Source organism: Embiotoca jacksoni, unplaced genomic scaffold, assembly GCF_022577435.1.
Source record: "Embiotoca jacksoni isolate LCO1_2020_lvr unplaced genomic scaffold, fEmbJac1.0.p SCAF_17, whole genome shotgun sequence".
In the NCBI taxonomy this organism is placed as follows: Eukaryota; Metazoa; Chordata; class Actinopteri; family Embiotocidae; genus Embiotoca; species Embiotoca jacksoni.
Genome location: NW_027185307.1, coordinates 7,370,738 through 7,512,670, shown reverse-complemented (window position 1 = coordinate 7,512,670; position 141,933 = coordinate 7,370,738). Strand labels below are relative to the sequence as shown.

General features: G+C 41.4%; 10 protein-coding genes and 1 long non-coding RNA gene across 21 annotated transcripts in view; 5 read left to right on the top strand and 6 right to left on the bottom strand.

The window, feature by feature from the left end:
* LOC138199373 (receptor activity-modifying protein 3-like) overlaps positions 1-29,595 on the bottom strand; it is a 32,537-nt gene extending 2,942 nt beyond the window's left edge. Inside the window, exons 1-4 of the mRNA XM_069151423.1 lie at positions 29,069-29,595; positions 11,955-11,984; positions 11,370-11,529; positions 1-3,659 (exon numbers count right to left, since the gene is read on the bottom strand). The exon at positions 1-3,659 is cut by the window's left edge and continues 2,942 nt beyond it. Of these exons, the coding sequence (XP_069007524.1) occupies positions 3,404-3,659; positions 11,370-11,529; positions 11,955-11,984; positions 29,069-29,120 (498 nt within the window). The 5' untranslated portion in view covers positions 29,121-29,595 and the 3' untranslated portion in view covers positions 1-3,403. The remainder of the gene's footprint in view (positions 3,660-11,369; positions 11,530-11,954; positions 11,985-29,068) is intronic.
* A 2,540-nt stretch (positions 29,596-32,135) lies between these two features.
* Positions 32,136-46,642, top strand: LOC138199372 (uncharacterized). The gene is made up of 5 exons (XR_011178339.1): positions 32,136-32,331; positions 37,666-37,784; positions 37,915-38,092; positions 39,890-39,935; positions 40,656-46,642. It is a non-coding gene; the product is annotated as an uncharacterized lncRNA (long non-coding RNA).
* A 6,893-nt stretch (positions 46,643-53,535) lies between these two features.
* nsmaf (neutral sphingomyelinase (N-SMase) activation associated factor) lies at positions 53,536-70,822 on the bottom strand. Its single transcript, XM_069151419.1, has 31 exons — positions 70,745-70,822; positions 69,507-69,593; positions 68,475-68,553; positions 68,316-68,377; positions 67,236-67,272; positions 66,976-67,026; positions 66,568-66,639; positions 66,233-66,280; positions 66,043-66,095; positions 65,699-65,828; positions 65,497-65,568; positions 65,293-65,401; positions 64,392-64,568; positions 64,222-64,301; positions 64,048-64,138; positions 63,332-63,395; positions 62,950-63,001; positions 62,303-62,423; positions 62,071-62,202; positions 61,957-61,999; positions 61,702-61,868; positions 61,053-61,164; positions 60,658-60,716; positions 59,962-60,029; positions 59,798-59,865; positions 59,594-59,717; positions 59,362-59,445; positions 58,277-58,427; positions 57,537-57,639; positions 57,128-57,237; positions 53,536-56,289 (listed from the first exon to the last, which is right to left on the bottom strand). Exons 1-31 carry the CDS (start codon positions 70,780-70,782, stop codon positions 56,195-56,197), a joined length of 2,739 nt encoding a protein of 912 aa, XP_069007520.1. The 5' UTR covers positions 70,783-70,822; the 3' UTR covers positions 53,536-56,194.
* On the top strand, positions 70,759-76,673 carry LOC138199371 (UDP-N-acetylglucosamine transporter TMEM241 homolog). 2 transcript variants are annotated; one of them, XM_069151421.1, is made up of 16 exons: positions 70,759-71,004; positions 71,821-72,109; positions 72,743-72,789; positions 73,236-73,313; positions 73,407-73,488; positions 73,623-73,700; positions 73,901-73,926; positions 74,095-74,146; positions 74,233-74,281; positions 74,590-74,635; positions 74,738-74,773; positions 75,278-75,312; positions 75,392-75,461; positions 75,839-75,932; positions 76,041-76,105; positions 76,447-76,673. In XM_069151421.1, exons 2-16 carry the CDS (start codon positions 72,038-72,040, stop codon positions 76,508-76,510), a joined length of 894 nt encoding a protein of 297 aa, XP_069007522.1. In that variant the 5' UTR covers positions 70,759-71,004; positions 71,821-72,037; the 3' UTR covers positions 76,511-76,673. The 2 variants fall into 2 exon arrangements, with proteins under 2 accessions (XP_069007522.1, XP_069007523.1); XM_069151422.1 differs by lacking the exons at positions 70,759-71,004; positions 72,743-72,789 and having other exon boundaries at positions 71,704-72,109.
* Positions 76,674-76,921: 248 nt separating this feature from the next.
* Positions 76,922-84,375, bottom strand: rbbp8 (retinoblastoma binding protein 8). Its single transcript, XM_069151420.1, has 19 exons — positions 84,209-84,375; positions 83,246-83,384; positions 83,075-83,117; positions 82,837-82,932; positions 82,030-82,121; positions 81,724-81,796; positions 81,193-81,365; positions 81,008-81,103; positions 80,105-80,178; positions 79,903-79,970; positions 79,257-79,491; positions 78,897-79,068; positions 78,724-78,812; positions 78,371-78,479; positions 78,061-78,213; positions 77,917-77,959; positions 77,690-77,777; positions 77,461-77,602; positions 76,922-77,278 (listed from the first exon to the last, which is right to left on the bottom strand). Exons 2-19 carry the CDS (start codon positions 83,343-83,345, stop codon positions 77,181-77,183), a joined length of 1,944 nt encoding a protein of 647 aa, XP_069007521.1. The 5' UTR covers positions 83,346-83,384; positions 84,209-84,375; the 3' UTR covers positions 76,922-77,180.
* Positions 84,376-85,110: 735 nt separating this feature from the next.
* On the bottom strand, positions 85,111-91,116 carry fam168b (family with sequence similarity 168 member B). 5 transcript variants are annotated; one of them, XM_069151414.1, is made up of 7 exons: positions 90,966-91,116; positions 88,182-88,273; positions 87,988-88,104; positions 87,475-87,617; positions 87,169-87,367; positions 86,948-87,072; positions 85,111-86,858 (listed from the first exon to the last, which is right to left on the bottom strand). In XM_069151414.1, the coding sequence occupies exons 2-6, from the start codon at positions 88,249-88,251 to the stop codon at positions 86,960-86,962; spliced, it is 642 nt and encodes a 213-aa protein (XP_069007515.1). In that variant the 5' UTR covers positions 88,252-88,273; positions 90,966-91,116; the 3' UTR covers positions 85,111-86,858; positions 86,948-86,959. The 5 variants fall into 5 exon arrangements, with proteins under 5 accessions (XP_069007515.1, XP_069007518.1, XP_069007519.1 ...); XM_069151417.1 differs by having other exon boundaries at positions 87,988-88,074; positions 90,966-91,114; XM_069151418.1 differs by having other exon boundaries at positions 87,988-88,071; positions 90,966-91,114.
* A 411-nt stretch (positions 91,117-91,527) lies between these two features.
* On the top strand, positions 91,528-94,983 carry fbxo45 (F-box protein 45). 3 transcript variants are annotated; one of them, XM_069151411.1, is made up of 4 exons: positions 91,528-91,642; positions 91,719-92,240; positions 93,507-93,863; positions 93,951-94,983. In XM_069151411.1, the coding sequence occupies exons 2-4, from the start codon at positions 91,914-91,916 to the stop codon at positions 94,155-94,157; spliced, it is 891 nt and encodes a 296-aa protein (XP_069007512.1). In that variant the 5' UTR covers positions 91,528-91,642; positions 91,719-91,913; the 3' UTR covers positions 94,158-94,983. The 3 variants fall into 3 exon arrangements, with proteins under 3 accessions (XP_069007512.1, XP_069007513.1, XP_069007514.1); XM_069151412.1 differs by having other exon boundaries at positions 91,528-92,240; positions 93,507-93,878; positions 93,972-94,983; XM_069151413.1 differs by having other exon boundaries at positions 91,530-92,240; positions 93,972-94,983.
* Positions 94,984-101,078: 6,095 nt separating this feature from the next.
* On the top strand, positions 101,079-105,842 carry nrros (negative regulator of reactive oxygen species). Of its 2 annotated transcripts, none has more exons than XM_069151409.1 (3): positions 101,079-101,322; positions 102,668-102,782; positions 103,773-105,842. In XM_069151409.1, the coding sequence occupies exons 2-3, from the start codon at positions 102,681-102,683 to the stop codon at positions 105,729-105,731; spliced, it is 2,061 nt and encodes a 686-aa protein (XP_069007510.1). In that variant the 5' UTR covers positions 101,079-101,322; positions 102,668-102,680; the 3' UTR covers positions 105,732-105,842. The 2 variants fall into 2 exon arrangements, with proteins under 2 accessions (XP_069007510.1, XP_069007509.1); XM_069151408.1 differs by having other exon boundaries at positions 102,665-102,782.
* A 5,195-nt stretch (positions 105,843-111,037) lies between these two features.
* On the bottom strand, positions 111,038-120,870 carry sh3glb1a (SH3-domain GRB2-like endophilin B1a). Its single transcript, XM_069151407.1, has 9 exons — positions 120,701-120,870; positions 120,070-120,211; positions 118,486-118,614; positions 117,866-117,999; positions 116,489-116,581; positions 113,993-114,082; positions 113,740-113,840; positions 112,928-113,162; positions 111,038-112,251 (listed from the first exon to the last, which is right to left on the bottom strand). The coding sequence occupies exons 1-9, from the start codon at positions 120,761-120,763 to the stop codon at positions 112,144-112,146; spliced, it is 1,095 nt and encodes a 364-aa protein (XP_069007508.1). The 5' UTR covers positions 120,764-120,870; the 3' UTR covers positions 111,038-112,143.
* A 1,837-nt stretch (positions 120,871-122,707) lies between these two features.
* Positions 122,708-133,917, bottom strand: LOC138199362 (crystallin J1B-like). 2 transcript variants are annotated; one of them, XM_069151405.1, is made up of 10 exons: positions 133,827-133,917; positions 133,163-133,229; positions 132,326-132,505; positions 130,983-131,081; positions 130,429-130,521; positions 130,169-130,325; positions 129,958-130,073; positions 125,146-125,223; positions 124,611-124,750; positions 122,708-123,078 (listed from the first exon to the last, which is right to left on the bottom strand). In XM_069151405.1, the coding sequence occupies exons 2-10, from the start codon at positions 133,227-133,229 to the stop codon at positions 122,974-122,976; spliced, it is 1,035 nt and encodes a 344-aa protein (XP_069007506.1). In that variant the 5' UTR covers positions 133,827-133,917; the 3' UTR covers positions 122,708-122,973. The 2 variants fall into 2 exon arrangements, with proteins under 2 accessions (XP_069007506.1, XP_069007507.1); XM_069151406.1 differs by having other exon boundaries at positions 133,163-133,232; positions 133,827-133,863.
* Positions 133,918-140,961: 7,044 nt separating this feature from the next.
* The window catches only part of LOC138199361 (guanine nucleotide exchange factor VAV3), a 96,464-nt gene continuing 95,492 nt past the window's right edge, over positions 140,962-141,933 (top strand). For both annotated transcript variants that reach the window (XM_069151404.1, XM_069151403.1), the window contains exon 1: positions 140,962-141,397. In XM_069151404.1, coding sequence (XP_069007505.1) covers positions 141,191-141,397 — 207 coding nt within the window. In that variant the 5' untranslated portion in view covers positions 140,962-141,190. The remainder of the gene's footprint in view (positions 141,398-141,933) is intronic.

Sequence of the window (141,933 nt, the reverse complement as noted above, 5' to 3'; positions counted from 1 at the left end):
CAGATAACATCAATTAAAAAGAGCAATTAAATAACCAGGCAGACTTTATTTGTAATCTGGCACCGCTCCGATGGGTGGAGCAACTTCTGGGCGTCTTCGGAGGACAAACTCGAGGTGGATTTGTTTCATGAGAGGAAACACCTGTAACTTGTAATGAATCATGATATTTAGTGAATGCAAAACGTTTAACATGAGGGTTTGTTTTGAGGTTTAGAATCTGCTTGATCCACTCTCATGATCCCCATGCTTGACCAAAGAACTAAAGTACCACAAATCTAAGAAGTGTCTTCAGTAGGAAAACTAAAGGTTGAAAATGAGCTGAGATTTCCTAATGATGCAAACAATGCTCAGAGTTTATCAGAAAACCATGTAGAAATTTGGAAGAGATTTGGGACAGGTTCACTTACACTGTAGGTCAATACACACACTCTTCAAATGAATCACTCGACAGCTCTGCTGAGGAATGATTGAGATAACTGTACCACCTTTCCACTTTGTGTATAACACACATTTCAAGTAATATTCTTTGTCTCTTTTAAAATGTCTTTATTAAATATCTCCAATTCTATATGTTTTATCTGAAATAAATTTGTATTATTTCCTCTAATCAGACATATTTCATTGATTTACTTTATTCTCAAAAATGAGGAAAGGAAGAAGCCCTACTAGGAAATGCAAAGCTGTTTGTCCAGTGACTTTGCTCCCCGTCATTTCTGATAATTTGACACAGTTCAACTTTTTAGAAGAAGGTCTTCAGCAAATGGACAAGAAGTTAGCAGCAAAGGTCATCGTGTATGTAAGCATGCATGAACCAATCACAATATTGTTACACAGCAGGTTTGCCTTTGAAGGAAGTAGCTTTTTTTCAACTTGAATTTGATAGATTGTATATTGTAATTACAGGAAACAATAGCAGTATCATCTAAAAGCAGCCATCCATTATCTATACCTTCTTCACCCTGAACAGAGTCACAGGGGTGTGAAGGCGAGGTACATCCTTGACAGATCACCAGTCCCTCACAGGACCAACACAGGAAGACAGACAACTGTTCACATTCACACGTACGGCTAATTTAGAATTGCCAATTAACCTTTTGACTGTGGGAGGAAGCAGGACATCCCACATGCACAGGAAAAACATGCAAACTCCCCACAGTGCAGCTGACCAGCAGGTTCGACTCCACTGTTTGATGTGACAGTGCACCACAGCACTGCACACCTCATTCAAGGTATGCATTGCTTCCTGTAAATCCCTTGTGTGCAGGAAGGCAGTGCGAACTCACTGTTAATGGTAGATGCTGAAAAATACAGTAGACATAATCCCAGAATGCACACATTTTAAAAAGCTGAGGCTTCTAACAGTCCCTCTTACATGTACATAGTTTTTTGCTGTTGTTTAAATGTTTAATAAATACACTTCACACAATTTATATGAAGTGACTAAAAGCTTTGCAGGCGGGCATATTTCCTAGACTGGCTGTGAAGAAACAGAAGCCAACATGCAGCAGATGCATTTTGGGTTTGCACATCGTAAACATCAATTCACAGATAAGCAAGTAAATCACAACTTTTGTTATAAAGTTTTTTTTCCTGTTTTCTTGCTTTGTCTTATAATAAATGAGCAACCAATGTGTTTTAAGAGAGACTTGAGATTTAATCAAGGTTCTTTTGCTGAGGAGTTTCAGTTTCCACAGACAACAGTTTTAGTGAGACACGGTGTGAAGGTGAGAGCTGACATACAGAGATGGATGTCCCTTTGAAGGAACATTTAAAAAAAAGTTATACTTGGTTTAGTTTACGTCGTGGCTGCTGGACACGGTTAAAAAAAGAAACAATGAAGTGCGTACATTAAATCCAACCTTTCTCCAAAGAAATTCACTTTAAAGCATCAGTGTGTATCTCTGGTCTAAGTAGCGGTGGAGAGGCGATGCAGATACAGTAGACAGCACAGACAGAGAGCATAACTGTACAGTACGAGGTCTCAATGTCACTTCATCATTCTTTGTTTCCACTGAGAACCCCTCTTTCTGAGTATTAACCGTATTTTATTCAACAATATCTGATAAGTTACACTGTTATAAAACAGTCCACTGAGGCTCAGGTAGTCACACAAGAAATTCAAGTCCCAAAGTGTATGATTGGTTGTGTTGCCGTGTCTTTGGAAAGTGTCTCCTTTCCAGTGGTTAAAGTATGTTCAGTAACTCAACAGTAAGACTAAACTTCATATTCCTTCAAACAATAGTAAGTCCACATTTGGCTTCTTTTCAGTCCTGCCAAACAATCATACAGTATCATGTTAAAATATTTAACAACAGCGTCCTCGGGGGGGACGCCTTATTTTTCCATCGGTGTGGAGGTCAGTCACTGACTCTGATGCTTGGTGGGTACTTTGGCCTTCAGCAGTGAAACAGTGCTCTGACAAGAAGCTTCAAGGTCAAAGTCTGGATCCATGAGCTTGCGTCCAAGATTTGGTCAGTCGTCTTGCTTGTCAAGTTACCCAAGAAGTGACGACAAATCAAACGGCCGAAATTCTTTATGCCTCAGAAGAACATTTGAGGCATAAACATTTCGGGAAACAGATTTATTTGCTTTTTTGTTGAGAGTTCGATCAGTCAACTATGTAAGAAGTTACAGCCAGCAGCTGGTTAGCTTCGCATAAAGACTGAAAACCCTTTGAAACAGCTAGCATGGCTCTGTCCGAGGGTGTCAAAAAAAACATATTAATATCACATCTGATCGTGTTTGTTTAATCCAGCAGCTTTAACACCATTGTTAAAGTGACAAACTGTGGTTTTATGGGGTGTATGTTAGTTATCAGGTAATCTGACTGTGACTTCAAGGAGAAACTGTCCCCAACTATGGTCTAGGAACACTTTTTTATGTTTTTTGTAGAGATTAAACTCTATAATAATAATTAGGAGCTTTAGAGGTGCTGCTAGAAGGATTTTTAACCTTTGGCATAATGCAGGATAGGTATTTCTCTTTATGCTAAGCTAACAGGCTGCTGACCATGGCTTCATTTTCACCGCATAAACGCGATAGCGGTGTCATCTTCTCATCTAACTGTCTGCAAGAAAGCAAATAAATACATTTCTCTAAAATCTGACTACATGAACACATCAGAAGTCAAATTCTGCTGCTTCTATAGTTCAACATGTTGAATGACAGCAGGTCAATGTCTAAAATCTGAAAAAATGTCTATGATATATTAAAACATTAAGGAAAGTACTGCTGTATGCAACCAGGCACTACTTTCTTCATTTCCAAAAGAAGTTAAATGGTTTGTGGTGCCACTTAAAGGGTAATTTGACGAACAAAAGCAGTGCTCGGTGCACTCCTTTGTTGTGTTCAGTTCTGAGTCAGTACAAAGATCGGGACCCTCCTCGTCTTCGGTCTTCGTGACCTAAGCCAGGATATCGCTCCTCTTGCTGCACCAGACCACCAGGACAATCATGGCCAGGGTGAGGAAAACGGGGATGAGGATGAGGATGGTTAGCGTGTTGTCCGGCGGGTCAACCCACACCACCTGATCCATGGTGCAGTTGGAGAAAAAGTGCTTGTGTATGCGGATGATGTAGCTCTCTACCAGCGGATTGGGCCAGTAGCAGTCGACCATGAGGGACTTAGTCTCTGTGCAGTGGGTGAAGAGGTGGTACTCACTGTGGAGACAGACGGGAGGTGGAGAAGGAAAAGATTAGAAGAAAATCACCAGTGAGCTGTAGATTTATGAAATTTGGATCTCATTGGCTTCCAGTTTTAGCATACATTTTAAAACATGGACACGATTCACGGTGTGAAGCTGTTAGCATATATATCATCGTGGGGGAGGACAGTTTCCTATTAAGACTCACAATGACATTACTTTTGCTACAGAGAGCTGGTTCTCTGAGGGGCACGCAACCATTTAAATTCCACAGAGGTTTAGCTTGTATGAACCTGAGATTCAGTGAGTAATCCATCATTGTGACTGGGGATATAGTGCTTTTTACTACCTTTTTTGGGGCCACTACCCTCCTCTACTTCAGCAGGCGTGTTCAGAGCCGTCCTGAACCTTTTCAGGCTCAGAGCTGTGCTTTGATGAATATATGCAGCCAGTCTTAATCTGTCTTTCTCCATCCTTGCATTCTCTATCCTCCAGATTCAAGCTATTGGTATTTCCACAGTAAATTGACCAACAGCCTTCTCACAATGGCTTCTTTCTTGTCTTGTTTCCATCTCTTGGATTTTAGGCTCTGGACTATGGCATTTTGTAATTTTTAAATATACAGTGACGACAGACCTGGTAAGACGGACTGTGTTACCCCTCAGTGAACTGAGCACAGCACCCCTAAACTGTGTTAAATCCGTGTTAAACTGGCAGCCGGGTGCTGTCACGTCATTCGCTGCAGCAAAACTGCAAACAAACAGTTTGACAGTTTGGAAAAGCTCTTTTTCTTCCAGATTAAGTATACCCTCGTGTCTGTGCTTCTGAAAACTGTGCCTTGTCTCTTTTGCACTTCTGTATGACGTGTTAATTACTGACATCTTAGAGGGACTTTGTGACATGCGGACAGAGTCAGAGTCATGTTCTGTTGGTAATCACTAAACTAAGCTCAGTTAACCAAAAAACATTTACACAGCTGCAGACGACGTAATACAGAAACGTCTATTTACAAAACGTCAGTCAAATCTAAATATATAACAATAAGTGGCACAGATGTTGATAAAAAGCAAATAATATGAAAATGAAATTAAAGCTAAAGTAAGTCTGACACAATATTCACATGTACAATAAAAGTGGAGTTCAGCAATTTAACTGAATTTAACTTATCCTAGCTCAGCTTGTCTTAGCTTATCTAACACATCTTGCAGCCCCCTTGCCCAGTCATTAAACACATACTTATCTGTAAGGTTTCAGAAGTTGCAAAAATGACAATTTAAAACTACCAATTTAAATAAAAATGTAGCTAATAATATTGAAGTAATAACAGTAATGGTACTCGAACATAAACAGTTGGAAATGCAATGTGAAATTACAGTAATGCTCGAAAGCATTTCATTTAGTATAGTTGATAGAGATGTGACACTAATTAAACGGTACTGTTCTTTACTGCCTTATCTTTGATACTCTATATCGTATATTGTATAATGACAATCAATCTCTGACTTACAAGATATCATCTATTCTAGACCATTATGTAAGACTAGTATACATATTTTTGAACCGAAAACAGCAGCAATAACCAGGAAGAAGGGGTGATGATTATCTCATAAATTGGGACTGTTTCCACCTGCTGCCCTCTGTACAGCTCATTTAAGTTAGACTCTGACGTCAACCTGGATCCATTGTTTTGAATGACCTTTGCTTAAGTGCTGCAAATCAAATGAACCCTGCTGTCTGTAGAGGGAAAAACTGTGTTTATATATATATATATATATATATATATATATATATAACTCAGTGGCTGCAGGGCAAATAGGTACCACATGCCTCATAAAAAAGTGTTTTGCTGAGAAAAGCTTCCTGTCAAATCTGAGCTCAGTGATAAACCAGCAGAAGCACACGTGTCAAAGTGGAAACTGTAAAACTCTTATGGAAATTTCTGCACTGATGCAGTTATTCAGATTAATGTAGGAGCAGGGTTTGGTTCGCTCTGTCAGGGTTTATGAACCAATCTTTTTTAAAGATGGAGGAGGATGAGAAAGTGACAGCAGAGTGAATGCTGGAGAAAAAGAAAAAAAAAGAGATGAAAATAAAAATCATGTATCAGAGCTTTCAGGCAGAGTGATGAAAAATGCAGCATGCAAGACATAAGGGAATAGCAGACTTCTGAAGTTATTTCCCATATGTAATACAAAGCAACAGATTCATAGCTGATATATAACTGAATAGCCACACACAAATATTATATCGTCACTCACACATGCATGCAAAGATACAGATAGATATGTGATTACACACACAGATGTTTTCTGAGTGCAGTCAGATGCTGCAGCTGCTGGGAGCTTATCTTCTGGCCCAGTTAGTGTCTAATTTGAACATTATAATGCCGAAACAAGATGTTTCACTCAGTATGTTATTCCATACCTTCCCCTGAGATAATACAAAGCTCCAAGTGAAATCCAGACTGATGAAATTATTCGGATGTTTGTTGCTCTGAAAGGCAGGACGGCCCATAATATCTGTTTAATGGAAGGGAAACTGCACATTAATACTTCTAAATGCTGTTATACACTGGTTTGTTTTTTTTATACACGTGATGACCCCCAGGTATACGTGGTTTTGACAGTGGACCCCACAATTTATACAGTATTTCAGCATTGCTGAAATCAGCTACATTTTGTGTTCCTCAAATGCAAGGTTGCTTATATTCATTGGCAATTGGGAAAGTGGTCTCCAACTTTTCATAAAAATTTTACCAAGATATGTTTTGTGTTTGCTCTATCTAACTTTTCAATAAAGTTGGAACAAATGATCAAAAATCAATTTTGATTAATTTCAGAAAGTGCTGCTTCGTTTATGTTATTTCTTGTGGTGTTGTTGAACAAGACAGACTCTTCGGCTTACTGTTCATTCACACAAAACAACAGCTGAATTTTAGAGGCTTTTTCAGAGGAATTTTTCAACTTTCCAATTCATAACGTGTCACAAGATTTGTTTTGTTTCTGTCTCAATACAACTTAAAACTGAACTTGGACTTAAATTTGATTTCTTATGAGCATATTCACTCAAAGCAGCGAATGACATAATAGCAATATTTCACCAGTTTACGCTGTTCGTTGTCATCCAGTGATTTTAAGCACCAACAGTTGTCTCCCTTCATGCCTGGTTGGCTCACTGTTGTTGGCAGCGGTCTCGTGTTATCGCCACATAAGCCACTTACGATGACGCTTGCTCATGTAAATGGTTAATTGCTTGTCATTAGTTGCAGCAGGAAAAAGCTGTGATGACTTTAGAGCAGCATCTGGTCCACACAGGGGCCGTCCACAGTCGTGAATATATATATTATTAAAAGGTCCAGAGCAGCACCACTGTTCCTCTGTTCCTGTGTGCTCTAAATTAAACCTGGCAGCTCCTGGAGCTGTAAACAGCTCAGGACAGAAAATCAATATGTTATTAGAAGTAAATGATTGAAGTGCATAAATGCACGCACAGTACACACATAGCCTCTCAGCGGTCCATCTAAAGGCTTTTCAGTGGCCCGACAAGTTTGTACGAGCTGATTTCAGACAGTAACAGCCGTGTTGGCTGAGTGTTTGGCCAACAGCAATCACTGCAGAGAGGCACGGCTCATTTGTCAAATAGAGGAAACTCTGCAGGGGTCAATGCTTGTTTAAACATGAGGCCCCTCGCTCTCCAAGCCCGATCCGCCTCACCACTCTCCGGTTCCTCTGGTGCCTTCGCTTTCCCTCCTTCCCCTTTCTCGCTCTCTCTCTTTCTCCCTCACCTCCTTATAGCCGTCTTCCAGGCTCCAGAGTAAACAGCTGCTGAGACAGCCAGTGTATCCCCACAGTCATGTAGATGAAGTGTCGCACACAAAACACCCAAATGAATTGTTTGTCTCGTAAAAATGTCGACTCATGCAGCCAAAAGTTTCTAAAAAAGCAAATCATGACTGTTTCCCACCACAGCTTGGCAACAAAATCCCCTCTGATTAAAAGTTCTTTATCTGTCAAACACTTTTAATGTCGGACAGCACTGAAAGATTTACACTCAAGTTTTATGAGGTTCTCCTTCATACATGCTTCAGATTTAGTATCACTGGAGTATGAACAAAATGTGAAAAACAGAGGCCGGACATTACACCACCCATCCTGCACTTCAGGTAGACCCAAACAGCACATGAAAGGATCCAAAAACACACTCAACTATTTATAGGCTTGATTTACAGCCCTGTTTTATGATGTTTCTTTTGAACCGGCAGGGAAGAGAGAGAAAGAGAGAGAGAAAACACGTCCATCTGTGCCTCTCCAAGAGATAGTCAATTGTACCTCTGATCAAACACACACTTAAACTACCCATCATTTATCTGTAAAGTGTAAATCTGGATCATTTCCAGCCTGACCCTTATTTTGGCTGATTTTCCATTGTGAATTTCTAATGTGAAACTGTCCAGTTTCACAATGTACAGGGTTACGGCACAGAGCCGACAGCTGAGCCATGATTTGGACTCAAATTTAACTTTAGATGCAAACAAACAAGAAAAAAACACCTGTTGTTGTACAAAATTAACGATTCTCTCTCATTTCCCTTTTTAAAGAATAAACAAATTGTTAAACCTGCAATAAATGGAGCAAAGCTTGGAGCCAGTTCCAAGTCTGAAAAATGAAGCAATTACAGAGGTGTCTTCAAACTGTAATTTAACCAAAGAGCCGCTAGGGGTTGGCTCCAAAAACACTCAGGTTCCAAAGACTTCAATTCAACTTCTCTCAAAAAATACAAAGTCAACAAAAAAAAAAAATTCACAAGTCTTAGTGGTGTCATTTACTAAATTCCCTTCTGATCAGTGCTGTGCTGGTCCGAAAATCTGAAAATAATCCCACCATTAATTCGATAGAAGGCCTCAAAAAGCCACATTTTTGGAGTGTTTAATCTGGGTGATTGACAGGCCTGTGACTCAGTTAGGTTTCCGCTATAGGTGGGCGGGGCGTAGTGTCATCGGGTTTCCAATAACATCGAGTCAGATTCACCTTTCATTTCACCCCAGTTTGTCCAAATATGGTCACTTCTGGCTCCAAAATACCAAGATGGCAACAGCCAAAATATCGAACTCAAGGCTTCAGAATGGCACAAACCAATGCGTGACGTCACGGTTGGTTGCCACTTGGTCAGTACGGCTGTGTGCACTTTGTGAGTTGCTAAATGCTAAACTCCGTTCACTAGTTACCACCAGTCACTAGCCGCCTTCATCCATCTGCTCTTTGGTGCCGGGCAGCTGAAAACAACACTGATGAGTGTGAAGCAGAAATCCAAAACAATGAGGTCATCGTGACAAGTGACACTTTCCACACACATGTACTCATGTGATCCATTGTTAATGTAAGAATTTAGACGATAACAGTTTTATGTCCAATAGCTTTGACATTTTGTTCGGTTTTCACACCTGCCTACAACTAATTTAACAAACAATTGCACTCTTTGCTAAGCAGTTATTATTTGTTTCAAATCATGGACAAACAAATGCAAAAGTAATCAACACAGCACAAGTTTACACAGCCTTCACAATACACTGATTTATTAGTTAGGACTGGCAGCCAGAACAATGGATGGCAGTTGGTCATTGTTTGAATATGTTTGTGTCCCAGCCTCCCCACTTGTCTTTATACTACAGTTTTCCTTTCCCTGTAATCGAATAAAACCCCGTGTTGCTGGAAGTCAAAAGAAACTCTGACAAATAATCTTTAAAAACAAAAATTTAAAACAAAGCAAGTGAATGACCAGTTTGAGAAGGTGGTGGGTCTTTTTCCCAGAATCGTCATAGCAAATCTGTGAATCAGACGATTATTTAGACTCCCATGTGAATGTTATTATGCAAGAAAGCGGTCTCATAACTCACTGCTTCGCCTTGTGCCTCTGGAGTTAAGATTGAAGGTGGAAAAATAAGATGAATGTAAGAGGCCAAAGGTGAGAGTAAGGAATGAGGTGAAAAAGCTGGATAAAGATAGATGCGCATGGGTGGTCGGTGGGCTCCAGCTTTGGGATGCAAACCTCCAACTGTTCTCCCGCCCACCGACGCCCCACCAGCCGCAGGAGGCCCAGATAGATTGCAGTCTCTCTATCAATCCAGATGTTTCTCACAAAGTGCCACCACGCAGGATTGACAGCCGCTTCACTGAAACTACAAAAATAGAGCCCTCAGACAGGAAGGCAACAGCACTTCAGCGATAAAGATAAGAGCTTCAAAAACGTGGGAAGCTTTTCAGCGTACAGATGGCTTTTTTCTTTCACAGCCTTCTTTTGTAAAATGAAAAATTTGCTCTGAGGTAACTTGTAAAAGCAGCTTCCAGTGTAGTTTCCCAACAGCACATCTCCTACTTCATCATTGTCAAATTAAATATGCGCCGGCCAATTAATGTAAGCAGACAGTTTAATTTAACTCTTAAGATGTGTGTGTAGAGGATTCTCTACTATCATCAACATCAGCTCTTCATTATGGGCCAACAGGAAGAATTTATGAGCAATCTCTGAGGGGAAAGAGATGCATTTCTCTCTGAATGAATATTTAGAAAAACATTTTATACCAAATAACACCAGCAACTTATTTAGGAAACAAGCAAACAGTTATTCTGATGTTGTTGTGCTGACATCTCCTTAAAGAAGGAGTGGGAGTGTCTGTAGCTTACCATCTCTAAAGGTGTGCCTCAAGGCTCCATCTTAGGTCCTATTTTGTTCTCCATTTATATTAACGATGTAGCCAAAGCTGCAGTAAATTCCAGGATTCATCTGTATGCTGATGATACCATCTTATATTCAGCTGGTCCTTCACTCCACTCTGCTGTATCCACTCTTCAACTAAGCCTCACCTCCATCCAACAGTCTTTCCACAACCTCCATCTGCTCCTCAACTCCAAAAAAACCAAATGTATGCTGTTTGACTGGAAAAACCTCATCATCCCCAGCCCCCCCAACATCTACAGTGCTGATGGCTCAGAGCTGTTAGATACCTAATATAGATATTTTTGTGACACAAACAAATACAAGTAGTTTTGGGTTGCAGCTGTTATGAATAGATAAATAACACTGAGCCATTTGCTGTGTTCCAAATGACACACTTCCCATAGTACACTAATAAATAGTGATCTTCCACAAAAGGACTCTTATTGTGTAGTGCATGATTTTGACAGGGAAGTGCTGTTTCAAATCACACACTGCTGTTCTGTACTGACTTGAAATGACCTTAGCATGTGAACACATCACGCACCAAAATATCTGCAGTTTTAACTATTTTATCCAGAAATCAACGTGTTTTTGTGTCCTCTGTTTAACACACTCAATAAACACACTGATTCTTCTGTCCATCAGCAGTTAGTGAAAAAGAAACACTTTTGTGAGGTATTCAGGAACAGCTGCAGCTTCCTCAGACGCTTTAATTAGAAAATTCTTTGCATCTGTGGCCTCGCCCCTTCCTCTACGGAGCCAAGATGGCGAGCGTTTAGGGTGGAAAGTGTCCAGCGTTTCACACTTCTTTTTTGGACTGTTTTGAGTGCATCATCCTGGTACTTCTAGTGCACTGCATGTTTCTGTACTCGACAGTGTGAACGCACTTACGCACTCAAAATAGTGAGTGTTAGTGCACAAGGATGCCATTTGGAACACGGCAATAGTCAATTAAAAGAATCTAGAGTGCTGCTGTCAGTGATTGGTCCTCTCTGGTGGTCGTGTTACATACCTGATGAAGTGAGTGAGGTTACACCAGTACTGTGGATCTATGTGAGCCATGTCCCGCTTGAAGTCCTCTCCGCAGACTTCCATCTCCCACTGCAGACGGGACTCATTGCAAGCTCTCCTCGACCGGGAGGGAGTGGGCTCGATGTTCAAACTGTCGGTGGCTGAGAGGACGGATAGAAGATAAAGAATTTGTAAGTCGTGTTTCCTCCTTTGTGTGCGTGACTTCAGATAAAGAGAACAGCAACTGAAATGAAACACGACAAAGATGGATGTTGGTGGTTGTCTGGCTTGTGGCCATGTGTTATTCATGAGCTGCCTCTCATGAGAGCTCTTTCTTATTATGTTCTGTCATGACGCTGTAACTTACAATTTTTGTTCTGTCCATCACCAGTTTTATTTCTATCTACGATGTTCTGGGAACCGTGGAAATGTCTGTTTCAATAAGTCTCACTTTGACTTTCTCATTTGCCTTCACTTTATCCTGATGTTGATATACAGTTATTATTCCTATTATTGATGGATGGATGGATGGATGGATGGATGGATGGATGGATGGATGGATGGATGGACGGACGGATGTGCTCACCTGACAACCCTCTCATCATCCAGGCATTGACTGTAAAGAAAACAAAAGAAAACAATTAGTTTTGTATTCAATAGGAAAAGACTTATTTCTAACTGTGCGCACTACAGCATCAATCGTGACCTTTGACCTTCTCAGCTGTCGTTGTTGCCGGGATCACATATGTCATGTTTGTTTGGATGGACCTGTGGCCCATGTCCTGAATGAATGCTGATGTCTGCAGAGGAAAAGTCACGGCGGACCTGTCAATTTCTGTCACCTTCAAAATCAATCACGTAGCATTTGTTGAAATGTCACAGAGCAGAATATTCATCCAGAGCTGCATTTTAACAACGCAAAATGACGTGACACTTTTACTGTGAAGCACCTCCGATACCGCACTTTGTCTTTTAATTGAAGTTGGTCCTGACTCCTTTTGCCTCCTATAACTTCAGCATGTGTTTGTAATTGGATCAGTTTTGAAATAGACAACTGTTCTGGATGGAGATGAGAGACCTCTGGTCATATACATCTATTTCTCCAATACAAATGTCAAAATAATGATCATCATTGTGGCAAAGTGTGCTAAAGGATCTTTGCTTGAAGACACATTGGTGACCGCAGCCTGAGATCACTACCAGGTCAATATAGACAGCTGGCCTTTCAAAACGTTTTAAAAAAGGCCTGTTGAGTTTAAGCACCAAACTGCCAACAGGAACGATGTTCACACGGAGCTGATGTATGTGCTGTTGCAATTTCCTTTTATAGGAATCTTATTTGTGGAGGACATTTGAATGTCCTACTGTTCCTGTTTCACATTAAAAGTTTTGCAATGGTGAATCACATGGAGACTTTTATTTTGAAGCAACTGCAGATTCAGGGTATGCACGTTATATTTCTGTGAGCATTGTCACGACTGAAGGAGACGAAAGCGTACGTTTTCTATGTATTTCCATTGTGTCTTTTCAGTCTTTGCAGCAGAGTTGAAGCAGTTAGAAAAGAGACAAAACAGACAAATTACATGTCGGTGTCTGAGTGCCTCCATCTTACTAACTTCTAATTCCCTTCCTCCTCTTATTTCCCTCCCCCTGTTCTGTGATCCAAAATCCTGCACACGGCAGCTCGTTTTTTCTACAACACTGTCAGGAATGACCAAAGCTAAACATGCTGCTGCACAGGAAGGTGAATCTCCCTTTGAAGTGCCACACTTACAAAGTGGGGGATCAGTCTGAAAGACGCCCTGCGGGACAAAAGACTGTTACCAAGTTGGGGTGCTAAATATAGACACTTCCATGTTTGAGCATGCGAGGATGTTTTGAGGTGAAATGTTTGTGATGTGATCTGATTCTTTTTGTTTTATGTTTGACCTAAATTTTATAGTAACAACAATCAGTGGAGTAGATTCTTGTGCTGTAATTTTGTGTTTCAGTCTCATGAGAATTACAAAATAGAAACAGAAAGGTGTTTTGGTTCAGCGATTCATTAAAGGAAGCATTTTGGAAATATGTGAAACTTAAAGCTACATCTTAGCTTGGCATAAAGGTTGGAAATAAGGGGAAACCATGCACATGTACCTCTAATGCTCACACATTAACACTACATCTTATTTGTTTTTTTTGTTACAAAAACGGAGGTGTAAAAATGCCAAGTACTGATCTCATTTAAAGCAAATAAGCACACTTTCCAAAAATAGTAAATATCCTAATGAACTATTCATAGACAGTGTTTTATGGCAAAGCCCACCCACCCAGACAGGTTGAATATGAGCTGCACTGAGATGACTTGAATTAAAATTTTTTATGGCTTTCAGGACCCTTAATACACTCATTTCATTTCAAGTTGACGTCAAAACAGTTTGGAAAGGGCAAGAAAAATCTTCCTAACTAGAAAGAGGGCTCCTGAAAAAGGTGGTACGAGCACTCTTTTTCAGTCCGAAGTCTGCAAAGTACCACGGAACAGTGGATCTAAATAAAAACCTGAGTTATGAGTAAGGTTTGGTTAAATTAATCAAAAACTCACATTGAGGACTCTTTTCAGTGATTTCCAAAAATCACTCTGAAAACTGACCTGAATCTCTTTGAGTTTCAGCAAAACAACGTGCAATCAAGAAATTTCCGAGTTAAAAAGATGCCAAAGAACAAAAGTGACCGTGAGAGTGACAGACCGCTGTGCTGCTGAGGAGCTTCAATCCCAGCTTGATTAGACCGGATCGAGACACACTGACGGGCGCCACCTCTGATTGCAACCATGAGAGGTGTCAGAGTCAAAGACATAAAATCTTCCTTCGCTCTGTTCAAAAGGGAAAAACAAAACTGTAAAGATGCACAAAGAGACAGAAAATCATTTCTTAAAGATTTCCCGAAGCAATCAGAGCACAAAGATAATTCCTTAGTGTCTGCAGATCAATATGTCAAATCAAACTTCATGGCGATTTACATAGCACTCGAAAAAGTTCTCCCTCTCCGATGTCAGGACTTGGCTTTCAGCCCTCTCGTTCTTGCATTTAATTTCTCCTGACAGTAAACCTCATGCAAACGAGTCCAAAAATAACATGTCGAGTGTAACATCCAACATAAATACATCTGAACCACATGAGATCCTGAGTGGCAAAACCCAATATCCCTCATGAAAACAGCCCACCCATGATGGTACAAGCTCTGCGGTAGCTTCCAACAACATTTAAAGCCGACAGAGTCAAGACATTTATAAGTTATTACACGAAGGTAAAACACTTGATAATTTATCATGTGTTCTGACTTTTTTTTTTTAAATGAGCACCAGAGAGTGCAGTAATGAGCTTGTGATGATAAACGTAAAAAATTTGATCATTTACACAAGAATATCTCTAAACTGAGTAATTTATGAATTTGTAAACTTGACAAGGGGATACAGATTTTAAATTAGCATCTAATTAATTAACATGTATAAAATCTGATCCAATTCTCATGTTTCTTGAGGTGCAGATTAAGAGCTTCACCTTGAACAGCATTGCAGCTCTGAGTGAGCTCTGGCTTCAAATCCCTCTACCTGAAGTGGACGGCAGTTTTTGACACATTTAAATGTAAAACTTTGAATATGTTTTGGTTTAATATTGCATATTTAGACCTACACTACCGTAAAGTGCTAACAAACACTGTAAATCAGCTCCCAGGTGCAGTTTATACTCTTCTCTGTGGGTGTTTGAGCTTCTGGATTCTGCTTCGACAAGCTTACAAACACTTTTCACACTTTCACACTCTTCCTCTTGTCACAATATGATTCTCATATGCTGCTGACAAATGAACCTCCCAAGGAGACTTGTCTTCTAAGTTATTAATGAACACAACCAGCTTGGAGGAACTGATGAACCTGCAGCAGGATTCCCTTCAGTCTGAGCTCAGCACAACAGCAGTGGCAGGTTTCCACTCCATCAGCTTTATGAACTGAGGAAACACAGACAGTCCAGGCATCACCAGTGACTAAGTGTGTGCATTAGAGATGTGGTTATATAGAGATTCATGAGTATGAATTTCAGCAGCTTGCTGAATCCTGGTGTGTGACTGATTGACAAATCAATAGCCCACACACTGGACCTAAAAAGCACATAAAATGTCAAAGGAGTGACTTTAAGCAGTATTCATTTATTTTTTTGGCAACTTAAGGCAATGTAACTTGCTGAAACAATCACACATCCAATATTTGGATCTAAAGAAATAATTTGGCTATAAAAAATTGAACCAGTTTTTATGCTAAGATAATCAGCTGCTGACTCTATAGTTTCATATTTAACTGACAAATATGAGTGAGCTATTGATCGTTTCATCTGATATTTGTCTCTTCAGCAGCAGCAGCGGAGGAGGAAGCATACAGCAGGTTTATCAGAGCTTTTTCAGTGAAAACAGGAGCCTAGAGTTCCATAAAGTTTCCAGAAAACCAAAACAAATAGCTGAAGGAGGCTGAAATCTCCAGTAAAGCTGAGAGGAAGTATAGTTTCAGATAATATTTCTTTGTCTATCCTTAGCAAGCCTGCAAAAGACTCTGCTCATGTTGCAATTAATTATTTAAGCCATTGTTAATGTAAAAAACATTATAGCAGCTTAAAGTCTGCAGAGTTCATAACAGCCTTCCAGCAGCTCCTCTTACAATGACTCTGCAGAGAAGACGAACAGCAGCAATGCAATTCACCGGCAGCTGTCTCTACCATGTCAAATACTTCAAATACAGGCTGTGAGCTGCATATTGGAAGCATGAGTGCCGATTTGCAGTAACTCTGTGAAAGCTGGTTTGGAGTTGAATGAGCTGTGCTGTGGAACCCACATAACTGAAAGGCCTTTTCACTTCCTAGAAAAGGTAAATTATACGTCTATTCCACATTGATTTGTTCATTCACAGCCTCCCGTTAAATCTTTTGCCACAAAACACGACTGAATCGTTCACGTCTCATCAGTCACACGAGGAAAGACGCTTTTGTATTTGTTCACTCAACTAGCTGCTCGTCTATGTTTTATACCATTCATCGGGCCGTCAGGTTCCTCTTCAGTAAGGTTCACGGGGCTGTGACTGCTGTTGCTGAGTAACAACTGGCAAGGACAAGTGGCACACACACACATTTATGCCAGTGAGGCTCTTTCCTGACCGCTGTGGAGGCAGCTGGTCATGGATCAAGCTGCAGATTATCGTGACATCATCAGATCAATCGTGGTTATAAAAAGGGAAAGTGATTGCATGTCAGAATTACAGTTTTTCTAAACGTCACAGTGCATTCACAAAGAGGCAAATAAATAGTTTAATAGCTTTGGATGAAAGCGTGCACGGCTCTTGTCTTTTCAAAGGGGCACTTTAATTTGAAAACACAACAAAACGTCTATTTATGGATAGAAAAGACTCTTAAAAACGACGCAGGCAGAAAACCTCGACGTAATTAAACCGGAATAATTAAGTAGTATTATGTTATCAATGTATAATAAAAGAAAGGACACATACTGCAGGATACTCATTACATTCCCTGCATATGGAAGTTTAAAATTAGCAAGACGCTAATTGTGAGCTTCACTATGAGATGCTTGAAAAACACCTTCAACTTGAGCGCAATGTTATAAGTAATGACAGGAATTACAGCTTGTTACTCAAAACAGAGGAGTTCTGCCCTCAAACAGAAATATATTTGAAGCCTCAGCTTGACATTCAAACAGCATTAAAAGAGTAAATCATGGAGGCCAAGCAGAGTTATTTTGAACTGAGTGAGAATCCAAATGAAGGAGTTTGTAGATGCTGCTTGAGAGTGAGCCAGCTGAGCATCGGCGCACTTGGCTCACTGTCGCGCTGTCATCCAGTGCCTGTTAGATAAATATAGATGAGAGGAAACAGACGATGAAAGAAGGTAGCACCGTCCGAATATATTTAAAGCACCGGCAAGAGTAGGAGTTATTTCAGGTGAGCTTCGTTGTCATCAGTAGGACAGGAAGGTACTCATTTGGCGAGCAGTCTAGAGGAGTGTTGGTGGTGATAACGGTCAGACGTAATTATAGGAAAGGTTTTTGCCTTTGGCAGCAAATTAAATTTATAACACAACAAAATCTTTTGCTAGTTTGAAAACATGCAAAGACGGATGAATGCATCCTGAACAGGATATTAGGGACGCCTTGTCTGACTCTGTATCTGTGCCTACAGCAATAATGCGTCCTGTTTTTTAAAATCAAATCAGAGAAATTTAAAAAAGGGATAAATCACGTGTCCTTTCGTCTCGTTCTCTTCCTGCTGCGCCATTCGCCACTCTCTCTCTCTCTCTCTCTCTCGCTTTCCACGCAGATAACTAGTCCGAGCTCCTGAAAAACAGCTGAGGGCTCCAGATGGAGAGAAGGTGGGAAAAGAGAGGAAGACCTGCAGCCCAGGATGAGGAAGAGAGGCGGAAATGGAGGAAGAAATGCAATAATGACAAATACTGAAAAATATTGTATTTTTCATTTCACAAACATACAACTGCTAGTTTCATATGTCAGCATAACAGTTTGCTTCATAATATTCAATAAAAGTTAACATATTCCTGAGGCATGCTAGTGGTAAACCACTTTCACACTTTCGGAACTAACTCCTTCACCTTTTTTTTTTTTTCATATTAAGAATTGTACTGTTGTGAACTGTATGATATGACTGATCCCTGGTGGCATGTTCAATAGTGTCAAAAGATTTAAAAGCAGTCACACAGTCTTGTCTGCTGCATAAGTGAAAAGTATCTCAAAACGAACTGAAGACAAGTGGATCTTTATGTCCGACTTAATTTAATTTGAGGCAAAAAAAAAAAAAAAAAAAAAAAAAAAAAAAACCTGACCTCCCTCCCTTCTCTTTGAAGACATTTTAAGATCTCTGACTTCAGTTTTTCAGCCCCCCTGTGTTCAGCAACTGCAAAAAAACAACTGAGGCGAACTCAATCAATAGCCGTCTGAAGTAAAATGTTTGTTTTGTTTGCGTTGCAGATCACATCTAAGCAGGCCAGAAGGATGTAGAAGAGAAGACCGGATATTTTATTTTAAGAATAGAGGTCAAGTGAGAGATTCGTGAGCAGAGAACATCTTGTATTTGACCATGTAAAAACAAGAGGAGCTGAAGTAGCATCTATGTTGTCACAGAAAAACACAGGATACAGGCAGGGTGAAATTTAAAACCCTCTGCATTTACAAGGAGAAAGTTACTCCATCCTCGTCTGTTATTCTATGAGGAGAATCCAGAGGTCCTCATACAATCAGAGGGGTTATCAGGCCGAGGTGACTGGAGAAGTGCCTGCTTTTAGGAATTCTTTCACTATCTTTCAAATGAAGCCTTCAATCTGTGGCAAGCCGCTGCCGAGTTAAGGGAAATGTCAGAGCAGGAGCTGAGACGTGAGGTAACACAACTCTATAAAGTGTTCCAAGTAATATTAGAACTGATCATTGACATTGTTAAATCAGTTGTGAGGAATAATTTCTATAATCAAACGAAACTTGACAAACACAATCAGATGATTCGTAGCCTCAAACACAGCGAATACGTTGTTCTGCCAAGAGGACGTTGCTACTTATCTCCCCTCCTCCTTCGGCTGGTTTATTTTCTCTTTGACGCAAAAGGATACCAACATCTTGGCAGTGTTTTTCCATCTTCCCCAGAGACTGGCAGCACCCTGTACTCTGATTCTTTATGATGCTAAAGTAAAAATAAATGAACGTGGAAATAAGACAGCTTTTAAAACTGAACTTTGATGGATGTTAAACCTATTTCATAACCTTCAGAAGTCATTTCACAAGTGTCTCAGTTTGACCTTGCAGCAGTGAAAACTGTGACAAACAAACAGATGCACTGTCAGTCAGTCTTGTTATCAGCAGAGCTCTCTGACAGGAAAACATTTTGGCAGAGCGCTAATGTAAGTGTCCACCTCCATGTCCCGGTCTGACAAAACAACAAGAGGAGAATGTTGTTGTGGTGGAAATACTGACCTATCAAGATCATGTCACTGAAAAATTACTGATTTATGTCAGTTTGTTAGAGCAGATCTCTGCTGGTCCAGGGGTAAAAAAATTATTAAAAAAAAAAAGAGCAGAAAAAACGCTTTGGTTCTTTCAAAGTTTAATTGCTCATTGTGATAACCTGTAATTCTCAAAACCAAATCTTGTATTGACTCCAGTGTTTTGCTCAGATTGTGCTCAGCCTGAGAAAGTGGTCAATACAATGATAAGCTATTACAGTAGATGTATTGTATCCGTGCTGACTGCACTAACTCATTTAAAGTGATCAGGGTTTAACTAATAAAAGTTTCACGTAACGATATCTTTGTACTGAAAGCACCGATTAAATTCTGTGCCACTGCTAAAAACTTTGTGTCTCTCATTTATCCTACTGTGGTCACATTGAAACTCAAAGTGGAGTCGTTGACTGATATCAGAGTTTCTAAATTCGGTATAAAGTTGTGCCAAAATTAAAACTGTTGACGGTGAGGATTTCGGGTCATCCTGTGTAACCGAGGAATTGTTGTTGGAAAAAGATAAGCATCAACAACAAGAATATCTAACTTTGTTTATATATGTTTAAACCAGCTTTATTTTTTACCACCCACTCGAGGGCTCGTCTCGTGTTACCGGACCCAAACTCGCTGTGTGAATGTTTAGGTCTGGGTACGCTCTTTAGGTAATCGTCTGTAGTCCTTTAATCCTACTGGGTGTCGACCTCGGCAAAATTTTGAAACTTTTGGAAGGTTGGCAGCACAAATCCCTGGATCAGCTGGGAAAATCAATAGATGGTCATTGGCTGTCCAGTCTACAACGACTGTCACAACGTCTCTAACTTTCTGCTTCCCTCCGGAGGTTTCTGGTTTGACTTTGTTCCAGTCAGGCTTCAAGTCTTCGCCTACTAATTAAATCTTGAGCAATAATGATTTTCACTTCGCTGTAGTTGTCTTTGTTTGATTGGGATTTGTAAGTTCTTAAGTTCACCTGTTCATATGATTTAGGAGCCATCATTTTAAAGGCTGCCGTGTCGTCTGTCAGCGACTGAGAGGGTCACTGCAAAGAGACGACCTTTAAATGTTGATTTCTCCTCAGTGAAGTTTGGCCACCAGCTGCTGCTGTCAGAGGACTCACAGATGCTGAGGATGTTTATCACAGATCTGAAAACGCCCACAGCCTCAGCGGAGAAAGACCTGACAGATACCAGTGTGGCTTCCTTAAATGTATTCATGTATTCTTGCTATGGAAGTTACTTCACTCACAAACAAAAGAAATTACTTCTCATTGTAGACGAGGAAACTTAAAGTGGAAACTACACGTGGTCAGTCTCTATTCTCACCCAGCATTCATTCACAGAAGCCTGAGGGATTCAAAGTAAGGCAAAGCCACAGTGACAGACTGCTGAGTCATTATTATTCAACTACCAGCTAATGTGCCAGGTGAGGCAAACAGAAATTAATTCAGGAACTCTGTGAAGGAGCCTGAACAAGAGAGACACAGGGAGAAAAATCAATTTTAAAGTTTGAAAAAGAACAAAGGAGGTAAATGAGAATATTGCACGGCAAGCAGAATAGTCTTGCCCTTAACTGTGTCGGCTTTGGAAACTCCCTCCCCCACACCTTTCCATCATGTCTGTAGCTTTCCAAAACCGACAGCCTGACATTCACACCCACTTAGTGCCACAATCCGCCAGCTGTAGAGAGGTAAGGGAGGATGCCAGGGTCCTGCTTCTCCCTGGGTTTTTTTTCAACTCTGCAAAGCATGAAATAGACATGTCCGTCCACTATAGCAAAACGTGAGACAGCCATGCAAGAAAATGGATATTTTTGTAAAAACACATTATTGGAGTTACTACGTAAGCACACAGTTGGGGTTTGTGACTAAAAACAACTTAATAAAAATGTTGTCACCTCCTGGAACCTCATTGCCCCACATGAAAATAATGTCCTTTGTACTCTGTCTCAAAACCTCATGGCGGCGGCCAAATTCAGAACTTAAGGCTTCATTACGGCCGTTCACAAACCAACGGGGTGACGTCACTGCTGGTTGCCGCTTGGTGTACAACTAAGTGCAATGCTGTAAATGTCTTCCTGGAAAGACTGTCTGCAAGTCTGCTCTATCATATCGTGTCTCCGCCCATCTCAATGACAGCTGGCCTTTCAACCCACCCTGAAGCGCGACTGTTTGGATCAGGAATAAACATTTGGTTGGACAACATTAAACACCCCTCTGCTTCTATAAAACGTCCCTCATAGGAACCTGTAGAGCTATCCAGGTTATTTCTATCAAAGTCCGTGTTGGTGAATCCTGGGGGTCAAGCAGGAGGGAGAGGAAGGCAAGACAGGGGAATGACACAGATGTGCAAGACAGAGGGGAACTCTGGGTACTTATCTAACAAAAGCAGGAAGACGGGGGTGGAGAGGGCGGACTGGATGTCCATGACGGAGACAGACAGAAATAAAATGGCAGTGATGGAGAGGACAGAATCCATGACAGGGGACTTTCCGGAGAGAGACATCTTTTCCTTTACGCTATTACATCGCTTGAATGTAGGACGACAGCAGCTCAGGTGGCGGAGCGGCATGTCGTAGGTGAATGCCGTGAAGGGCTTTTGGGATAACGGCTCTGTATAAATGCAGTCCATTTACTACGCGGGGGAGGAAAATTACAGCCAAGCATCAGCAGAATGGGCCCCTGTGGAGAGAATCCATCTGTCTATGAGCTATTATGTCTTGTTTGCACTGAGCTACTCGCAGACATTTCATCTTTGGTGGAGCATGTAAACAAAATACTTTCGTTTTGCACACTTTTGGCATTTTGTATGATCAGTGCAGGCTGCTGGTTATAGATAAGGAACATGGATGTGATTATAACAGTGAATTGGCAGAATCAGCACACTTTCTGGATTTCCATTTGCTCTTTTGTTAGCAAAGATAATCAATTGGAAAGACGGCGGTCGGGATGCAGCAGGATTCTGGCGTTCATCAATATTCCACATTCACTCCTCTTCAACCTCAGACAAGCGTTTAATTCTAAAACATAAAAGCTAAAAACGGCCCAAAGCCCAAAGCTGTCCTCGCTCATTGACAAACCACAACAGCAAGCTCCACTGGAACACTTACATCCCAACAAAAAGCTAACATTTGGTGATTTGCACAGCATCACAGGTTAATTAATCCCGTTATGTCGGCTTTTAGAAAAACAGCAAATGCCGCTGACGGGCGAGACGGTTGTGCAGCTACACAAAACGAGACAAAGCTGTAGATTTAACTGAAATGGGTCACTTTTTATTCTCTGATAAATAAGCTCTTTAAAGTCGGACTTGGCTCAGTGACACCTCGGTCGATGTCTCAACAAGCATTCATGCTACAGTGAATGCTCTTTCTGTATCAGATCATTTTATCTCCATTTTCTGTCTCTTTCAGTCAAAATGGCACCAAATTGTTGCACTTTTCCTTAAATGTCCAAACTTGTTGAAACACAGCAGCAGTAAACACTTCACCCCTCTGAGCGATACAACCTTCTCTGTGGCAGATCTGCAATAAATATGTCAACTTGCCCTGACCGTTAATTACAGCGCCTTCACACAGCCCGTGTGATAAAAACCAGAGCTCGGCAGAGGAATGCGTTTTCCCTCTGACTTTGGACAAAATCTCATCAGGGGATGTGATGGATACACAAACTGACAGATAAACTGAGTTTGGAAGCAGTGTGATGTGAAACATGTATGTACACAGGGAGGGATGATCCTTTTACATCTAGTTATAATAATCAGTTGGTGTCATTCAAAAAAAAGAAAAAAAGAAATACAAATATAAGCCCTTTTCCTGGAAAACAGATTGCATTTGGGGAATTGTGCGGGGGGAAAAAGGCTGTGTTTCCGTCAGCTGCTTGACCAACAGTGTGAAAGACCTTTGCCTCGGACATCGCCAACAAGCTGTTCATGTGCCTGAGTGATGGACAACAGGGTGAAAGAGGCAAAGACGGAAACAGATTGGGAAAGTTTGGCTTTTAGTCCCTCTGTCATAAATTCAAATTGTGATGCTGAGACAGACTGGGACGGGTGAGAGTGTAATAAGGCCTATTATAAATCCAAGACATTAATTGACATGTTTATTCGGGTCCAATACCACAGAGAGCTTCAGCGACACTGGAGGAGCCCTTCTGTGAAAGGGACTTTGCTTAATTTGATTTCTATTGTATTAATCAGAAACCAAAAAAATCTAAATCGGAGTCATGCTAATCTTGACCTTGTAAAAACCTATCAGTGTCTTCACGTTCCATATCTGTTGTTATGTGAGTGGGTTGTGTTACCAAGCCGACTTAACTTTGAATATGAAATGTGTTTACCTGTAATTTGTCTGTGCCAGCAGTGTAATATGACACATATTTACATTTACTCCGCCCCCTAGTGGTCTGAGTAATTATGACAGAGAAGGAAGGAGGAAGTCAGATGATGTAGCATAAATTTTGACAAAGTCCACATAGAGATGAGATCGGAGATGGTTCGAATAATCAATCACAGGCCTTTCAGCCAAGAGGCCGCTGTTTGTTTCATGTGAAAACAAAAGACGAGACTAAATTATTTTAAGTTTGTTACGCAAGTTAATTCACATATCACATCTCACTTAGATAATGTAACTTATGTCTCGTGAGTACTTATGTAACTATCAAAGGCTAATTATTTTAGCCCAAACCACGTTCTTTTCCGAAACGTAACCAAACTGTGACTGCTTAACAACATAATCGACATGCTCATTACCATGACGACGAACGTCCAGTTAGCCTGTCCCAGGTACTGTCCAATGTGGTTTTGGGAGTCATTGGAAATACAATTTTTTTTGTGTGTCATTTCAGTATGAGGGTGTGTTGTGTAAAGTGTGACTAAAGGACAGTACAGACTGTATTTGGATGTGGAGCAGGACTGGACATTCAAATACATAAATATTTTCTTAGAAAACCTGTTTTGACGACACAAAGAAGTTATTCCACAACTTTGGTGCATTTAGCACTGGCGTAACACTGCAATGCTCATGATGAATAGTTGGAACAAAACAGCATTAAAACTATCCAGCCGAACCAGAGATATCATCGATTTTATTCCTTCACTAACATTACCCACAATGCAGCTCAACCTTTGACAGCTCCAATGGCTGCTGAAGCCTGAAGACACTTGGCTCAAGCAGACAATTCTCTTTTAACTTCAGAATTTTGTTTCACTTTCAAAGATGAGGTTCAGCGATTAAAAATATTCCCCCTTCAACGAAAAGTAAAATACCTGACCGCCCGTCTTATTCATTTTCATACCCTTTCTCATGCTTCATAGTTTCATAGAATCAGTCTTTGTAAATGATCTGTGATTTCCACAAACCTATTTCTGTGGTGAAGAAATGTGGATAAAGTGTTTACCACCTCAACGTGAGTCCGTGTAAATGTAAGAAGCAGCCTGAGCGTTAATAAAGTGTAACTCTGAACTGAGGCGGCCACATAAATGTCGAGTATTGTCGTCAGTCACTTCATCAGACGGCTGCGGCTCATTACATTCGGCCTGCCGTAACTAATTTCAGAGCAAAATTACCTTTTGACTACACGACGAAACGATTTTCTCGCCTGTGAATATAATGACTCTTGGTCGCTTAGACTGGCCCTCACCCGTCATCAGTGACTAATTTCAGTTCAGCATTGATCATTAACTTTGATCTACCGTTAGACTCAGTTTTCAGGTTTTAATACACTTCTCTTTTCAGTAGTGCTCATTAGCACCTGGTCTGTGATTGGACATCAGGCTGAGAGCGAACCGTCTGGCACGTCTCCAACATTTAAATCCTCAGCTAACTACCAACTCTGCCTCTGCCTGCTCCTTCGAGAAGCCAAGGTATGATGGCTCCTGGAAATGGCATTAAATAGTGGGCCGTTGATTTGCTGCTTCACCCAGAAAAATAGTGTTTAGTTTTCAGCTCTTTAGCATATATATATGAGATGGAGTCGGTTTGTGTAACGCTTCACAGACGCAGCATGAACCGAGGATCTTTGCTTCTCATGGAAAAAGAAAAGAAAGTGCAGTTTCTCACTTGTGCGGTTTGTTATGATCAATTAATTTAATCATTGTTTTCTTGAGTAATCAACTAATCATTTAGTCTATGAATTAACTATTATCATCATTAACTTCGAGCTGACCAACACAGTATGTACTAATTTTAGAAACACCAAAAAAACTGCAAATATTCATGACATTTTCTGTTGCTCAACTGATCAGTTAATTGATTCATCTTTTGTTGTTTGTTGCATGAATGCCATTTTAATCAGGTTCTGTGTGCAGGTTGTCCTTATTGTCCCATTTTTGCTTTATTATTTTACACGGTTCTATTTGAAGTAAACTTCCACACTTTGGATTACATGAGATAATCTGGACTGTGAGCGCGTGCAGCTTCTAGTGCTTCAACTGAAACGTTTAATAAGGAGTTGCACACGGCAAACTTGATAGACAAAGAGCTCATAACTGTGTTTATGAAGTGTGAAACCCCTCTAGTCTGACCGCACAGTGCTTTGACTCAGAGTCAGTATGACCTCAGCATCAGACTTTGACATGATGAACGGAGAGACAAAGTTCAAGCCCCTTCTGATACATAAATCTTTCATGGAGAGCTGAAAGATTAATAATGCTCTTAATGCACTTCCACTGCCGCTGCGATGTGGCTGAAGCTTGAGAGTGACGGTGTCAGTGAATCAGTTACACACTCACCTGGAAATCTGTTCTCACACAAAGCATTTTTCAGTGGTTTTTAATGTTCTAAATGTTCAATTCAATTCAATTCAATTTTATTTATGTAACGTCAAATCACAACACAGGTTATTTCATGTTCCCTCCTTTGGGTTTAGTGACACAGATGTGGACGTCTGATTGACAGAACAAAGTACAATCTGTAGTCTGAATGGATTTACTTATATTATTATAATAATAAACTTGATTTGTATAGCACCTTTCATACAAGAAATGCCGCTCAAAGTGCTTCACAGCAAGAGAATTACATGCAGTGTTTCACATAAAAACTGATATAAAGGAGCATTTAAAAATACAGAAAAGAAATGAGATAAAACAGATAATATGCATTAGAAATAGATAAAATGCATAAAAATGAATACAAGTAGACTTGATTTGGGTCGTTCTCTCGGATTCAATTTATGATATGAAGTAGCGGAAGAGCAGTTGTAGCAGTTGTACGTCTTGTGCACTTTTCTAAAACTTTACTTCACACAGTCTATTATATTACCCAGTAATATGATATTTACAAAGAGCTGTTTCTTAATGTGACGTGGTAGGATTGCAAGTTTTTCTAATTTCTGACAGAACATCCCTCCTCTGAGTTTTTTTTATTTGCTTAATTTTTATTCAAAAATAAAGGCTTGTAATATTTTATATTTTTGTCACACTCAACAAATCTTATAAAAAAGATCAAAAGCGATGTGTTTGTCTCAGCCATGAGCCCATCTGTTTCTACTACACACATAAATCTCATGCATACAGTTTTCATACATTCATAAAACAAGCACGTATCGCCAAAACATTTACTTCTCATAACTCTGATTTGATATTGCAGATAATCCAATGAAAACCGTGATTAGTTTAAGGAGCGGGACGATTTTTTTATTCAACCACTGTACAAACACTCTTCTAGATTTGGAGATACACACTTGACAGTGGAAACGAGTAAATACTAGATTTGTGCACTTGTGTTTATATTCACATGTGTGTGTCTGAGTAAACAAAAACCCATCCCTTTTGTTGGATTTGGTCTTTTTTATGGGATTTGTTGACAATAAAATAAATCCCAGACTCATTATTTAAACTGAACAAACCAAGATATGATGTATTCTGCAGTTAACAAACAACTTGTCTTCATTACTAAACTTGAAAGAATTTCAACCCTGCGATGTCCAGGTGATGAAAACCAGCATGTATAACAACATCCACGTGGCATCCGAGCATCAGCTACATGCACTGAGAAGACCCCCATCCACAGAAATCCCACTGCACGTCTATGAATAGCATTTTATAAGAAAAACTCTTTTTCACAACAAGATCAGATGGTTGTGGAACAAAAGAAGCCCAAGGCATTTTCCCTCACTGAGAGAGCATGAAAAGCTGTTTATGGGGGTAAGCAGATGCTTCTCAGTCAGTGGGAATCTCTCTCTGCAGTGCAGATGAGGACCTTCTCTCTGGTTTCTTCTGCATCCACCATGCCGGCCTTCAAAGTAAAACACCAGGGTGACTCACTGCGTTATGTTCTGCCTTTCTTTGAACGCACGACATCTGGCCTCCTACTCTCTCCCTCCTGACGGTGATCTCGATGGGAAAATCTTTGAGTCTAGACAAGAGCTATCACGGGAAACCACTGCTGCCTGTATTTACAGTATGGGAATAAAACCTCTTTCTGATGTGATGGCTGCACCTGCAGTGCTGTATTATCTTTTTTTTTTTTTTTTTTTTTTTTTTTAATTCTCTGCCTTTTGAGCAACTGAACATGAATCATGCTTGAAGTTAGAAAACGACCATTTAAGCTGGTTTTCTGCTTGGCCGTGCCATGCTGTGAGGCCCACAGCTGTTACATGGCAGAGGTCCAGGCAAGTCCAAGGTCCTGGCAGGACATATAGGCCACATCCTCCAGTCTATAACAAGCTTCAACATGGCAGCAGGACTTCCTGAAGTGTGTTGGATCGATGTTTTTATCATTTGTCCACCTCAGGTCGACCTTAAAAGAGATTCTGGGTAACCAGCAATGAGATAAGAGCCCCAGTCTGAAGTCCCTCCGAATCACAGGCCTTGAAATTGAAATCTTGTATCACCTGGCTCGTGTACCCACCTGAGAGGAAGCCAAGTATTTCCAATCAGTGCCAAGACGGTGCCAAGACCAAATATCAGCTCAACACCTGCTCTCAGAGAGCCCACTTAAGTAGACACTGGAAAGAGCTGCTGCACCGCAATATCAGCACTCCTCTCCATCAATGAGTCATGATACAGCTTCTATACCTGCCCTCTGCTCCTGCCAGGTTACAGGCCATGACAGCAACTCATCTCAATCAATGCCCAGCACCACATGGGGTCACTATCAATACAAAGCAGGATCCAGTGCAGAAATCAAAACATCGAAATCACGTTGGGGATTTCTCAGTCACAACCTCACTCCACATGAAAACCAAATGTCATCCATGATTTCATCCTTACACTACCAGCTAATGAGCCAGATCCACAAAACTCCCATTGGTCACGATATAGGTCAGATCTGTCCACTGGGGCATGGTGCCAGGGTACAATGTCCCCCCCACCCCATTCAGTGCATGCTTGGTGGAGATGGGATTGATGCTGCTGATACCTCTCAGAGAACCTCATGATGTGCACTGTGCAGCCTGACTGAGGGCAAAGGGGCTCAGACTGACAGACAGAGGCATGGCGTGCAACTCTGGAAATACATTGAACCACTTATAGAAAAGCATGAAATTATTTCCTGCTGTATTACACGTGTGACTGTTTGAGTGAAAAGTGGGTAAAACAGCTCTAGTTTCAGGATGCATTTGCATGATGCGGCGGCATTTCTGCCTACAGCAGCACAAAGCAGACAACTTGGGTGATTCAAATAATGAAAAAAAAAAAGAGCAATAAAACACGACGAAAAAGTCAACAATACTCACCCAAAACCCCAACAACAAAAAGTTTCAGCACCGCGAACTCATTTGTATCCATCACGCTGCGAGAATCCAAGTGGGACTTTAAATGAAACGCTCAGCTGCAGCTCCGTGAACAGGGACGTTTGAAGCGAGCCATGATTGGAATTTAAAAAAAAAAAAATTAAAAACAATTATCCCAAATGTGCCAGTTCCGTCATGCTGTCACGAGTCAAAGCCCGCATGCATGTGGAAGGTTTGGAGAAAGAAGCCAGAGAGACAGAAAGAAAGTAAGAAACAAACAAACAAAGAGGAACCAGATCCCAGAGCAGCGAGTCCTGACCGTCACCGTGATGATCGCAGCTGCTTCTCCGTCCGAGCCAGTCAGGAGTCAAGATCTAAGGAGGACCGCGCCGTCCTGCATCCTCCCTGTGGGGAGGAGGGAGGGTGTGTGTGTCTGTGTGGGTGTAGAGGGGTCATACAGTGTTCTCCAATTAAGTATTAAATATAACACAGGAAATTATAGCGGATATATGCAACGTAAGCTGTCACATCAAGTTTGGCCAATTCATTACAGGCTCCTGCAATAAGAATGTGCGTCGTAATGATAATGTGATTATGATGGTATAATACATTTTTAAAACGGGTCCATGTGTGAGCCGAACTTTTTATTTCTGTGAAACAATACTGACCTCATGTGGTGCCTCTCAGTCACTGCGCCGTGCTGTGAAGAGCCCTCCGTTTAACGTTAAGATGTCTGTCTCTTTAAGCGTGATTTTATTTTGTTTTCTTATCTGCTGCACTTCGTAAAATATTACAAATAGTTACTTCCAAACCTCATTTTGTGATCAAGTAATCAATCAGTTTATTTGGTCATTGTGGATTATTGAGGTTATGAACATAAAGTTTAGTTCATGTTTTAGCTCTGTACGGTGTGTGGTGACCTGTTCTAACACAAACGCTCCTCCATCTGCTCACTTGTTTACAGACGATGCAACAAACATGCTACTTTATCCCAGTTTTTGCATCTGATTTTGCAAATGTCACTCTTTATTTTGCTGCTCGATTGAAGCTATTATGTTGGGGTTTTTTTTGTTTTTTTTTGTTAGTTTGATCTGAGCACTAACAAGAAATTCCTGCCTTTCATCTCCATGTAGGCAAAAACAACAGCGTGTCTGAGCAGGAAGAGGGTACTGTTCATTTCTTCCTGAAGAAACTGAGTCAAAGCTGCCAAGTGTTCCAACCGTGTGGAGAGATGGACAAAAAAATAATAATAAAAAGCCGCCAACTCAGGAATAAAAATCTCCAACTCAATTCTCTCATATTATTTACTCCACTTCTCAAAAGTAAAATCTGTGCAGATTTCTACGAACAATCCTTGTCAAACATGCCAACCTAAACATCCAGTTCCAGCAGCAGAAGCATCAAACTGTCAGCGCTGATCGAGGTCTCTGAGGAATGATGGAACAATTATCGAGATCAATTCTTTTAAAGCATTTGAAAGCATGTAGGCCAGGTTTTATTTGTTTGTATTCAGATCATGTTGCTGTGTGAACTGAGTACATATATCTCAGCGCTGCAAGAAGCAATTACATCCAGTAGTACTGATACAGCAGTGTAAAAATTACAAGGAAAGGTCCTGCATGAAAAATCCTACCTTAGTAAAAGTACATAAGTGTTAGCATTAAAATGTAGTTTAATTATTAAAGTAAAAGTCCTGGTTTGGACCCTCTGACTGATATGTTATTATATATGACATTGTTATATTATTATGAGTGAAGCATCAGTGTGTCAGCAGCATGTTGCTGTTGTAGCTGCTGCTGATGGAGCTGGTTTGAACTCCTTTATGTCCTGTTTTATAAACAGGGACAGCGTGAGGGGTCGTCGGATGATTACTGGGAGAGGAAAGAAAGAAAGAAAGAAGAAAAAAAACACAAGTTCTGATCCACAAATCTGTTTTCAGTTTTGGACTTTCCCTCTAATCTTTGATCTCTGCTGAGATATCAGATCCTTTGAACATTTATTGAAATTAAACACCAGACATTTAGAGGGGCGGAAATCACTTTGGTGGAACTGTTAACAACGAATAAACATCTGAAATGTGACCTGACTACATACTACTGTTTGTGAGAAACAGGTTTTAAACCGCTGGTTTCTCTTTAACAATATGGTCATCATCCATTGTGCCAATATTTCATATTGAAAGTAAATCAAGGTGTCAAATAAATGTTGTGCAAAGGAAACTATTTCTGAAATGGTGTGAAGATCAAGTAGAAAGTACTGAAATGGAAATACTCAATTAAAGTGCAAGTACCTCAAAATAGTACTTAAATACAGCGCTTTAGTAAAATTGGCTTCTTTTTTTTTGTAGCTGATCAGAAGGGAAAAAATACTCCTCTCCACAAGAACGATTAATGAGCCAACAAACGTGTAACAGATAACATACAGAATGTCCTGCACTTTTACTCTGCCTGAAATGTTAAAGTCCACCCTCCACTCAACGTTTGAGCTTCACTGGGCAACCTATAGGGCCTATGTGAAAACTGTAAGGCTGTTTTCACACCATCTGCTGAAAGGAGTAAGTTTCTCTGAGAATGAACTTTTTCAGGGGCAGTCCTGTGAGCATGACTTGTGACATCACAACACGTCTGAAACCAGCGCACACACACTGAGAATGGACTTCAACTTTAGCAGTTCAACTTTAGAAATAAAATGTATTTACATATTCATGAAGTCTGGAAATTAATGAGTAGATTTCATTTTAAGAAGTTGATGTAGTTAATTGAACTTTTATTTGATTTATTTTTCAATGCAGACACACAAGCAGAGCAGGCTACTTTTAGTATCTTAAAACAGACGATTTTTAAGTGAGTAAAAAAAAAAAAAAAAACTACAGTGAATTTGCAAAGCCTCTAACGGTACAACGCAAGGCATGCAGCAGCAGCAGCCCGAGAAGGAAGTGGCCGAGGGGGTGAAATGACTAGAAAAGGGACGCAGCCCGCAGAGTCCCGCCGCTCACCTGTCTGTCACAGGTGTTGAACTTTAACCAGCACTGACTTTCACCCTTACGGATCCTCGGCCTGGCCGCAAACACACCACCCCCCTCCCCTCCCACAATATTTGTAAGATGCTCTGTTACTGCCAGCCTTTACAGTGAAGCAGGCTTACTGAACCGGTTAAAATAGGATGTCAACAAGTGACGCAGGAGAGTTGGAGCTCAGAGTTGGAGGAGGAGAGAGAGCTACGCCTCTGGACGGGACAGCACGAGCAACACGCTCCACATCCACAAGGTAGGGGAACATCGTCCTTTAAGTCCGCTTTATCCACGGATTTGTAACGATCGCGTATTTATTATGCTTTTCGTCCACCTGTTAAATGTCGCTACTCACTCTACGCTCAATTTTGCCCTTTTTAATCGCGATGTTCGTGACGAGAACTCCCCACGCCAAACTGCGTTTAAAGAAGCGTCACTTGTAGTGTTAAAACGCCTGTCTGGGTGTCTCCGCGTGTCTCACAGCAAAACGAGCAACCTCTCGCGGTTTGTGACTTTGTTTGAGAAAATTCGGCTTCCAAATATTGCAGTCATTACATATTTTTGATCTATGTTTTTGCCGCAGAGCAGTTATCGCCATACTGTGTTTGGCAGCATGACGAAGCGGGAGCAACTTTTGAAGAAAAGTGGAAATCTGCGGAATATGTGTGGTGTCTGCTCGTCGAGATGAATCCCCCCCCGTGTCACACCGATCAATAACTAGAAATGAGTCTAATGATTAGCGCGAATCTGTTCTTATATTTGGTCTTGGTTTGCGTAAATTGTGAGTTTTTCGAAAGAGCTTTGGTTGGTGTGACATGCTCTTTTTTTTTTTTCTTACTAATAAAACGTGACGCCTTAGGGCTTCAGTTAACTTTAAAGGCTTTTAAACTCTTTGCTTTGACGATGTGCGTCCATGCATGTATCACACACACACACACACACACACACACACACCGAGCTGTAACATCTCATATTTACACCTGAGCCCGCCTTTGCGTGGGTGCGTGCGTTTTGTCACAGACACATGCTGTAAACCAGCATCATCAGGTTGTTGGACTTCGGTGCAGTTCAGTACAAGTGGCTCCGTAGGCGAGCTCATACACGCACACCCGGAGTTACAGCCATAGACACACAAAGCCGCTGTCTGTGCATGTCCGCAGCTCTGACTGTTAATGATCTGCACATCCTCCTGCTAATCCCCCCCCTGAACCTGTCTGCTGTACACCTTCAGCATCCATAGGCTGAGACATAAACAGCTCTTTTGGAAATCTGACAGGCGCTGAAGGTGTGGCGGCAGGAGGACAAGCCTGACTTTGTCCCCGCCACCTTTTGTTACCACACCCGGACTCATTGGAAAGTCATTAAGTTGTCTTGGATGAAACTTGAAAATAAGTGCTGGGTGTAAATCATTTGCAGTAGTTGGAACGGTGCATGCGTTTGGCAGCGTTGAGCCCACACCCACACTTTAGTTGAGGCTGGTTCCTTGTACTTATGTAAGTGTTAGCTGGCAGATATGGGCGCACACACCCACAGCGAGGCTGACCTCAAGTGAAGAATACACCAACACACTTGCACGAGACGGGCACAATGCGGCAGCCCAAAGAGCCTCCCAGAGTTACCAGTTAGTCATCATCAAAACAAAACGCAGCCGGTTCACACGCCAGTCAGCTTGCATGTTGCATGTCAGCAGCAGCAGCGACTAAAAGTTGCAGGTGGTTTATGTGTTATCAGTATGAGTTCAGAGGTCAATGAGGCCTGCGGTTGAGGCCACAGTCGAATTCCAAATAAATGCATGCTGACTTGTGCAGATATTTTAATCATTGATTCATCTTTTAATACTTTTTCAGATCGTTAAGCTATAAAGTAATAATAGCTCCAAGTTGTTTTCACTGGCCAACCATCGGCATGTAACAATATAAAAAAAGACAAGCAGAAAATCTCACGATCAATTCTGTATGCTGACTGAATCAGTGATTCCCAACCAGCTATACTTGTACTGCAGCTTTCAAAAATGACAAAAATGTAAACGTTTCAGCTTCTCTCTAGTTTGAATATTATTCTGGTTTTCTTCATATATTGTGAAGGTATATATATATATATATAATGGCTGTTGTTCAAATGGAACAATTTGAATAAGTCAAATGCAGCTCTCTTAATGCCGATGAAACAGTAAAATGAAATTACTTTTTATGTCACACCAACAATCCAAAAAGATAACCAGTTTACTTTCAACAAAGACTTGAACAACAGCAAATATCTGTGATTTAGAGGCTGGAAGTGTCGTGTGACTGATGGGCATTTTTGCTCAGAAAATGATTTACAAGAATGAACTGATTATCGAACTTTTTGCCAGTGAATTTGGTTTCAGCTCTAACTGGAAGTAATGGATAAAAGGTTGTAGCGTCCAGCTTTTTCCAGTCTGGTGGTATTTTTATACACACTTGACCAAACCTACTGGAAAAGAAGGAGCCTGAACATTTATAATTCCAGGATCCCTGTGCTTTGTTTGGATTTCCATCCGCACCATCAGATCCACCTCAGACGACGTGTTTTCTTAAGCTGAAGTGCTGCTAAGGCTAAAACAAACACTAAATGTTTAGATCAGACCAAGAAAAACGAGTGGGCAGGAATTTTGTATATCCCATCTTCACATTATTATTTTCATGACACTATTGAGTTACGTAGGACTGTCAGGGTCATTAAAGTTCAATACATTGTCCTATGAGATGATCAATTTGTGTTTTTCTGTTGATTTTATGTCACTATTATTATTTAATAAGCCTTATCACCATTCATTGGTGTTTTTCTTTCCATTCATTGGTGTTTTTCTTTCCAACTAAATCCATGATGTTAATGTCAACAGATGCTCATCAAAATGGGGTCAGTTGAGCATTAGAAGTGGTGGCGTTAATTCTCCAGCCACGTGCCATCGGACCACAGCAGAAGAAGGGGCGCAACAGGGTGATTTGGTGGTCATGTAATACTTACGGCAGGCCTGGATATACGTCGGATTAAGAATGTAATCATCATTTCAGCAGTGCTTTGGAGTTCCTGTGATTACAGAGTTCAGACAGTCTGTCCTTTGACCTCAGGTTCAAAAAAACGAGAGGTGGTCATGTGATCATGTGATTGTAGGTGCAGCAAATGTGACAGTATGAAAGCTGAGACCAATGAAAGGCCTGATATCAGTCACCAGTCATGTAAACTAGCCTATCTCTGTGGGAATGCTGTCCAAACATTAGCTCCCCATGGCTCACCGTCACAGACCGATCACTTAACAAACATGCTTCCCTTCAGGTTTACAAGCTCCGATGTAGCGGCGATGTGATAAGACTTCCTCTGCTGCCTCTGAGAGAGTAAAGCTTGAAACCACACTGGATTCGTGTTATCTTTGGCACCGAGGTCTCCCTCCCGCCTTCCTCCTCGCATTTCTGCCTCTCACTCATATCATGTCATGGCATGCTTTTATAATCACCTCTCACAGATTACCCTCTAATGAAGCCAGAGAGTCGGCCCTGCGGGCAAGGTGGGTAGTGAGAGCTTCAGATCTGCACGACGGTCCAAGTTATTAAGAAAGGACACGAGAGGAAAATCAAGGTGCTTCGTTTTCCGATCACAGTCTGTGGAACCGAAGGGAGAAAGTGACCCAGGAAGGACCTGAGAGAGATGACTGCTTTCATTTAATCGGTTGTGTTTACAGAAGTAACTCGTGTCGACGCGGGCGTTCACATTTCGGTGTATTTGTTCGGGTGTCGTCGTGCTCGGCACTTGGCACGGCGACGTGGGTTCAACGCCGGGTTACAGCAGTAAATGTGCATATGCATGTTTTTAGTGGCTGAGTGAGTGGGCGCGTGAGCTCTGTACTTGTTGTAAGAGAAAGCGTGGAGTCGTTATATAACCACTGCTCATCAGTCCAGCACTGTCGGAGGGAGACGTGTTTGATTTCCTTCAGTCTTAGTTTTCCTCCTGGTTACATACTGAAGGAATTAAGATTACAGCAGACTGACAGTACCGCGTGTAATTCAGTCAACAAAAATGAGTAATGATAATAATGAGCTTTTTTAAAATATTTTTATAACACCTTTCATGCAATAAACGCTGCTCAAAGTGCTTCACATGGAAGAAAATTGCATGCAGCGCTTCAGATAAAAACAGACATGAAGGAATATAAAAACATCTCAAAATGTAATTTGAAAATAGAAATGAAACGAGTAAGGACGATTTATAGAAAAGACAACATGCAATAGATGTGACCGATTCTTTTAAAATGTCACACCTAATTTGTGGAATTTCTTTTTTTTCAGACAGGCTTTTGTTTGCCTTTCTAGCTGCTCGATTTATTAATTACTTTCTACTGGCTCATTTCTCCACCCGTGTTCAGAATTGTTGCACTTGTTCTCGTGTCTGTGACCTCGTTTGTTTGTTGTTGTTGTGATTTTAACTGTTTGGCATCATGCTGTTTAATTGATGTGAAGCACTTTGTGATTTTATATCTGTGAAAGGTGCTTATACAAATACATTTTACTTGCTTTCTTACTCAAATATTAAATCAAAATGCATTTTAAAGGTGCAGGAGAACTTCAGGTGTAGATAGTTTAAGGCTAAAGTTAGGAGATGTATTTAAAGCTTTCTTTTGTCAAGCAAAATTGCCAAATCTTTGCTGCTACCAGTTTTAGTGTATTTGGCTTTTAGAGACATCCAAAGACGGCACCTCGGCTCCAGCAAAATACAAAAGGCATTTTTCACTATTTTCTCACACTATACAGACAAAACAATTCATCAAGAAAATATTCCCCAAGTTAATCAAGAACAGTATTGTAGTTGCACTCAGACGGATGATCAGATGTTTCGCTTGTTTTCCATCAGTCTCGCTCTCCTTTTATTGACTCACGACTAAAGCTGGAATTCACTGTTGAATTGTTATTTTTAATGATGTATTTTATTTGTTGCTGATTTTGTCTTCAAACATACACTGCAGAACCAGCTTCTCATGTTTGTAGATGAGTAGTTACTCTCCATACTGTGTTTTAATGGAGCTGAATTCATGATGATGATAGTGATGATAATAATTATTTTTATGCATTTTTCTGTGTGTGCTGTCAGATGGGAGAAATTGTGTGAAACTTGTTTGGCGGCTCATGAATACTACTCTGACCAGCTGTCACTACCGAGCTGTTGGCTGCAGATAAAATCGTTGACCGTTTATGTTTCCATCTACAAGTTCCTCACGTCGATTGTTGAGTGTGATGATAATATGAAGCCAGTGGACAGAAGATCTCAGGGAGGCTGTTTTCACTGCAAACCCTCGACTCCTTGCAGTCACAGCGCTGAAACAATGTTAATATGACAACAGTACAGAATAAAGGCTCATTCAGTAATGACAAAGCCCCCCGTCCCCCGTCCCCTCTATTGTTGAAAGTTAACAGCTAAAGTGACAGTTAAAACTCCCATTTACTGCTACTGTCCTTGTCCAATGTTATCATTTTTTTGCATGAGTAAAAGAGTGAAATCTTTATCTTCCGAATTCAAGTTTAATATATTCTTTTATTCTGTTAATGTTTTTTTTGTTTGTTTGTTTGTTTGTTTTTAGACAACATCAGAATGAAAGATTTAGTGAGAGGTACAAGCAGGAGAATCATCACGATGATGAAACTCCAAAGGAGCAGCACCGTCACCGATCAGCCATCAGACAGGAAGAAACGCACAAAGGTGAAACGCACACACACCTGACACACAGTTCAAATGCAAATATTACATTTGTTCACATCAAGAATCTGTTCAGCATCAATTATTTTAGATTTACATCTGTGACCAGATTGTAACCTCTGAATTTTTACAGCAGGAATATTAAGAGCGGACAGACTCAGCAGACTCAGAAAGGACGAGGAGGCTTCTCATCGTGGTGATTCAGATGTCCACACCCAGAAGACTGTTGGGTCCAGATTCACCTCCTGCCTCTACCTGAGCCTCTCCTGTGATTCAGGCCTTCACAAACCAGAGCTAACACACCAACACAGGTGAGACACAAATGAGTGAATTTCAGGGTTGAGCTTGGTGACAGACTCATTGAAATAATTTGCTTCTTGATCGATAATTGAAGGAACAGCAGCGTACTCTGTGTCTGCCGTCATCATCACGCTGTTGTCCGTCTGTCTGTGTGACATTCATGTCAACAGAATAACAAACACATCTTTTTTTGTGTATGTAGCCATATTCACATCAAAATCATAATTTTCTTTGTTGAGTATCAATTTGTTATCGCTCCCATTAAAGAAGCCGATTCAGCTGGTTTGGGCGGAGCTCAGCTATGTGAATAAATGTTACGAAACATGATTCTTTAAAACTGATACTTTAATTTTGTCAAACTCTTAGAGGAAAAACAGTTGGAGAGCCTTGCTGACCTGACGTGTTGATGACTGGCTTCTTAACTTTAATATGTGATGTATTTATCTTGAATGAACATTCCCTAAACTTTCCCAACACTGTTTTTTCTCAGCATCTGCATCATCCTTACTGGTAAACTGAACTCTTTCTGAGGCCCACAAATACAAACTTCCTCCACGATGATCATTCAGTCACTTGAATCACATGTTTTCCAACATTTAGTTGAGCAGCAGCTGAACCCGTGAACCCGGCCTGCATACATCAGCATGTTAGACACCACCTGGAAGGGTCAGCTCCTTGCACAAACAAGAAAGTGCACTTAATTAAAGGGCCCCTAAGAGTAGCAACACGATCATGTTTCTGTGTGTTTTTGCATGTGACTTGAAAGTATGCGTGCATTGTTTTCTTGTTTTGATATATTTACCCTTAATACGATGCGCTCTGAAATCCGGTAGGGAAAGATATTACGTTTGTACTTCCCTTTCAGGAAGACCAACTTCATATTCTCACTGTTAATCTTTCATGTTTCATAAATCATCTACCTGTGACGTGATTCTTCACAGACATACTTCCTTAAATCAGCAAAGCAAAAGAATTAGAGGTTATTTCAGGTTTGACTCGTTGCCGTGGTTGCAGGGGGAAATATTTAACTTTCCTTTAGATAGAATCTGAGATGACATAATAATGGCTTTCGAAATGGTGTCTGTTGTGTAAGTGTTCAAATGAGTGTGTGCCGCACATTCCCTGGAAGCATATGTGCTTGCCATTGTGGCACATACCAAAGATTAAGAGAAGCTTGTCAATGGAGGTCCCTCATCGGACAGGCTTCATTGGTTCAATCATGGACACACCCCTGAAGTGCCTGCTAGCCACCTGCAGTCACGTCAGTCCAATATGACCTTATTTAGACATCTTGCCCCGATTGTGTGGATAGTACGCAAATGTTTGCTGGTATGAATGCTCATGAGGTGTGACTTTAGTGCACACGTGACGGTGAGAAAGTGTTTAGAAAAGAGAGGGAGACGAGAGAGGAATGTGAACGATCCAGCCGGTCAGCATTGCTGTGGCAAATGTGAGACAACTCAAGTGTTTCACAAAAACATTAGTATAGCACGGCAGGACACTGGGTGTGTCTGAGTGCAGAGATGAGAATGAAAGTATTTTTATGATTGTTTTTGTTTTTATAGTTTATTAGTTTTCACTGTTTTTTTTGTTTTATCATCACAATAAGTTAACAGTCACTTTCTTATTCATCACTTCCTGCACAACATAGTCAGCAATGATAATAAAAGAGCACATTTCTCCAGGTGTTTATTATGCAGCAAACTTTTGATCAAAAAAGACCTGTTGCAAGCTTATACATTATATCAAAATTGTGTGACTGTGTTCAAACACTGATATTATGTCTTCTCTCTGTCCTGTTTTACCAGTTTGATTGAACCACTGCAAGTCAAGGCCAAGGACAGCAGCTTTCAGGTAAAGAGCTCCACCATAAAATGACTGTACGTAAGGGGGCCACTGGTTTACAATGTAAAATCTGACATGGATAAAATGTTAAATTGCATATTTTAATCCCACATCATACAAAATATTCCCAATCCGATCAAATTCATTGAAAACTACATGAAGTAACTGTCTGTGACACAATAATAACAAGTGACACCGCATACTGAGATTGATTATTATTTAAACAGTTAGAAGAGACAGGGTGTGTGTGCTTTTTTGTGTGTGTCCTTTGAAATCTCTCATGTCTTTCAGTATAACCTGTTTGTCAAGACTTGATTCTCTTTAATAACTACACCATGGGAACAGGAGCTGTAGAAAATGTCTGGCTCCTGCCAGCATGCAATGTGAAATTCTGACAGCAGGCGACAGTTACTGACTGTTACTCACAGGCTGTAAAAGCATCTTATATTACTGCACGCAGAATTTGCATTGGTATGATATGAAAAGCTCAAGTGGACATATGAAAAGAATTGGGCTTTAATGATACAGCGAGACCTTTCTGAACTGCAGTTACAAGATAAATATGTAGTGTTGGATGTTGTGAGATTATATTAATTGTTATGAAGCAAAATTCTAAATTGCAAAAATTATTTTAAAACATTATTTTAAAATGGTAATTGCAGTTGTGGCAGTTGCAAATGATAAATTACAAGATATGGGTATTGGCAGTAAATATTTTTATCTTTACAGGTAAATGGAGGAACGTCATCACCAGACACTTCTATAGAGACAGCCGGTCTCCATACATTATTAAAGGCGTTACCATTTCCAACGAGGAAAGAAGAAGACGTTCTCGCAGCTGGCTGCAATGAACTGGAGACTACTAAGGACTTGGGTATAACTCCCAATTTTTCAAATGGTGACTTTGAACCACATGAGCCTAATGGCTTGCACATACTTTCAAGTGGGTCACAACTAAGGACTTGCACTGAATCTCGAACTGGAGTTCAATTAGAGGAAGGTATAAAGGTACATAAAAAGTCTCAAAACCGAACTGATCTTGGGGAACTGTCTGAGCCCTCTCTGACAATGTTGTCTTCCAGCATGGTAACGGTTCTTGCCCCTCCCTGGAGTGGCCGACTACGACGGACCAAAAGATTTGAGGGAACAGGCAATCCAGAAGCCATGGGGAATTCACAAGGTGTTGTAAATACTGTACCAATCAGTGAACGTGGTTTTCAGGAGACTCATAACCAACAGTTTGTGGAGGGGGCCCAACTGAGAGCCCCATTTCTGGGACCCAGGAGGAATACAGTGGGCTGGTCAACTAAGAGTGATCCTTCAAGCTTGGACTATGACTCTAAAAGGAAGATTACTCAGACTGTCTCTTTGGATGTAAACTCTGGAAGGGTGGACAACAGGAACATAGGTGCAAGTGCTTTAAGCCCTTTGGCCACCACTGCATCTCCCAGGTCTCCCCTCTTCCTTGACCCAAATGAACAAATGAGGAATCCACAAACGGGCCATCAAGGAGGACTCTCATCTTTAAGCTCAAAGCCAATAACCAGCAGTCTACTTCTTTCTTTAAGAAGAATAAACTCACAGGGCAGGAACTCTAATGCAGCCTCCACCTTCTCGGAGGAAAACTCTGGTTCTCTGAGCAGTTCTTTAAATGATCGAAATGGATTGTTCACACCACACCTCTCGCAAAGCTTTCTCAATAATAATGAGCAAGAGAGGCAAAAACCTCGCCTATCTCCATCATCTATTTCTTCTCGGACAACTGAAAGTAGACCTGCCCTTTCCCCGTCATCCTCCGTTCACAGGGAAAGGAACCTATCTGACACACTCTTCTTTCCAACATCACCAATAAACAGAGATGCCGAGGACATTTCCTTCACCCAGACAATAAATATGACACAATCCAATTTTACATCTTCCAAACAGGCATTTCTAAGTGAAGGACCATCAGAGGGGAAACAGAACTGCAAGGGTTCAGATAAAAGTACAACCTTACTCTCAGAGACATCTGTCTCATCACCCAGACAGTCCCCATATGACTCTTCTACCCTCCTAAAAAACAATTCCCTTCCTAGAAGGACCACCCTGAAATCCACTTCCTGGTGGAAACAAGTTACCAAGGAAGTCGGTTCCCCTCTCACCTTCAGTGACGTGACCATTGCCAAAAACGAGCCAAACACACCCTCTAATCGTAACACTAACATGGTCTCTCCAAGTCTGACTGACGAAAAAAGACTGGGTAGTCTAATTCCCAATAATAGAGACAACAATAACACAACAGAGTCAGTTTGCAAAGGTAACATGAACCTTCTTATGAAAACACAGGGTGTAACTCACAATCTCAAACAAAGAAGCGCAGAGAATTTACCTGATCAAGAATCGCACAGGCTTGTCCAACAACAGTACTGCTTAAATTTAAACAAACGACAACCACAAAAGCCTCTTGGTGTGCCTGAAGTTTTGTCTAGTTCTAAAATTAGCAGAGCTACAGAACAAACAACACTGAGTCACCTTAAAGATCCCAGCAAACTTGATGTGGGTAATACAGCAAATGTAAGTGAATTACCACGGACTTTGCTAAATCCCAAGAGCTCAAATACACCCACAGAGAGCAGCAGCCAATACAGAAATAGTCATCGTCCACCCAAAACCAACAGCGCCCCCACATCACCTCACAACACTGATTCACAAAGGTTTACCAAAACATCACTTTCTCTTGATTTCCCTACCACTTTCAACAGTCAGGCTCTTACCTCTCAAACTACCTCTTGTGGCCACCCAGCCCCAAACACTAAACGTAGTGTCTCCCTCTATTCACGTCCAGTTTCCTCTCAGACCAGTGTTGATGGATCATCATACACTGGCTCGACACCAAAATTCACTAACAACGCCAATGACACACCTCTTGGCTTTAAAAGGATCTATGCCTCCATTCCCAAACCTTTCCAGCCTAAAATGGGGTCTAGCCTTATTCCCACAGTCAATTCTTTCTCCAAAACAAACTACAGCCCTGTCTCCACAACTTCCCCCACCTCTTCCTCTACCACAGGCAGCCACCCTATAGCCACTGCTGCCCCCAGGCAATGCCTTCTTAGTCCTGCTGTCACTCCTGCCAATACATCTTTTTCCACCTCTATGACTATGTCCACTCTCCTGACCCCTCCTCCAACCCCAATCTTTACCAGTCCCAACTCAGAAACTTCCAGCCCTAAGGGAGAGAGGACATTTAGCAAGAGCCCAGAAAGAGACCCAAAGAAGAAAGTGAGACGAGTAACATGGGAGGACTCGGTGGATCTGCAAAACCCAGAGCCCATCACAGTGGAGAAGCCAGATCCATCTCCAGTCCCAGCAAACCCTGTATCTCCCTCCAGGTTTCAGAGAAGCACTCCAGCCATCTTCTCCTTTCTAAGATCAGGCAGTCCAACAAGAAGTACATCTCCTCTTTGCTCCCCTACCCCAAAGACCTCCCTCATACAGGTGGGGAAGGGAGGGAAGTATCGATCCTTATCGTCTGACTCTGCTGATTTGGCATCCAGAGAGCGTGAGCAAAACAAGCAAAGAACTAGTAACGCTATGATCTCTGACCAGGGAAGACAGGACTTAACCACATCCAGGCAGGAAAGGACACTATCGGTGGAGTCTGGCACAGTCCAGCGCTGCTCTTCTGCTCCTCTTTCCCTCCCTCCTGACTTTTCAAGTGGTTATAAGCTTCGTTATAGCACTCCACCTTACTCCACGCTTATGTCTTCCCGGCTTGCACAGGGAGACACTGTGACTATAACACCCAGATCACCCCTCTTCTCACAACCTGATCCGTCAAATTATACCCCGTCCCCGTGTAAACCCCCTATTACACCTATCAGGACATCTCAGCCTCTGTCCTTGCCTTTCTCAAACAGAACTGCCCAAAAAGAAAGTTCAAAGTGTGTGATTTCAGAAACTGATCAAATCAACAACAATCACAAGAATAGCAGCCAAGATCAACAGGATCAAAAGGTATTACTTGTCGACAACAGATTTCATATCAGCACACAGTCTTTACAGGGTGAAAAGGCACACAGCTCCTCCTCGACATTTGTAACCGAGACACTGGTTTACAGCATTAAATCTAAAGGAGATAGAGCTACAGTTGCCCCAAAGAACACCACACCTAAACCTTTGGCACACATCGCAAACACACCGGTTTCTGTGGAGAGCAAGTTAAGTCAACAGTCACAGACAGTGCAGAGAGAGGAAGCAGCAAGTGAACCATGCAGTCATTCAGATCAGAGCTCCAGTGGTAGTAGCTCAACAGAGAGTCATTCTCGGGGTGATGAAAGTTGCCACCGGAGAGGGAAGGAGAGTGTGCTTGGTAAAAGCAGATTTTCTTCAGTGGAAGTTAATAATGAACAAAGCCCAAAAAGAAGCAGGTTTGCACTGAAGAAAAGTGTCAGCACACCAAACTCCTGCCTGTCAACGTCAGAGTCAGAGAGGACCAACAAGGGTAATAACAAAATGGACCAGGTCTTTAACAAGCTGAGACAGAAATTTAGCACTCGGCGGACGGAAGAAGATTCATCATTTCTGTGGAAATGGAAGCGAGCTTCCCAAACACCTTCTATTAGTGGATCAAGTGACGTCAGTGATGTCAGTAGTGAGAGAACCAAAACTCGAAAGGAGCGAGGGGAGGAGAAAGGCATGCTGCTGGACCACAATAAAAAGGAAACGGAGGCTATAAATAGATGGACACAAAGTAGATACACTATCATACCGTCCACAGCTGTTGGAAGCACAACGGCAGGAGATCCGTTCACCATTTGTTCACCAACTCTAGAACCTGACCTGAATGAGCAAAAAGCTTGCCCAGAACACCCATCTGAAAACAAAGTCCATGTTCATCTGACAGTTCACAGCCCAACAACCCACCAGTTTGACTTTTACGAAAACAACGGGACAGATTACACAGCAACAAACCAGTTCCTCTCTTATAGAGATCCCAGTCCCAGTAGGAGCCCGAATCCTTCTGCTGTATATCCAAATCAGTTGTGGAAGTCCACACCCAGTCCCAGGAGCCCCTTCTCCCCCTTCGCCTCTCTTTCTCCTCTCTCTCCGTTTTCCTCACCTGATGGAACAGACGACAGTGTCTTCTACAGCCCAAAGCTGCAGCGTCGCAGAGAATCCTCCTCTCCATGTGAGCAAGGAGAAGGATTCAGCCTCGGGAGTTCTAGAAGAAGCCGGGCATCGACAGGGCCTCTTAGTGTAGGTCCAGGACAGGATAAGGAACACTTGGCATCCTCGTATGCAGACTTAAAGTATGGCATTGAGCCTGGGAGGTCCTTCTCCGTGAGCTCGGTTCTCTCCAGTCGACCCTCCGGACCTGGACGAATTTCGACTGGATCCAGGTTCATGAGCGTGGGTGACCTCTCTCAACCTACTTTGTCTTGTGGAAGTAATGGCAGAGACTTGGATCAGTGGTCTGTCACATCTGACTGGAGCGCAGGCTTTGATTGCCAGCCTACTAAGGGCTCTCAAATGTCATACTTCCCCAGTGATCCTGATAAAATGAGATCCAGATCGCTTCCTCGATCACTGACCAGGTGCTTGACAAACTGGAGCTCAGGAGTCTCCCCTTCTCAACCTGTAACCGCCACAACTTCAAAGCCAGCTCGCCTCCAGAGCCCTAACATGAACATTTGTCACTTTGAATGGGATACAGAGGGTCCCCCTACCCCTCCTCCAACACCACCCCTATCACCAGTGTCCAGACCCATGTCCAGACCTCCCAGCCTTTCCTCTTCAACCTTTCCCAGCTCATCAGGAACACTACAGCAAGTGGACAGTCAGTCCTCTCGAGGCCACTTGCCCTCCAGAGGTTATGTATCCAGTCTTAGTACCTTCGAGGAGTCTTCAGACAGCAGCTCAGACACCACAACAGATGATGAATATTACTTGGAAGCAGATGAAGACCGAGAGAAGGAGACCGAATTGTGAAAGCAGAACAACTGCTTTAGAAACTCAAGTCTCTGCAATCCAAGACATGAGAAAGAAACATTCACGAAAAAAAGACGGACTATAATTCTTTCTGGACAATGACTTGTGCTTGTTTTGTTAATTGTCACAAAGGAGATATGAGGTTACTTGGGACAGTGGGTTACCTGCATGATTTGATTTTGCTGTGGTGGTAGTTGCGGTCATGGCATGATATCAGCATAGGTAAAATACTTTAAGTATGTACAGTATATTGCATATGACTTCAGATCTGCAATTTATAGACAACAACTAACCAACATTAACAGCTGGACCGTTGCATGGCTTTAGTGAGGTATTTCTGTGTGTAGTTGTTTCAAAGAACACACTACTCTGTAAGGTTCGGCTTTCGGCACAAGTCTTATCTTTCGTTTTGCATTTCATTCCGCTAGCTAACAGTAAGTACTGAGTTTACGTGGATATGTGAACAAATAGTGATATTTTATCATCTGTATTCTTTTTCAGTTCGACGATTGAAATGAGTTTTGGTAAATGTTGTAAGCATAAAACTGAAACTAATTATTTTCTTAGCAACTTATTTTTAAATGGGCAGAGTGTTGCTTTAAAAGTTGTTTTTTTTTTACTTTGGGATGAAATGCAATCATTAACATTTGTTGTAAAGCGCTCTGTACAGTGCCTGCTCTTATTTGCACATGACAATCTAAAGTCTTAATATATCTGTTTTATAAATAAATGTATTTCTAACAAGAGCTCATGTTTTGGAGGTTTATGTTGATGGTTTTTCTGCTGCTTTATGTCAAAATATTCCGCATTTATTGTTTTTACTTGCCAAGAACTGTCGCCAGCAGGGGAAAGCATTGCCAATCTTAGCTCTTGTTTTGTGAAGACTTGCATTCATTGTTGTGTGTATTTTTCCAGTCACCCAATAAGCAGAGAAAGCAGTACGGACAGTCTTTTTTCAGACAGTAAGTAACCGATACCTGAACAGGTCAGTTGAAGAGGCAATAAAAAAAAACTACATTTCAGCCGACAAGCCACCAGACTCCATTAATAAAAACAGTGATTTCAACGTGTAGAACGCTGGAGTTGAGTTCGGAGGCTTGAACAGAGCGATATGGGACTCTGGGTATGAAGCCTAACATCATAACAGATGTTAGACATATTGATATTTATCAGTGATCTTTCAGGTTTCTAGGTTTCCCAAGTGGAAAAAATAAAGAATGCAAAGTTTATCCCGGTGAGCATGGTCAATAGGAGAGGAGACCATACTGTTACATTTTACTGACATTTTGGGCAACATGTTATACAAAGATTTTACTCTGGTGGGCCATTTTTGACAACATACTGTAGTTTGACATTTTGGACCACAAATGTCATTTTGGAAGACATTTTTATATCATTCGATGAAATACTATGGAATGACATTTTGGACAACATACTATAGTATAACATTTTGATGATATTTTGGACGTGTCCCAGAGTGTGTCCCCTCCTGCCTCGGCCTATCCAGAGCCCACTGCTGGACTCAGCACACACCCCGACACACACATCCTTGGACTCAGCCACTCTGCACACCTCATTCACAAATACTGTTTTTTTTTTTTCATTAGTCACGCTTCTGTGTCTGTTCTTAGATCCTCCTCTGCCCACACAGAACATACTATAATATAATATTTATTTGGACATTTTAGACTACATGCTTTACCAATACATTTTTATGACTTTTTGGACAACATACAATAGGAGGACATTTTGGACGACATACTATAGTATGACATCATTACTTTTTGGACGGCATACTGTTACGACCGGCTCGAAAGTCGCAACATAAGGAGGGACACGACACTAAGTTAGATGCAAAATCAAAGGTGCCAATTTATTATCCAACACGAAACAAGCGTAATGTGAGAATCCAGCTGAAGACCAGGGTCTGGTGCCAGGAAGGTGAGAGAGTGCGGGCGGAGCAAGGAGGCACTTATATAGGCCGAACCCACACCTTCATCCACACCTTCATCCAGGTGGCCTCGGTCATTAATCAGAGCTGCACCTAGAACTCAAAGACATGGAATACACATGTATGCGCGCACACACACAAGCAGTAACAGTCACAGCAGGACATAGGATGTTACGTAACACCCCCTTTCTTAAGATGACAGCCATAAGGGCCCAACACTTGAGCCGTTGGTTGCTATTGTACATCCGCGACAGGAAAACCACAGGCTTATGATCTGTGACCATAATTACTGGCTGCGGAGTTGATACCACATAAATCTTAAAATGCTGGAGGCCCCAAAGCATAGCCAAGGCCTCTTTTTCGATAGTGCTGTACTTGTATTGAGCTGCAGAGAACTTCTTAGAGAAGTAACACACCAGGTGATCAATGCCAGCAGAGTCTTCTTGAAGCAATACAGCACCAGCTCCAGTACGACTTGTGTCCACCTCCTGACAAGGACCATCTTCTACACAGGGCAACTGCTGTGGTCCTGAAGCTATTAGCCCTACAGGCTTTGTAGCTTTTGACTTTTTATTGAGAGCATGACAGTCTGCTATGACATGACCAGGCTTTTTGCAATAAAAGCAAATCCTATCAGAGCTCACCTGGCTAAAACCTGCAGCCTTTGTGATGGGAACTGAAGGAGAACCATTGCTTCCAGGTCTTAAACGAAAGGTGCGAGGAGAGGCTAAACTCTTAGCCTCCCGTGTTCTGTCAATAAAGACTGTTTTACGAGCCAAGACACTCATCTGCAAGCACAGTAGTCTCCTCCACTTTAGTCACTTTTTGCTCACTCAGATCTCTAAATACACCCTCTCTTAAGGGCGTATGAGCTCATATCAGCCATCGGCCATCCAGCAACTCCCTTCCGTTTGCTGAAACTGGATAGACAAAGTTCATTAGCCCTGTAAAGCAATTAGTCTAGGAGAGGAACCTCCGATATAAACATCCCCCTTCCAATCCGCACCAGGCCAGTGTGGAAGGGTAGGCCTACAACCAGCATGGAAAAATCAAAGGCCCCCAGTAGCTCTATTATCCCAGACCAAGGTGGCAGTCTGACCAGAAATGGAGCAGGGGGTGCCAAGAATCTCTGGGTAAAGACAGGCCACGAAAGGAATCTGAATGTAGGAACATACAATGTCGGGACGCTGATGCAAGAAGAGAGACTCCTGGAATTGGAGGAGGAACTAGAGGGGATCAAATGGGACATCGTAGGAATCAGCGAAATACGTAGGAAGGGCGAGCGGCTTGAAGACCTAAAAAGTGGACACCATTTTTATCATACTGGATTGAAAGACAAAAGTCAAGCAGGGGTAGGATTCCTTGTGCATAGAAACCTAGGAGGAAATGTAATAGAAATAAAAGGAGTAAATGAACGTTTGGCATAACTCACTGAAAATTAACAAAAACGTATAAAGTAAAGATTATTCAGGTGTATGCACCAACATCTGCCCATGGGGATGAAGAAGTAGAACAACTCCATGAAGACATCACAAACTTGTTAGAGGAAGGAAATGCACAGTTTAAAATACTAATGGGAGATTTCAACGCTAAGGTGGGGAAAAAAGAAGATGGAGAAAAAGAAGCAGTTGGAAACTTTGGTACAAACGACAGGAACGACAGGGGAGATAGACTTGTGGAATTCGCTATAAGCAACAAATTGAAGATTTTGAATACCTTCTTTAAGAAGAGGGATTCAAGGAAGTGGACTCGGAAATGTCCCGATGGGAGAACAAAGAATGAAATAGACTTCATACTGTCAAACAAATTAAACAACATTCAAGATGTCACAAAAATCAACAAAGCAAATATAGGCAACGACCACAACATGCTAATGTGCAAGTTGAAAATCAACACCCATCTCGAGAGAAATAATCTGGTCAGACCCAAATACAGCAACATCAATCTAGAAAATTTGTGTAAAATGCAAGGAATTTCAGTTGGAATTGGAAAACTAGTTTCAGGCACTGAATGATGAGTGCGTGGATGGTTCAAGATCTCTTGATGAATGGAACAAGCAGGTGACAGAAGTTATACAAGAAAGTGCACTCAAAATTGGAGGAAAGAAACCCAAAGCTAAAGATAACAAAATCTCAGACAACACTAGAAAATTAATGCAAAAGAGGAGACATGAAAATGGACAATACAGGCATTCAAAACAGAATATATGGAGACATGCAAAACTATTAGAAAAAAATTGAGGGAAGACATCTGAATGTACAATACCAATATGATACAATCTACAATAGAGGAAAATAAAAGCTTAAAGACCAAAAAGAAGCTAGCCCATGGGAAGCAGAAGACAACAGCCTTCTTGATAACAACTTGAAATAACTGATCAAAACCTTATACTCAACAGAATAGAAGAATTCTATACACAACTGTACGACACCAATAAATCAACAGAAGCACCAGAAATAACTCAAGATTAAGGCTGCCATCTGTGACTGACTGGGAAGTTAAGCATGCCATCAAACATTTGAAAAGGGGAAAAGCACCAGGCCCAGACAATATACCAATGGACACACTCAACGAAGGTGGAGATATAGTTTGCACAGTTTGTGAAACTATTCTCCGCATGTATACAACAAGAGAAAGTACCGCAAGAGTGGAAAAAAGCCAACATGATAATTCTGCACAAAAAAAGGGGATAAGAAAGACTTGAAAAAGTATAGGCCCATCAGTTTACTTTCAAACATCTACAAACTTTTCACAAAGATGAGCACCAACAGACTGGAAAGCACATGAGAGGAAAGCCAACCAAAAGAGCGGGCAGGTTTCAGAAGAAACTACTCAACAATGGACCACATACACACTCTAAATCAACTCAAAGAGAAATGCCTTGAATATAACATCCCTCTCTGTGTAGCGTTTGTCGGCTAAGAGAAGGGTTTTGGTTCCGTAAAGACCCGGGTTGTATTGAAAGCACTTCCAAGAACAAGGCATTAACGGTAAATACATAGTGTTAATAAAAGACATCTACTGCAACTGCACTACCACGGTGAAATTACATGAAGCAACAAAATTAAAATAAAGAAAGGAGTAAGACGGGGAGATGCTATCTCACCCAAACTATTCACTGCATGCCTTGAGAGCATATTCAAAACAACGGACTGGGGGGAAAAAAAGGGATAAACAACAATGGACAACGATTTAATCATCTCAGATTTGCAGATGATATAGTATTAGTATCAGATAACTTACAATAGAAACAATGCTCCAAGACATTGATAATGCAAGCAGGAAATGCTGCTTAAAAATGAACACTAAAAAGACCAAAGTCATGGCAGGCACTGTAACGACCCCCAAGACAATAAGTATAAATGGTATACAACTGGAACAGGTGGAAGAATACATCTACTTGGGACAAAGACTCACCTTAACGGAGAAAAACCAGGAGAACGAAATAAGAAGGCAGATAAAAGCAGGATGGCAAGCATTTGGGAGACAGTGCAATCATGAAGAGAAACCTCCCAATATGTCTAAAGAGGAAAATGTTCAACCAGTGCATCATACCGGTCATGACATATGCTTCAGAAACATGGACACTGACAACTAAAATGGAAAAGAAACTCCTCAGCTCAACACAATATGGAACGCAGCATACTAAATATCACATACAAAAGATAGAAAAACAAATAGGTGGATAAGGGAACAAACTAAAGTGCAAAACATCATGGAAACCGTCAAAAACAGAAAGTGGACTCGGGCAGGTCATTTGACGAGGCGAACGGATGGAAGATGGAGTACAGAAATCACTGTGTGGACACCAATAGAAGGCCAACGAAATAGAGGAAGACAGCAGAAGAGATGGAGAGATGAAATCCAACACTGCCAACTGGTATAATTTCACAAGGACAGAAAGTTGTGGAAACTCCATGCTGAGGCCTTCGTCCTGCAGTGGATTGACAATGGCTGAACATGATGATAGGTGGCCACCACTTCAGGGACACAATTTCTCAATTCTTCCTGTAGAATCAACTGCTGAAGTTCCTCCTTGGTCACAACCTTTTGTGATGTGCACCACCTAGTGAAAATAATTTCCTTTTCTCTAGAAAACTACAAATGTCTGCTTCTGAGCCTTACAATACCCTCTAAACCTCTGTCCGCAGGCCTCAGGGACCAACTCATAGGCACACAAGATGGCTACCTTAACAATGTCATAATCTGAGTTTTGGGTCAGAGTTAAAGAGGAATAAGCCTCCTGAGCTTTACCTGTCAGTACACACTGCAACAGTAATGTCCAGAATTCTTTAGGCCACGCTAAGGTGGTAGCAACACACTCAAAGTACTTTTCTACCTCCTTCTCACAAAAATGAGGAACTAAAGCTGTGTTCGTAGCTACATCAAAACGAGGAGAGGCGACAGGTGCACGAGAACTAGATTTGGAAGAATTACCTTGCTCAGTTTCAGCTTTTGACCTCAACTCCAGCTCCTTCATTTTCTCTTCATGTAATTGCCTCAACCTCCATCTCAAGCTTCCTCACCTCTTCTCTTTCCTTAGCCTCAATTTCTAGCTCTTTTATCCTGAATTGCAATTCCAATTCTCACAAACGTACAGGCTGAGCATCTTGAGACTGCAATATTACTTGTTCTGTCTTCTCAACAGTTAAATCAGAAGACACATGTAAGCCCTGCTCCTCATCAAGCTGACTAGAGTCACTGGGCAATACTCCCTGTTCAATAAGTGCAGTGATCACCTTAGCTCTAAGTTCACCTTCCCCAAGAGATCTTTGAGCAATTTTAAGATGGTACTGCTCTGCAACAGACATAAGCTGGGCTTTGGTACAGTGAGCCAGCTGCTCTATTGTAAGACCTTCACTAATCCCCTGAAAATCAGACTGCATTGTGAGATCACAAAAAAAAACTTTACGTGGAACAAAACCTTTACAAAGTACTGGAGGCAGCACACAGGGGCCACCCCAGGGTTACCGCACCAAAAATAATAAAGTGGTGTTGGTCTCTCCAACTTCCGCAGGCTTCCTTAACCAGGGAAGCTCAAAAAGAGAAACAAAAACCTAAAGATTATACTACAAGTGGTGACATCAGCCTGAACCTACTAACCAAATCTAGGAGTACAACATTTACATAAGTCTAAAGTAAGCTTCGGACGAGCCCCCTTTATGTTACGACCGGCTCGAAAGTCACAACATAAGGAGGGACACGACACTAAGTTAGATGCAAAATCAAAGGTGCCAATTTACTATCCAACACGGAACAAGCGTAATGTGAGAATCCAGCTGAAGACCAGGGTCTGGTGCCAGGAAGCAAGCAAGGAGGCACTTCTATAGGCCGAACCCACACCTTCATCCACACCTTCATCCAGGTGGCCTCGGTCATTAATCAGAGCTGCACCTAGAACTCAAAGACATGGAATACACACACACACACACACACACACACACACACACACACACACACACACAAGCAGTAACAGTCACAGCAGGACATAGAATGTTACGTAACAATACTATAGTGACATTTTTATGACATTTTGGACAACATACTACAGCATGACATTTTCCTTGACTTTTTGGACGACATTTGATATTTTGGACATACTATATTCAGACATTTTTATGTCTTTTGGATGATACACTATATTATATATATATATATATATATATATATATATATATAATAGTGTGTTGTGATGTACCCTAAAAAATATAAAATAATGTCAAGGACCATGTAACAAAGAAATACAAAAGGCACAAAAGCAGAAAACAAAATCTTCCCAACATACATGTATTTTTTTCTGTTATTTCATTACACTTCTCTGGAGTGGTTCATTATGGGGAGAAAGAATTATTTATTTATAATTCATTTATAATTCTGACAACACCAATCAAACAGAAAAAATTGCATTCATAGCAGAGTCGCTATTGCTGCTAAAATCAATTACACGGTCTCCTTTGTATTTTATTTGCAGTTTCTGCCACCGACCAAATAACTCCAATCCAGTAAGGTACATAACGTAAATCTCTTGAATAACCAGCTGCGAGATGATAAAAGCAACTTCACAGTATAAAAAAAGGGCTGTGAATGTGTACGTGCCTGAGCCACTGTTACTGAGCCACTGTTACTGAGCCACTGTTACTGACATGCAGTAACAGCAGATATTGTTAACGTGTGTTCAGGTCAGCACCAGAGAAGAACATGGCGAGGACAGCAAAATGTTCACTGTTTATAAGTGTATTTGATCCTGTTATGAAAACATATCTTTTTTTTTTTATTGATTGTTGTTATCATAATTGTGTATTAGCCTCTACTTATCACTTATTAATGTGTTTCTCAGTGGTGGAAGAAGTATTAACATTACTTGATTAAATGTAACAGCAAAGCAATGTAAAAATACTCCATTACAAGTATGTGTACGAAGTAAACAGATAAACAGTTTGGCAAAAAGGTAACTTGATTACACAAACTCCATCAGCTTCTTAATAAGAGCTCCAACGGCGGTGGCAATCAGGATTTGATAGATTTTGACAAATGATCTTGGATCTTGGTAAATGTCTCCAACAACAACAACCCACAACAGTTTTCACAACACTGTTTTTTTTTTTTTTGTTTTTTTTTTACATTTAGGCTCCAGATCTGGAAACAATCTAAATATATAACCCACGTATTCATGTTTTCACAAATTAAAATGAAAAGATACAGGACTGTGTTTATATCATATTTCGTTTCATTGTAAGTATTCATTCATGTCAAAATAACTAAAGGAAAGAGAGTATTATCGGCTGAGATGGTGATGTCATCAAGTACGCTGCTGAAGGACAGTACTGCATCCTCCCGTCCTCAGGAGTCTGTACTTCTGAATCAAACTTGTCAAGTCCCTGCTACCAAGTACGCAACTCTGAACTTGTTATTGAGAAACACCCCTAGTTTTGAACTGCCGTGACGATATGATGTCATAACGTTGCGAGGGCAGAGATACTGGATTAGCAGTGCATTAATGAGTTCACTCATCGTTTTGACACTTTCACAGTGTTCATCTTGCTCCCAAACCCCTTTACTGTGTAAAAATCAAAGGAAAGTGGAATTTATACAATATGGGCTCTTCAAATTTGTAGTTTGGAAGAACTTGAAAGCAGACAAAGTGACCATTCAGGTACAGAGCACCACCTACTGTCCAAAGGCAGGAAGCTGCAGTGCTGGATGTGTGCTAACATCAGAGCACAGAGGCAGTGAGTTGGTGTCTGAAAGGTGCTGAGTGTGCGGCTTTGTGGTTTTGGTGAACACTGATTCTGTCCACTGTCTCTGCTCTCACCAAGAAGCAGATCACATCCTTCTCCTTCACACAAGGTCAGCGTTTGATACTCGAAGCACAGATTTGTATCACGTGGGCAGAAATAGGTGTTGGTGGAAACTGAATTTTAAATAATGTATATTTGAATTACTCAACTTAAATAATGGCATAAAAAAAATTAATCGGAATGACATCATTTAAAATTGTGATATCTAGCTTAAATATTTGCCTTGAAAAGCAGAAGATAATTTAAAATTGAATTTATTGATTTGAAACTGAATGTAACATTATTATGAATTGTATTCATTTGCTCTCAAACTGAATATAATCCTTACTGTAAATGTATGTCTCAAAATTCAAATTCAGTTTGTCTCACATCTAGCTCTTTAAAATTTGGTGAGAAGTTTTTTGAGGTCTACTTTTGCTTGACAGTAACTTGTCCTTGAATTATCTTCCTGCTTTCTTTCTCACCTGCGCAGCTCAGAATACTCTGCATGAACAGTTTCTAGAAATATGAGGTAAAAGAAAAACCGCCAAAGAGATCAGACAGGAGAGGTTTGAGAGGTAACTGTGATTTTGTTATAACACCTGAGCAGCATGAAGCTCTGACAGACGCTGGAAGTCCACTTCAGAGAGCAAAATGCACATTAAGCTTTCGAAACATAGTTACCAACTTTAAAAAGCGAGGAAACATTCATCCCGTAGACGTGACACTTAATAAACTGAAGGAAAATCCACACGTACGCAGAAGAAGGCTGGAAGCGGAAGTGAAGGCATCTCCACTGTTGAACTTCCTGCTCTCGTGCACAAAACTGTAACTGGATATTTACTCTCAGGACGAAGACAGAAATGATGACTAACATGTAACTGTAACATGACCTTTTGTTTGGTTTTAGATTCAGAACAGGCGAGAGGGTCCTTCGGTTGTCGCCCCTTCACCGACTGCTCCTTGATACTGTACAGGTGCAGCATGTTTCCAGCCCTTCACGAGTCTGTTCAAAGTCACGTCAGCAGCAGGATACTCGGCCCGTCGTCCTCTCCTGCAGAGACGCTTCTTTAACTCGGGAGCTTCCAGAAGATTAACTGTCTGTCCTCTCCCCCCGTGATCACTGTGGTGCACAGCTCACTCATCCACATGGCTGTGACGGCACCTGTGCAAACAAGAAGACTTTTATAATCAATATATTATGAGTAATAAATCACGACAAATGTCAGCATTTAACCCTGAGAACCCGATGGATGCAAACTGTGTCGAAATTCCCTTCTCCTCCGTTGAATTGCAGTGAGTATTTATCACAGAGATCGAATACATATATCCTGTGAAACTGCACAACTTGAGCTTTCCAACAATGTCAGTGCCTCGTCTGCGTGACGAGGCACTATAGCTGACATTACATCCCACTTAGTATGAAAACAAACAAACATGTGAGTCCCTGGTTTCATATAATTTATTTTTTGTCAAGCACTAAGCACATATTTGCTCAAACTGCTGAGTCATACCATTGTATGAGTCAGCAGTTTGGACAAATATGGTTCAGATTTTGTCAGATTCTAGACAATCTTCTCTACACATCTATAAAAAGACATCGCCACTGACAATATTTCATGGTGAGAGACACGTAAACACATCCGTTTTAAAAGGCAAATAGTTTTTCCCTTGATAAAAGGGCGAATAAAAAGTCAAATAAAATAAACAACATAAGTATCAGCAAATTAAATGATGATGGATTTGAATGCTGTCCTGAGAAAAACAAGATATGGCAAGAATTATTAGCCCCCTGTAATGACCAGGATATAAGCTTAAAAGTGAACGTATCCTGTTCCTGGGGTTCAAAGGGTTAATAAGATTTAGGCTTTATTTTCATACACTGTTTCTGTACTTTGGATTGACAAAACATGAGAGCTGTGTTGTTTTCTTTCGTTTTAGGTTTATAACAGAGATGACTAATCGGCTTTAAAGGAGCATAAAAACAAGGCTGAACTTTGTACCTGCGTGTGCGGAGATCCTCTTGGTGACCGTGTTGCTCAGCAGGTCCCACAGAAGGAGGTCTCCAGACTGTCCCCCACACAGCACCGAGTTCCCGTCCCAGCAGAAACACCTGCAAACACACACATGCTGAGAAATCCTTTCGACTTCTGTCAGTCAACAGTGAGACTGTGAATCGAGTGCTTTTCAGAAGCTGTGATCAGTGCAGAGCTCAGACTCCTAAACAAGTCAGATTAAAGCTTCAGCAGGTTTTTCTTTCCGCATCTAAGTGTTTAGTTTTAACATCGAATGCGTGGGTGTACAGGACATAATTCGATTTTTAGTTATGTCAGGTTTCAAGGTTTTCTGAGGAGCTTCAGATGTTGTGACTTCCTGGTAAACATACAGCACTAAAAGGACAGAGTGTTTTACCTCTGCTCCTCGTCAGCCTTCACCGATGAGATCACCATTCCCGTCTGGACGTCGGTAACCTTCATACACGAGTCGGCACCGACACTGAGAACGTGTCGGCTGTCTGAGGATGAAAAAAATCGGAGTCGGGACTTCAGTCTGGCAGCAGTTGAAAGAAAGCTTTCAATCTGAGTTTTCAAAATCATTTTCATGGTGCTGTAGCTTCTCAGTTCAGCTGATGTTACTTAACAAATGTTACTCGTGTTACTTGATAAAAAGAAAACAGAAAATGTACAGCATGCCTGTGATACACCAGTTTTTTTAATTAGGCTGACAGACACTTATTGGACAGTAAACTTGAGTGTGTGAGGGATAATGTGTTGTTAGAAAATGAACCCTGCTTTGTCTTTCAGTAAAGTTCTGTATGATCTATACAGCAGAATAACTCAAACAGCTGTAGATTGTTATGGCTGCTTGGTGCTCTGTAAATGTAAGACAATAAGCTACTTAGAGAGCAACAGAAACCTTGATATTGTGCTCTGGACTGACCTTTCAAATAAAAGGCAGTTTCATAAGGATGCAATCATAGTTTCTGCAGAGGCTCAGCACTGCAGCTACTGGAAGGAGTGATGATTTAGATGTTTGTAACCAAACTAGTTCCACAAAAGGTTCAATTCTAAGAAGATTTTTTTACTTCAGTGCATCAAGGTAAAGACTTAGATTCCACCACCCCGACATTAAAGTACTGCGTTCACGCGTACCAGGACTGAAGGCCACGTGGTGGATGGTCCCAGTGTGGCAGTGGACCTGCTGCAGGGTCCCGTAGCTGCTGGTGTCCCAGATGGTGACCGTCCCGTCTTTACAGCCGGACACTAGCAGCGTCCCCGCAGGATTTAGACCAACAGTGTTCACCTGGACATCAGTGTTAGAAAGGGAATATTTCAGAAGCCTAACAGGTCTGAGCTGCTACGGTGCTGCCAAATTAATAATGAATAACGGCCCAAGAGTCAACTGACTCAGTATTACTATCTGCCAAATGTCTCACTTGGTCACAGGATTCTGTCCTGACGCTGTGCATGCGCTGCTCATGCACCAAAGTAGAAACCACCCATAACGAAGCCTTGGCAACACGGTGAGAGAGTGCAGAATCTCACTGGGGTTTCGTCAAGTTCGGCCCACGACATCTCAGGAAGGCTGGACAGCAGTCCAGGCCTCCCGGGACTTCTCTTCTCAATACTCGCACACACACCATCCCTGCTCTACCCGTTTAACGTCTGACCTAGTATGACTTGACCTACATAATTTAGCAACGTTATCTTGCTCTACCTGCTGCTCATGACCACCAACACCGTTCCTCCACAGACTGCCCTGTTCAGCTGCTTCACGTCCCTCACTGCCTGCTGCAGGCTCCGCCCACTGATTAGAAGACCCCGCAGTCGTGCTGCTGTTGAATGAACCCTCAACGAGCAACCTTCGCTGGACGCACCCTTGCGCTCCACCTCCGCCCATCTCCCTCATCTGCTAGTTCAGCATGTCTTTCTCTTTTCCTCTCATGAGCTTTATCAATATTATCATCCCATGGCTCTGCTCGTTCAACGAAATAAACTTTAGTTTTGTTTGTATGAGGTTTTTAACCCTTCTTGTTTTGTTAAAATCACACATGGCATAACTCACATTACACCACATTTAAAACAGGCACACAGGTTTATCCACTACATACTTATTCTAAAAAGTCACAGTACATTTTTTTTTTTATACAATTTAAATACAGATGTTAAATATGTGATGAAACTGTACATAAAGAATGTAAATTGACATGTGTAGGTACAGCTACAGCCTCACTCACCCCGGCATCATGCTCCAACTCAGCCAGCACCTCAAACTGAGATCTCCTGTGACTGGACGAGTTGTCAGCAGCACACTGCCAGACCTGTGAAATAAACAAGACAATAATACACTACTCTGACCTCTCATTTAGACAACAGATGCAAAGGTTGATCATTAAAATACTAAATTCATCGTTGTTTTCCTAAACATTTTTAACATTGCGACATCCCCCCGGATTTATTCATGTTTACCTTCACAGTTGAATCCCAGGATGCCGTGTAGAGTCGGTCCTCAAGCCAACAGATTTCACTGACAGCATCGTCGTGACCCATCAGCGTGTCCTGCCGCCGGCCGTACGGGACGGAGTAGAAATAACTGGGAGGGAGGAGAGTGTCGGTCAGTGAGGAACCGTCGACTCGCGTCTGAAAACCACATCAATAATATCATGTACATACACGTTGTTGTCCCACGAAGAGCACACCACAGTTTTACCGTCTGCCAGCATCAAACAGGATGATAACGCCTGAAAAACAGAGGTTTCATGTTCAGAGAGAGCTGCAACTGGTCAGGAGGACTGAAGAGAGAGGAGGAGAGCTGGGAGGTAAATACAGCAGAGTACCATGTTAGAGAAGGACATGCTTCTCTGGAAGTCCTTCAGCTCTCTGGAAAACATCTTCAGTGTTGAGTCTGAAATAAGGCACAGTTGAGTTTTAGACAAAATTATAGGAGTCATTTCAACTAAAAAGTGTAATATGTGCTCCCTGAATCAATCTTCAATTTGTTCTCCCGTTTTTAGAGCACCTGATGGGATTTAATCAATAAGATCCGCAATAACATGTAAATTGGGACTTAAAAAGAGAAAACACTTTTCAGGCTAAATCCTGTCATGGGTAGTAAAACATCTGGGTTTTTTTTGTTTTTATTTTTTTAAACACACACTTTCTGTTTTTCCCCCTGTGAGACATTTGTGTGATTCCATCACTTTTCACCACGTTGGTGACAGAAGCAGTCATTTAAAATGATGCCGTATGAAGCCGGCCTGAGGCTCAACACTAACCGCTCTGTGATATATCTCACTGCTCTGAGAGAGTCAACTGTCACATTACAAACCAGTGTTATTGTTTTTCTGACATCTGTAACCGTGACTGCATTACAATGTTTCAGGAAAACAATGTGCATAACGCATCTGCATCCAAATACCTTTTCCAAACATTTCTGATGAAGCAAATTCCTTAAAAAAGTCAGTTGCTTTTCTTTGGATCTTTTTTTTTTGTGCGTTTTCTACAACAGTCTGTATTTGTCTCAGTTTTCAGACCTTGGGATGTGGAGAAAATAGCAGCTCCGTCTCGAGTCACAGCGATGCCCGTCACAGCTCTGCAGAAGAAAGACTCGAAATAATAACACGCCTAAATAAAACAAGGAGCAGTCAAGAGGATTAAAAGACAGAGACTAAATACAGTTGGAAGTGGACTCTGAAATGATTGACAAGTGCACTGTTCAGAAATGGAAGAAAAACTTTTTCACTGAAGGTGCTCTGCAGATGTTTATTTGTTTTATCTAAAGGAAGTAGTCCTACAGCAGCCACCTGTCCTCTGCTGCTCTGCCACAATTAGATTTTAAAAATTCTACATGCACTTCCTTATTTTTGAACCACAGCTTTCATTTCTGTTGCATGTGAACTAGAAGTCAACTGGCCGGCTGCTGACTCACTCTTTATGGATCTTGTCGCTGGAAATGACTTCCAGACTTCCCATGTTTGCCCAGGCGAACTTCCTGCTCTCCTCAGTGAGGTCTTCAAAGGATGAGTCTTCACCCTGAGAGGCTGCGAAGAAACACAGGGATGGTTACCGTGGAGACGCATGCAGGAATCAAAAACATGATGCCCAGTTTATATGTGTTTGATGGTTTAAGAGTGACTGAACAAACCGTAATGCCAACAGGGTTTCCAGACTACAATCACAAGGGATGGGACAGAATTTTTGAATATCTCTTATGATATATATTTGATTAATAGATGAATAGTTAAAGGCGAATTTTTAATTCGTAGTATTAGTTTGAAATGCCCTTCCCTAATAATCAGTAAAGACAAGCCGTGCGCAATAAGTGGGCGAAGCCAGACTAACAATTAATTTATATATTTCATGTAAATAAACTGATCTGGTAGAGAAAAGAGTTGCAGCACTGATAACAGGGATGTTGTAGATTCACCAAAATACAAACAGCCTCTCTAATTGTAGGATCTGTGGCAGCATTGGTGAACATAACTGTTATTACATTTCACTGGTGTCATGTTATCAGAAACTGAAGGTCTTTAATGTGAAAGATCAGCCTCTGTCATCGCACATCACACATACTCTACCTGGAGACAGGTCACTGATTGGAGAGCTGATGCTGGGGCTTCGAGTTATGTTGTGAAACCTGGGTGTGATCCTGTGAGGGTGAGGGCTGCTGAACAGCTGTTTGGGCGTCTGGCCGAACTCCAGGATCTGAGTCAGCATGGCGATTCTCTGATCGGTGTCCTCAATGCTTCACAGAGAGAAGAAGAAGAGGAGAGTTATGGGACAGTAGACATACATAGAATAGTAATAACGGAGGGATTTTCTGTTTTTTCCACCTGTCACAGTCGATGCTGCCTTCGTAGGTCAGCGGGTGAAACACTGAAAGAAAATAGTTCACATATTAGTCGTCGTCCAGTTTCTGTTTGTTTCATGTTGAAAATAGATTTTACCATTCTGAGCGACCACAGCTTCACTGCCTCTCTGTTTAAAGCCAAACACCAGGTCGATCCACTCATGAAGGTGCTCGGATACAAACTGACTCTCCAATGCTTGTTTGTGCTTTTGAAGAAAATCACTGGCATCTGGAAGGAAGACAAAGACAGGAGCACATGAGCTGAATGGACAATTAACTTAAACTCTTCACACAGTTCACAACATGTCAGGATCAAACAGGAAGTTCACCTGAGGCCCACGGTGGCAGAGCAACATCACCAACTAAACTTCCATTCTGCCGACGGCCCAAATCAAGAATCAGTCGGTTTTCCAGGAAGCTGCAGTCGGTCCCATAAAACTCTGCAGTCAACTACATTAGCAGAAAGACATACTGTGAATACAAGGAATACATTATTCTATCGAAAACTCTGCAGACAGAATGTGAAGGCTCTATTTTTCTTGGTATAGTTCAACTCAACTCGATCAGTTTGGTCGCAAGGACTTTAACATTTTGGCCGCTCGAGTAGCTTGGCAGGAGATATTTGTGCAGGATGTCTTGTATCAAGCAATTATGACACAATGACGAGGGAATTGTCGGAGAACTAAAATCCAACGAAAAGTGTTTTTTGTTTTTTTTTTCAGAAACTATAATCTTGGATTCATCAGTGGCCTGTCGCGTCTAGTGTGACTTTTTTTTGGGATCTGCACATCTCACTTGGAACCACAATGGAGACAACATCTAAAAAAGAACCAGTTAACAACCACAATTTAAGGTGCAAAACCAAAAAAGGCAAGTTGAGTCGAGCTGTACCGAATGGTGAAGCAGAGAAAACCTTTCTGAATGTGGCCACCACAGTGGAACTGAAAAAAAAGTGCAGTCGACTGATATTTTGTACCTCTTTGAAGTCAGTCGCACCCTCTAAGCAGTTTTTCCATGTGTCACCAACGCTATAGGAAATCAGAGCGTATCAGTAAATACCAATGTGAAACATCAGATTGTTTTTTTTAAAACTGCAGCCTTAATAAACACATTTATGCGGCAAAAGGTGAGGTATAGTAAAGACTGGTGTTCCAGATTAAATATAACACTTTGCATGTATTGACATTATTCATAAACTGTATAAAAATTAACATCCAAATGGACATTCATTGGTAAAAGTTTTGAATGTATTGCTTTGGTCATAGCCAAGCAAAGAAAACGGGTATAAACTACAGGTTAGAAATATTTACTAGACAGTTTTTTTTTTTTAATATGTTTGACATGATGAAAAAAAGTACCTGTTAAACATGCGATCAGCATGGTCATAACGGCCATTCTGGAGACACAGCATGTGCTCTGGAGCTGGAGGGGAGAGGAAAGTTCAGGATTTAAAATAATAATTACAATGCAGGCAGCTCCATATCAACAAATTATTAAATTACGACAGCCTAGAATTTATGTGCAAAAGATATTAGCCCATCCACTGCTTTGTAATGAGTCTCTATATTGCCGTGGTGTAATTTGTTACCAACTGCTAAGACATAAAGTCAAAACAATAACAATAAAGGCTATTTTTTTTTCCGTTATATTAACTGCACTAATCATTTGCTGAGAGTTTATATCAATATCAAATTAACTGAGATGGATAATGAAATAATGGAAGTATCTTTATAATCTTGCATTATATTAATTTTGTCCTTTTGGAAAAGTTTGTGGCAATATTGACACAAGTTCTTTCCAAAGCTTGTATTTTAGCTTTTATTTTGAAGAAACTGCTCCTCTCTGACTTCAACAAGCACAAACTATCACAATGAAATCTGAGAGTGTTTTGAACTGCAGTTTTACATCTTAAATCTGTTAGTCATTAGACTGGAAGGCTTTGCACCAACAAACCTCAGTCCACAGGGAACAGTGGCAACAACCACCCAGATAATAAGAGTCTGGTTGAACCATGTTTGAACACACTGAAAGGAGAGTCTGCACTGCGGTTTCATGCATCCTGTGTGTGACATACCGACTCTGACCAGGTAAAAGAGGACGTATCCTGGAGATGAGTAGTGGCTGCCGTACATGAAGCGAGGTTCGGGCATGCCTCTGTAGCGAGCCTGTGAACAGGAGAAGGACTCCGTGGTTACTGAGGAGCTTCTCATCAGAGATATTCAAACATCAGTGAACATCACAGTCTCACCAGCAGTCCGTCCAGCCGCTCCTTGTTTAGGGCTCCCACAGGTTTGCTCAGGTCTCTGAATGTTGCGGCACTCGTCAGGTCTGAGAAACCAAGTGTGAAGTCCTGACAATGAGCTGAAGCCTCTTTAACACGGGGAAACCTTTGATGCTCATTTGAACCTGTGGACTCACCTAACTGAGCGCTGGTGTAGTCGGCGAGGACCCAGGGGAAGACGGGGTACTGGGAGAGGTCGTTGCAGCTGCGGTCGGCCAGGTTGTTGAGGTGGAGGAGGTACTGGTAGTTACTGAGGTGGCCGCGCTGCCACTGCAGCATGTAGCTCTCTGCCGTGTGTTCGATCATGTGGTTCTCTGAGCGACACAGAGGAGAACAGTACGGATCAGTGGTTCAGTTTGTAAAGAGTTACAGGGTTTCACCAGTGACAGTTTTCAAAGGCCAAAACCACTATTTCAGGATCACGGTGAAGAGATGATGGCTGATATTCTGCCTTTATTTATATATTTATTTATTGTTTGTGGTTGTTATGCAGTCAAAAAATTCGACAGGTTCAAATAATGAGAGTTTTCTCTGAATTTTCTGACAGAAAAAGCTTCGAAACAACATTTATGACATCGAGAGATTATAACTCTCCACTGAAACCCTGTTTATAATGTTGTTTATTGGCAGGTTTTGTGTTCCAGACTATTGAATGACCTCTTTGTAGTAATGGATTAAACACATATAATTACACAATTTTGCACAACAGAAAAAGCAGAACAGCAGGAAACACCTACAGATTTAGGACATAAAGGTGCCGCGTGGAGTTCTTATTGCACCCAAAAAAGTTATATTTACATTCAGTGTGTCCTTTGTCCTTCATTATACAAAGCTGATTCTGTATAATCCTGCACTGTTTAAATCCAGGTTTGTTGGTGTGTTGCTGCAAATGTTTGTTCCAACTGCTCAGTGAAAAACAAACAAGGACTCAATCTTAGAAAAGCAGCCTCATAACACTATTAAAGGTGTTATTAGAGCACAAGATTTTTTTTAGGAACTGATGACACTTTATTTATTAACGGCTTTGCGTTTTCTCACCCAGGAAAGTGGCGATGTAGTAGTAGATCTCATCTCTGTCAGCGGTGCTGTAAAACTTCAGGTAGATGTCTGAGCAGAAGTCGTTCTCAGTGCAGAAGACCTCCAGACCCTGAGTGAGCAACGACCCAACGCACACGCAGTCGTCACACGAGTGAGTGAGATTTACTGCATTAGTATGAATGTACCATCCGACCCGTCGCTCACCAGAGGTCTGAGACCGTGCCGTCTTTTGTAGATTCTCCGGACTCTGTGCAGTTTGATTTGAATCACATTTTCCTGAAACGACAGGGCACGGGAACTAATTAACTGCAAATCATTCGTGATGATGTTGCCGCAGAGCCGCTGCAGTACATTACGACTAACTGCTCCATCTGAGAGGTCGAGCACGTGCACTTTGTCAGCTCACCGGATATCCATTGAGAGGCTGGAAGTAGAGGTTTTCATCGGTGATGCAGACGTGGCCTGGATTGGACACCAGAGGCAGGACCATCTCCACCGCACACTCCATGTGAGGCTTCTCAGCAACACTCTGAAAACTTCACAGCAGATCAACGTCATCTTATCCGGCGACACACTCTAACAGAAGTGATTCATACTACAGCGCTACTTTGTTGATCGTTATATTGAACTAAAACACCAACAGTACATAACACAAATCAAATAACCACTGAAATAAGCTTTTTGTCTGTAAACTGTGAGATTTCAAAACCATAAGTGAAAAGCAGATACGTCTGTTTGACATCCACGTACTAGTTTTTGTCAAACGATGACCTCGCCAGTCGGGACTGCAGATTGGCAGCAATCTAGAAACGCACAAGAAGAAATGTAGGTTTGGTTATAGATGATTATATATATATGACATATATATATATATATATATATATTAAATAAAGACAGAATGGATTATTCAGGCTTATAATTTTCATCATCTGACTCTCACCATCGCAGTCTGGTCTCCAACTTTTTCCAGACAGGACGCCCTGTGGAGCTAAAATATTTAACTGATTCAAAACTGAGGATGATGACAGCAACTTATAATATAGACACACACACACACACACACACACACACACACACACACACACACACACACACACACACACACACACACACACACAGCTCTAAATGCATCAAATCCCTGTGTTCCAGAGTCTGTTTAAAAGTAAAATAGAAAGACTGATAATGTGATTATTTATCAAACAAATACAGGCCACTCCATCAAACTCCCAGCTGATGTAAATGTAATATTAGTACTGTATTAAACTAGAAACATACCTGCAGTAATGTCTGAACAACATCTTCTGTTTTATTCCACACTTCCAGTTGAAAGGTTATTTTGTTTGTTCCCTGCAGAAGTGTTGAGAGAATCACAGACTTTCATGCTGACAGTTATGTAATAGTTCAAATTCTGCTGGTTCACAAAGTGTCCAAATGGCTTGATTCCACATATTGTCTGAGGGCGTGATCACTCAGGCCTGACTCATTATACTTCTCACGTTGTTTTTAATAAACGGTAGAGTTTTAGCATCAGATTTCACCGTTCATAGTTCAGTGATTTCACTGTTAGAAATTCCTCTTAGTAATAATCAGCTGAGGACATTTCTGTTTGAGCATGTGACAGGTTGGTTGAACCACACCGACATCAGATGGTCTCAGCTGCTCTCTGAGTTCCAGCTGACTCACCCTCTCATGTCTGTAAGGTGCGATGACATTGCTGTCTTTGATGTGAATAACCTGAAATGAAAGTGAAAAGGAAATTTGTGCTTTTACTTTGAAGACCCGTCAAAACAAACAACACACTGCATCAATTACAGATGAGAAATCTTGGACAATCGAAGACCACAAACTATTACCATTTACTACAGTGTAACAAGTCACGAGGACTGATACCACTCTGAAGATCAATATCTCAAAATCATATCGCCATGGTAACGATTACTCACCTGTCCACATAAAACAGTTAAGGCGGATGGCCGAGGTCTGTCAGAAAAACACAAATAAGGTAGTTTAACAAATACGTTAAAATACATACAAATATCAAAACTGTGACTACAAATTGTGAAAATGAACAAATTTCTGAAAATGCATTTTGAGATTCTGCTTCACCACATATTATAATCACCGTTAGATTTGTTTCAAACCAAACTACCTGTGTATGTCAACCAGAAAGCAGCTTTAACATGCAAGATAAGATCCCATATGGACCAATAAAGTGCAGTCGGGATTCACAATAATATCGGCACATCGTCGGTATCGGCCAACAAAGGCTTTGAATTGAAACATTGACATTGGCTCAAAATGAACATTTCTGCCCACGTGATGAGCTGATGAAACTTTAAAAACCTTTGATTTTGCCTTAATGCTTGATCACTGACTAAATGACTGATGCCACGACTCGGTGCGAGGGTGCACATGCAGCACATTTATCAAGTCTCTTGCGTCGCGTGAAATGGAGAGCCACGATTTACACGTGACGTGGAGGTTTTCTACAGTGTCTGAATATGAAGCTGTTTGCTTGCAATAAGAGTCTCAGGTAAAGCATCATCCAAGCCTGTTTAGGTAGGGTAGATATTACAGCTTTGTTTGAAATAAATGTTGAAAATAAACGCGGCATGTTTTACACAACCTAAGCGAAGTCCGTTTTCTTATTTGGCCCACTGAATGTGTACATCTTTGAAAGCACTGTATTTAATGTCTGTGTCTGCCAGTGGGCCATCACGACAAGATTAGGCATAAGAATATGTAAATTCCACCACAGGAGCGACTTAATGTTCTCTGCCGTTGGATGGGGAAAAAAACGTGTACATATATCAGCACCGGCAGTCGGCCAAAAGAGTTCAAAAATATCTGTAAAAAAAATCCAATATCCTGCATCCCTAATTTGTAGACGCTGCTTTCAAAGTTGGTTTCCAATCGTAGTTGAACTACATCTACACGTCATTTATGAGCATCAAAACCCGTTTGACAACCTAAATAAACACCATGAACTGAACACGTAACACCGGAGATGAAACCGTGCTCACTCGTGGAAAGGATTTTGCTCTTTTTCCACAAACTCGATCTTCTTGCAGTCTCGCAGAGGAATCTGCTGACACAGCGAAAAAGAATTTGGATTAACATAGTGACAACAAAATGAAAAAAACAAAGAGAGACCGTTTTTAAAAAATATTATGGAAACAAACCTTTAAAATTGGCTCCTCAAGATCCTCTGGATCAAATACGATAGATCTGGAACAAACCTTGAATGAACCTCTGATCGTTCTGGAAAGGAAACAGTGAACATTAGCCTGTAGTACAATGAAGTATAATAAAATATAAACTTATATATTGGCAAATATGTTATACGAGAAAGGAAATAGATATAAGAAAGACAATAAGTTTGCAAAAAAAAAAAAAATGCTAATGACATGCTAGCATCCCTTTTCTAGCTTTTCAAGCAAAACAAAACGGAAGAAAATGTTCTTGTAAAAAGCCTGAATGAATTCAAACATTACAATTAGATCTAAGTTTTAACAATTTATAAAGTTCAATAAATGTTGCTCGTAGATTTCTGGACTGAGCTGGCACGTTAGCAAAGCTGTTTCTATTAATGTGAGAGAACATGCTTCGTTATATGCTGCAGACGTGAATTTTAAATGTGTTAAATTTCACAGAGGTCTGTCGTCAAGTGATTCATGCGTCTGTAACTTCGTCGTATTCTTTCTTGTTACGACGGACACGTTCACAAAAAACTCAGTGACTATCACTGAACAGTTTACAATGCTGGTCACTGGATAAACACGAGGAGGAAACACAGGAGTTGAGAGCAGCATAAATCGTTTCTGCTCTCACTTCCTCCGGCTTTAATAGGACAATAAAAGTAAACTGTCTGAAGGAAGAGGTTCCTTTAGTTTGCTCAGCCCTTCATAACAGACGAGCTCATGTTTGAACAGCTGTACAAGCTGCGGTAACCGCCATCAGCTCTGAAAGCTTTAAACAAACATAATTAGCTGTAAACATGATAAGAAGAAAAGGAAACGGAAACAAGCATGTGTAACACTTACACACTTTTTTTGGGTTTTCACACACTGAATCGAGGTTGCCAGCATTTTTTTTTGTATTTAATAACACATTCGCACAATTTCCCTTATTAAGTGATTTTATAGAGTAATGATTTATGTTATTAGTTTTATATGAAGCTTTTTTTTTCTTTTTATATATATAATCTGACTTACCTCTCCTTTTTGTCTTTGCTTGTTACATGGTATGCGGTGTGTTGTTCAAAGTAATACTCCTCCAAATCCAGCAACAACAGAGAAAACCTACAGAAGAACAATAAAACAGCAGCTGGTGGTTAACGAGACAAACAACAAACAACCACTTAAATAATCCCCCCAAAAAAGTCTTGTGAAACCCTGGACAGTAAATCAGTTATTAAGTGTCGGGGAATCCTACTGCATGTGTGAGCTGAGCTGAGCAAAGCCTGATAACTTTTAAGTGAGGTGACTAGCTCAAGTTGCATTTTGAGTAATACAGGTGCCAGTCTGAAAAACAAAAGTAGTAAAATAAAGATACCCGCTGTGCATTGATTTGGGATAGATTTAAACCGTGAGTTGAACATGTTGCAGGAGTCCGATTGAAAATCTGTGGACTACTTTCAACATTTGAGATGCAATCAAAAGGTTTGTTTACATCCATGATATTAACACAGGAAGCAGACAACAGAGAAACGTCTGGATCACTGCGTCCTTGTGATAAATATGTGACGGTTGTTCTGCTGATATATGAATACTGCAATCGCATCCATGAGGAGTGTCCTCTCATTTGACCACACCGGGAGGACCTCGTCTGTTCACACGATACCGGCTGCAGCCTGCAGACGTTCATCCTCCATTCTTCGGAGCCGAAACGATCCTCCTTCCTGCCAAGTAGGCTGCGAGTCAAAACTGCAAAACATTATTATCTACCGGACTGAGTCAATAGGATGACGCGCGGGTGGATGTGCGGGCTGTGGGGATAATACAATCAATGGGTGGATATTAGTCAGCTGACAAACAACTGAAAGTGGGTTGTATTTGTTTTTTTAATATCCTATAAGAGGTCGTTTGGGGGGTAAACTTTAACCCATCTCGCCCGACGGTAACCTCGATGTACTAATCTGTTCTTCAAATGGAAATGACACGGGATATGTCCCGGTGCGGCGGGCGGCCGCTCTTCACGCCTTCAATAACAAGCGTGCATCCCCGCAGCTGACAGCGCAGCTCTCGTCAGCTGAGTGGCCCGACGCCGTCATGACTTTCACCAACAGAGGGTGGGGTGAGGTGGTGGGGGGGGGGGGGGGGGGGGGGGGGGGGGGGCGAAAACAGCCCGCCGGTTGACCTGCAGCTCCGACCACCACCCCACCCCACCCCCCACCCCCCACCCCCGCACCGTGGAGCAAAGTCACGTCAAGAAGAGGTGGAGGGACACAAACCTTTCTTTCGTTCGCTCTTGCGTCTTTAAAAAAGCCATCGCTGCACAGCATCCTCCTCGGAAACTCGCCGCCGTGAAGACGCCTCGGTCCGGTTCTCTGACGGTAAACACGGAAACTTGCTGGACGCCACGTGACTGACTCTCAGACAAACGATGCCGCAGCAAAGAAAGAGCGAGAGGTTTCACTCTGACGCTGTTTCGGGGTACCGTCGCCGCTCCGCACAATTGTGGACAAGCAAAAAGAAAAGAGCCTCTCTCTCTGTGTGTGTGTTGCCGTTTTCATTTTTTTTTTTTCATTATGGAAATACTTTCTATACAGCTTAAGATATTTGACAATATTTTAAAAGTGGCTGCATATTTTTAACTGATGGTGATTAGTGAAATGTTTGAAAATGTGTTGCACATAACTAATCACTAGATTTAATCATTGAATCTTAAGCCTTATTTCCCAGTTTTTGCATTGGCTTATTTTTGTTTTCATTAACTATTTGATCTATTGAGGGGACTGATAATGATATTTTAATGTCAAAAATAGTCACTGTGGTGATTTACTGCAATATTGCACCTTATAATGTTGGGTGGGTCATAAGAGAAAGATGAAATAATGTTAAATAAGAAACAAAAATCACCAGCAAAAAAATGATCTAATCTCAAAATGAATTTACAAAAACATTAACTTTTTTTCAAAATATTATTATTACCTATGGATTGATCTGACAAATTTAATTTTCTGTGATTCTTTCCTCTATTAAATGAAAATACTTTGATCCATTGCCATTTCCTGTGAAGCCAGAGTACAAGTCTGTAAATGACTTATTTTATCCAACCAACAGTCCAAACCCCAAATACATTAAATCTAAATTGATGTCACAGAGACATTTTCTAAATCATCACCTTTTTTTTTCTTTTTCTTTTTTAACAGAAAACTGTTTGCATTTCTGCTTTAAAAAAAAAAAAAAAAGCAGCTCAAAACAGGTTTTCCTTTTTGTCTGTAATATACCTGCAAAACTTTCACACTGACGATGACTGATATTCCACTTTACACGCATGTCGTCGTCCTGCCAACATGTCTTGAAGAAATGTCCCAAGGTAAACCGCAGCGAGACGCCCAGCCAGAGACAAGATCTCGCCAAACATAGACGATCTCTGTCTCCCGACGTCTTGACGTGTCATCGGGGCACAGTGAGGGAAGTTTCCGATCTTGAAATGTTTTGAAACACACGACATGTATAAACTGTAGGCTTGATGTGTTGATAGGAAACATGTCCCTGCTGCAGCGTGTCGGCGGGTCAACATGCAGTGGAGGAGATACATCACTGGCTTCGCTTTCAGCCTCGTTTTTGTTGTATCATATTTCACCAATAAGGTGAGTGCGGAAAAGACTTGAGTCGTTTTAAGATCAGATACTTGGGATCTGAATTTATTACACTTCTCTTCATTCACAGCCAGTTCGGTTCATATTGCTTCATCTTACGTTCCCATCTCCAGCACACAGGCTTAAAGTCAGCCAGGATCCCTCTGAGCTCCTCTGTACAGTTCGTGACTCATTCCTTAGAAAATTGCAATGTAACACCGATCATCAATGAACCACTTATTCAGCATGATTTAAAGCCCTTTGCGAATTACTGTGACTATATGAGCATGAGCCATCAAAGCAGCATTAGAAAACTAATTCTCAACTCTTAACAAATTGGCAGAAATAATTGCAGGAAGTAAGCATGAAGAAGTTGTAAAAAAAAAAAAAAAAAAAAAAAAAGGATGTACAGTGAGCCGAGTTGAAGACTGAATCCCACCAGTAATAAGTAATATAGTCAGAGTTGTGTTGTGCCAGATAAAAGCTTTTGTAGATGCATATGGAAATGCCAAATTTGCTGAATTTTGAATAGGGTTTGGTACAAGTGCTGGAGCATTCCTTGGTATGAAATTGTAAAAGTTATCAGTGATTATGTATGAGAAGTCCATTAACTGAATAATACATATTCTTCTTCCTCCTCTGCAGTTTGTCCTGTCTGTGTTAAAATTCACCTATCCAACCTTATTTCAAGGGTGAGTAGCTGAAAGTAAAAACTATTTAAAAGTAGGCATGCACGGTAATATCGGCCCACAAAGGCATAAAATGAAATATCAGCCCAAAATGAAAATGTTTGCCATTAAACAGGCTGATAACATGCTCAACTAAATATCAATGACCCCGGCGTAAAGATGCAACAATATGTCTGCATAGTCAGCATAGTGGATATCAGCAAAAAACAAAACAATATTGTGCATCCATTTTTGAAAAACAAACAAATCATTTAAATGGTCAAATGTTGTTTTTGTGAGGAATAAATAATCATAATTCTAAATGTTTTAAAAAAGGATTTTTCAGTATTTCAAATATGCATCTTGATTCATGTTACCACTGACCTCTTATGTGCAGCCTGGTAATGAGTCATCAAACGCAAACCTTATACCCCTATGTTCGCTCAAATGATAAAAATGCATATCTCCAGATGGCAGACATTCATCGGAGCTGTCCTGCTTCTCCTGTCTGGGAAGCTGGGGTGGGTGGAAATGAGCCGCATCAGCAGGTACACTGCTTTTCTTACAGTACTTGCTGTTGGATTTATATTTCACTGTCATATGGACAACTGTGTCTGATATGTTTTAATGCTGTGTTACAGATCTGCAGCTCTGTCCTGGCTTCCAGGCTCCGTCCTGTTTGCGGGAAACATCTACGCTGGCTCCAGGGCTTTATCACGCATCGTAAGAACCATAACTAGTGTTCATCGCACAACAACGTGACCGTATTCTAAATAACGTCGGAGACCGCTGCTGCGTTTGTGATGTTTTGAATGCTGATTTTTACAGTGGTTGGGTTGGTTTTCTTCTCTCCGCAGGACATTCCTTTCTTCTTCACTCTTCAGAATTCCTCTCATGTTGTGAGTTACATAATCTTCAAGGTTGTCCGTAGAGAGGTGAGTGCATCGACCGCCTGCTGTATGTGACTGTGTTCGATTATGTGCTCCCGCCCTCTGTACGCTCTCGTCTCATTCGTCAGAAGCAAATGGAGGAAACTAAAAGATGCTGATTCACCACTGCTTCATGACCTTCAAGTCTTAATATACAGTTTCTTACACAAGATTTAACCACCACTGTGATTTATCTTTCTCAACAGAAGACTCCACGGATGAAATTGATCAGGTAACTGTTTTTTTCCCTGTGATGTAGCTGTGCAGTTGCCAATTTTCTATATGGCAAGTAAACAAGTATGGCTGAATACTGCTATACATACTGTAGATACTATATAATATACAGACATTTTACTGAATGGCATAGCTACATCTTTAAATGTGCTTCTTCCTCCTCCAGCATCTGCCTCATGCTGCTCTCCTCCATCAACCTTCCCCTTTATGACCCTCAGGTAACAATCATTTATCATCAAATGTTGGATTTCTTATCGACAGTGCAGCAGATTCAGTTATTTTTAAAGCTTTCCCTACTTTACAGTTTGACCTCGGTGGTTACCTGTGGGCTGTCTGCCATCTGTTCTGTGTTGGTAAGTCTAAACGACGTACAGATGAAACACTGTTAACTTGGAGAAGAACAGCGGCTCGAGGGGGGAACCTTGTGGGACACCGCAGATTACTGAAAAAAACCCAACATATTTATCAGTAGAGGCCGAGAGTGGCGTCAGAGGTGTCAGAGGTTGTACTCAAGCTGATTGCCATCCAAATATACATCAACCAGGAGGCATCAGGATCAGTTTTCACCCTGAAAATGAAGATTTACTGAAAGATGCACTAGATCGTGTCGAATTGCCAAAAAACAACAATGACTGTTTTAAGAGTATCATTTAATTTTCAGGTGCATACAGGGTGTTTCAAGTTCACTACAAGTCCACTAACCTAAGGTGGGTCTGAGCAGTTTTTTTGGCAGTCGAAAAAAATGAACATAAGTATCTAATCTTTAAGTTGTTGTACTTACTCTATTCTTATTTTTTATTTTACCTTAGTGATCTTGAGCAACAGTGCATCAACTACTTGTTCAGGTATGAATAAATACAACTGAAATGGCCGGATCTGAGGCTGAATTTGTGACCTCGTGGCAAATCTTAAACTTACGTGTGTTTACAGTGAAAACCTGTTTTCAATTACAGAGTATATAAAGAAATCCATACAGCACAAGTGTTTTCATGTCCAGAGAAAGTTTTACAGGGACTTTAACGATCTAAACACTGTTAGATCTATATTTGTTTTATTATTCCAATTATTTCATCATGACATATTTATATTTAACCCATAATTACTACTGACTTTGACTTTTTTTGGTTGTTCATTTTATTGTTATGTCTTTTAAACTTAGATTTATTATGTGTGAAGTTACTGGGCATATGAATTTCTCAAGAGGCCGTGCTGACAATAGTTTAATAGTAATTTAATGTCAACAGAACAGTTTCAGCACATCATCTCTTTTCTTTTTTTTTCCACAAACCTAGTCCAGTTTCAGATATCATCTCAGACTAATTCCTGCTTTTCCTGCCTTTAAATAACAGTTTACTGCTGCTGGCCATCGCTGCTCACCCGACAGGTATGACCACCACCATACAGATGTTGCATACTACTCGTGTAGGTATGAGCTGCATTTTCTACCTCTTTGTCCTCTACAGGTGACCTCACAGGTGCCTTGGAGTTCCCCTCCCTTCAGTCCCACACATTTCACTGTGGCTGCTGCGCCAGGTGAAACCATCCTCTTCTTAATGGGAGAAGCAGCGCGAGTGTGAAATGTGTTGAATAGCATCAGAATAGATCCGGTTTTCGGTGGCTGTTGCACAGCGCAGAGTTGGTTTAACCTCGTGGGATCTCAGTTAACCTTTTACATCACGTGGAGGCCGATAGTCTGCACTCTCTGCACTTTGTTATACCCGTGTTCGAAACTTGTCATTCACCACGTCTACGAGCGCTCCTGCTACCGGCTGTCCTTTAAAAGGTTACATTTTGATGCAAGATATTCTTTTGACAGATGAGGCAGCACTTTTTGCAAACATTATGTATTTTAAATTAGCTTTTTAGCAACGACACCTCTCGTATACATTCGTGTGTTTCTTCCTTCACAGTGCTTTGCTTGGGTTTTTGTTGCTGTTGGCCACTGTGAAGTTAAAAAGTGGACTGTCCCTGGAGCACTTTGGGGTCTGGATTTTTTTGGCTAAGGTGAATTTTTTTACATTTGTCTTTATCATACTTTCCAAAGCACATTGTAATAACTCATGTGCAAGAGAGAAAGAAAGTGAACCTATAACTTTGAAACTGTCCTTTCAGGTTACCGCCATGACACTCTCTCCGTTTATCTTCCACATGGACACCAATGCTCCGTCTCTTTTTTGGTACGTATGTTACTTGCCTTAATTCCCCACCTCCAATAATGTGTTTGCTTCTTTTTGGTCCAAAGTGTTAAAAAAAACATTTTTTACTTTTTCTTCTTTTACCAACGGTTTCTCTGTCAGTTATTTGCTCTTATTTTGAAAAGTTTAAGTGGCTGCTAAACACATTTACCTGTTTGCTTGCTATGTTTTAGTTTCCTCCTCAATAGTTTAAGAAAGCCATGTGTTCCTTTACCACTTTATTTTTTGCTTTTTGTTGTCTCCAGTTCGGTCTCAAATCACATTTAAAGCATCATATAAATAGATTATTATCAAACCCGCTGATTTGTTTCTGTTGATTACAGTGTGGTCGTCAGCCATGTTGGAGAGGCTCTGCTGGTGTATTCAGAGAGAGATTCTCAGGTTTGAGGACAAAGATGCAGTTCTGCCGATGAGTTCACAACTTGCACTTCCTAAAGAGCCTAAAGAGATTCTTTTTTTGTCAGAGAATGTATTTTTCTTAACTTTATTTTTGTAATTTCTCATCAGTGCCCTGATAATGCGCGACCAAATAAAATGATCTTTGAGTACATTTTGTGTTTGCATCCATAACAAAATATTTCATCTTCAAGTATGAGGATTGGATGTACTGTGTGTAGTTATCTTTGCTGTACATGACTAAATTTAGTTTGAACACAAGGCTAAGAAGCTTGTTTCCTTCACTATGGTGTAATTACTTCTACACTGAACATCTCACTATTTTGCTAGAATCATAATTTAGAGAAACACATCTGCAATTGTTAAATATGAATGAAAAACTGCTGCATTTCCAACACTCGGTAGCCGTGCTAATTTTTTTTATATTTTTCCAAACAATACAACAAAAAGACAAACTAAACAACACAAACCGCCTGTCCACACAGACAGCACACTGAAATCAGACTTTATAGTGAAGAAAAAAAAAAGATGATGCCATCAGCATTCTGTCGAAGGTCACTGCAATACCTCAAGCAATTTTAACACAGCAACAGACCTGTTGTTCATACAGATTTCCAGGAAATAGGCCGATCCAAACAGTTCCTCAATACAAAACCCTTTTTCAGCTCTCTTCCTGGGTTCCCTTTGGGGAGAATAAAGCATTTAATGGTCTTCTTCTTCGTGAGCGGGCCTCAGGATTCATGTCTTCTTTGATGTAACCTAGGGCAGAAGAAGACGAGACTACTGACTTCTGTCATGCATTTGAAGTCATTACAAGAAGTTGTAACACTGCAAACATGATCTGGATTACAGTTCATTAAAGCCTCTAGAGAAATGAGCTAAAATGTTCTGCTGCAGGGTTTAAGAGGATTTAATTAAAAAGCAGAAAACGGTTTCATTACCTCTTTCTATGCACGTTAGTGTTGACGGGAATCCGACTTCCCAGAAGTTTTCAGGAGTGGAAGGAGGAATATACAGGAATCGGTGCCTCGAGCAAGCAGACATCTTCTTCTGTTTTTCCTCCTCGGGCAGATGTGCGTAATACTGCAGGCAGTCACAGTTATTTCAACAGGATCAAAGTTAAAAAAAATATGTCGGCTTTTATTCAGCTTTATACCCGACAATACTTACGATCTCACATTCCTTGCAGGAAGTGCCCTTCAGTTTTCTCCTCTCGTCTTTCTTGCGAATCACAGCAACATGCGCAAACGTCGGTTGTCTGATACAAAAAGAGGAAGTTTAGGTTCAGAAACAGACGACGTCGACGAGCCGGGAATGCTAAAAACGCGGCCGCTTTTTTCTGCCGTTTTTCCCTTTCAAACACGAGTTAAAAGAAAAAGAAAAAGGTTGTTTCTTACCCTGCTTTCCTCTGACGTGGAGTGTTTTCAGGATCATGTGGTTCTAATTTGGGAGAATAGAACAAAGAGATAAACACAAGTTAAATGTAAGAGCTGATGTTCAATGTCAACACAATGACAGTTTCTTTAAATTTAACAGCCTACCATCGTCCTCCTCTTCCTCCTCCTCTTCCTCGTCATCATCATCATCACAGAGCTGGCTCTGGCCTAAGTGTGAACTGTTGTAAGACTTGTAGTCCCCGTAAGCTGTTGCATCAAACATCATATCCAAGCTGTCATTTGCCTTCTGGCCAAGTCCTAAAAAGGACAACAGATGAAATGATTATAATCCTCGTCACATTTGAAATATTTCACAAAAAGCACTCGAATCTTCTTACGCTGATAATAATCTCAATCTAAACATTTTAAATATGCAGTTATATTAAAAGTTGTGGTTTGTATTGAGCAGAGTCACCGTCTCTTCTGTCCCGGCCGGGTTCTCCCCGACCCTGCAGTAAGCTGTGACTGACCCACGTGCAGTCGGTGTCGGTCAGCTCTCCAGGACGCTGCTGCTCCTCCATTTCCTGGAATACAGATATGCAGTCTGTGTCAGAGTCCCCATCTACCAATATATCCAGATCAATGTCCTCAGGTGGACAACATGGGCAAAATACAACTGAACATCATAGATTTCTGACGTAACATTTTTTCAGACATTTTTCAGGCAGTCGTCTAAAAACAACGGAGAAGAGCAAAGAAAACGACTGTAATCTATTTCAGTCACATCTTGGAAACCAGCGCACGAAGCAGCCGCTCATGTGACTGTACCTCGTCTCGTCTCCACTTGCTGTCATACATGGACACAGCGAGGGCGGGATCAATGCTCCACATGGGCTCCACCGTGTGCTTCCTGTCAGCTGGGAACGCAGATTGAACAAAGAAATACTTAAAAACATTCAGCATTCAATCCGAAAGAATGATTTCCATTGCAGAGAATTCACCATCGTTTGCTTCATGTTGGCGGTGTGAAGCACTCAGATCCTGCAGAGGACTTCTTTTCTTCCCAACACCGTCTGCATCCAATTTCACCTTCCTGTCAGGCTTCTTAAAGGCCAGACTTATACAGGAAACGTTTGGCTTTTGGCTGGAAGTTCCAGTTTGTGCTGACGGCTCCTGTTAAATGTTAAAGAAATTACACAAGTTTAAAACTATATTATTCCGTTTTACATATATACATCTTTCTGTTTTTAAACAGGTGAAATTTCACTTCTACACGTTAAAAAGGGGCTAAAAATGTGGTTAGAGTCGGCTGCTTGCCTCCTCACACACACGTTTAAAAATCTTTCAGATGCATCTCTTGCCTCGATGTCCGCTGGCTCCTTCTTGAAGCTTTGATTTCTTTCAAATGAGGTGTTGTGGTTCATCTGTTCAGGTCGTGTGTGTTTGCCTTCCTGGCTTCCTTGTGTGTTGCCTTCCCGCTCCTCCGGGTCACCTCCCTCCTGCTTCTTACGTTTGGTCTTGCAAGCGAAGCTGTCTTCTGAAAACCGTTTTACACATGGGAGGAGGGACGGGGACTTTTGTGCGGTCAAGTCTGGACTGTGGATCAGTGCAGATGAAGGGGTAAAAAAAAAAGGCCTTGAAACAGGGAAATCAATATAGATATTGGAATTGTTTCATTGTTTGATGACGTGAATCACGATCAAAATGTGCAATTAAACTAATCAGGAAGCAGCTAAGTGAGAGTGGAGGAAAGTAAAACCATAAAACATATTGCCTACGGATCAGGATGAGGGAGGCTGCTGGTTGGCAGCATGCGCTGCTTTCTACAACTGTGTCTTTATGCATACACCTCTAAACTTCTCAGATTATACTACAGAGGGGCTTTAGGTGTCATCAATCATTTGTCAATTTGTGGAGAGTTTGTAAAGAGCAGAAGTGGCGGTTTCCGGTCGTCATACTGACACGACAGGAAGCAGGTGAATGTGTCTCATCTGTGGTCGTGCTCACTTCAAACGGAGGTCCTTCTTCCAGGAAGTCTTTGAGCTGCTTCGCTGGCTTGAGACCATCTCTGTTCTCTGAGGAGAGAAAAACTAAAGTGAAAAGGCAAACGTTTCAAAACTGTTTTGAAGACCTTAAGACAAAACATCAGTATTCGGCGCCGGCACATTGCTCCGGTATTAGATGAGTGATTACGTTCTGTCCGACCTACCGTGCGATGCTTATTGAGAAGTTCAAGGGCACATGTTTCTGCGATCGCCGCTTCCATGTCGTCGTTGACATGATCTGAGATGGAAAAGAGACATGTTCAACCAACAATAACGCCACTTTACACTTCTCCTCATCACATGCATTAAAAGTTATCAACAGAAACATTTTCAATCTTTGTCAAACTTCAATGAACTCTAATTTTCTAATTATTAGAGCCCGAACGATTCATCAGTTGTAGTGGCTGATATCGGCCAATCACAGACCGTATTGGTATCTGTGTATATGTTTTCTGATGCTTGGTGTAAATTAGAAATTGTTCCATTTATGTGGTTTTTTTAAACAGTTATTTACAATCATTTCATTTCCAGTAAAGTTCCGTTTCAGTGTATTGATGTCATTTTGGACAACTACGGTAAGTTTATTATCAAACAGTAAAATATCTGTTTTTCATCATTTCTATCTTTTACTCCCTGATATCAGTAACGGCCCGAAAAATCCAGTATCAGTCAGGCTTTAATAATTATCTTCATCGGTACCATCAGTCAATGATGCTTCAAAAGGCACACAAATTGTCCAACAGTTTAACATTTACTTTGGATGTTTCAGTGCTCAGTCTCCTCTCTGAGTGGAGAAGCTGACAGACTTTAATCTCAGGTGACGGGATGAAGTTAGAGCAACGCCTCTTTCTGCATGAAGCTGATATGAAGGGTGTGTTCACAAAGATACATGTTGCCCGTTTCCAGTAACAGGCGGGTTCTAATGAAAGGAAATGAATCTAGAAAATAATAGACTTGCTTCCAATTCCTGTTCTGTTAGAAACTACAAGTAAAGTCGTTCCTGTTGTTGCGTGTCTTAACTCTAAAGTGATACTGATATCGTAGGAGTACAGTGGATGAAGTCATACTTGAGATCTGGGACGCGTCCAGCTCACAAGTGTTGGGAACCAGCACTTCTGCTCTTCCAGGATTCTTTGTGGCGCCAACATGCTCTTTATTTAGCACTTTAAAAAAAAAAGAACAACACAGATTAGAACACTTTGTGTCTTCAGGCAGGTGATTAACGAGGAAGTCATTTTAAAGGAGGACAAACCGTTGAAGAGCGAGTTGTTCAGCAGCGATAGAGGCATCTCTGCATAGCGAACATGCTTCGTTTTGTCAACATTTTTGCGTTTCTTCAGTTTGTTTACTACGGGCAGCGAGCTCGACATGACCGGCGAGTCCGGGATGATGCTCTCGTCCTGCTCCGGCGATGAGTCCTCCAAGCTGAGAAAAACAACATCTGCAATACTTAAATGGGAACTGAAACTTGAGGGATGAGAGCTCTTAACTTAACTTAAAAAAAAAATCACTAGGGAGCCACCAGCCCAATTTGTAATAGAGTATAGGATATAGAGAGTATACAGAGTACATCCTGTACGTATGGAGGATACTTGAAACCGGACTGGCAGTTAAAACAGAAGTGAAACCACTGCGGCGCACGTTCAGACTGCAAGACCTGCTGTACTAGTAGCTGTCTTGGGCAGCTTTTACAGAACACAAGCTGCTGGTTAAATACAGAAAATTCAAACGTATTTCTTTGTTTATAGAATTCTACCACGTCAACAAAACCTGAAGAGCTCACCGAGACATCTTTAACTTCTGCAGCTCAGCGTGCAGTTTTCTGATTTCATCCTCCAGCCTGTTTCTTTCATTCTCTGAGGAACAAATGAAAAACAATTGACTTTCACAAACACACTTTATAGTAACATTCAAAGTGACAGGACCATATCTTGTGGTGTACTAGTGGAGAACACGAGCTCGTCTTTATCAAGAGAGACCGAGAGGCTGTTCACATGCGTCCTGGGTGATCTCCTCACCAGTGGATGTGGGTCTGAGTAACCAACGCGCACCGTGACGGTATAACATGAAAAACAAGGAGTAAACTCACTTAGCTTGGCGACAAGATGCAGATTCTGATCCTGATTATTTTTCAGGTTCTCCTCTAAGATGGCACATCGATCACACTCTCCTGTCCGAAGCCTGCAAACAGTGAACACAGCTGCTTGTCTTCACATTTAAAATGACTCCAACTGAACATGCCTCTTCAGCTTCGGGCTACATCAGCTTTTAGTCCAAACCACCCGATATAAACCCTCCTTCTCTCCTTTGTATTAAATCTTACAGCTTTGATGTCTTATTGCTCTTTATTCTGTGGAAAACAAAACCAGTCCTGAGTTGGAGGCTCAGAAAAACGTTGTTTTTGCTTAGTGTATAAATGTAACAGAAGATTTAGGTGAGGAACACTTACTCTACTGAAATGTCACAATTGGACAAACAGCAGTCGTGTACACCCGACAAAAATATAAACGCAACACTTTTGTTTTTGATCCCATTTCTCACGAGGGGACGTAAAACTCTAAAACTTCTTCTATGGACAAAAAAAAGTTTGTTTCTCTCAAATTCTGTCCATTAATTTGTTAAAATGTGGGTTAGTGAACCAAAGAAAAAAGCATCAACATGCCGATTAAAGAGTAGGATTTTTGCAAATGAGTGCCTCAATAAAAGGCTACTTTAAAATGTGTAGTTTTTAAATCTCACAACACCCAGATGTCACAAGTTTTGAGAAAACGTTCAGTTGGCATGCCGACAGCAGGAATGCCCACCAGAATTAAACGTATACACCACAAACCATAATAAAAGTCATGCGTTTATATTTTTGTTGAGTGTGCATAGCATCTGCCTTTGAGGACGTTACCTTTCCTCCAGGAGGCTGATGGCATCCTGCAGGGTTTTGTTTTGCTCCTTGAGCTGCTGGTTGCGATTGTAAAACACCTCAAGCCTCTGTGCATCTCTGGTGAAGAACAACAAAGATAACCTGAGACTTCATGACACCACAAACAAACAAACCTGCTAATATTCAGATCAAAAGACACAACCGTTTACATCATCCTTCAAAAAAAAAAAAAACACACAAAGTGACACGATGGACTCACAGACAGCGGTCTTTCTTCAACTTGCTCACTTTTGCCTCCAACTCTAGAAACGGCAACAAATGCAACGTGAACAGCAGAAAAAATGTGTCGTGTGTGTGTGTGTGTGACCTCTGTGTGACCTCCAAGAAAACCAGCATGAGCGGGATGTAACGGCACTCGTGCAGTTGTTACCTTGAAGTGCATTTTGGTGGCACTCTCCCAGTTGCCTCCACAAGTCTTGGAAGACGTCGGGTGGTGGTGTTGTCCCGCTGCTCATCCCCGAGCTGCTCATCCTCCGCTCAGTCCCGACCGGCCGCTCCCCGCCTTCCTCCTGCCGACGCCATTCAAACAGTGCTTGTCAAGTATCTTCATACTTCTTCTTAAATAGTATGTTGGACTCTCAATATATAAAATACAAATTGCGTCGTGTTTCGGCCTTCAGCTCGAAGTAGTTGAGCGACTTTAGGTGGCTGAACACTTTAGGCGTCTCGTTTTAGACATTCAAAAAACAACAACAACAAAAAACAAACATTGAATAGTAGTTTGATCTTTAAAATATCAAAATGGGGACAAATGTCAAGCAGTGTTTCCCAAACTCGAATAAGAAGTCTAAAATGTCTTGTTTCCTCTGACTAACAGTCCACAACTAAAACATATCCAGCTTCTTATTAGAAGATTAAAGGAAGCAGAAAATAATCACATTTAAGAAGCTGCAATTATGGTAAAAAAAAATTAAATTACAATTTTTCTTTTACTCAAAGTGATTAATCGATTATCTAAAACAGTTGCCATTAAATTTCTGTCAATGCCTGAATCACTGTGTCTCAAAACACTGAACACAGCTGCCCTTCACCTGTCTCTAGTACAATCAACCCTTCCTGACAGTAAAGGTGACATGAAAAGTGACTTTATTTTACACTTTGCTTTTTGTTATAAATTATAAACCTTCCAAAAAAACAAAAACAAAAACAAAAAAAAGCTCAGTGGTGCATATTTGACCTTAAAGCCAGTTAGATGAATGTCAACACTAAACACGTCACACAAACTTCACCAAACAACACTTCGCCGTGTCTCTGCTGCTGCAGGATGAATGAATGAATGAATGAATGAATGAATGAATGAATGAATGAACTCCGTCTGGTAGTTTTTACTTACGTTGACAGTCGGGAGCAAAAATAAAGCAGCAATCTCTGAGGTTGGATAGTCGACGACGACAACGACCGAATAAAACCGATTCCGACTCGTGAACTCCGAGAAACTCTCCTCCTGCTGTGTTGGTCAAGAGAGAGAAACGAAAAGCCAGGCTGCCGTGGAAATGTTCTTCACCGGTACCATGTTTTAACCCGTTTATTTGACCGTGTTTGGGTTTAACTCCGTGACAAAATCTAAATTCGCGCGACGAAATGCATGATGGGAAGTCTTCTTCTTCACGGTCTATTTTTGGTAGCTCGGTAGCTCCGACGCCCCCTCCTGTTCAACCCGCTGCAACTACAAACATTATTAAAATAAAAAAATAACGAAACTGAACTGAAACGAAAATTATGTCCATCGCAGTTTTTTTATGATGGACTGCTAACTTGTCCAGGTTGTCCTCTGCCTTTGCCCAAAGTATAGTAGTACTAATGGATGGATGATTATAATAATAATAATAATAAATAATAATAATAATAAAAATCACTATTTCAGCTTCAGTGAATTACAGTTCACGTATTAAATTTGATGTCCCAACACTAGAGACTAATGTTGGAGCAAAATGCCTCTTTGTTAAAGGTAGATCTCATGCACAGTATCTATCACCTTAAAGCTTACTTTTCCAAAAACCAATTACTCTTGTGTACCTGTCAAGTACCCTCTGTATAGTATTCCAGTTGATGGAATATTGGAAATGTATGGCTAAGTTTTAATTTAAATAATGCAAATGATTAGGGGCTGTATAAATGATGTTTGTCCCAAACAGATCCCCTAAAGTTCTGTTGCTTCGTGGGCATCACCTCCATTTTCTGCCCTCCACATACCGTTTGGGGCCCAAAATGTCCACGAACACAATATACAGTGACTATTCTTATATTTGTTTTTATTTTTGGTCTTTCTTTAGAATACAAAACATGAACCAAAATCACAAAAATAACATTTACAAAACAGATCATTTAACTGAGGTGACTGAGGCAACATAGAAGAGCATGTCTGAAACAGTGATATTGGTGGGTTAGCCTGGAACCTTGAGGTAAAACAGCAAGCAATGTCAAAAGGTCAAATATCTTTACAAACAGTTTTGAATTAGTGCCTTCATTCAGTAGTGCTATTCACAAATATGGTTGAACTATATAATGCTGTCCTAATATGTCCACAGTTAGCAGTGATTTTAATAATGTAGTGCTTCCGACCTACCTAAGAACAAATTGATTATAGTGACATGTAGGTCTAAAATTCGGAGCATGTTTCACTTTATGGCACCATTTTTAATGGTTTCTATTTTAATCCACTTACATACACACATACACTCACACACGACAATGTTCCTGCTCAGTCACTCTCATTAAATGGGTGCAAATAATTCCCAACAACCTCCTCTACTTGTTCCCACCAAGAACACTTCTGGCTAAAATAAGCATATAGTTATAACATCGATATCAACCCAAGCGGGAGCTGCTTTAGACTTTTGGACACTCAAATTTGTTTCTAAAATGCTGAACAGGGCAGGAAAAATAAAACACTGATTAACTGTTGGAATGGCCGTCAGTCGGCGGCATGAACTCAAAAGTCTTATCGTTTTACCTAAAATACAAAAATGGTAAGACATAATGCGCACACTGCATCACTGAAAGAAACAATAAAAACTGAGCGTCGCTTACCTAAACACAAAGCGGTGAAAATAGTAGTTTGGTCTGCGCTTGGTTACGCAGGTATGTTTTTGCATGAGCGAACGTTTCTTGTCTTTTCTTCTTTCACATGTAAGACATGGTCACTGGTGATTCAGCATTGCAGATTATTACTAATTTTTTTGTTTTTGTTCCTTTGGATGTGTGCCTTTTTGTTGAATTTGCATCTGTCACAGCAGGTAGATTGAGCTAGCATTACTTCATAGTAATATATATATACACACACACATGTATGTATATACATATGTATATACATGTGTGTGTGTGTGTGTGTGTGTGTGTGTGTGTATATACATATATATGTATACACACATATATATGTATATATATATACACATACATATATATATACATACATATGTATCTATATACATATATATATATACATATATATAAATAAATAAATGTATATATATATATACATATACATATTCTATACATACACACATATACATATATACACACACACACACACACATATACATATATACACACGCGCGCATGCATTCAACATCATATGCATCCCCCAAATGAAAAAAAAGAAAACAACAAAAAATTCCAAACTCCCTTTTCACCACTTACGAGTTTAAGCTATAAAAACCTGCATGACAGTCCACAAAAAGTTTGCATGGATGCTTTGCAGTTTGATGTGAGATATGCAGCAGGCTGTCGAGGCGCTGGAGGGGGGGGGGGGTGGTGTGGCGTGGAATGCAACCTTATTCCATTAAGAGGGCTCATGAGGATGGACCTATTAGTCACCCCCCCTCCCTCCCTATCCAAAATGGGCCTCTTTATATGTAGTTGGGTTTTAGATTCACATTATGCTGGAAGAAGAGTAACTGGGTGCAGACACTGCGGGGGCAGGTCTCCACCGAGAGCAAAAAACACTGGAGTAGAGTGTGAATGCATATCTACCATCTTCTCACCTGCAGAGAGAATAACACGCATCAATATTTACATGAAACCTGCAGGTAGTTTTCATTGTTCTCTAACCGCTTCCATCCATGGTACTCACGATTCCCTCTCTTCACCACTGTGGGGGCACGTAGCTGTAGCTGGGTGTGCCAGGAGTCCGATACGTGGGCATCGTGACTTGGTGGGGGGAAACCGGCGCTGGTGATTGAGTTGTCAGCAAAGTTCCTGAGAAGCAGAGTGACGCGAACAACGGGAATTAGCTTCAGATCATGCATTTGTATTCAATAGAAACGCTGAGGGGATGAATCGCTCGCAGCTCACCAGCTGACATGGCCATAGTGGTGCCTGCTACCATCCCCATGGAGACACCGTTGTGGCGGGGAGGGTGGATAGGCGGGGCGTACATGGCCGCAGGCATCCCATTCGGCTGGACCACAGTCGTGTGATGGATGACATGAGGCGGTGCAGCATACAGAGGCTGTGTGTAATACGGGCCTTGTTGTTGTGAAGGTATTAGGGCCTGAAATGCAAACAGAAGCACTAAATTAAGACTGCTCCATCAGAATGAAGTGGAACGGTACAACTTTTTATAAATCAGCCGTCCTTCGTCAACGCAAACATACTGACCTGTGCGTAGGGGTTCTGCTGGGGATAGGTGCTCCTGACCGGGTAAACAGCAGCATGGTAGGGGTTTGGTGAGGAGGAGTATGGTGGCACATTCCCCGTGCTGGGAGAGCAGGACATTTTGAATGGCGTTCCTGGAGCGTAGCCTGCAGTGGGAGGAAGACACTTCACATTAGTGCCGTTAATTTTGGAACAAGGACAACAAATCCTTGCAGAAGCACTTGGCTGTGTAGCTCTGCAAACAGTAAATCTATCCAATCACTATATTTTTTTTTTTAAGAGTCTGGGACAGAGGAACAATACATACAAATGTTCAGGCTATATATTAACTTGTAAGATTCTCAATTGATAAGAGTGCATTTTAAAATCCTTCTTTTGGTTACACCTAGTTCACTTAAAATACTTTTAATGTGATCATTTTAATCAAACGCTATTAATTCTGGAGCAACTGGAGGGTACAACTCTCAAATATTTTCATCTAAACTCCAGTTTATTTGAGTAGCCCTTTATTCTCACCACCGGCGAAGGCTTGGTTCGCTCCTGCGTAGACATTAGGAGTGTATGCTGGGGCGGCTGCTGCGTAGCCAACCGGGAATCCTGCTGCTGGGACAGGATAGACAAGAAAAATTTGGCCTATTTTTTTTAAATGTTATATATATATTGTATTAAATAGATCTGCTTAAACCACCACTATGATCACATAGATGTACCTGGGTATCCGATGCCCTTAGTGTTGGTAAAGGGGACCCCTGTTGGTGCAGGGCTGTATATTGGATTCATCGTGGTTGCCTACTTACAGATGCTGCAATGACAGAAGGGAAGAGAATGTTAATTTAAGTAGTCGCTGCAAAGTGAATGATGGAAAACTTAAATTTGATTCAAAATGTTGAAGGATGTTGCCTTTTCTTATAAATAATGTATTTTTAAAATATTTTTCAGATGCGTTTATCATATCTAAAAGAACAACGTCATTTTCACAACCAAAGTGTGCATGTTATTTTGAATCTGTGTAAACCTGTAAACTTCGTGGTAAACACCTTCTATCTCGATGAGAGCATGCTGCAGGAGTCCGTGGAAACAAAGTGAGCACTGTTGATAAGAGCCTTTGGACAAGAGACTATCATTCCCTTATGTTCCCCTAAGGGAATGATTGTCTCTTATCAAAAGGCTTCCTAGCCTGAGGAAGTCCAGACAGGTTTTAAATCATAGAGTTCAAGGTTGATAAAAGAAGACAGGCGTTAAATCACAATGGGTCCATGTAATACTTTGGGTGACAGCGCCCTCCGGCGGCCGAGAGTGCGAAATCAAAGGAATCATGTAATTAATTCATAACCAACCCGAGACTCTCCATGACTTCCTTGTCTCGCTTTGTAACCAATCAGGAAAGTTTCAACCCAGTAAGGGAAAGTGCTGCATGATGGGTTTAAAAACTAAATGTCAGAAGACATGTTTTTGTCTTGCATTTGGAAGCAACACCCTTTGTATTTCAGATTTGTACCGCACCTATCTGCAATCCAAAGAACAAATCTCCCGTCTGTTTGTTTGCGTCTCAGAGTTTGGTTCCTACGCGCCTAAAATTGGTATTTATTTAGAGTTACTGATGGCTAATTAAAGAGGAGAATTAACCTCTTTAATAAAAGATCCCCCGGGTAAGTCAAATACTAATTACTGAGCTGCCTGCAGAAAGGTGTTCGCCACTGCTGCAGTTGCTGATAACTGATATTTAACTGGTCCATAACTAGTTGGCAAAAGCTTTCCTCATATATTTATACAAAACTGGACATTGGCATATCTGAGATGTTAACGGTGTAAATTGGTTTGTTGGCCTTTGTAGAAAGAGGCTCCCAGCTTTACCAGCAACAACTCTATTCATAGACCTCTTTTACTGTAGCTCTCCCGTGTGGAACATGATTACATTTCCATCACTTAAACCCAAATCACTGCTGCAGCTATTAAGTCTAGACATCAAATACTAATGCATTATGGCAGCACTTTACATTTCAGCGCAAAGCTGCAAATAACTATTCTTTACATGCTTTCTGGATCAATCAGTTAGCTGTTGGGCTTTTAAAATGCCAGAAAATGGTGAAAAATGTCAACAACTGTTTACCAAAAACCAACGTGGAGCCTAAAATATCTTGTTTTGTCCCGATAAACAGTCCAAAACCAAAAGATGTTCAGTTTAAAATGATGTTGTCACATAATCACTGTCGGTTCTTTATCGTTTATATTCTGTCTACAGATGCTCATAGATTGGAAATACAACATTTTTTTGGTTTGTTTTTTTAAATAACATGCATATTCAACATATCACTGCAAGAACATCAGTTTTCCTCTCTCATTGTAATTGGACATTCTGTTCTTAACAATGCAAAAAAAAAAAAAAAAAATCACACATAGATTTGGAAATAGTTTTATGACATTCAGTCATTTATATTTGCGTTTGCAGAATTATTCAAGTTTCTTGAATCTATTTCCGGAGGAGAGCCTTGACTTCTGCCCCCACATGATGCTCATTAGTTGGAAAAAAAAAAAAAAAAAAGAAGAAGAAATTTGGCAACAGTTCCGTTGTGCCTCCGTGCTGACCCCTAGCGGTGATTCAGATACCATTACATCACTTTTCAAGTCATCCAAAGAAAAAAAAAAAAAACCTTCACAGGGGAATTAAACTACTTCTAAATGCGAAGACGGGGAAATTAATCACGAGTTGTACATGAGCACATTACGCAGTTATGGAGAGAGTTCAAACCCGTATTTAGTTTGGAGTCTGACTGTTTACGGAATAAAACAACCCATATTTTAAACAAATCGTCTCATTTTCAAAAAGAAAAAAGCAACCAAAACAGTATAATTTGGCGATATGTATGTCCATTCTCAATCTCCCCTTGCACCAAAACACACAGAGGACGACATGAGCTCTAAGATATATATATTTATATCACACATATATATAATATATTTATTTATATTCTACATTACATTTATAAAAAAAACAAATCTAATAAAGTGCTGCCAGCCGGTTTGCCTTTAAGCTCGGAGGTCTTCATAATAACAAGGTCTCCGCGTATCTTAAAGGTGACGTTGGATATGTAGCCTCAAAAAAAAAAATAAAAAAAAAAATAAAGATGGCAACCTTTAAGTGGAGGAATTTGTGTAAAGATGAACGCAGCCGAGCCGGGCTCTGGTAGCTGGCTCAGCCCCGCAGGAGCTCGCACCTCCTGCGGTAAACCGCGGCGACGTGTGCCGCTGCAGGTAGTCTCTCCCCGCGGGACGCACCGACCTGCTTTAAAAAAAAAACAACCCAATCACCTGTGTGACCGCGCCAGGGCGCCGGACCGTCCCCGGGACAAGCACGCAGCTTTGTCAACAGGCCGCGCAGCACCACGGAGGCAAGGCTCTCCCACTCAGCTGTGCGCCCCTCTGTCCCGCACGCTTAACACCTAAAACTCACAAATCTGCCCCCCCGTCTCCACAATAACCCGCAAATAACTTACCGTGACCCGCTTTGATCGTCCGTTAGTCTCCTCCTCTCGTCTTCTGGTGCAAAAAAAAAATGAAACGTAGCTAGCTGCTGTTTCTTTTTCTTTTTTCTTTTTTTTTTTTTTTTTTTTTTTTCCTCCTGCTCCCAGATGCTTTGCTTTAACTCTTTGGAGCACTCTGCGTCACTTCCGTGCACGTGTCACGTGGTCTAAGCAGCATAATATACAAAACGTTATGTTTGATCAAGTGACTTGATTTTTTTTTGTTTTTCCTGAAATAAGTATTATTTGGTATTCATACACCAAATCAAAAAGGTGTTGAATTTTTTATTTTATTTTTTTTCTTCACAAACACAAAAAGATGGTCGCGGATTATGACTCCAAACAAAGGGGACTGAACAGGTCAGATAAAAAAAAAAAAAAAAAAAAAAAAAACATTTATTGAGAAGAAAATGTCATCCTTATTTAATAGTTAATTTTGGATGTTTTTTTTTTGCCATACAATCCCTATACTTTTAAAATTAAAACAACATACTCTACGTAACACTGCGCTGTAGCGATCCTCTGCGCTCATTATTATGGCTGCTCTACGGTCCTTGCAGGTGATAAAATATATTTGGCTCGAACAGGGGCTTTTCTTTACCTGACAGCTTGACAGCACTGCATTTAGACGACTTCAGCAAACATTTAAGGTAATTAATATTTTTTGGACAAATGAATGTCCATGTTTCTTTGACAGTGATGTAATAGGTGTTCTCGATCTTCCAGGACCTTGACGCATCGTTTCCATTCAGCCATTGAACTGGGAAGAGTCGCGACCATACTGTTGTGGTTTTAGTGCGACCTATGTGTTGTTTTACAGGTGAAATGTTGCTATTTAACTCCCGCTAGGAGTCTTCCTACGGCGTGAGGTGAAACTATTCGCTCGGCTGGTGTGGTCGGTGAAGAGCAGCGGGGGGAATAATGTCCGTAGCGGCCGGTGGGGGAGGAGGCTCCTCCTGTTTGGGCGCAGCAGCGGCAGCCAGTTGCAGCTCCGCCGGCTCCCCCTACGCCGCTGCAGGCGGAGGAAGCGGCGGGGTGGCCGGTAGGTTGCCTGCCCGGGTCCTGGAGCACGTTTTCTCCTATTTGGAGATGTCCGACCTGATGCAGTGTTCGCTGGTCTGCTGGCACTGGTACAATATCCTGGCGGATGAGAACAGCGAGGTGTGGCGCAGCCTCTCCACCCGGACACTGAGCGACGAAGCTTTGCGGTCTGACATCCTGTGCAACCTCCCTACCTACAAGGGGAAAGTAGGTTTACCGGCAATATTACTCCCTCTGTTCTCTGGGGGTGGTGGTTCATGACGAACTCCATTCAAAAAAACAAAACAAAAAATCTACCTTTTTAATGACACCTTTGCTCAGCAAACACGGAACACGAGTGACAGCATGGTCTTCATCATATATCTACCAGCTGCATTCATGACTGTCAGGAGAAGACTCAAAGTGTTTCTTGCACAGTTTTTCCTTATAAAATAGATACATGTGTAGGTTTACAAAGATACAAAAGAGAAAAGTATTGGAGATTAAACTGAGCAGGCTGAACTAGCTGTTGTTTTGTTGTCACAAGCCCACATTAGATAGTGAGTCTATTTTATCACTGGAGACAGTATTGAGGGTCATGTTCTTATTAATTAGAGTAAAGAAACGGTAGGGCCACTGAAAGTAAAACAAGCAGTATCTGAATGGGACTGTGTGCATGAATCTTGGGGCCATGCAACTACTCCTCAAAGATACTGTGATGGCCCCAGACGTCTCTTTGACAACCAGTGATTTTGTCAAATACTAGACATGAACACAAAGGAGTACAAGCGCTGCTGGGTCTTTGTCCTGGTTGCATACAGGTGCTCCTTGCATACTCCAGGTGTATTGTGCTTATTCTATCTTGTAAAGGGCTCGTTGTGCAGGTGGAATAAAGTCTCAGTCCAAAATGGGAAAATGCAAGTCTCCTTCAAAACAAAACAACACTGTGGAAAATGTTAATGCCTTTGTTTTTACATGGCAATTTGTATTAAAGAAGGCCCACCCAGGTCTTTATCAGGGTCATTATCAACAGTAGCTTGCACAACTTGACTGTGTTGCAGTAATGTGTTGTGTGGGAGGTCGGATCCCTGTCAGTGTGCAAACCTATTGGCCAACAACTTGCTGAAGGAACTGGACATTTTAAATACATATTTATTTATCTTTACTTTAAAATGCCAACATCTGGTTTGAAATTTTGAGCGAAATCTGTTTCATCCAGTCTGAATATGAGGAAATTGATGTCTTTATATCCAATTGTATGTAGCAACCTTTAACCATCTCCTCACAAAATACAGTATCAAACATCTTACAAAAGCTTTGATCCCTGATTGGTGCAAGTAAGATGGAAAATGAAACACCACGTCTCACCTTTTCCAACCATGTCTAATAGAATATGTTTTCCAAATCTTTAGAATTTAGATTTTTTTTTTTTTTTTTTTTTTTTAACCATGCCAGCTGTAAACTAACTATTCATTTTCGTGGCTTCCTCTACAGCTCAAAGCCTTCCAATACGCTCTGAGCTCCCACGACTGCTCCCGCAACGTGTACGTGAAGAAGAATGGCTTCACCCTGCACCGCAACCCCATCGCCCAGAGCACGGACGGTGCGCGCGGCAAAATTGGCTTTTTGGAAGGCCGGCACGCCTGGGAAATCTGGTGGGAAGGGCCCCTGGGCACCGTGGCGGTGATAGGTATCGCTACAAAGCGTGCGATGATGCAGTGCCAGGGCTACGTGGCGTTGCTGGGCAGCGACGACCAGAGCTGGGGCTGGAACCTGGTCGACAACAACCTGCTTCATAACGGGGAGGTCAACGGAAATTTCCCGCAGTGTAACAACGCACCCAAATATCAGGTAGGAGCAACATGTGTACGTCATTTGTGTTCTCATCATATCTTGAATGATATATTAAGAGACTGATTGTATAATCCAACACTCCAGTGTGATCCTGTTTGTCCACAGATCGGAGAAAGAATACGAGTGATTCTAGACATGGATGACAAGACTTTAGCCTTCGAGAGGGGTTTTGAGTTTCTCGGAATAGCGTTTCGCGGACTGCCCAAAGCCTGCCTGTTCCCCGCTGTGTCCGCAGTGTACGGCAACACCGAAGTCACCATGGTGTACCTGGGAAAACCTCTGGACGGCTAGAAGCGGAACAACCGGTGCCACCATCGAAAACCTACAGGCTCCTGGCGAGTGCAGGACTTTTTTTCTGTCAACAGACTCTGTTCGTTGTACCGTGTCGGAGGCTGAAGTCGCTCGTGTTTATTCACAAAGAGAAATGTCTGCATTTCTAATACAGCTCAACATGAAGCCAGAGTCAGTTTTTGGACTAAACAAGCCACGGGGTGGGAGAAAGGAAATGTGTGGGGGACCGTCATAAACATGTTTCTGTATCATCGTGGAAGTCTCCACTTTTACAGTTTAGCTGCTGGACTGATTTATTCACAGTACGGGGATCATAATTTAATTTCATGCAAGTCAGACTAGTAGTGCTGAACATTTACATGAGATTTTATGTCTGCTTCAACAAGGCCAAAACTACCCTCATGTGTGGCAAATACTTTAACATTTTAACAAAGTGAAACAGCAGTTGGTGTCGGTAGCTAACGGTTGTATGAGTTAATGGAAACAACTCATTGTATATACAGTGTAATCAATGACGAGTTTAATTTTATGCCAAATCAGTGTGACCTCATGTTACATTGTGATAGAAATAAACATCGAGGACATGCGGACCAACTGTCATGCATGTGCATGGATAGCGAGGTGTGGACTGAAACACTTCCCCTTGTCAAATACTCATCCCGTGATGGTGGAAACTTTACCTGTAACATGATAAAGTGTGTCCTTTTTAATGTGCTACTGTAGTATTCCACATTATTTATTTCTTGGTTTTATCCATGGTACTACAGATACTGTACGTTTATAAGGCCTGAAAATAAAGTCTACACGGTGCCACTGTTAGAATCAAGATGGCTTGACGTGTCGTGTTTATTACCACAATCTGTCAGTTGGCCTGCAAACACACTACAGTACGTATTCAGAAAGGTGCAGGATTCATTTGAGGGAAAAGATCATACATTTACTGACTGGCCCTGGTTTAGATGGCAACAAGGAATGGTAAATGGTCTGTACTTGTGTAGCTCTTTATCACCTCTTGGTCTCAAAGTGCTTTAACATGGTTTTCCCATTCAAACACTAATGAGACAGATCACCATGCAGGGTGCTGCCATCAGGAGCACATTCACACACCGATGGTACACCATCGGGAGCAACTTAGGGTTCGGTGTCTTGCTCAGGGACACTTGGGCATGTGGGCAGGAGGAGCTGGGGATTGAACCACCAACCTTCCGATTAGTGTTCAACCCACTCTACCGTCTGAGCCACAGCCACCCAAGGAACCAAACAACTAGAGCCTGTAAGCTGCCGTCACATCTTTAATTCTGAGACTTGGATTTTTAAGATAAACAGAGAACATCCTCCTCGTTATTAAGCTAAATAAGTCATTCAAAAAGCTATTGGACCAAAAGAAAAGCACGAAGATGGCTTATTGGAGATGTGTGTTTTTTTACAGTACACAGATAACAGTAAGCAGTAACTGCAATAGGTACTGTCGGCCATGGTCTGTGTATGAAGTAAAGAATTTTAAACACACATTATACAAGATGAACCATTTTACATACATAGTACAGTACATTGTACCATGATTGCTGATATGATAAAAAAAAAAAAAATACTGCACAAAAACAGGCAGTTCACAGTATACAACCTTAAGAGTAACTGCATTAAAAAAAAAAGCAGCAGGAGGGACACTGCCTGTGATTGGTTGCTGTGATGTGGGGGGGTTAAGGTTAGGGTTGGGGTTGGGGTTAGGGGCGGGGTTAGGGACCAGCTGACTGACAGGAAAAAAAAAATCATCTTTCTGTTACCGAGGTATCAAAAGGAACCTGTAAACTTACTTACATCATTTCACGTTCTTGACTGGAAGGAGCCAACATCCACAGCAACAAAGACAACAGCCGGACGTTTCCTAAAAAACACACTTACATCGTGTGTATTGTGCGACATAACGGTGAATTTAGTGTTTTAATCACAAGCCATATACACATTTGTGTCTATATGTGCCCTGGTAAAAGGTGCACATGTGGGAAATGTGGTAACTGGCAAAATGTTATTCTGCTGTTGGACCTGATGCACCATTGGTCTGCACTTTGTGGCACGCTGTGGCTGAAGCACATGACCATGTAAGGAAATCCGTGAAGGGGACATCAGCTAATGCAAACTGAGATTTTTCTTCAAAGAATTACTTTTACAGACATTTGCCTCATTGTTTGAGACTTTAGCCATGTTTAATCATATTATCCGACATTGTATAATAATGGATAATGCCGAAAAACACAACAGGTCCTTTTTAATGTTTCAGGTTCCTTTTGGTTCGATTTACGTGAGGGTATTTTAAAATTAAGTGAGTTTTCTAGTAAGCATGTGATCTGTTGTAAGCACAAATTAGTGTACATTTTTTTAGCTGTTAGTCTGAGGGTCGCTCACTCTAACACTTTTTCCAGACTTAAATATCACAACAGCTACTAGGCTAGATGTATTGCAATAAAATCTGTACAGATATTAACGGTTCCCAGATGATAAATCCTAATGAGTCTGGTAATGATAATGAGACAGCTACCATCATTAAGTCAAAACTTAATTTACCCAATATTTGGTTTGTAACTAAATACCATCGAACAAATGACATTTCTATTAGTCGTGTTTTGCGTAAACACGGTACCTACCTGCTACACATTAGCACGGTAGCATTGCTACTGTGAGCATGTTCAAAGCACCACTTGGCCTCAGTGCCGCCTCAGCATGGCTATAGACTCTAAATACCATACTGAAAACCAATTACCAAGTTTTTATGAAAGTCTGAAAATTACTATTTCTAGTCAATAAAAGCAGTCGAGTTTTGAAGGCAACATCAGAGGCCGGATTGTTGCTGCCTGAATTGCTGGTGCATCACAATTACCACAAAACTGTACATAATCACAAGTATATATTGTAAATATAAAAACACAAGTACAAAACATGAAAACAGTCCTCCCTCGGCATCACTGGGTGAAAGACTGCATCACAATGCTTTCTCAGAGGGCCACAATGACAAAAACCTGAACCACCTCCTCAAAAAAGGAACGTTTTCAGCTTCACTTTGGTTGCAAACATTGAAGTGTGAAATCCAGACGTCCACCACATAGCAAACACCTTTAACTCAACTAAGCTTAAAGCAATGATTTACAGTATGGTCATGTTTTGTGTTGCTACTCTATTAATAATTCATGGGGGTAGAACAAAAAGTGGCTCAGCCTATATTCAGATAAAGGGCACACTGTGTTTTTACTGTTATAAACACAGAATATCTGTTCTGGGGAAAAAAAATTCCCACTTAGACACATTTCACATCTCAGCAGTTTGTTTTGAAATACACTGAATCAGATGAGCATGAGTCATAACTTCAGATAAACAGAGACAAAAATGCAGCCTAAAGTGCACCACATACAGAAACTCGACCTTCATCAGCAGGAGATAAAGAGAAAAAAGGATCACGGTGTCGGACACGCTGCTCTGCTGCGATGCCATCTCAGCAGCAGACGGGAGAATTACAGCTTCAATAAATGATTGATTGAATATGTGCTGCCGGCGCTGAGAGCCAGCCTGCCTTGTATCGGCCTATTTCTGCCTCTTTCTGCAAGTGTTCCTGTCTGAGTCTAATGCTCTCTGTGCTGTCCCTGAACGTCTGTTTGCTGGGTTGTCGGTCAACATCAGTCTCTGCATCCTTGATACTTTTAACCGCACTGTCTGTCTGTCTGTCTGACTGACTATCTGTCTGTCTGTCTGACTAACTGACTAGCTGTCTGTCTGCCCACCTGCCTGCCTGTATGTCTGTCTGTCTGCCCACATGCCTGCCTGCCTGTCTGCCCACATGCCTGCCTGTCTGCCCGCCTGCCTGCCTGCCTGCCTGCCTGCCTGTCTGCCTGCCTGCCTGCCTGCCTGCCTGCCTGCCTGTCTGCCTGCCTGCCTGCCTGCCTGCCTGCCTGTCTGCCCACATGCCTGTCTGTCTGCCCACATGCCTGCCTGCCTGCCTGCCTGCCTGCCTGCCTGTCTGCCTGCCTGCCTGCCTGCCTGCCTGCCTGCCTGTCTTCCCACCAGCCTGCCTGTATGTCTGTCTGTCTGCCCACATGCCTGCCTGTATGTCTGTCTGCCCACCTACTTGCCTGTATGTCTATCTATCTGCCCACCTGCCTGCCTGCCTGCCTGTCTCTCTGTCTGTCTGTCTGTCTCCCTCTCCAGCTGATTTTCTCAGGACTGTGTCTCTAATTGCAGCATCTGTCTATCTGGACCATCAAATCTGCTGTATGGCACCTGTATGTCTCAGCTTGTCATTGCACACACATATCAGTCCAATAAATCCATATCTTCATGTAAAAATGACCAAGCAGGACAGCAAATGTATTCAGAAAATAAAATGGAAAAAAATTATATTTAAAGGTTTGCTCATTTGTTGCCCTTTCTGTAAAAAGCCTAAAATAAATGTTGCTTGATCAGGCATTTTGAAGGGCGAACTGAAAATGAAGGCAAACTAAGTGAACTTTCTGTGTATCACAGCTTCAGTAAATCCCACCTGATATGTACCTTGAGTGTTATGGCACATTTTACAGATGAATGCTGGGTATTAACGGCTCTGTACTCCCTAAATTTCTTCAACATTTTTCTGAAACCAGTGTTTAATGAACTGGAAGCAGCTGTTTTACTATATAATATCCTTATGTGTGCAAATAAAATGTGTTATTTTTAATACCTGTGCGATTGAGACTATAAAATAGACGTCTCTTAAAACAATACATCTCATCCTGTTTCCACAAGAGGGCAGCCATTATCTTGTACATGTTTGAAAGTAGCTTCACACCACAGAAAAAGCAGGTCATGTGCAGTTTAAAATCTCAGAGGTTTTCCATCTCTTTAGCTGTAAATGTAACATCATACAGGTTTTTGCAAATGCTATCTGTTCTCCTTAACCTTCAATGGTGCAGTTAAACAGGAGCAGGAACTATGATGAAAAACATTATATGTTATTGGATATTAGCAGGAAGAGAGGAATCATGTAAATCTGCTTGAGGCAGATCAGGCAAATGAGGAAATTAAAAAGAGAGAACAAAATAAATCTGAGACACTGAGAATCTTCAATATTTCAGAATTGATCTTAATGTTGGTGGTTTAAGTTCTCATTGCTTTTGTTCTGTTGAGTAGAAACTGCCCCAACCCCGACTACTACACCACGTCCTCCACTCTCAAAGGTGGAGAATGTTAACATTGCAAATGTTAATACTGTATGACTTAATATGGCCTCAGAGCCCAGAATTCACACACACGTGTTCACAACACTGTAAGAGCTGCTTTCCCTCAATCTTTCCTCACAACACAACAACATGAGAATTGTCCTACATCGCAAGATGAGCTATAGCTGGAGGTGAGCAAGGTGAGTCCAGCCATGTAAAATGCACCTGCTGACGCGACAAGTAATCTCACTGGTGCCTGTAGGCATGGTCACTTATTCAGTCTACATATATGGCATTTTATCTCCACTGTGATGGTATTTTTGTTTTTTTGAAAGCCAGAAACCCTGAAGAGGTGTAGGGCAGGGGATGTAAAAAATGCTAAACACATCTTTAAATCCCATCATTTGAGCAGTAGGGAATTAAAGGTTTCTTGTAAGTTTCTGTTGTTCACCAAAACACACGGTGTGTATTCTGGAGGTCTAACAAACATGCTCAATACATTTGTTTCACATAAAACTTAAACCTGCGGTGCAAAACGTTTGCCGGTGACAGTAATGACCAAAACACTGTTGACGTGAGCTTATGTCATAGGCTCTGCTGTAGCCCACGCGGTCAGTGTTGCTGTGGCTGTAAAACTGTAAATACATTATTTTAAACGTTACAATCCCGTGAAATGGTTCGTTTTACAATCAGAATTTGATCCAGTCAGTTCAACAACATTTGGAAAGGCCAGAAGAGATGCATGATTGAATGACTTTTTCCCCATTCAAGTTAGCATAGCGCTAAACAGGACCTGAATGTAACACACATTCTTTTATATATAAAAGTTATGCACTAAAGCTGTTGACGTTTGAAACTCATTTTTTCCATCCATGTTTTTTTTTTGCTAGCCGTGGTTGTGTGTGCACGAGAGCAAGCAAAATGGATACAGACCTAGTTTGAGTGATTTCTTTTTTATCTTTCTCTCAGAAATGAACCGGTGTCACGCAACCAAGTACCCCAATGCCCACTTAGACCCTGACGGGTTACAAAATCTGGTTGCCTCCCAAAATTAGAAGTTAGAAGTGAGAGCTGGAGATGTCTTGTGTGAAAACAGGAAGGAATCACCAACCAATCAACTTACCAAGGACAGCACCATCACTTCCTGATTCCTAATTCCCTATTCTTGAGACACAAGCTAAAAACTGGAGTTTAACAAAACACAAAAGCGAGCTTTTTAAATATTTAGTAGGTGGACAATAAGAAAGAAGAAGTAGCTAAACACTGAATGTGTTTGGCTACTTGTTTACTTACAGTAGACAAGTTGCAAACGGATTCGTTCTAAAAGTGAAACATTTGAGAATTTCTTGATCTCTCACTTAGAGGTTGCAGCGACAGGACTTGTGCAGTTCATCAGTTTATAAATCATCTTCTTGCTTCTTTGTGTTCGGTTATTTGTTCCAGAAGCATTGCGACAATTCGAGATATTACTTAATACACAGTGTTGAGTGTGCGTGTGTGTGTGTGTGTGTATATGTGTGTTTCGACTGTTGCAGTGGCAGGCCGAAAATGAGGCAGGAAGGGCGTGTGTGCTGAGTGGTTTCCTCCCGAGTAGGTTGGCTGATCAGAGTGAGCGGAGGGTGTGAAGGGTGTGTTCTCACTGGGTTTTTGTGGTGGCAGTTGTGCTACCAGCTGTATTTGTCAGAACAACTGGTGTGACGCTGTGATCACAAGAAGTAGGACCGCTTGCAGAGCTGTTGAGCCCACACTCGCCTTCCTGTGGCCCCGGGGTTGAGAACCTATGTCTGATTGCAGCTTGTCCATGTGACCTGGTTTCCGTTGCCTGCCTGCTTCCGTGAATAGTAAAAAATAGGCTTCAGCCAGAGCAGCGAAGAGCAGCTGAACTTCACACACACGAGAACACACTCAGCAGCAGCCAGTCAACCAGCGATATGGTCAGAGGATCAACCGTCAGTGGCTTGGGAAATCCACACCTAACCACCAGTGTAAGTACATGCACGGCACGCTGATCTAGTACTGCAGTATGCACTGATAATGTATTATATAAATAAAGAATGCTGAATTTAGTTTTTGGTGCATGTGATCACCTGCTTTTGAGTGCGCTATTGAACACGTATTTATGTTCAAACATAAATATGTCTTGTAAAAACAAATGTCAGAATAAAACTATCAGAAAATGCATTCATAGCATTTAGATATCTACTGATGAAAGGAACTTCGTGTTGTATGTTTTTGCAATTACCCATAAGCAATATAAGTGTGCTTTAAATCATCCAAACTTGTATGTTGTTGTTCTAACGCATGGTGTTCTCATAAACTGGCTGCATCATGTCAGAAAGAGAAAGTAAATAAAACAAATATTTTCTCCAGAAGGGTAAACCCTTGACTAAAACGTTTTTAGTTTTTTTTTTATTGTGCGCTGTTATTGTGCACAACAGTGTGGCAACTTTCTGTAGCCAGTACTTTCTATTTGAACTGCGTTAAAACAGCAGCAAAATTACAAGAAAAAAAGGTTTAAAAATTTAAATGAGAAAAATGTAATAAAAAAGTTGCAATTTACTGGTGATACAAATCCTGGGAAACATATGTGTTAAAATACATAGGTTAACAATGCGGGCAGGCCAAAAAGGAACAAAAAGTTTCTATATTTAGTGTGCGTCACATGATGGTTTGAAATGAAATTGGGGAAATTTTAGCAAAATTTCCATCTTCTGTTTTTAGGATAACATAATATTGATCACGGGACTCTGACACAGGATCCGAATCAGCAAAAAAAAAAATCGTAATCTAAGACATTGTGATTACATGGTGTGGACACGTCAACAACGTGAGGATTATATTCCTCCTCCGTGTCAGATTTTCAAAATGGACATGCCATTCTTACATGCGAGTAATGTGATATTTGTTTGTTTACTTATAGCACTATGAAAAGGTTTTAAATATGAATAAATCATATATTAAAAAAAAGTAGGATGTAAATGTAACTGCCCGTCCACTTCTCTGACCTTCAGACTCTTTCAACACTTTAATGTTGAGCTGCTGTCTTTATCTCCTCATTTGATAGTCCATTTAGGGAGGAGGAATTGATTTTTTTAAACTCTTCATGCATACACGCACGTATCCATTCCAAGACATTGTGCTCGTCAGCAATCATTTGATGACACATGCAAATCATAGTAACTATGGTTTTAAACTCGTGTTGTCCAGCCTGGTGTCGTCAATCTTTTTTTTTTACAATCAAATTAAAAACATAAAAAAAAATTTAAACAAGAGTCAATAACCTATCAGACAGAGCATCATCTCTCTCTCCTTCTATCATTTTCTCAGCAGAGAGGATGCTAAGATGCCAGTCCACGGATTCACTCCCATCCTGCTTTGCTTGTTACCAATATGGAGAATCCTGACGCCAGTCTCAAGTCATCCACAACACAGCCGATGTCAGCTGGTAAGATGACTTTCAGCTCTGCTTGTCTGAACATGAACTGTTACAGTTTCACAGGGGGAAGTTCAGGGCATGTCTCATCTAAAAGGCCAAACAATTTACATCTTCGTTTTCTTACAACATATTAATGTTTGTTTTGGAGAACACTGTCCGTATGTTATTCTGGTGGTGAACGTCCTGTATTTTGTGAGGAGATTTTATTTGACGCAATGTGATTTACTAGAGGTTTGTATTATCATCCTCTGATAATTATTATTAATTAATAATGAAGTACTAGTAATTCACTGCATTAATATGATGCAGTTACTGAAGGCATGTTGTCTATGGGGTTTATCTTAGATCGTTGATAAATTAGGAAGACCAAAACTGATCCAGACCAAATCCACTTAACAGGTTATTAACATTTACAAAGAAGGACCACATTATCTACTTTGCTACTTTGATTTATTACAGATACACAGTGTTAAGCTAATGACAGTGATATTCTAGTCAGAAAAAGATAAGAAATCTCTGCTGTAGAGTTTTTACAGCTGATTTAGATTTATTCATGTAATCATCAAACAAAATATGTCCACAGAAATTAAGCAATAAAAGCTATAAAAGCTTCATTTATAATTTATCTGATATCATCTTACAGATGTTGTAAAATCATCAAGAACCTGCAGCCCAATAACTTCTCTGTGAACCGGCATAAAGATCAAAATGCTTTGTGTTAGATACTAACACGAGCAGGCCAAAAAAGCTCACAGTGACAAGGTGGTAGCATGAGTGACATTTACAAATCTCGTATACAAATCACTAAATACAGACGCTAGTTGGACTTTGCATATATTTTGGTAATCCAGTGTATTTGATAAATTGAAAAAGAAGTTCACAAATTAATTTGCAATGCTGGGAAGAAATCCAGTTTATTTCAGATTTTAAAAAAGCTAAAACTTTACCCTGCCACAAACAGGCACTCAGTATTAAAAGTATGTGCTCTCATTTTCATAGATACAAAGAACAGCTCTCTGCAATGACGGCAAGCTCTCATCTGTGCCTGCGGGACTGCCAGACAACATCGAGGAGCTCCAGCTTAACTACAATTCCATTCAAACACTACAGGACACCTGTCTCCTCCGTTACAGCTCACTAAACACCCTGAGCTTAGCTTGTAATAGTTTGGAGAAATTGGAATCAAACACTTTTCAAGACTCAAAATTGTTAGAAAACGTCAATCTAGCAAGTAACAATCTTTATATTGGCTACCAGGAAACCAGTCTTGCATTAAAAAATCTAATTGTTCTTAGAGCTCTGGATCTTTCTGAGAACAGGCTCAAAGACGAAATGGCCGAAACTCTTCTTCAAAACCTGACATCCCTAGAGTACCTCAATCTTTCCGGAAACCTCTTGCAGAGATTGCACGACACCTCGTTCGGGGATCTTCACCAACTCAAAGAACTCGACCTACAAAGAAACATAATGTTTGAGATTGATAATGCGTTCAACAGCAATTCCAAGCTCCAGCGGCTCAACCTGGCCTTCAACTATCTGCCATGTCTGACTGACTTCCACATGAGCCAGCTCGTGGTCCTCAACGTCAGCCACAACGTCATCGACTTCTTCATCTCGAGACAAGACCTCAATGACACTTTCCAGCTAGAGACACTTGATCTATCAAACAACCAACTCGTCTTCTTTCCTCTATTGCCCAGCCACAGTCGCTTGCGGAACCTTTACCTGTCCCACAACTTTGTTCGGTTCTACGAACACTTGGCGGACAATGTTACGTTCCCAAACTCAACCACATCCGTTGAGTTCTACAATCTGAAGAAGCACACGAGAAATGTGACTGCTAAACTGTGGGATGAAAACCTTCATGGTGATATCTCCTCTTTAGAGATTTTAGATTTGAGAGGTAACCAGGTGGATTATTTCCCAAACGGATTCATCCAGAAAATGCCTACCCTGTCCAGACTTCAAATGTGCACAAACTGCTTGGAAACCTTGAATCTAACGTCGGAACAGTTCTCTGGCAGCTTGTATGAGCTGGATGTTAGCAACAACAGACTGAACCAGATTTCAGCAGATGAAAGTACACTGACCTCTCTTGGCAATTTGACCTACTTTAACCTGAGCTGGAATGCTCTTGAGTGGCTACCCCTGGGATTATTTTCCTCATTGCCAAGCATCCGGTCAGTGGATCTCAGCTACAACAACATTGACATTTGCCCTTCAGAGGAAACAGAAATCAGTGTAAAAACTATCTCAACTTGTGTGGATTGGAAAAACATTGTATCGCTAAAACAGCTTTACCTTAGGGGATGCGACCTTGAAAGAATTCCAACCTCTGCATTCACAGGCTTGTCGCTAACGCACTTGGACCTGTCCGACAACCCTGGACTCACTACCCAAGAGTCAATACAAAGTTTGGGCAGAACGTTGCAACATTTAGGTTTAGGAAATACTCACATACAAGACTTCGACTTCTCCCATTTCAAAAGTCTGAAGTCTTTAAACCTTTCAAGGAACTCTCTTGCCGACCTTCCCCCATCCCTTCTAAACCTTGACCTGAAAGTGCTCGACTTGAGGGACAACAACCTGTCCACCATCCCCTCCGGTCAGGCTAATGATTTAGCCCCGAAACTCCAGACTGTTTTCCTCACAGGAAATCCGTTCAACTGCTGCCAAGCAGAATGGTTCAGTACATTCATAACAACAGAGACACTCAATGTGGTCGGACAATCAGATATCGAATGTGAGGATATCTTCCAAACGCCACACAGAGTGGAGCACTCCCACTCATTTTTGTGTTTGGGAGAAGGTGGGGAATCTACGTCATGGTACATTCTGCTGTTTTTGCCAGTGTGTCTTTTTTTTATGGGAATTGGTATTATTGTTCTGCTCACTTTCAAGCCCAAAATGCTTAAAAAATCAATCAAAAAGAAATGTTTGAAGCCGACATCTTACTGATACTTTATAAGCCCCAAACAAAACTATATATATCGTACAGAATTTTGTTGAGAAATGTAACTGAATGTATGTTGGAAATAAATTCAACTGATTGTAAAACGGTCTGCAATAATGAAGCATTTAAACAGTTTTTCAAATTGCTATTGTTCATATATTGTTCATTCAAGTGTGGTTCAAAGCTCGATCCTAATCCCCCAGAGACCCCAATGTAAAAACGTGGCTGTGTTCTTGTGTGACTTGGTGTTTGAGAGTGTGTGTGTGTGTGTGTGTGTGTGTGTGTGTGTGTGTGTGTGTGTGTGTGTGTGTGTGTGTGTGTGTGGAGATATGCAGAAGTTGTGTGATGCAAGCTGTTGCTATAAGCAGCAGAGGAAACATGAAATTTCCTGTTTTGCTAAGATGTGCAGCAACTGCCCAGTTCTCTATCTCAGAGAGGAGCGGTTTGAGGTTTCCTTCCCATCACTGAGACTAAAATGCATCATTGACATGAAATTCCAGTATGTTGCTGGCCGTGAGGAGTCGGTTTTAACCCCAACTGTATATTTATCCTGGCCAACTTATTCCACCGACTCTTGGTAACAGGCCAATATAAGTTTAGGCAAATCTATACTAATAGCATGTAAATACATAGTGTTTGTATTTATCAAACAAAGGCAGCATACACATTATATAGCACAGAGAGAAAAGGCAACGTGTTTCTCTACCTATGTGTTACGTGTGTTATTGCGCAGAAGCGAGAAGGTTGTTAGATCAGCGTGTATCTCAGTGCCGGAGGCCTAACCAGAAAGTAACCAAAATACCGCTGTGGTGATGCTCAGGGTCATGGTGGTTGGAGCACAAAAAGAGAAACCAGAGGGAAGCCTTGTCAAAGACTCGAAACATCATTATTTTTTGCATATCTATTACATTATAAAGTTACCAGTAGGTCAGTTACAGAGACAAAACACGAGTGACTATTTTTTTGCTGCTCATTTGCCAGGTGAGCAGGACTTATATAAAGCATGCAATTTGGTTAAAAAAAATTTGAAACCTTAAGAAAATGCAGTCAACTCAGTGGAGCAGCTGATTACATACAGAGAGATGGGGTCATGATTAGAATGCTTTTCATTTGAAAACCGTCAAGTTAATAATAGCAACTGTGAACTGTTATATCTGCGGTTTGTCAGTCTGTTTTTCGGCTGAAAAACTACCACCTGGATTTCCATTAAACTTGGTGGAGAACCGCAGCAATGGCCAAAGAACCCACACAATTTTGGAGCGGATCAGAATCTTAAAACCATGAATTATTTTACACGGTCAGAAATATTGCGAGATCGGCCTGCTGAATGCCATACATGTTCAAATCCAGTAGATGGTAGTAAACTTCAACAGTGACAAAACAGAGGCCATTCTGGAAATATGATGACTCCACATCACAATCCACATTCATGACTTCCGCATGTGTATCTTATCTGTTATGTATGTTAGTGTATGTAATCTGGGGTACACATGTATTTGCTCAAAACTTATTACCAAAAGCTGTCGTTATAAAGCACTGGAGGACAGTGAACTAGAACCAAAACTTGTACTGAGTTGAAATGTGAGGCTTCAGCTTGGCACAAGAGTATTTTGGCCTTCTGATGGTTTTGGAAATACATTATATCCACACATATATATATATAGTGGTTGCAGTTGTGGGTTTGGATGTCATTGATCATCTGCGCTCATCTTTGTGCCCTTATAGTTTCTATTGGTTTCTTGAAGCAGTCTAAGAAGTGGACCTGGAGTGGATCAAGTGCTGACACAGGCCTGACAACATGATTAAAGAGCCTGATTACATTGTGGGAAAGGAAGTTGTAGCCAAAAAAAAAAAAATCATCATTTGAGGAAGACACTTTGAAACTGGTCACAGATTATTGACCAAGAGGAATTTTATTTGATTACTCAGCTACATAGGTCAGAAGTCAAAAGACAGCTTTTATAAAATATGCTAAAGGTAATTCACAAAAAGTGGAAGCACTACCATGATAACTTCGTGGGTAACTTAATTTGGTGTATAAATGCACTAGATAGAGTGCACAAAGGTATTCATACCACATATTTCATACCATGTACAAAGGTTCGCTGTTGCACAACAGCCCAGTTGTGGTTATGGGTTCCGTATACAAAGTAAGTTAGAGATATACACCACAAAAGCAAGAAAGTGTGGCAAGTGTGTATGTGTTTATTTTGATATATACTATAAATTATACAACCCTGTTTCCAAAAAGTTGGGACACTGTAAAACTTATTTAGTAAGAGAGATCATATTTCTCCAGTTTTAGCTTCTCTTCACTGGCTTCCTGTTAAATCAAGAATAGAATTAAAAATTCTCTTGATGATTTACAAAGCTCTACATGACCAGGCTCCATCATATCTTAGAGATCTTATAGAACCATATAATCCTAGCAGAGCACTTCGCTCTCAGTACGCTGGTCTTCAGTTTTCAGGCTCCTCTCCTGTGGAACCAGCTCCCAGTTTGTGTTGGAGGGGCAGAAACCCTCTCTAGCTTTAAGATTAGACTCAAAACTTCAGACTCAAGACTTTGATGTGTTAAGTGCCATGAAATAACTTCTGTTGTGATTTGGCGCTATACAAATAAAATTGAATTGAAATAAAAGCAGAAAGCAATGATTTGCTAATTACATAAACCTATATTTAATTGAAAACAGACCAAAGACAACATATCAAATGTTGAAACTGAGAAATGTGATTGTTTTATGAAAAATATATGCTCATTTTAAATTTGATGCCAGCAAAACATCTAAAAAAAAAAGTTGGGACGGGGTCAACAAAGGACTAGAAAAGTTGTGTAAAGCTCAACAAAAACACCTGGTGGAACATCTCTACTAATTAGGTTAACTGGCAACAGGTCAGTGACATTGTTTCCCAGAGAGGCAGAGTCTCTCAGTGTGGGGAAATAGTGCAACAATTTTAAAAATAATGTTTCCCAACCTAAAAATAAAGAATTTGGGGATTTCATTATCTACGGTCCATAAAATCATTAACAGAATCAGAGAATCTGGAGAAATCTCTACGCAAGGGACAATGCTGAAAACCAATATTGGATGACTGTGATCTTTGAGCCCTCAGACGACAGAGCATCAAAAACAGACACAAATCTGCACTGGGAATCATTGTCTGGGCTCAGAAACTCTTCTTAAAAACATTGTGTATGAACTCATGGTAATTTTCCCATTAGCTGCAGACATACTTTGCTCAAAGCCACAGACGTCAACCTCACGGTGCTGCTAAGGGAAAAGTCAAGGAATCACAAAATTAAAAAAGAGTCATGAACATGCATTTGAAATCAACGGACTGATCTAACTTTGTAATCAGATAAGCATCACTACTCCACTTCAGGTTATCTCGCTGTACATTTTATCTTGCACTGACTTTCCTGATGAAAACTGAAATGTCATCTTGTTTTTGCGTCTTAACAAACATTTTGCCCTGAAATTAATTTGATCATTCCACCATCGTCGAAGTACTTGTAGTTGCTGAATAAAGTGGAACTGCCTGAAGTGAACTTGTCTACCCGTGTGTATCACCGATTTGGGGGTTTTTTGTATCAGAAACATCTGCAGCAGCTACCGCTCGTCTGATCATCCGTGCGCACTTGTTAAAGTGCCTGACTTCATCTAAACGGTTGGTGATATTTAGGGTGATAAAAGGTGAAAGATTAGAAGAAGTGTCAGGTATGGGAACGTAGAACGCTGAAGAACTGACAGGTTATAGTCCCTGCTGTGGTTTTACGGGGTCCAACGTTAGTCTGAGCTTCTCTGTCAGCTCTGTTGTGATGCTTCGTGTCCGTTTGTCTCATATTTCAACACACATGAGGATTTTCTGTTTCACTTGTGCATTTTCTTCACATAACTGTCATAAACACTCTTTTGGTAAATACTAGAAAAGACTAGTATGGGTGAAATGTAAGCTGATAATGTCTCGCCGACATCGAAAATCAAAATATCCTCCTGTACAGGCTGCTTCTTAACATGCAGTTTGCAAAACTCTACTTCCTCTTCACCCTTCCTGCTCCTGTGACAAGCAGGGACGAAACGTTTTGCTCTGGACTTCCTGTTTAGCCAGTAAGAGCTTCATATCAATTGTTTGGCTTAAACGGACTGAGACGAACAAAGAAAAATTTAAATTTTACTGTAGGTTTTAGGCAAATTTTTTTGCATGTGGTTAGTGAGGAGCCCCTGTGACATGAAAGTAGGGTCAAGTAAGGCTCATACTGGAGCTGCAACTATTTCATTATCGATTCATCTGTTGCTTTTATTCTAAATTAATTGCTTAACCTTTTGTTTTGGCTGGTAAAGTTTCCTAAAGCAGCCTAAAATTATTTATTTTGTCCCAACCAACAGTCTACAAACAAAATATACTCTATTTATTATCATGGTGGACAAAACGATCCAGAAAATATTCACATTTAAGAAGCTGAAATCAGAGAATTTAGGAATTATAAAAAAAAAAGAAAGAAAGAAAGACTCAATAAATTCATTAAAACAATGAATTGATTATCAGAATAGTTGGCAATTAATTCTCTGTCAATCAACTAATTGACTAAATGTTGCAGCTGCAGCCAATACTGTATAGATTGAGCCCTGGAGGCACTGGTGAACCCTTGATCTTATTCAAATGAAGATATTCTATCAAACTGGGTCAGTGTTTTTAAGTTATTGTCGAGGGATTTGTGTGTTTCTGGTCAACAGCTGCTGGCACTCCAGCATGAAGCTCCACAGAGTTGTGGAAGTCACTCTGGGGAACGGGTTAGAGAGCCCAGAATAGCACCAGGGTAGACGGAAGGACTCTTTCTATTTCACTATTATATGTATTTCATATATTTGTAAGAACACTGGAGGTGATTTTAGCTTCTAGAAAGTGTGCATTTTATGTTTGTTGATTAAATTTTTTTATTTGATCACAGACTGTTCTGTTTGTTCAACTAATTTTGCATCTTCTTTTTCATATTTTTCTTTATATAGTCATTTTGTTCACATACAAATTAAGAAAGTAAAGCTACAGTAGGTCTAAAATGGCATTATGTTAAAACTTTGTCAACCTTTCATACATCAGTTTCTCAAATTTGCTGTCTGTCTCACAATCCTGCACGAACTCAAAATGCAGGCACATTTCTTCAGTTGTTTGTATCAACAACACTGACGAGCTACAGTTCACAGTAGACGGATCATGTTGCCTGGCCTGCCCTCTAGTGGACACATCAGCAAACATGAATGCCCAATGACGTGGACACATTTTACATTCATAAAATCTCAAAAACACATTACTTCAGTGTATTATATTGTATATTTATTTTACAATTGTATGCCATCTTATCAGTTACACACAAAACAAAAAGCAGCTGTGTAATAATATACTTAAATCTCCCAGAAAGCAACAAAATATATATATATAAAAAAAATGTCTTCATGGAGTTGAAACGCAATTTGATTTGAGGGGCGAAACAGATGAGACATGTTACTGATGTTGAAAAAAAGTACTTTTTTTTTTACTTTAACTTTTTTAACTCAACTTAAATTTCATCACAGACAGTATGTTGATGAATGTTTGAATGAAATGTGAAAAAGCAGGTTTCCAATCGTGAATAACTTCAGTAAAAATATTAGGGTGTAATACTTGGAAGAGGAGGCTGAACTGACAGTCTCAACACTGCTGGTGTAGCTGCGTTTTCTTAAAAGGCAGATTCACTTTAATAAGCAATATGTTGTCTGGCAGGCGAGTTTCATAACTGCTTGGCTATCCGTCAGCTGCAACATGTCTCAGTCTGCCTCACTGAATAATAAGATGGACTGGACCGATGCCCAGTGAGACACAAAACACATGATCATGTTAGATAGGATTCATATTTAAGATAACCATGGCAGCTTCTGCACCATAACATTATCAATTATAAAATAAGACTTAAAAAATAATCAGCATCACTCTCCACAAGTGCATTTTTTTCAGTTTACAAAATGTGTCCTCTGCCTTCGCAGCAAGGGGAAAAAAATAAAACGCACATCAAAAGCATGTAGGTCACCATTTGAGATATACATTGTAAAAAAAAAAAGAAGCAATTTTAAAAAAAAGTTACAGTTTGGGAGATGTCATGGCACATATTTCAGGTTGCACGGCGTCAAACACAAAGGAAGCAGGAAGCAGGTTTGTTTTTAGAAATGTACTGCAAACAAATGAGGGAATGGGTCCATTTGCTTCCCCTTCACTCAGATTTATTCATTTCCAGCTGGAGTCTGCTACAAGCGAGACCCCGTCTTCATCTTACAGATAAAACTGGTTCTAAAACGACTGAATGGAGGAGAGAGTTCGGCCTGTCCCTGCGACACGGTATAAATATGAGATCACAGCTGGTTACAGAGAGAAGGGCCGGTGGCTCTCAGTTCAGCAGCTCCAGGTAGGTGATCGGCACTTTGCCCTTCTGGTTGCCTCGCTCACCCATCAGCCAGTCCGAGTCCATGCCGGAGACGCTGCTGACTGTGATCACCTGCACAGACAAGAAGCATTGATCAGAAATACAGATTTTATTATCTTCAATAATCAAGGTTCATTTTTTTCCACATTCCATTTTGTTGTGACGAGAAATAACTGACAAAACTTTATGCAGCGTTTATCAACTTTACTGACTGTTTTCCACTTCCGTAGCTGCACATCCTGTTATTATCAAAAACACTTCAGGCCAAACAATTAAAACAAATTTAAATGCAACAGCAGACTGGAAAGTTTTTCTGAATGTTAGTAGCTGAGCGAATGAGGTAATGCCGGTTCATTATTAATCAACCACAAGCTTATAATAGTCAGTTTGGAGGTTTTCCAGGAAAGGCAGTGGCTTAAGCTGCCGTAAAGGAACTGCTGCATGTGGTTTAAACTGCACACACAAAGCAGAGGACAATTTCAGTTTGGATTCACGCGTCTGAATCTTGTAAATTCTTATATTAAACAAAAGTGGAAAACAAATTACAATAAAAAGCAATAAATAGGGAAAAAAAACTAGAGACAGTCGACTGTTGGGAAATATGTAAATATTACAATGTTAATGTTCTGTAAATTGTATATATACACACACACACATATTTATACATGTACTTCCTATTTATAGATTTTTTTTTTTTTTTTTAAATCATTCATTGACTATAATAGAACAATTCAGATTTCGTGCTGACCTCATCGGCCAGCAGGGAAAGCTCACTGCTGCTCGCAGCGTCGTAGTCGTAAAGCACTCTGGCTTTGCGGCTTCCATTGGAGCTGCGCAATTCATTGAATCCGCCCGATGCCGTCGAGCTGCCGTGGCCGGCGGACACGCTGGGCAGCGAGGCCGACACCGGTATGGTGGGCACCGAGATGCTGGCACCGCCCGACACCGACGACTGGTTGTTGTTGGTGAATGATGAGGGGAAGCTGGTGGGAGGGAGAGGAGATGGTAAGAACTGCAGCGCCACCAGTGAAATGATTGGCCGAGTGTTCTCCAGGTAGAAAGATGCACTTTGTTATTTCATTTGGAGTGTTATCTCTCCCTTTAAAGACAAAGTTGACTTCTCTGTGAGCTAATTTAACTTTGTCAGCATTAATCATTCATTCTCTTTCAACTGGAAGGTGAAAACTTTTTGCAACCCTACATGAAGCTGTAATTTTATAACACAACGTCAATACTTTGGTTCACAGGAAGAGGTTCTAAAAGTGAGAAAGTTGCCCATTTCAGAGGGAAACAAGAAAAATAACAGGCAAGAACTGCAATGCCATGATGTTCCTTACAGTAGGAGTGCATTAAAACGTGTACTTGTGAAATGAGTCATAACATAATGCAGGTTCTGTTTGGAAAACACTGATGAGTGCTGCTCTTTCTCCACAGCTGCTTCTGAAAAGATCTGTGACATTAAAACCCGCCAGCTCATGTATTGTAAAACCAGAGTAAGAAATGTTAGTGCTGTGGAGCTATTCTTGACAAAAGAAATGAAAGTCAACTGTGCTGTTTCACCTGCCGAGCTGCTTCTGGAGATCCACCATGTACTGGTAACACTGTGCGTAGTACGTAGTCTGGGCCTCCACGAAGTCGTTCAAGCAGCGTAGGTGGTGTGCCTGGTGATACACGAGGAGAGACGGCAGCATGGCAACTCAGATACACGTAAAGAAGTGGAAATCATATTGCCAAAACGCAGCGGCATAATCATCGTAGTTGATGAAACTCGGTTGATGTTGTTTCCTGAGGTCGGTGGTGGCGGGAGACGTACGTGGGTGCTGCTCACGCCTTCCAGCAGCAGTCGGGTGATCTCGGCCTGCCGGTCGAACTCGCTCTGGGTCATCCTCAGCTCCTGCTCTGCCTGAGAAACAAACCAGATGAGATTCAGAGAACAACCTCACCGTGTTCATTTTTAGGATATAAACAAGCAAAATCAGGTTTCACGTTGTACATGGTTTAAAAACAGGGTGAATAAATGCGTGTTTGTGTCTAAAGCTTCTTTTCAGTTTAGACAAAACACTTCATACTTTCCATGTTTGTGATGGTTTGGCTTGAAAATGATCAATTTAAACTGAAAATCAACATTCACCACGAGTTGTTTTCAGTCATTTACATGAGAATGTGATGGCTGAGTCTCTATCTGTGCATTTAACATGATATGGAGTCAGATGTGATCAAAAACAAAACAAAACAGCCAGATATAAGACGACCTACATTACGGATTTGAAAGGAGGGACGTGGAATGAAAAACAGGGAAAAGGACACGAATCAAAATGCCATGTTTCTGTTCGGGGGGAGGGGAGGGAGGGTTTCCTTTTCCTCAAACTGAGCCAGATGATTCAATATGAGACCTGCTGGAATAATGGCTTGTTGAAACTTGCTAAAAAAAAAAGTCCAATAAACATGTGGACAATGGCCTCGCTGTCCTGCACACTCCCCAGCTGACATTAGAGGCCGACGGAGCCGTGGAGGACGAGGAGCCTCCGCCGTGTTCTCGCAGCATTTATCTACAGGGATTTGAAGTTTTCCGCGAGGTACGGTGCTATGGTGTCATGGAGGAGATATAGAAAGAGATAGACAGCAGCTGTTGACACCAGAGGGTTTAGTTCGTGTGTGTGTGTGTGTGTGTGTGTGTGTGTTCAAATCAAAGATGGCTCCAACATTCCACTCACCTCTGTCACTTCCTCTGCTCACATCTGCTGCTTTGCGTTTTGAAAACAGTGACATAGTAGTTAGAGCTCCAGCTGCTGCGCAGCCACAACCAACACAAGACACCCGAACACTCTGTGTGTTTGTGTGAAAGCGAGACAGCGGCCTGCTCTGACAAAACTACACTCTGGAAAGGGTGGCAGAGGACATAACATATTTCGTGTCCCTCAGCCACTTCAGACTCCCTGCGATTTGTGTAAGACGACCTCTTCATTCAAGCAAAGACCGGAGGAGAGCCGGTGTTAACCAGCAGAACGTACTCCTCACAGCTGATATCCCCTGGATGACCTGCTGTCTTGGAAAAGTTTAACTGAAAGACTTCGAATATGAACAGGGAAATAATAGTTTGTCACATGGAGGTGGACATCAAATCCACCGGGTGAGAGCCAGATCGGTTCTTCATGCACTTGTGAAACATTTGTGCACAAAAGCCTCCAACTTACTCGACAGGCTCTAAAGACCGTGGTCATAATATCTTCGTGGAGACACTGCTCAGTGTTTGACTTTCCATCCCAGCTCTGACGTTGTTATACTGCTTCTGTCTCGTAGAATATCAGCAGCTCAGTAGAGTACGTGCGTCATCTATTTTCTTGCTGGCATCATGTTCTAGTGTTGATGTAGGCGTGTGTGTGTGTGTGTGTGTGTGTGTGTGTGTGTGTGTGTGTGTGTGTGTGTGTGTGTGTGCGCGTGTGATTTTTCCGAAAGTATTTCGTCGTGAACGAGCCAAGTCTCAGCTCAGATGGTATAAACTGAGGTCATTACAGATATCATTTCCAGGCTTTGTTAACTAGAACCATCTCAACTGAGAGTCATGTCACTTTAAACAAAGTCAGACTCTGAAGGCCATTTAAGTGCCAGTTCAAATGACAAACTATTGGTTTTGGATGTAGATTTAGTATAAGACAGCATTACTCACTAGAAAAACTGATTCCAACATATACCATCATTTTCTAAGACACTTCTTCAATGAAATGCGACAACTGAATTTGACTCATTGATAGACTCAAAACCCACATTAACCAAAACCAGATCCTAATTATCACACAAATGTGGCGCAGGGAGAATTCTCCTTAAACACATCAGCACACGTCACAGTTGTAATAGTACATTTTTTTTGGTTGCCAAATGAAGAGCTCTGATCTAAACCGTCTGTCTGAAAAACACCAGCGCAGAACAGAAGATAAATTAAGAAGAGGAGGACATTATAGTCTGAAAACAACTGTGCACACAAAAGGGAAGTCTAAACTTCCCATTGCTGCTCATGTGACTACATGCAAGTCACAGGAGATAAAATGGTGAGCCTCCCGTTGCGTAACTTAGTGTGTCAGTCATGACTGGAGTGACTTCAGACAGATGGACAGGAGGAAACGCCCTGATAGCCGTTTCTTCCCCTGAAAGGAAGTTGGCCAATATATTTAGAGAAAGAAGAATTCACAAGAGCTGTTGATTAATCAGCACTGGGAAAAAACCCAAACACGTCCTGATGCAAAGATGACAGAGGAGCATTTAAATGGTTGTGTGTGTGCTTTGTTTAGTGCGTGTGTGTGCGTGTGCTCACCGCAGCTCGAGCGTCGGCCATCCTGGCTTTCTTTAGCCTGGTTTTGGCTGCGTCGAGGTCCAGGCGTTTCACCTGCAGCAGCTTCCTCTCTTTCTGGACACAAATCACAGCACAACAAAACCCTGAGAGAGAGAACTGTCAGCTTCGAGCACCAAGTGATGTCAGACGAGGCTTGTGGTTTGTATTTGCTTTTGCCGGGTTGTTTATAGTAGACTGAGGGGTGCAACATGTGATTAAAAGGTCTTTTGTTGCACATCATAATTGAGGCAGGTTTTGTCCAGGACATCTGTGTCCACATATTATGCAAGAACACTACAAACCAGATGAAACCAGCAGTTGTCCGTAGTTTAGCTCAATAGATTTTTCATTTCATGAATATTTTCTGGACCTATGAAATCTTCTTCATGCTTTTTCTAAACTGATCCCTGATTTTTGATCCTTCCTAAATTTGTGCAGGTGTTTCTACATGTGACAATAAAAGAATGAAATGCTTTAACACTATTATTTAAACTGCATTGAGAATATTGTACAAAGTAAATTGTGTACATGATATTACTACGCCTCCCTTTCTGCCTGCCGTGGCTCATGTGGCCTCTTCCTGCATGAGCCTGCGGTCAGGGAGGGTCGTTATGGTAACGTGGTGGCACCTGTGCAGGCCTCTACCAGCGCTACAAACACCAGCCTTGTTTCATGGCGTCTCTCTCCTCGGCTCCACATCTCCTGGTTTGGTTCGGTGGGCTTTTTTCCTTCCCTCCTCAACACCAACGTACACATTTCTCACCCATCCATGCGTGACACTCACCACTGATGCTACTAATCCTCACACTGCATCTGTCTTTTAGATTTAACTTTGTTGATTTCACAATAAACCTGAACATTGGCCTTTCAACCTGTCTTGTCTCCACTCCTCTTTGTCACAAGCGTCGACTCGGTTTGTGACAAGCGGGGGCTCGTCTGGGATTTGAACCCGGGACCTCCGGCACCCGAAGCGAGGATCATACTCCTCGAGTACGAGTGTCGCGCAGGGATGGGTGAGAAATGTGTACGCTGGTGTTGAGGATGGAAGGAAAAAGTCAACCAAACCCAACCAGGAGACAATGAAACAAGGCTGGTGTTTGTAGCACTGGTACAGGACTGCACAGGTGCCACCACGTTACCATAACGACCCTCCCTGACTGCAGGAAGAGGCCACTTGAGCCACGGCAGGCAGAAAGGGAGGCGTCGTAACAGTGAATGTTGTCTCTTCTAAATGATGAACAGTGATCGAGGCGATACTCGTCGACACTCTGCTGCCTCTAATGTTGTGAATCAGTTCCAGATAAAAGGTCAAAGTCCCGTCAAACTGATTCAAGACTTGCAGCCAGCAGTCCAACTCACCAGGATGGTTTTGAAGTCACCCTCTAGAAAGTTTCTGAAAGGTGTGAGGAAGTTGATGGCTGAACTCTGGATGAACTCCCGCTCTGCCCCGCCGATCTGCTTCTCCGTCTCACCGCATTTTATCAGAGCATTACCTGTCATGGTCAGCAGCAGAAAAACTAAGGTTCAATCCCAATACAACCGCGGACAGGAAACTACAATGCAGCAAGGCCTGAATTCTTCCATGTTGAGGACACGGAGACCTGGAATTAACGAAAAGCCATCTGAGGAACTGACAAAGGCTGACAATGGCAGAGGATGGTACTGATGTTTAAAATCGTAACGGAAGATTATTGTTTAGAATAAGCCTTTAAAAGTCTTTACAGGGCAGAATACTGGAATGCAAAACAACCATTTAGTGCCAGGTTGCCTGACGACAAAACCTTAACAACTAGGAGATTCAACCTTTTTGTTTGTAGTATAACCTGGGGAACATATTCAGGGAGGATTGTTGTTTATCAACCAGCCACCCGACTTCTTTTTCATCATACTGAACCTTTTTCAAATGTAAATCAGCAAAATAAACTCAAAAGGAAAACTGGTATGAGCCGGTGCCCCCAGTATTTCAGCGTGGCACTCACCGTATGCGGTTCCAGGACCAAATTCACCTCCTGACTCAATCATGGACTGGCCCAGCAACTCGTGGTTGTTCATACGTGTGGGGACTTTTTTCTCCAGTTTCTCGTACAAAAATTCCTCCAGTCGGACATCTGCGGATTGCAACGAGAAAACTCAATTACAAAGTCATAAGACTACAGTGAGGGAGCCAAACGGACTGTCAGTCCCAGTAAGCTCCAAACAGCCCGACTTAAATGTTTCAACCCAAATAGCAGCTTTTATAATGACAACCATGAAGAGGCAAAGTCAAGAATTTCTCTGCAGAAACCGATTTGTTTCATGTTACGATGCCACGTGAAAGAAGAATAACTGTCACGGTCATCTTATCTGCGGTGTTTAATGTGAACACAGACAAAGTAGAACAAATCCAGTTTACCACCAAGTCTAAGACTGTTAAACAAGACTGCAGCCACCAGATGGTCTGTCTGTGTTTGTTGTGCCTGTGCTGTGGTTGTGTTACAGCGATGTGGCATCATGGTGTGAACTGAGGAGGATACGCAGCTGAGCTTACAGACTTCACAGACACCCGACCTGCTGATGTGTGTCGGACACCATCTCAAAGACGGGAAGTGTTTTTCATTGTGACCTTCGCTGGTGAACACGCACATCTCCTGAATTCAGGCTTATTCTGATTCACTTAGCTGCTCTGTGACAGCAGCACACATAAATGCTTTGAAACCAGTACACTGACTGAATAGTCTGATATGTTTACATATTGATTAGAAACCATTTATTGGATTTATGGATGGATTCGATGTTACTATTATTATTTTTTTTCTTTTCTTTTGTACATATACAAGATTAATTTATACTTTCTCGATTGTTACTCCCATTGTCATCCTTATTAACAACACTGTCATTATTAAGGCGGCTATCACTAATGTTATTATTATGGTGGTTTATTTCTCTATCGCTCTCCAAAACACATACAATCATTCACATAAACACACACAAAAACACTACATCAATTTCCAGTAACTTTACAGTCATGATCATATAATGATTTACGTATTTGTTTATTTATTTACTTTTTTTGTGCGTGTTTGTCGTTTGTTTGTGCACGATCACATTCTGCACGTCTCCCTGTCTGTCCGTCCGTCCTTGCGTACTGCACTTACGTCTTTGCTGTGAATAAAATTATTTTACCGTCCGTTTTGTTTTAGAAAAATAAATGCTTCGGCCACCTTGTTTTTGAGACTTCCACAAACCTTTGAGTTGAATTGAATTATAATAAAGCTTTCAACTTCCACAACTAGTCAAATCGACTAATAATAAAGATATAGTCGATTTCTATTGGGCTGCTTAAAAGTAAAGCAACTAAGGCTGGATTACTATTATGTTGACTGCTGGTTATGTTATCATTTACAAATCAAAATCAAAAATCTAGTGATGAGGAAGGTCACTGGCATTGTCCCTGCAGGGGAGGTGGACGTGGAGGTGGAGGTGGACATGTAGGGGTGTAACTGCTGTGTCCTGCCTGGAAGAGGGTGGAGATGCGCTGTCAGTCCTGCTACACGTTCATTACAGACTCAAAAGTGTGGTCTTACTGGGGTTGGGTTGTAGTAGGACTTCTGTCTGCTTCATAATCCTCTCCGTCCACTGCTTGGTGTTCTCAGCTCGGACCAGGAGGTTCTCCAGGTGGGCATCCAACTCTGTCTTCTCGGCCTGGCCAAATTTCTCTTCTGTAAACTGACAGAGAAAAAAAAAAAAGAAAAAAAAAAGTGTGTTTATAGTGTGCATATCGTGTATTCCTTGCAAACTGTCGGACAAGAATATAGAGAGAGCACAGACATGAACAAATGCCAAACAAAGTGAGGAACCTGGGCGGACGAGTTCACTAAATCAAGGTTTCCGCTCTTCGGGCAGCTGTAATGGTTCCTGAGGCCTGGATTGATGCTTATGACGAACAACTACAACGACGTCGACCGTAACAGAGACTGGCGTCTCGCAGGTACACATTTAAATCCGCTTCAGAGTGCAACAACACCTGCTTTTGAGGGATATGGGAGTTATTCTTCGGTGCAACACGAGAACAGCCACGTTATTGTCAGCTGTTTAGCGAGCGAGCTAACGCTACCCGACTGGTTAATAAAAGCTAGAGGCTAGCGTTTGTTAGCAGCACATTTTTTTTTTTTTTTTTTTTTTTTTTTTCTCCACGAACTAGACTTTTAAACTTACTTGCACCGCGCGGCTCAGGAAAGTCCCGGCGTCTGCGGCCAACCGCTTCACGTTAAAGTCCATGGCACGGCGGTGGGAATAGACACTTAATACTGGCTTGTCTCACTCAATCTGCCATCTCTTCACAAAATGTCATTGAAGCAACTTTTCGTCGGAGTTCCACCCAGCTGTTGATCCGGACAAAGAGTCGATATTGACAAGATGGTTCCCGCACAGCTGCGAGGACGTCTCCGGGCATGCGCAATACGGCAACGGACGACAACGATCGGAAAGTTGACGGAACGCGGTGGAGGATTTTTCTCTTGCTTCGCATGATTCGCTTTGCGTCGAGTAATATTTTGTTGCGTTCACGTTGGGCGGAAATATCGAAATCACACAGAAGTTAAAGCGGTTTTTAAGAAAGGGTGAAAACAAAAATGTTTTACGACAACAGCGTTAGATGTGTAACCTTCGTGGGCGTAGAAAAGGTAAGATAATTGGCGTATATGCTGTGACAACTTGTTTTCTCTAAAGTTTATGACACTGGCATTATAAAAACAAAAACAAAAAACAGCAAAAAAAGGATCAATTTGAAATTTCATGAACTCATTCTACCTTTAAGTGGACATTTCTATATACAATTAAACCAAAATTGTCTTCAATTCAAAAGTACACAGTGAAGGCACCATGTGTACCTTTTTTGCATTTCTAATTACTATCTGCCCTGAACTATTGAACTGACTCCGTTTGCTTGTCACCTCTCACACACTTTACCATTGATTTCCTCCTGTATTATTGACAACTACTGTTTGAATGCAGTGAACTTTTTCAAGCAGTGGTCTAGACCTACAAAATCCAAATATTGATCCAACACCCTATCAGGCATTTTACAATATCCTCCCCTCCCAAAACCAGACATTGTTGCATACCATCTTGAATCTTACCCTGACCACCATAAACACATGACAAAGTTTTCATTTTAGTATCCATTACTTCTATGTGGGTGGGTTAGGTGGGTGGAGGCTCATCTGTCCACATAAATTCTGTATTTATTTATGTGCAGCAGTCATGGTTGAACTCAATAGTTTGTAATTCTAGTGAAGTACTCTTTATTGTGCACCGTAAGTAAGACTGTAATGGGAAGGAGGGAGATTCTTTGGGTGATTTGCTCAAGCACACATAGAAAACTATGGTGCTGTTTGTGACAGATTTACACTTTCCTTTAATAACTGTGTACGTGGCTGTATACCTCCTTGAGGGTACCATCCTCTAATCAGTATTTTGCAATCCTCTTCTACTTTGAGAAAAAGTCTTGAGGAAGTAGTATCTGGCAGATTTTGTAAAAACAAAAACACTCTTCATGTCTGGATGTAATTATGCCAGACGGAGGCCTGCTACCTGCTGTGTGGGAGGAAGTCAGGCAGAGACAGAAATCAAATGACTTCCCCGCTTCCAACGCACCCTCAGCAAAACCTTTCCGCTCAACTAAGCCATGGCTCAGATTTGTCTTCTTCCTACGTTACATTAGGTTACACAACTGAAACTGTAGGTTTTTTTTTTTCCTATCACACATCACACAGTTTACATAAAGCTATTGACTTACAGTGTTAACCGTGAACAGTTTTGGAGTTTAAATATTGACCCACTGCCTTGTTTCTCATATTTCTCCAACAGTAGCCTACACTCTGCATTTTTTTATAACCACACTATGTCAAAGATATTAGGGCTTTGGCGATGGTTTATGCTTGGCTAACACCCAGAGCTGTTGGGGCGGGTGCTTTAAACATGCGAATATGGAAGTCAGCACTTTTAGGAAGGCAGAACAGCTCCTTTGAGGGAGTGAAAAGTTGCAGTGTGGTTGTTCCAGTAGTAAATCTGTGTATCTGCTCTTTCACTTCACAATGACAGGGAGGTACTCAAAGGAATAAGAAGACACAAACCTGCTGAAACTTTGACATCGGTAAAATGACTTCAGGAAATCCCAGCTGTCCTTTTTGGAGCAAAGAAAATAACAGACTAATACAGACATGTTGGTATCATAAAAGTTTTCTTTTATTTTAGAGTAAGTTGCAAACTTTCACTTTCTTACATGATGAAGCTTTGTCAATCATAGGGATTCAAGTTTCATTCAGCACAAGACTTTTGAATGCTACTGTCATGGATCGTTGTGTCAAAGCACATCTGTAGAAATCTGAGAAAGTCTTTCAAAACAGCTCTGAAATGCAATTAGCCACACTCCATAAATACTTGATGGTTGACGAAACGGTTGTTTTCAGGGCAGAGTTAAAGCTGAGCTACAATTGCTCACTTTTCTTGACCACATTTTCGACGAGCTCCAACAACAGAGGGTATCTGAGCGTCCTCTTCCTCCAAGACTCGGGGATTCCCTGGAGACCGGTCTGAAAACACATCAAGACGACAGCTGAAGGCATCGAAGACACACAAACAAAGATTTCAGAACATCTGACTGTCATCAAAGGAGTTCCACAAATATAGCAGACAAAATGCAAAAGGATATATTTCTATGTGCTGCTCCCTGATACAGATATGTTTCAGGTCAAGTCCTGCAGTAAGTAAAGGGTTGGTTCACACTTTGGCCTTAAGTTTGACAGCAGTAAACACATCAAATGTATATTCTCCCAGCAGGACTGTATGTTACGGCTACATTGGCCTGGTGTGGGTGATATCCCACTTCCTGATGTGCAAGTGTTAGTATTAGTGCATTACCATCTGGTAAACAACCCAGCAGTGGAGCGTATTTCCTCACATTTAAGTGCTGTCACAGCTGCTTGAGGCTCAGTATTAATGTCTTCTCCTGTTTTTGATGACTGATCATTTCATCAGTGAAGATTTTGTGTTCAAATAAAGCCTGCAGCAAGCTAGGGTAACCGTGGTATCTACCTAGCGAAGGTCTCACGCAAAATCAAAACAGCTTCCGTAAAAACACACTTACAATCAATGTGGAATGTAAAGTTTTTCATCCTCCTATTGATTTGATGAGTGACTAATTGTTGTCTTATACAGTGGAGGAAATGATTATATAATAATAATAATAATAATAATAATAATAATAATAATAATAATAATAATAATGAATGATTCAGAGAAGGCTTGGGAGAAGGTGATGTGGTCAGATGAGACCAAAATCGAGTTCTTTGGCATCAACTCGACTCGCCGTGTTTGGAAGAAGAAAAATGCTGACTATAACCCCAAGAACACCGTCACCACCGTCAAGCATGGAGGTGGAAACATTATGCTTTGGGGGTGTTTCTCTGCTAAGGGGACAGGACGACTTCACCGCATCGAGGGGAGGATGGACGGAGCCATGTACCGTGAAATCTTGGGCAACAACCTCCTTCCCTCAGCCAGGACACTCAAAGTGGGTCGTGGACGGGTCTTCCAGCACGACAATGACCCAAAACATACGGCAACAAAGGAGCGGCTCAAGAAGAAGCACATTAAGGTCATGGAGTGGCCGAGCCGGTCTCCGGACCTTAATCCCATAGAAAATCTGTGGAGGGAGCTGAAGCTTCGAGTTGCCTCGAAACCTTAAGGATTTGGAGAGGATCTCCAAAGAGAAAAGTCGACCAAAATCCCTTCTGAGATGTATGCAAACCTGGTGACTAACTACAAGAAACGTCTGACCTCTGTCCTTGCCAACAACGGTTTCTCCACCAAGTACTGAGTCATGTTTTGCTAGGGGATCAAATACTTATTTCCCACAATCAAATGCAAATCAATTTATAACTTTTATATGATGTGATTTTCTGGATTTTGTTTTTGTTTTTGATATTCTGTCTCACTGTTATAAACCCACCATTACAATTATAGACTGTTCATTTCTTTGTCAGTGGGCAAACTTACAAAATCGGTAAAGGATCAAATCATTATTTCCTTCACTGTAAGTCTGACAGCTGCATTCCTGCAGTACCTGTGCCCCAAAACAGGCTCCGATGAAGGCGGCTCGGCTGGCGGTGCATCCCCCGCGGCGCATGGTGTCCCTGACTGCTTCATCCAGCTGGTTCAGTGTCAGGACTTCATGCAGCGCTCCCTGGAACGCACCGGGCAAAGCTGGACGGACACAAAGCCAGATTCAGCACGACAACAGCATTTGTAACAGCATTACAACATTTGTTAACGTAAAAGGAATCCAACTCTGTTCTTATACTGCCAGAAGATTCTTTAATCTGTTTGACTTTTTAAAATATTAATAATAATAATAATGAAATAACAGTCGGGGTTTGAACAGATCTGCTAAACAGAACTCTCCACATCTACATTAAAAGTATAAGTATTTTAACTTGTAAAACCTGAAACAGTCAACTAAGCAGGAAGAGGAAGGAGGAGGGGGACCATTAGTCAGGAGATCAAAGGCTGGAGGACCTATAACGGATATACTGACAGGAAGAGTACGCAGCTAATGCCAAGTCGACAGACCTGAGTCCTGCTGTTACCTACTGGCTTACCTCATGTGTTTGTGAACACAGCAGGTATGAGCTGTTGGGATGCTTTGGCCAGGTTTTCCTTCACCTGGTGGATTTGTGCTTCAGCAGAGACAGGAAGAGAGATAAAACATATTGTTTAAGCACTGGAGCCCATTTGGCTATGACTGTACACTGACCGTACACACATTATGCACTTTTTACATCTTTGTTGTAACTTTTTATTCTGATTGTGGAAAAGACAAATCTGACACTTTCTTTAAAGATTATCTCATTCTGTGTGATTTTGTTCCAGTTTTGACCACATGTCCCAAAAGGCCTGTTGGTTTCTGGGTTCTGGTTTGCCTATCCATCCCTGTGGTTGTTTAAAAGAAGGATAATAGCAAACTAAGAAGCAAATTCAAATAGTTTCTGCTTTATAGTGCAAATTTAAACCTTAAAGAGAGACAGCATTTTATTTGCACTAAACCCATCCTCCATTATAGCACTGTGCAGGCTTCTAGGAGCTGTAGCCTTTCTCTTTTGGTCGCTCACAGAAATTAAACTTCCAGTCAAAAAGACACCAAGACGCCACTCCCCCAGTTCTTCCCGTCTTTACTGTCTACATCACACTGTCCTACCAAATGATGGCAAAACTGCTCAAAAACATTATATAAAAAATATATTTACAATCTCAAAGATCTCTGTTGTGTTCTCTTTGGCGGCACATGTGGCGATAAGCAGTAATTACAGCTGGGGATCCAAACAGGTAGGTAGGTAGGTAGGTATTTACTTTATTAATCCCTGAGGGGAAATTTTTTTCGCTACAGCAGCATACATACAGAAGCAATAAGACAATAATAGAAACAATAGAATAAAATAATAGAATATAATAATAGAATAATAGAAAAGCAATAAAATTAAATAGCAGTAAATAGCAGTAAAAAATATAAATATAAAATGTACAGTATATACAGTACATTATATATCTATATATATTATATACAACAAACCAAGAAACACAGTCAACATATATATATATATATATGTATATACAGTATATACAGTACAGTATATATCTATATATATAATATACAAACAAACCAAGAAACACAGTCAACAGTGTTATTGTACTGTGATGGATTTTGTCAGAGGTGAGTTATTGTACAGTCTTATTGCAGTGGGCAGGAATGATCTCCTGTATCTGTCCTTGTGACAGCGGAGCTAGAGGAGTCTTTTAGAGAAAGTGCTCCGCTGTCCCTGCAGCAGGTGGTGGAGAGGGTGGACAGGATTATCCAATATGGATAATAGTTTGTTCAGCGTCCTCCTCTCCACCACCTTTTCCAGGCTGTCCAGTTTGTAGCCGATGATGGAGCCGGCCTTCTTAACCAGTTTGTTAAGTCTGTTGGTGTCTCCGGCTCCAACGCTGCTCCCCCAGCAGACCACAGTGAAGTACAGTGCACTGGCCACAACAGACTGGTAGAACATCTCCAACATCTCACTGCACACATTGAAGGATCGAAGTTTCCTCAAGAAAAAGAGTCGACTCATCACCTTCTTGTAGACAGCGTTGATGTTGGTCTTCCAGTTCATTCTGTTGTCGATGGACACACCGAGGTACTTGTACTCCTCAACCATGTCCACCTCCTCTCCCAGAATTCTCAGCGGTTGTGGAGCCGTCGTCTTCCTCCTGAAGTCGACCACCATCTCTCTGGTCTTGGCCACGTTCAGGAGCAGGTGATTTCTACCCGCCCACTCCACAAAGTCCTCCACTACTGCCCTGTACTCGTCCTCCTGTCCATCCCTTATACACCCGACCACTGCAGAGTCATCAGAGAACTTCTGCAGATGGCAGGACTCTGAGTTGTACTGGAAGTCAGTGGTGTATAAGGTGAACAGAAAGGGAGACAGAACAGTTCCCTGAGGAGCTCCAATACCACTGACCACCGTATCAGACAGCACACTGCCCAGACGGACAAACTGTGGTCTGCCTGTCAGGTAGTCAGTGATCCAGGAGACGGTGGACGCGTCCACCCCCACCACCCGCAGCTTCTCACTCAGCAGCAGTGGTTGGATGGTGTTGAATGCACTGGAGAAATCAAAGAAAGTGATTCTCACAGATTCACCGGTTCCATCCAGGTGAGACTGAGCTCGTTGCAGCAGGTAGATGATGGCGTCGTCCACTCCCACACGAGGCTGGTACGCAAATTGCAGAGGGTCCAGAGAAGATTTCGCCAGCGGCCTGAGGTGGGCCAAGACCAGCCTCTCCAGCACCTTCATCACATGAGATGTGAGGGCAACCGGTCGGTAGTCGTTGAGGCCAGATGGAGTCGTCTTCTTGGGGACAGGAACCAGACAGGACGTCTTCCACAGCACCGGGACCTCCTCCTGCTTCAGGCTCAGGTTGAAGAGGTGTTGTAGGACCTCAGCCAGCTGGACGGCGCAGGTCTTCAGGACCACGGGGCTGACGCCATCAGGTCCTGCAGCCTTGCGCTGGTGGATTCTCTCCAGCTGTCTCCTAACCTGGCCAGTTGTCACAGAGAGGGGGGTGAGGGGTGTGTGTGTGTGTGTGTGGGGGGGGGGGGGGGGTTGAGGTGTCGATGGAGGAAGAGCCCTTTGAGATTGAGGGCTCTATGCAGTTCACCAGGGGGCGCAGAGGGGGAGGGGGGGAGGTAGCAGAGGTGTTTGGGAGGTGTGAGGTGTGGAGGAGACAGATGAGGGTGGTGAACTAAACCTGTTGAAGAAACAGTTTAGTTCATTGTTCCTCTCCAGGTTCCCCCTGGTTGTTCCTCTCCAGGTTCCCCCTGGTTGTTCCTCTCCAGGTTCCCCCTGGTTGTCTCTCTCTCCCCTTGAACCCAGTAAAGTCCTTCATCCCAGTCCACACCTCCCTCACGTTGTTCTGCTGGAGTTTGGCCTCCAGCTTCCTCCTGTAGGAGTCCTTGCACTCCCTGAGCTTCTCCTTCAGGTGGCGCTGCACTCTCCTGAGCTCGTCCCTGTCCCCAGACCTGAAAGCTGCTTTCTTCTTATTAAGAAGCACCTTCAGGTCACTGGTGATCCAGGGTTTATTGTTGGGGAAGCAGTGTACAGTCCGGGATGGTACGGTGGTGTGTTCACAGAATTTGATGTATTCTGTGATACAGTCCGTCATGCTGTTGATGTCCTCCCATGTGGTCCACACAGCACATCCCAGTCCGTGGACTCAAAGCAGTCCTGCAGGGCTTCTTTAGCCTCCTGTGTCCACCTCCTCACAGTCCTGGTGGTCACAGGCTGCCTCTGTACCAGAGGAACATACTTGGGAGTCAGCAGGACCAGGTTATGATCTGATCTACCAAGGGGGGGAAGGGCAGTAGTACTGTATGCACCATGGCATTAGCATACAGTAGGTCCAGAGTTTTATTGTCCCGGGTGGGGCAGTTCACATACTGGTGCAAAGTTGGCAGTACTTTATCCAGACTGGTTAAAGTCTCCCGTAACTGCCAAAAATGCACCGGGATGCTTAGTCTGCAGTTTAGCCACAGTGGAGTAGATGGTGTCCACTGCTGCCTCTACGTCAGCTGATGGAGGAACGTACACAGCGATAACAATGGCGGACGTGAACTCCCTCAGTAAATAATAAGGACGCATCCCCACGACTAGAAGTTCAATGTCCGGGATACAGAAACGTTCCTTCACACACACACGTGGTCGGGATTACACCACCTCTCGTTCACATAGACTGCAATCCCTCCACCTTTCTTCTTGCCGCTCCGAACAACGTCTCCGTCCGCCCGAACAGTCCTGAAGCCGGGTACGGCCGCGCTGTGGTCCGGGAGATGTGAGTGCAGCCACGTCTCGGTGAAACACATGATGCTGCCCTCCCGGTACTCTCTCTGGGTCTTTACCAGCGCCGAGCTCGTCCGTCTTGTTAACCAACGACCTCACGTTCCCCATTAAGATCTCCGGTACCGATGGTTTATATTTCCTCCTTTCCGCCTTCAGCTGAGCTCCAGCTCTGCAACCCCGACGTCTTCTCCAAAGTTCATCGGGGATCTCAGGCCTCGCTCCGGGCAGCAGCAGTAGAGGTCTACTCAGCGATCAGCTGATCACGAGAGTAAACAATAACAGAGCCCCCAGCCAGAAACGTGGAAAATTACGGTCCATTACGGACCGTTAACTTAACACACGAGAGAAAGAAAAAAACAACTCCGACGAGAGAAGAAAGGCTTAAAAAATACTAATAATACTAATAACAAGGGGAGGGGAGCTGCTGCAACAGGCTGCCGCTAGCGCGGCGCCATCTTGCTCAAAACGAGCATCACCTGTGTAACATTAATTATTTTTCTTTTGATATGCACTTGTTTTTGACGTTGCATCATCTGCAGTCGTTGAGCTTTTTTTTTTTTTTTCATTTATAACGTTTTACTCACAACACCAACAGACACCCAATAAAAAGTGTTGCTTCACACACAATTAAGTTGAAGAGTGAGCATTTTGAGAGAGAGAGGGGAGATATTGAGAGGCCCCACAGAATATTTTGTCATTTGATGGCTATCAATAACTCTTAATATTAATGACTGTATTAGTAGCTACATAGGATAAGCTAATCACGTGGATCCCTTTTAAAGTGATTCCAGACAGCAAAATACAAGATCCACCTATGTAAAACAGTGTGGGCATATTTCTGATACAATCAAACCAATTCCAAGCAGATATAAGTTGCTCATAGTAGGTCCATGTCCATATTTGTTAAAGGTGAAAGCGGTGAAAGCAGTGAAACAGTATCCAGACAGGCATCTTTTTGTGGGCCATAGAAAATAAAAAATTGGCCGTGTTTGGTCCGCGAGCCAGAGTTTGAATAGCTCTGCTTTAAAGTCTTACCGATCACAGCCCCGTCCAGCTCCTGAGGGTTCTGTCTCTTGGGGTCATTAAGCTGAGCCAGAACTGCATCCAGAGCGTTGGGATCTGGACCATTCAGAATGAAATGCTCCAGGACCCTGATGTCACACACATACAAAGTCAGACAGACAGACAGACAGACAGACAGACAGAGCTCCAGGACTCCCCTCCCTGTGATGATATTTTTTCTTACCTCGCTGCAGCCAGAGTCACAGCCACACACATGTCATTATTCTGAGTGACCCGCTGGGCTTTCTCCACTTTCTCCAGCATCTCAGGTCGCCCAGCGAACATGGCCACCACTGGAGCCATCTTAGTGACCCCGTCCATCTGACAGTCCACATCACAGCCTCAAACACACACACACACACACACACACACACACAAAGATTACAATCCGAAAATCATATGCCGTGGGAAGATCTTTGTGCACTTGTGATCGGTGACATTTACCGGTTTCTTCTTTGCCAGCGTCGACATTTCTCATGAAAGCCTTCAGGCTCCCATTCCTCCACGGGCCATCGATGGGGAGAATGGCTTTGGGATCTAACCAATGCAACAAACAGCTATTTCAGAGGGCAATAAGAAGAAAAGAAACATTTCCTTGGACTTTCTGTGGTAGCAGTCCAAGTTTCTGCAGGTGAAGCTCTTTTCTTGTTCAATCATGATGGCTATCACTGCCCATGATGACGCAGCTCGTCTTACATGACTGCAAGACATGAAGCCGGCTGCAGTTTACTGTACCCAAAGGTGCCCTGTGGTGTTGTGGTGATTTACTGCAGCGCTGTAGTTATATGACATCCTGGCTGTAAAGAGCTGGACACCAACCAAGAACAGGGAAGTCTGATTGTATGGAACATTTTCACGGAAAGGGAATTCCCCATACAAGAACATCATACACAGTGTGATCAGACAGTAACAGAAGCTGTCACGTCCTTTTAGACCTGCTGAGCTGGTTAATAACTCTTATGGAAATCACAATATTGACATGTTTGTTGAAAAAGTACCTCCTTTCTTCCTGTAAGGATCGTTGAGAGGCAGATCGTACACCGTTCCTGGTCCAAAGAACTTGTAGATGCGCTTGGTCACGTCCTCCACATCCACATCTGGCAAAACATGACACACTTTCTTAAAGTTTTCTCACTATTAAACACATTTGTATGGCATCTTTTAAACGCTACTCCCTTAAAGGAGTTTTGTGTTGTGTATTAAAGGAATAGTTCGGAGTTTATAAGAAATATTCTTACTCACATCCTTGTCAGAAGTTGATGAGTGGATTGATATCACACTCACTAAATATAAAGCTAGTGCCAGGTATCTTAGCTTAGCAGAAAGTCTAAGCAGAGAGACAAGCTACGAACTTTGAACTTTGAGGTAAAAATGTAAACCTACAAGCACCACTAAATCTCATGATTTAACACATCATGTCATTTAATCCGTGAAATTTGTATTTTATTTATGGATTATGTGCTGCACTATTGCTGTATTCCAAATGGCATACTTGTGTACTGGCGTTCACAATTTTGAGTGCAGAAGTGTATTCACATTGTCAAGTACAGAAACATGCAGTGCGCTGCAAGCAATCGGATCATGCACTCGAAATGGTCCGAAAAAAATCAGTGTAAAACGCTGGACACTTTCCATACTAAATGGTCACCATCATGGCCGTGTAGAGGAATTTTCAAATTAAGGCCTGTGAGGAAGCTGCAGCTGTTGCAGAACACCTTACCAAAGTGTTGTTGTTGTTGTTGTTTACCACCATACTGCTGCTGTACAGAAGAATCAGTGTATTTATTGAGTTTGTTAAGCAGAGAGCACACAAACACACTCATTTCTGCATTAATGTGGGCAGGAGATGTGTTGCTTGAGGTTATTTCCAGGCATTGCAAAACAGCAGTGTGCAGTTTGACAACACTACTCTGTCTACATTCAAGTGCCACACAAGTAAGAGTCTTAACATGTAGGAGCACAATTTGTCCGTGTACTAAGGTATGTCATTTGGAACAGAGCATATTTCTTGCTGGCTTCATGCTAAGCTAACCATCTCCTGGGTTTTGCTATATATCTAATATATAGACACAGTCCAAAATGTTTACTTATGTCAGTGAAAACAGAGTACGTATTCAATTTTGGGGAATTTTTGAAATCTTCAAGCATTCATGCTCCTTTAAATATAGAAAACAACCTAATTTATGGGAAATATTGTCTTCGTTTGTACACAGTAACAATATCATAACCCTGTATGACTACTGTCAATTAAACAGTGCTACTACAACACACTGGCAGGGTCTGAGAACATCGCTCTTGCGTATGACACATCGCTGCTGTCTGACTGAGTGAGTCTCAGTACCTCCGCACTGACTCAGTGACTCCAGCAGGACGTATGCCTGGTCTCCGTAGCATGTCTGCTCGCCCGTTGTCCTGCGGTAAAAAGGATTCGCTGACTGAGGCCGAAACTCTGGACAGGGCTCCAGATCAGAGAGGACTTCTTTCAGTCTGTCTGGGCTGTAGATCCAATGCATGGGCTGAGCTGTGTGGGTGGAGGGAATGAACACACACACACACACACACACACACACACACACACACACACACACACACACACACACACACACACACACACACACACACACACACACACACACACACACACACACACATGCAAAAGAGGGGGAAAATAGTGGAGCTATTTGAATAGGAGTAACTTTTGAATCCTTCCCTTTAGTATGCATCATTATCTGGTGTGACATGTGGTTGTGAAACAAAATGTGTATCTTGGCGAGCATATGTTTACCAGTACAGCTGTTACAGCTTTCATAACATAATGAGTGAAGTCAACAGGGCCACGGCACCACCCATGTGCTTTATCAGCATGTGCAGATGCTCGCTCATGGGTCATTTCACTAATAACGCATCTGCGCAACACTTAAGAAATCAACACTGAAAAGCCATATTATACTGAGCTTCCAATACATTTAATCACAACTCGTGGGAAATATAAAAAAAAATGTTAAAAGTAACCACGTATACAACATGAAACCTGAATGCCTGAGAGCATCAAAACAGGCAACAAGCCGACAAGTTATTGGGATGAGAGCTGAAGGATGAAGATTTGTTTTCCAATATGAAAACTCCTGTTGCTAATGAAGTCAGTTCCCGTATCTGTATCACACACAGTTTATCTTACCTGCTGCATCTGACACTGCTGCCCCGATAACGGCCCCGATGGCTCTGTCTGCCACACTCGAAGCCATCTGCTTTCATTACAGACCCAAAATATAAAAAAATAAATGTTATCGGGGTTTCAAACAATATTAAAACATAACCTTTAAAAAGACTGAAAGGTTTGCCTGTGATTTTCATTAAAGAAATAGAAATGTAGCTCACTGTTGTTGTTGGAAATGTTTTATGAAGCCAGAAACTAAAATACTTTTACATGTTGAGTTTTAACTTCATATGTTTTACTGATGAATGCGACATGTAGAATATCCAGATGCATAAGTGCTTTCTTTTGGTGAAATCCTTATTATGAATGCAAGCTTGTCTTCATATAGTTTCCTACAATTTATTATGATAGAAAAGAGAAGTTCCCATGAAACCCATACAACACAGTATGAACTCTATTTGATTGCACAACATCTGGAAAAAAGATTATTGTTATTCTTATGTATTCAGTACTGTATAACCATACACAGAGCGCCCTTTGTGATTGTATTGTATTATTTTGTAATGTGCTCAGAATATTAATGTGCATGTTTTGTCATTTGATAGCCTAAAACGTCTTGGAACACATGTTAAAGAAGTACAAAATTATATTTTATATTAATGAGAAATACAGACTTTATCCTTACCTTAAACCCTTGTCTTCACCCTTTAGCTTACCACTTGAAAGTGTTGTTGTCTCATGGTCAGTTTTCTGAGCTCAGTGATAAGCACCCACCAATCACAGCGCAGTGCAGGGGGCTGATGGGAATGTCAGTAGTTTTGCAGATATTTTGTCAGAGAACAAAAATATTAGACAAACGGAAATTTTGTGTCACTTGTGCTATTAATTCGACCAAAGTCAAGGATTGCCAAAGCTATTACAGTGCATCTGGAGGGGTGTAGTAATGCCAGTACAAATCCTACAATCCATCCAGTTGTGATGGAGCTATTTCTCTCTGAAACATAAATGTCAACCTTATGGTGGCCCCTCGAGGAAATGTCACAAGACCACCAAAATCATTAGGATACGCTGTCTGGTAATCATGAATTTGTGGGAATCTATCCAGCTGTCGTGGAACATAACTGTGGCCGCAATGAAAATATCTCTCTGAGGTCCCTCCCCTCGCCCCGAGAGCCCGATACAAGAGCATGCTCGTGCACACATACAGTGCACACTTGTAGCCAATGCAGCTAACTTCTTCTAAAAGGTCAAAGTATTCAGAAGAAATGGTCACGATATAAAAGCAAGTTATCACAAATGACAGGGAGCAAGGTCAGTGGACAAACAAATTAGCATTTGCCAGCATGTCTTCTTCCTTCTTTAGTTTTGAGAATAAAGCAACCAAATTAAAAAGACCCAAGTGATGGGTGGAAATAATAACCTTCTTTTTTTTGTTTTTGTTTTTATAAAACATGTAGTTTTGGAGCATTTTCATAAACTAGACTGTGTCTCAAAACAGTGTGTTATATAAGAGGTATGTTAGGGAAGCATACATGTCGATTATAATCTAGTGGGATTCTGTATTATAACAACAACATTTTTTTTTTTAAGACTGTGAAATTGTCTGTGAGCAAGAGGATCTGTCCTAAAATGTAAAAGAAGACTTTTACTTGCTGGTGGAGCAAAATTAAAAGCCAGATGATTATTAAAGTAATTTGGTTTTATCCTCTGAGGACCATGAATTTCTGTTAAAAATAGATAAATGTGCCCCTTTGCAGACTAACGCCTGGGGAAAAACATCCTCCACCCACTGAACTTGTGTCTCCTGTCATATAGACATTTTCTGCATCTGACCCAATGTGCAAAACAATTAATATTTTCCTTAAACTCCTGCAAGGGGTGAACTTCATTTATACTGTAGGTTAATTTGCGCTTAATGAACTCCGCTTCAACACCGGAGAGTAAATTACTATATGCTGTAATGGCTCTCTTAGACTCTCTTTGTCATTTTGATTAGTCATGCTCTTACTCATCTTCCACTCTATTGCCTCCATCCTGACAGTTCCCCAGCTGATCCTCTTCATCACTGCCATACTCTGATGGAACCCTGCAAGGCCTGGCCAGTCGCCACTTATCCCAGGCCTCTCATGGGTATCCCAGGCCATTGATTTCTCCTCCGGCCTCCTAAAACAACAAAATGGAGTGCTAAGAGTGGGGTCAGGTAATCAATAGCAGTCAGAAAACAATGAACCAAAACTCCAACGGTCGCTTTCGGTGTTAACTCCTGGTTATATATTCACAGATATCCGCCTGGAAGGATACTGAAGGTAAGAGGCAAGATTAGAGGAAATGTGATGAGTTTGATTTAAGAATCGCAAATATCATGTTAATTCTGGCATGAAAGACTTTAAACCTTAAAAAATAGATTTGAATTAATGTAAATACATTAAGCTACAAATACAGCTGAGTGATAAACCTTCAAATCTGCTGGTTATGGAGGGCATTTGCTTTCTCTGGCAGGGAGATAACATGCCCTTCACAGAAGAGGATGAAAGAGATGCACAAATAGATCAGCCACTGCCACCAGATCAGGTGACACAATGAGCAGGGTGAAGCTCTATAAATTACAGTCCGGCAGAATTGCAAGATGATATTGATGGAGTGTGGACAATGTGGCGGTGCCTGCATGTTCCGGGAGCTGCTGAGCTTTTGGGGGCTTTGATCATCTGGCGGGATGGTGGGGAGTGGAGGGGAAGCCGCTCTGTTACCTGATGCCAAAACCTGCACCGTAACAGTGTGCGAGGCAGAGAGTGTGAATGCTGACCGGGACACGAGGCTGAGCTGCACTTCATGTCATACTATGTGCTACTGGTGCAGTTTTGAGTGTTTTCAGTTTCTCTCAGGGTCAATATTACTGACAGGCAGATATTACTGTCACCAGCAAGATAAGTGAAGAAGGCTAACTTCAAACTAAATGCTGACCAGTGGTGGCTGGATAATGTGGGGTGATGGGATGCTGACCCCTTTCAATTATCTAGAGAAGAAAGGCAACTTAAACATGTTTTGTTCATCTAGGGAGCAGTTAAGGATAAAAAAATTCCTGTCGCCATCCTAGCAAAAGACTTCTCACATGTTGGCCAAATTGAATATTGATCTTTAAACTTTAGGCAAGCAGGTGACGCGAGGCTGCTTTCTAAATGGTTGCTTAAACATTTTGACCCTGCAGAACCTCTTTAAGCTCCAGATGCTGCCACATTTGATTTGATTGGTATATTATTATGATCTTGTCCTCATGTGATTGGACAATTCATTTCTATGTTGCTCTCTCTTCCGCACTCACTATTAAATCTGTGTCTGACTCTTGCTCCACCTCCAACCTGGAAACCCAAGAAAAAATACATTTTAATCAGCAGCCACCACTGATATTACCAACATTACCAAAAATAAATAAATGTCAGGCTTTCACATGAAATATTGTCAGACAATAACTCTGGTGGTTCAGAGATAAATTAATCAAATATTGCAAGCCCAGGCACATCAAAGTTGTTTGTTATTTATGTGTTGACCCTTGATTTAATTACTTAAAAAGACTTGCTTTATGTGATATATTTGATTTAGTCTTTTTCTGTTGTGCCATAAGTTTGTGTTTTCCGCTTATCTTCAATAACTCTAAAATTATAGTTCATATTTGATTGTTGACTTTAGTGATGTGATGTGACTGACAGATAAAAAACAACAACCTGGCAGTCAGATGTCAGATATGTGCCCACACATTTTCATCCTATTTCCTGGAAGCTCTACATGGTTAGTCATTACTTTACAATTCTGGTCGTATTCCTGGTGAAATAACCCAAAAACAGGCGATTCGTTCATCTGTGCACTGATGGAAAATTGAAGACAGTAACACCCTGTTTTGATGCAAATGCAGTGGTGCTTGGAAAACACCAGGAACTCTTTGGATCACTGGGTTTCAGCAGTCTTTTGCAGCTGCAGCGTTAAAAAATGAATGAGCGCTGCAATTTCCCGAAATGCATAACTGCCATCAACTATTCATATACATTTTGGGTTGTAAAGGTTCTGAAAATACAGCTGATACTTGAAGTCTCATGTGTCTTTGTGTGTTTCCTCTCTGTCCCTGTGCAGCATTAATCAGAGGAATGCTGATAATTGTCAAGGCTGCCTGGCTGTCCAGTCTGGCAGAGGAAGTCGAAACAGGAGAAGGGTGCTGAGGGGTACGCCAGCATCCACCCACCTCTCCTGTCATCCGGGCTATGTCAGCCATGGCATCCAGTGTGCAGCCTGTGGAAGACAAAGCTGGATGGACATTTCCACTCTTGACATTCATCCAAATCCTCTACATAAGAGCAGAAGTGGAGATGAGGAACTGAGATGGATGTATGGATGTATGTATATATGTATGTATGTAGGTCGGTAGAGAGAGAGAGAGCGAGCAAGAGAGAGAGAGAGAGAGAGAGAGAGAGAGAGAGAGAGAGAGAGAGAGAGAGAATTCAGGATCACAGAAGTGTTTACAACTGCAAAATGCCAGCGACTAATCTTCACAGCATTATTCACACAGGCCTGTGTGTTCAGTCATTGTATGTAAATGCACTCAGCGCCACACTCTCTACATAGAGCCTTATTTTTTTTTTTCATCAAGGTTCTTCCTCCTGGTGCCTGGGAATTGTATTGAAAATGAAATTAATCTGGAAGGTGTGCAGTTCATCTCTTCTAATCTTCCATCATGTCTACACATACTGTAAGAGCACCCTCACGGAGCACCGTTTAATGTGATTACCAGCACTTTCTTCTTACAGATTTGTATTACTTTTCACATACTGGATCTCTCGTACTCTCACATTCCCGTCTTTGTTATTCAGTGTGTACATCTCTGCAATAAAGGCAGAAGGTTCTGCTTTTATCACACCTTTCTGTGGCAGTATATTCACTTTTTCAGACATTTGTCCTATTTACTTCAATCTTTATGTAGTTTATTGCCTTTTGTTGCGCTAATAGCCCAACAGGGATCAATAATAGCTTGCATGTCCAATTTGTGTTGCAGCTTCACATTCATGCCTGCTCACCAGTCTTTTACTTAGAGTGGAACTTAATTGCTTTGCTCAAGAGCAACTTGACAGTGACATGGGAGGGAGGTCACGGTCAGCTTCTTGGAGTCAATCTGTGTGTGGTAGGCACAAACTACAGTGCAATACGTAATAACCCAGCACGCAGCAAAAATTAAAAGGCAGCTTGCTCTTTCTGTGATATCCCACATCCTTTTCCAATTCCATTACCGAGCAATTTAAAACAGTTAATTTGATGGCTGTAAATCCAACCAGAGCAGTCGGCATCCAGCAGCATCTGAATTTTATTCACACAGAAGCAATATGAGATAAAAACCCGGCTTCAGTTCGAGCATATATTGGCTCAGTCATGCCAGTCGTGCTCCCAGTGGTATGATAAGCAGGTTTTTACATTTGCAGGATGAATGTTAATGCTTTGTCCTTTGGAGAAATGCTGTTCCAACACATACTCACCTCTTTCTTGAGCCATTTCTACAGTTGTGTAAAAAAATACAAGCTTATTATTGCATTAAAACTCACTACTTCATTAGCTTCTGGACTTTTTTGTGTTGGACAAAAATCAAAATGTAACATTTAATAAGTGTATGATGCCTCATTACCACGGAAGTATTGAAAATAGAAGTGGCTCTGTTTCCATTCTACAATTCACAGGAAATAATGCAGGTGATGAAGTGAAACTAGAATTGGCTTCATTAGATAAGGATAGGCCAAATTTAAACTAAATGAAGAGACAAATCAGAAGACAGGGCTCATATCGTTAGTGCAGAACAGGAACAGAATTGCACCTGACACATACCAGCTACAATTTTAAACATATCAGCCACAGCACCATTAAATCCTACTGAAATTTCCCGACACATTAATCATCAGTAGTTATCGCTTATCTCCTTTTGCAGGCACCATACCATTTGTTAGGATGACCGGTAGCCGCTGGAATAAAGCAGGAGGCCTAAAACAGAGATGAGCTGCAGACCAAACAGGTGTTTATTCACCCATAATGAACAACTAAAACCTCTGTAGAAGCCAGGTGACACTAGGTCACAGCAGCAGCTGCTGCAACTATGGTCAATTGGCAGCCTTTTATAGAGTGCTACAGACCAGCCCCCTCAAGGGCTACCATTCAACAGGCTAGTCTGATCCACAAAACCCATCAAAGCTGACAAACTAATGACATACATAGACATTTTTACATGAGCACATTTCACAGTGAGTTGGTTACCTAATTAATAACATTTTCACCCATCATATTCAAGGCCAAGCTTGAATTTGAAAATATACATACACCCCTCTTCAATCAACCACTTGGTGCCTTCTGGAACCTTTAAAACCTGTTCAAGCCCTCTTGGACTCTTTTGGCCAGAACACCTTGGAGAGGAGACACACAGCAGAGGTAAGCAATTTAACAAGCAGATTAAAAGGACTGGGGTTACATTTTCTGCTTGATCATGTGATATAGTTTTGGAAAACTAAAAAAAAAAAAAATCCCAGAGATATGTGTAAAAAAAGACTAATACTAACTGTCTTTGATAGTAGACTGTTATCAAAGTCAGTGGTGGAAGCAGTATTCAGATACTTAACCTAAGTATTGTAATACAATGGATTGCAAGTCCTGCATGAGAAATTCTACTTGAATCACAGTACATGAGTATTAGCAGCAAAATATAGTTAAAGTATCAACATGAAAGGGCTGGTTTGGTCCCTCTGACTGATATATTATTCTATATGACATACGATTATAAATAGTGAAGACTTGGCATGTTACTGTTATAGCTGGAAGTAGTTTGAACTGGTTTATCCAGTTTCATATCCAGTGACAGCAGATACATGTGATGGGTTGTGAGATGATTCCTGGAAGATGAAAGAAAAAAAAAAGCTGTTTTTAGTTTTTCTTCTCCTTGATTTTTGCTGAGATACATAATTTCCTGGGAAGTTTAGAGCGAAAAATCACTGTTTGGTGGAGCTGTTAGCCACTTAAAAGTGAACCCCCGACTACACAATGCTGTTTGTAAGACGTCAGAAGACAAACAAATTGGAAAGAAAACGTTTTTTTTTAACAATGTATTCTATTTTAAAAAGCTTATTATAACATTTGTTGTAAAATCTTTATTTGAAAAGTATTCTAAAGCTGTTAAATAAACATCGTGGCATAGAAATATTTACCTGTAAAATGTGGAGTGGAAATATATATTAAATGGAAATAACTCAAAATTGTACTTGAGTAGTTTCTTCCACCACTGATTTGATACTGTTCAACTCATCTCCTTTATTCAGGTAAGACTTTCGGTGGGTTTTAGTCATAAAACATGATCAAAGCAAACTTAAATGACATTATTTGTGCTTTGACTCAGTAAAGTGAGCATCTGAGAAAACGGTTTAGTTTGTTCAATCATTAACTGAGCAGCCCTGTAATTATTATCTGTGCAGCAGGACTATTTACATACCGACAAGAGCTTGACAGTCATGACACTGGCTGTAAACATTTTCAAGTTAAATGACGTGATATATATGCATGTGGATTTTACCTCAGTCTGTGTGGCTTTCTGTTTTAATGCTATATTCCTGCACTGTACTTTCATACTCGACGAGCCTATGGATAGCAGGCGGAAGAGGTGAAGATCTGGTTGAGGGGGAGGGAAGAGAGACATAGAGAGATGAAGAGAGAGAGAGAGAGAGAGAGAGAGAGAGAGAGAGAGAGAAGAAGAGAGAGAGAGAGAGAGAGAGAGAGAGAGAGAGGAAGAGAGAGAGAGAGAGAGAGAGAGAGAGAGAGGAAGAGAGAGAGGAAGAGTGCGCTGTGCGCTTCATCCACAGCCTCAGTACACCGGACTGATCATCCTTGGAGCGGCTGCCCGCGTCTCCACCAGCTCTGTTTTCATCGGCTCTTCCAATTGACGGATGTAGCATGGACCCGATTTGAGACGAAGGAACCGTCAGCACTTTCATTTTCTTCAAAAGAAATTTGTTAAAGCTCCCCCCGGCTCAGGTCAGAATAATGATGGAGTATTGGAGGCAATGCGCGCTGTGGTTAATAAACTGCAAGGTGCTTCCAGCTAGCCACCGGGTTACATGGGAGTCTGCCCAGGTGTTCGACCTGGCGCAAACCCTCCGGGATGGAGTCCTCCTGTGCCACCTGCTCAACAACCTGAGACCCCAGTCCATCAACCTGAAGGAGATCAACCTCCGGCCGCAAATGTCACAGGTAAAAAACGGACTGCACACATCTCTAACGTCTGCTCTCGCTTCGTCGCCAAACTACAACTTAGCCCCGATGGAGAGCGCGCAACCAGGCTTCGTGAGGAGTATGCCGGTTTAAAGTGGCGGTGCTCTTCGGCAAGAATGGCATTCGTGCTAAAACACAATCAAACCTTACCTGAATTTAACTGGACTTGTATACAATTCGGCACAATATAATCACCAAATGAACGAATGGCTTCTTGAAAATTTCAACTTTTAAAAATCTTGGTTACGCCGCTCGTTGCCGCCCCCACTGTGTTGTTGAGTGGCGGCAAACGGTGCAAATAAGGAGTCATTACATTGTATTCGGTGAAATTGCCAATTGTGGTCCATACTTGAGTGCAGGATGTATGCCGAAGTAAAGATGTGCTCAATTCCATTGTGGAGAACTCGTAATTGTTGTTTTATCACGCGAGTAGTTTTGACAGTCAGCAAAGGGACGTTAAACTGCAGAGACATTAGACGGAATTTGGTAGTTGATTTATTGGGGTCAATTTCATG

Bases quoted from the DNA above. Each gene is read 5' to 3' on its own strand.
- nsmaf (XM_069151419.1), bottom strand. From the start codon at position 70,782: ATGGCTTTTTTAAAGACGCAAGAGCGAACGAAAGAAAG. The intron at 62,203-62,302 runs GTGAACTTCCTG...TCTTCCTTCCAG, and splicing joins TCTGCCACCGTGGGCCTCAG to ATGCCAGTGATTTTCTTCAA. The intron at 60,030-60,657 runs GTCTGAAAACTG...GCCTTATTTCAG, and splicing joins TATTTTCTCCACATCCCAAG to ACTCAACACTGAAGATGTTT.
- LOC138199371 (XM_069151421.1), top strand. From the start codon at position 72,038: ATGCAGTGGAGGAGATACATCACTGGCTTCGCTTTCAGCCTCGTTTTT. The intron at 73,927-74,094 runs GTAACTGTTTTT...TTCCTCCTCCAG, and splicing joins CCACGGATGAAATTGATCAG to CATCTGCCTCATGCTGCTCT. The intron at 74,147-74,232 runs GTAACAATCATT...CCTACTTTACAG, and splicing joins TTCCCCTTTATGACCCTCAG to TTTGACCTCGGTGGTTACCT.
- rbbp8 (XM_069151420.1), bottom strand. From the start codon at position 83,345: ATGAGCAGCTCGGGGATGAGCAGCGGGACAACACCACCACCCGACGTC. The intron at 80,179-81,007 runs GTATGACTTCAT...TTTCCATCTCAG, and splicing joins GGACGCGTCCCAGATCTCAA to ATCATGTCAACGACGACATG. The intron at 77,778-77,916 runs GTAAGAAACAAC...TTTTTGTATCAG, and splicing joins CCACGTCAGAGGAAAGCAGG to ACAACCGACGTTTGCGCATG.
- fam168b (XM_069151414.1), bottom strand. From the start codon at position 88,251: ATGAATCCAATATACAGCCCTGCACCAACAGGGGTCCCCTTTACCAAC. The intron at 88,105-88,181 runs GTACATCTATGT...TAAAAAAAATAG, and splicing joins TAAGGGCATCGGATACCCAG to GCCAAATTTTTCTTGTCTAT. The intron at 87,618-87,987 runs GTGAGAATAAAG...CTCCCACTGCAG, and splicing joins GAACCAAGCCTTCGCCGGTG to GCTACGCTCCAGGAACGCCA.
- fbxo45 (XM_069151411.1), top strand. From the start codon at position 91,914: ATGTCCGTAGCGGCCGGTGGGGGAGGAGGCTCCTCCTGTTTGGGCGCA. The intron at 92,241-93,506 runs GTAGGTTTACCG...CTTCCTCTACAG, and splicing joins TCCCTACCTACAAGGGGAAA to CTCAAAGCCTTCCAATACGC. The intron at 93,864-93,950 runs GTAGGAGCAACA...CCAACACTCCAG, and splicing joins ACAACGCACCCAAATATCAG to TGTGATCCTGTTTGTCCACA.
- nrros (XM_069151409.1), top strand. From the start codon at position 102,681: ATGCCAGTCCACGGATTCACTCCCATCCTGCTTTGCTTGTTACCAATA. The intron at 102,783-103,772 runs GTAAGATGACTT...TCATTTTCATAG, and splicing joins AACACAGCCGATGTCAGCTG to ATACAAAGAACAGCTCTCTG.
- sh3glb1a (XM_069151407.1), bottom strand. From the start codon at position 120,763: ATGGACTTTAACGTGAAGCGGTTGGCCGCAGACGCCGGGACTTTCCTG. The intron at 113,841-113,992 runs GTACGTCTCCCG...GTGTATCACCAG, and splicing joins AAGGCGTGAGCAGCACCCAC to GCACACCACCTACGCTGCTT. The intron at 112,252-112,927 runs GTCAGCACGAAA...TTGTCTGTGCAG, and splicing joins TTTCCCTGCTGGCCGATGAG to GTGATCACAGTCAGCAGCGT.